General features: G+C 46.0%; 2 protein-coding genes across 8 annotated transcripts; one reads left to right on the plus strand and one right to left on the minus strand.

Moving 5' to 3' along the window:
• Window positions 1-270: 270 nt before the first annotated feature.
• G3BP1 (G3BP stress granule assembly factor 1) lies at window positions 271-67873 on the minus strand. Of its 4 annotated transcripts, none has more exons than XM_077326510.1 (12): window positions 67696-67873; window positions 40510-40623; window positions 35805-35886; window positions 35184-35357; window positions 24106-24196; window positions 22843-22936; window positions 21195-21399; window positions 16226-16327; window positions 14988-15099; window positions 2981-3106; window positions 2753-2883; window positions 271-1799 (listed from the first exon to the last, which is right to left on the minus strand). In XM_077326510.1, exons 2-12 carry the CDS (start codon window positions 40602-40604, stop codon window positions 1593-1595), a joined length of 1419 nt encoding a protein of 472 aa, XP_077182625.1. In that variant the 5' UTR covers window positions 40605-40623; window positions 67696-67873; the 3' UTR covers window positions 271-1592. The 4 variants fall into 4 exon arrangements, with proteins under 4 accessions (XP_077182625.1, XP_077182624.1, XP_077182623.1 ...); XM_077326509.1 differs by lacking the exon at window positions 67696-67873 and adding an exon at window positions 66859-67219 and having other exon boundaries at window positions 2753-2862; XM_077326508.1 differs by lacking the exon at window positions 67696-67873 and adding an exon at window positions 66859-67219.
• A 5266-nt stretch (window positions 67874-73139) lies between these two features.
• Window positions 73140-96796, plus strand: ATOX1 (antioxidant 1 copper chaperone). Of its 4 annotated transcripts, none has more exons than XM_077326513.1 (5): window positions 73140-73310; window positions 78664-78739; window positions 82306-82488; window positions 96308-96358; window positions 96548-96796. In XM_077326513.1, exons 1-3 carry the CDS (start codon window positions 73155-73157, stop codon window positions 82428-82430), a joined length of 357 nt encoding a protein of 118 aa, XP_077182628.1. In that variant the 5' UTR covers window positions 73140-73154; the 3' UTR covers window positions 82431-82488; window positions 96308-96358; window positions 96548-96796. The 4 variants fall into 4 exon arrangements, with proteins under 4 accessions (XP_077182628.1, XP_077182627.1, XP_077182631.1 ...); XM_077326512.1 differs by having other exon boundaries at window positions 82306-82476; XM_077326516.1 differs by lacking the exon at window positions 73140-73310 and adding an exon at window positions 74608-74740 and having other exon boundaries at window positions 82306-82476.
• The last annotated feature ends 47383 nt before the right edge of the window (window positions 96797-144179 follow it).

The following is a 144179-nucleotide window of genomic DNA, read 5'->3' on the forward strand; positions in this document are numbered from 1 at the left end:
GCCATTTGGCTACATTAACCACTGCATAATAGAAACATCACCAGGATCAGTATATCCCAGTACATGCAGCCATCCTCATGTAAATGGACAAACATTGATGAATGACAAATTCTGGCTCTTGAACACAATGCAGATCCAGTTGCTCAGTCTTGCAGGGATACTGTAAAATGTCTGCTTCAGGGTCTTGCACCAGTTCATCCAGAAGCCTTTCATACTGTGCATTGTACTCGATTTATGGCGCTGAGGACCATACAGGCACTGCAACATCTACAATGTTATGCATTTTATTTTGTTTTATATACATTCAGCAAAGACAGATGTCTCATAGCTTATCCAATACTGTGACTATACTGCATTAAAAATGAATATTTATCAGCATTAGGATTTTAAAATTTTTAGCCCACATTAGAATGTCATTTTAAAGCTAATGATTGTTGACTATTAACATCACAGCAACACACTACATAACTGATCATATGCATACTGTCAAGATTTATGGTTTCATTTCCCATTATCACCAAAGTGTGGAAGGCACTCACTTCAGAGCTAATGACTTCGTCAATAAAGCTGGGCCCCTGTACATCTTCAAACAGCTTTTAAAAATACATACCCTATAAGTCTATTAAAACAAGTCATGAAACTCTCTAGATATGTATACCAATGGGGGTGGGGTGAAAAACAGATCTTTTGAAAGATTTAAACGTACTCCAAAACTGGATAAAGCAAATCTAGACTTTTTTATTTTTTTTAACAATTTGCCAAGACTGGAATGAGAGATAAATAGAAGGCACAACAATTTTGTTTTTGTTTAATACAAATACAAACTAAACATGAAAAATCTCCCTATTTCAATAAAAAAAAATTCACAAGTTCAGGAAGAGTGTTTTAAAGAGTCAAATTCTAGACATTTAAAACCTATCCCACAATCCTTGTAAGTGGTAAAAGCAGTAGTGAGAATTCCTTTTCGTGATCATGTACCAAAAGAAAACATTCTATGGATACCCTTTATTCCATTTTTTTTTTACAGCGCCACAGAGAAAAGGGTGAATGTTGATTTTCGAGCAGCAACAGCTCCAGGGCTGGGAAGGTCAGGTGACTCTCCCACCCCTCCCAAGTGATAAGCGGCTTTCCTTGCCCTTGAAACGTTTGTCAAGTGCTAGGCTCTTGAACACATGCAGCTGAAAAGGATGATTCCACTGACTGAAATGCTTCCCATTTCAGTAAAAATAACAAAACAAAACAAAAAAAGCGCCACACATTCTGTTAGGGAAAACCACTGGTATGTGTATATATATATATATGTGTGTATATATATATATATATATATATATAAAAATCCAGTCCATATGTCTGCAGCAAGCAAGGATTCAGTTCAGTTCTTTTAAAAATCCCATTTTTTCCTGAAATACTGTTCCACAAAGCTGGAGTCTGGGACAAGGACTAGAAAAAAAAAACACAAAACCAAACACAAACAAAATGGGCCAAAATAGTATCAAACGTAGCAGTCTATAACAGGCTAGGGCCACATTCCAAGATACCCAAGGCTGAAATTCACAAATCTGCAGGAAGGAGGGTTTGTCTCATCACATCAATCATTGGCGTTGCCCGATGCCCCTTCCAGTGCCAAATCCTGGTTTTTGAGACATCGCTCCACGTGGAGGCCCTCGAATCCCACCTCCCAGCCCCCCACGCGTGCCACCAGGCCCACGGGGTCTGTTGTCTCGGCGATCACCCTCCCTGGCCGCTCGTGTCTTTTTCTCTTCAACATTCAAACGCACTTCACCTCTGAACATGATCGGCTGTAAGAGAAAAGCAGTAAACTGCCATCAATAACCTGGAAAGCAACTCATCACAATAAGTAAGGTAAAGGTAAAGGTATCCCCTGTGCAAGCACCGAGTCATGTCTGACCTTTGGGGTGACGCCCTCCAGCGTTTTCATGGCAGACTCAATACGGGGTGGTTTGCCAGTGCCTTCCCCAGTCATTACCGTTTACCCCCCAGCAAGCTGGGTACTCATTTTACCGACCTCGGAAGGATGGAAGGCTGAGTCAACCTTGAGCCGGCTGCTGGGATTGAACTCCCAGCCTCATGGGCAAAGCTTTCAGACGGCTGCATTACCACTCTGCGCCACAAGAGACTCTATCACAATAAGTACAACCTGAATTAATCACAAGTGCTATTTCACAGAACGGATACTGATGTTAAATAAACTTGACCAAGTAATATAAAGTTCCTATAGATCAAGAGGTCTCCTACCTGAATAACTTCCCTTTCCATACCTTCACTTACCTTGGACCAGCTGAATACCAAACTAACCTTGTCCAAAGTCATGATGAATTAAAAAGAAAAACAAAAAGGACTTGAGCTTCATCAATTCTTCCGAACACCTGCAGTTTCAGTATGCATTCCAGAGCCGATAGGAAGCTTCACATTCTGGTAACAATGATTTCAAATCGCCACCACAAATTAAATGTTGTAGCTCAGTCAAGGGTTAAAAACATGCTCAACATATGGCAGTCACACCAACACATCAGCTCTACCCTAAAGCAGGGAGGGCTTTGTTTCTAAATGAACTCTGGGCATAGAACATATGAAGCCTTGCCTGTATCACTTTTATGAAGAAAATAAATGCAAGCAACATTCTAGTTAGCATTCTTAAAACCGTCATGTGAAATGAATAATTTTAGCAGAATTCAAATATGACCCATAAGACCTGTATTACTTAAACATTACTTGTTGGAATTTAATGTACCCTATTGCCCAGGATCTTCTGAACTGGTTCAGGATCATCAAAGACCACAAATCCAAAGTTAGGGAGCTTCCCTCCACTGTTGATACGTAGTTCCACAACATTTCCATAACCTGCAAGAGAATTTCCAAGTTCTTTGATCACACATTAGACTGTTCTGAAGAAAACACATGTATTCTTAGACACAATCCCCAAAGCCCCACCACTAGAAAAACAAAGCCTGTGACTTACTTTGGAAGAAGTCCTTTAGTTCTGACTTATCCACATCATGAGGAAGATTTCCAACAAACAGCTGGTGACTGTCTGGGTACCTCACGATCCGTCTAGTTTCCATATCGCTCTGCTCTCCTTCCCGCACTTAAATTAAAAATACAGAGAGGACATAATGCAAAAATTTCACTTAAGGTTTTTAATGGCATGAACATGATTTCTTATAAGAACTAGGATACCTTTCACAAGTGTTTATGAAAATCATTATAGAGGTAAATTTGCATTCAGTGTGCTGCGCACAAGGAGCAAAATAATGTGGCAAATTTAAATTGCAGATTGATCTGTCTCAATTGTTTACCCTATTTATCTTCCTTTTAAAACCAAACAAAACCTTGTTTTCATTTGTGGTATGTAATATTTTGGGATGCTTGGCCCTATGGCTTCTCTTTCAGTCTTCAAAGAGCCTGGTTGAGTTTATTTTACAAAACTGTAATATTATCTGATATTATCACAGATATTAAAATATTCAGTAAATGACTGGCTACGTCACTGGTGTCGCTGGGAAAGTTTTGGATTTCTGGATCATGGTCTACGATATCAATATGAGGGGCTACTATCAGGCGATGGCATGCACCTCACAAGGGACGGAAAAACTATTTTAGGGAGAACCCTTCCACACCTGGTGAAGAGGGCTTTAAACTAAATCCAAAGGGGAAGCAAGACGTAAATTCAGAACTTGGTGTGATGGTAAGAAATGAAGATGGGAATATTTCAAAGCTAAAGGGAATGGCACATAAACAGGGAACTACTAACTTGCAAGGAAGTTCAAAAGCCAAAACTATGGGGAACACGAAGGATGGATTACGATGTCTCTACACTAATGCACAGAGTATGGGAAACAAGCAAGAGGAATTAGTAATCCTAATAGAGGAAGGGGAAAATGACTTAATAAGGAATAATGGAAACTTGGTGGAGTAATACTCACAATTGGAATATTAGAACTCAGGGGTACAATCTATTCAAAAGGGACAGACAAGTAAAGAAGGGGGGAGGAGTAGCAATGAATCTTTATACTTGTGAAGAAATACAGGTACCCGAACATGGGAGTTGAGTTGAGTGTATTTGGGTAAATATAAAAGGAGTAGGAAATGAGAGTGGTATTATTATGGGGGTCTGCTATAGACCACCAAGCCAGTCAGAGGACTTAAATGAGATACTGATATACCAAATAACAAAATTTTCAAAAAAGGGGGAAACAGTGATCATGGGTGACTTCAATTAACCAGAAATCTGTTGGAAGACCAACTCTGCTAAAAATGCAAACTCCATTAAATTCTTAACTTGTCTTGCCGACAGCTTAATTTCCTGGAAAGTAGAGAGGGGAACCAGGGGCTCTGCTATTTTAGACTTGATTCTCATCAATATGGAAGAACTAGTAGATGAGGTGGAAGTAGCGGGCACACTTGGTAGTAGCGACCATGTGATAATGGAATTTGCAATTGTGGGAAAGAGAAAACCTTTGCGTAGTCAGACATCTAGATTTCAGAAAAGCAGTTTTTAACAAACTTAAAGGCATGTTGGGTAGAGTCCCGTGGTCAGAAATACTTAAAGAGATGGGAGTCCAAGAGGGCTGAGAGTTTCTTAAAAGTGAAATACTGAAGGCTCCATCATAAACAATTCCCTTGAGAAGAAAAGATGGAAGGAGCCTAAGGAAGCCAAGGTGGCTCCATAAGCAGTAGTCAAAAAGTCATTTAGGAAATGGACGGAAGGCCTTACTACCAAGGATGAGTATAAACAAGTAAACAATAATTGTAGGGTGAGTGTTAGAAAAGCTAAAGCTCCATATGCGCTTAGGCTAGCAAGAAGTGCTAAACATAGCAGAAAAGAGTTCTTTAGTCATATTTCAAGTAAGAAAAAGAGTAGGGACACTGTAGGACCACTGCGAGGACAAGAAGATCAAATTAGAACAGATGATGAAGAGGGGGCTGAAATGTTTCTTTCTGAAACTTCTTTGAGAACAGGTGAGGTGCCAGATGACTGGGGGCAGGCTAATGTTGTCCCCCATCTTGAAGAAAGTGAAAAAGGAGAATCCGGGTAACTATAGACCCGTCAGCTCGACATCTGTAGCTGGCAAAATTTTGGAACAAATCATCAAACACTCGGTCCTTGAGCAGCTAGAACAGAGAGCTGTGATTTCTAAGATTCAGCACGGTTTTCGCAAGAACAAATCATGTCAGACCAATCTTATATCTTTTTCGAGAAAATAACTACCTTGCTGGATCAGGGGAATGCCGTAGACATAGTTTATCTGGATTTCAATAAATCTTTTCATAATGTTCCACATGATATTCTTATTGACGCTGGTAAAATGTGGTATGTATCTTAATTCTGTCAGATAGATCGGTAAGTGGTTGACAGATCGTACCAAAAGGGTAGTTGGTAAATGGTTTAGCATCCTCTAGGAAAAGAATAAAAAGTGGAGTGCCCCAGGGACCTGTGCAACATATTTATAAATGACTAGAAATAAAGCCCGCTGAGAAGGGAAATACAGCAGGCACTAGTGCGTGGGGAGGAAGAATGTCGTGAAGGAAGGTAGAAGAGGGGAGGAGGAGTGGTAGGGAGAAAGGTGGGGAAGAGGATTTTGCAGGGATAGATAGAAGGGAGAAGAACAGGAAGGGATCAAGGAATTAAGAGAGGAAGTAAGTGAGAGGGAGAGACAGAGAGAGAAGAAGGATATGGAGAAAGGGAGGAAGGAAAGAAGTAAGGAAGGGAAGAAGGCAGGCAGGGAGGTAGATAGAATGGGATGCGAGAGGGGTATATGTGAAGGGGCGGGTTGGCAGGGGGAAAGTGGGAGGGAGATGGCAGTGTATGTGCGTGTGCGTTTGTGTGGGTAAAAGGTGTGTGTGTGTGGGTCGGGAAGGGAGGGTTAAGGGAGAGGTGAGGTGGGTTGGGCAGGGGGAAGAGCAGTGTGTGTGTGTGTGTGTGTGTGTGTGTGTTAGGTGGACTTCTGCCGGGCCCTGGGGAATCTGGGGCTCAGCAGAAGCCTAAGAAGGTTGGTGGTGTCATGAACCCCGATTCATGCCATCCCTGGCTCTATCCGTTCCTGCATATTTTCACACTTCTCTGCCTGCTCTGGCCAAGGCCGTAAATCAATAAACCTGTCCTCTGAGAACTTCACTCCCTTCCTTTCTCAGCAGGAGAGGCTCCATCCGAATGTATCAATCATACTGTAAGTGTCTTTGCGGAGACAACTTAAAGTCTCAACGAAGTGCCAACTGCTTGATAAGGTTCCTGGCCATCTGGCCGCTTGGGAACCGACTTTCTTTGTCACCTCTCTGCTCTCCCGCCGAAATACCTTCGCCCCCTCCCTTATTTGGTGAGCTCTATAACTACCCCACCTGTCCCCCTTGTACTTTGTTATTATCAAGATCTTTGCTTAGGAAGATCTTGGCATGCTTTAGCGAACTGTGGACTTTTGCCTAATAAAGCTACTTTTGAAATTTGCATCCGACTGTTGGATTTCGAATGCGCTTTCACCTGGGATTCCACAAGCTGGGCTCAGCCTGATTCCTGACAAATTGATAATAACCACTTCTCCCTGTTAATCCATCCGCTAGAGAGCCTCGCTACCCATGGCCGCGGCGACACCGGAGGATTCAGGGTCAGACATCGTGGAGCAGTCTCCGGACGGGGGCCGCCAGCACCTGATCATCCATGTCCCCATCAAGGAACGGGCTGAGGACAGCGCGACGACGGTGCCGCTAACGACAACCCCCGACGCCGGAGACAACCGGACCCCGACATGCCCGAGTCCTGAGGACGGCACCACGGGGGCGACTGGGAAATCGCCCTCTCCATCCAACCCAGAAGAGGACAAAGAGGTCCCCGAAGACCCGGGGGACCTAGAGCACCTGGTCAAGATGGGCCGCCAGGTTGGGGTTGACTTCACACGGGAGGGACGCCAGCACCTCGTCCCCGCGGAGGAGCTCGAGGGCCTAATGCTGCGCGTAGGGGACCAACGGAGAGAGATCGAGGCCCTTCGCCACCAGGCCGAAACCTACTGCGATCTTTGGAACACCCACCTTGCATTGGAGAAGGGTACGAAGGGCCGATCCTCCCTGCCCGTGTCCCTGCCTGCCGCAACTACTGCCCTGGCTCCCCGAGCTGCTACTCGCCCCCCTGCGGGCCCCGCTGTCAAGCCCAAGCATCACAGCACCCCCTCGGTAGTGTACGGGACTTTGGAAACCATGGGGAGAACCGTCTCCACAGGCCTGCCGTCGACGATGGCCCCCCCTCCGCCCCGGTGGCTGACCTTCCCCCGCCCGGATGCCGCGGGGACCTGGCTGGCGGAGGGCGATGCCTCCCGGCTTTCAGCGAACCCCCCTCGCGCCAAGAACCCCGGCGTTCGCGGGAAGGGGACTCACCATCATGTTCCCAGTCGCGGGCCCCGGACCCTGGAACATTTCTATCGGGACCATGGGAAGAGGCGCCTACCTGGACCCCCACTCCGCCAGCCCAGCCCCTCACGCACCTGGAGGGCCCTCCGGCAGGGGCTTGGGACCATCACGCAGCCCCCCCTCGGGGGGATTCCCCTACGATTCCGGCAAGGCCCCTTATGCCCTTCCTGCGCTGGATGCGCTGCTGCAACCGGCACCGCGGCAACCACCCCTCCTTCCACCTCCCGCTGTACCTCCACCCTCCCCGGCTCGCCAGCCCCTGCCACCACCCCACCCGGACGACGGGGCCACCAGGGGGGACCGCCACGAACACCTGGGGGCATGGAGGTTCAAGGTGAAGTTCGATGGTTCTCCGGAGAGACTCACCTATTTCTTAATTTTGGTGGATGTGTTCTTAGCTGAGTGGGGGGACACCTTCCAGAATGAGGCGGACCTAGTCCGCACCCTGGAAGGCAAGGCAATGGAATGGTGGATCAGCCAATACGAGAATGGAACGGTGGCAGCCACCTCCTTAGCATCCTTCAGGGACAGACTCCAGGAGGCCTTCCGGGACCCTTTCCACGAACGGAAAGCGAAGGAGGCGCTGGCTGAACTTAAACACAGGGGGAGGCCGATGATGGACTTTGTCATCGATTTCCCCATCGCCAACGGAATTTACAACCGCCCCCCCCATAGCGGGGACCTTGCAGCAATGGATCGACGCCGCGGGGGTGATCGAGGCGAACCTGGCTGACTTCAGGGCCTACCATGGTCGCCAAGAGGCAGCACGCCTGCTGAAGACCTCCTGGGCGGACAAGCTTCCCCTCGCCCCCAAGCCGCTCGCCGCTCCATCGAACTTGACACCCGCCCCGGACCACGAGAAGCATAAGCAACTTGGCCTGTGCCACGAGTGCGGGGGCAAGGGCCACTTAGCAACGGTGTGCCCTACCCGTTTGGCTAAAGTCAAGGCAACCCCCCATCAGGATTGGGGAAAGCAGCGCCCCCCCTCCGATAGACCCTGCCCAGCCGACAAATCCGGCAGCAAGCAAGGGGCGCCCAGGGCGCTCCTCGCCCCTATCAGCACGTCAGGGGTCACAGACCTCTCCTCTCGAGCCAGCCCAGTCTTCGCTCTCCGACAGCTCGGGAAACGAGGACGGTCCGTCTTGCCAAGCGCCCCTCAGTGGACCCTCCCCATCGGCACGCTGGCGCCCCCCAGACAAGTCCTACCCTCCATCCTCCTCCCAGCTGTACTAATCAACGAAGACGCCGACAGCCGGGTGGAAGTCCAGGTGTGTGTGGACTCCGGGTGCTCCACGTCCCTGGTGAACCCGGGTATAGCACAAGCTTTGGGGGCGAGGCTGGAGGACTTGGACAAACCGATCATCATGGGGCAGGTGGACGGGGCCCCGGTGGGGGGGGGAGGCGATCTGGCATGCCACCAATGCGCTCGCCTTGAATCTCGGCCCCCACTGGGAGTGCCTCTCGCTCACCGTGGCCCGCGTCGCCGGCTTTTCCATCTTGCTGGGAATGGACTGGATGGACCTCCACAGCCCTGAAATCGACTGGGACGAGGAGCGTCTCATCTTCTCTCACCCAAACTGCAAACTTCACTTCTGGTACCAGGACCAACCCGACGCCCCTCCAGTGGGCACAGTGGTTCCGTGGTCCGCCAGCCCGGCGGTCCTCAACCCTTGGCTCCGGGCGCTGGGCCTCTACCCTGAGCCAGACGAGGGGATCCCCGCCTGCTACCGGGACCTGGCTGAAGCCTTCTCTGAAGAAGAGTGCAACCAGCTCCCTCCGCACTTCTCGACTGACTGCGCCATCAAACTGGTTCTCGGAGCGAAGCTACCCAAGGCAAAGCTCTACAACATGAGCCCGGCCGAGCTCCGAGAACTTCGCTCATTTGTGGACAAGAACCTGGCCCGTGGATTCATCCGGCCAGCGACCTCCTCCATGGCCTGTTCGCCAAGAAGAAGGACAGCTCCCTCAGGCTGTGCACGGACTATCGAGCCATCAACGCGGTCTCACGGGTCAATGCCTATCCCCTGCTCCCTAATCAAAGACTTGCTCAGCCGGCTGGGAAAGCGGCGCATTTTCACCAAACTGGACTTACGCGATGCCTACTTTCGGGTCTGCATCGCCGAAGGAGACGAATGGAAGACGGCCTTCAACAGCCCCCTGGGACAATTCGAATATCTCGTCATGCAGTTCGGTTTAAGCGGCTCTCCGGGCATTTTCATGAATGTAATCAATGAGGTGTTGCATGACCTGTTGTACCGGGGGGGGGGGGGGTTGGTTTACCTGGATGACGTATTGATTTACTCCAGGGGGGAGGAGGAGCACATTGCTATGGTACGGGAGGTTCTACGCCGCCTGGCTGAACACAAACTCTACGCCAAGCTTCCTAAGTGGGAGTTCCACAAGACACAGGTAGACTTTTTGGGTTACCGGGTATCTGGGGAGGGGATCGGGATGGACACGGCAAAGGTACAAGCAGTGCTGGACTGGGAGGTTCCCCACACCCGCCGCCAGCTCCAGTCCTTCCTCGGGTTCGCCAATTTCTATAGGGACTTCCCTCCCAGGGTTCTCCAAGGTGACCCTTCCACTAACCGACCTCCTCAAGACCAAGGGTAAGGGTGCTCGGGACGGGCGTCAGGGGGCACCGCTGCCCTGGACCCCAGACTGTACAAACGCTTTCGAGCATCTCAAACGGCTCTTCACCTCCGAGCCCATTCTCGCCCACCCCGAGACCGACAAGCCCTTCGTGGTGCAGGTCGATGCCTCGAACGAGGCCATTGGGGGGGTCCTCCTACAGAGGGGGGAATCGGGACGGCTGAGGCCCTGCGCCTACCTCTCCTGCAAATTCTCCACGGCCGAGTAAAATTGGGCGATCTGGGAGAAAGAGGCGGCGGCACTAAAAGCCGCTCTCACCACCTGGCGCCATTTCCTGGAGGGGTCCAAAGTGCCGTTCGAGGTCTGGACCGACCACAAGAATCTGGAGGCACTGCGCAGACTGCGCACCCTCAATGCCAAACAGATCCGGTGGGCCGACTTCTTTTCCAAGTTCAATTTCACCCTGGTGCACATCCCGGGGCGGAAGAACTTCATGGCCGATGCCTCGTCCCGCATGCACCTGGGGGAGGGGAAAGTCCCCCGGGATGACACAGTCTTTACCCGCAAGCAGCTGGGACTCTTGGTGCAGACCTGCAGCCATACCCGAGGGGAGGGGGGGAAGGACCCAGCTCCCCCGCCAGCATCTCCGAGAGCCTTGCCCCCGTGCCTCTCTCAGAGTTCCGAGCGGCCCTAGAGCCCGACCCGCAATTGGCCGACCTCCGTTCGCAGGTCCGTGCCCATGAGGGGGTCTGGTACAAGGGAAACCGGTTGTGCGTCCCTCCGCAAACAGGTCCTCGAACTGTGCCACGACAGCAAGGCTGCTGGGCACTTCGGTTTCTTGAAGACGTGGGGCTTGCTGCGGTGCCAGTTCTGGTGGCCGAAGGCGTGCCGCGACGTGGGTAAATACGTAGCGGGCTGCCCAGTCTGTCAGTCCCACAAACGTGGGGTAGGGAAGCCCCAGGGTTTGCTAAAGCCCCTGGAGGTCCCGGAACGCCCCTGGGAGATTATCTCCATGGACTTTATCACGGACTTGCCCCTTAGTCAGGGGAAGACCGTGATCTGGGTCGTAGTCGACCAGTTTTCAAAGCAAGCCCACTTCGTGCCATGCCCGGGTCTGCCCACGGCGCAGCGCCTGGCGGAACTATTTGTGACCCACGTCATGAAACTCCATGGGTTCCCCCGCAAGAGTAATCAGTGACCGGGGGGCCCAGTTCGTTGCCAAGTTCTGGGGAGCCCTAATGAGCCTGGCGAGCGTATCCTGGGGGCTCAGCTTCGCTTACCACCCTGCCACCAACGGCCAGACCGAAAGGGTGAACCAGGTGCTGGAACAGTACCTATACTGTTTCCTAAATTACCACCAGGACGATTGGGTTTCCTCCTGCCCCTGGCCGAATACGCCTACAACAACGCCCCGCACTCCAGCACGGGGAAATCCCCGTTTGAGGTGGTGCACAGCTACGCCTCCCCCCCGTTCCCCACTTTGGCAAAACCACCGGGGGATCCTACTGACGTCCCCCCGGGGGTGGATGAGTGGGCCGCCAGGGTCCGAGAGGCCTGGGGGGAGGTGACTGAAGCCCTGTCCAAGGCAAAAGCCAACTTCAAGAAATGGGCAGACCGCAAGCGGCATAGACCCCCAGCCTATGCGGTAGGGGATGAGGTGTACATCTCCACAAAACATTTGAAGAATAGAAGGCCATGTAAAAAGCTGAGTTACCAATTTGTTGGCCCCTTCAAGGTTGTAGCGGTGTTAAATGAAGTCACCATAAAGGTAGACCTACCCAAAGCCTACCGCAAGGTGCACCCCGTGTTCCATGTCAGCCTCATGAAGAAAGCTCCCCTGTCTGACACTTGGCACCCCCAGTCCCGTCCTCCGCCTCCAGTCATGGTCAGCGAGGACACCCACTACGAGCTGGCCGACATTGTCGACTCCCGTTTTTTCCGCAAACAGCTCCAGTACTTGGTTTCCTGGAAAGGTTTCCCCGATTCCGACAATGAATGGGTTAACGCAGAGGACATCGCCGCCCCTGCCTTGTTCCGCAAATTCCACTCCCGCTTCCCGGACAAGCCCAGCCCAACCCCGGTCACCGCGGGTGCTTGAGGGGAAGAGGGGGCCCTTAAGGGGAGGCGAGTGTCATGAACCCCGATTCATGCCATCCCTGGCTCTATCCGTTCCTGCATATTTTCACACTTCTCTGCCTGCTCTGGCCGGCTCTGGCCAAGGCCGTAAAGCAATAAACCTGTCCTCTGAGAACTTCACTCCCTTCCTATCCCAGCGGGAGAGGCTCCATCCGAATGTATCAATCTTACTGTAAGTGTCCTTGCGGAGACAACTTAAAGTCTCAACAAAGTGCCAACTGCTTGATAAGGTTCCTGGCCATCTGGCCGCTTGGGAACCGACTTTCTTTGTCACCTCTGTGCTCTCCCGCCGAAATACCTTCGCCCCCCTCCCTTATTTGGTAAGCCCTAAAACTACCCCACCTGTCCCCCTTGTACTATGTTATTATCAAGATCTTTGCTTAGGAAGATCTTGGCATGCTTTAGCGAACTGTGGACTTTTGCCTAATAAAGCTACTTTTGAAATTTGCATCCGACTGTTGGATTTCGAATGCGCTTTCACCTGGGATTCCACAAGCTGGGCTCAGCCTGATTCCTGACAGGTGGCTTGTTACGGGGCCAGGCACACCCTCACGGCCGCAAGGAAGCACCTGGGCCTGGCAGAAGCTTGGAAACGGCGGCGTAGGGCGGGCGAGGCTTCTGCTGGGCCCAGGCACTCCTTCGTGGCAGCAAGGGAGCGGCTGGGCCCAGCAGAAGCCTTGTGAGGAAGGGTCCAGGGGCGGGAAAGGAGCAGGGATGCAGCATCTTCGACGCGGCGTCCCTGCTCCTTTCCCTAGTGGGAGGAGGGCGGATGGAGGACTCACCGGGCAGGCAGCGTCTTCTGTCTGTGCGGTGACTCCCCAGCCAGGGCAAGCGAGGCTTGGGCAAGCGGCCAATGGGGAACCGTGCGATGGACACTCCGGGGGCCCAATCAGGAGCCGCTTTGTGGGCCCGCCCTAACTCCTCCCCACTTGCCCTTACTCTTTTATTCCTCCTGCTCTTCCGGAGCGGGGGGGGGGTTAAAGATTTGGATGAGGGAACAGAGGGGATTACTTATTAAATTTGCAGACGATACTAAACTGGGAGGGGTAGCAAACACAACAGAAGACAGAATCAGAAAACAGGATGATCTTGATAGGCTCGAGAACTGGTCTAAACTACATAAAATGAAATTCAATAGGGACAAATGTAAAGTTCTGCATTTATGCAGGAAAAACCATCTACACCAATATAGGATGGGGGAGACTTGTCTTGGCAGTAGTATGTGCAAAAAGGATCTAGGAGTCTTAGTAGACCACACATTGAACATGAGTCAGCAGGGTGACTCAGTGGCTAAAAAGGCAAATGGGATTTTGGGCTGTATCACAAGGAGCATTGTATCCAGATCACGCTTTACACTGCTCTGTTTCGGCCTCACTTGGAGTACTGTGTTCAGTTTCGGGTGCCACATTTGAAGAGGGATGTAGACAAGCTGGAGTGTGTCCTGAGGAGCGCAACAAAGATGGCGAGGGGTTTGGAGACCAAGACATATGAGGAAAAGTTGGGGGAGCTTGGTCTGTTTAGCCTGGAGAGGAGATGACTAAGAGGGGATCTGATAGCCATCTTCAAGAATTTAAAGTGCTGCCATATAGAGGATGGAGCGGAGTTGATCTCTCTTGCCCTGGAGGGCCAGAACGAATGGGATGAAATTAATTCAAAAGAAATTCCGTCTAAACATCCGGAAGAAGTTCTTAACAGTTAGAGCGGTTTCTCAGTGGAGCAGGCTTCCTCGAGAGGTGGTAGGTTCTCCATCTTTGGAAATTTTTAAACAGAGGCTGGTTAGCCATCTGATGGAGAGGCCGATTCTATGAAGGTTCAAGGGGGTGGCAGGTTAGCGTGGATGAGTGATAGGGTTGTGAGTGTTTTGCATAGTGCAGGCGGTTGGACTAGATGACCCAGGAGTTCCCTTCCATGATTCTTCAACAACTTCCTCCTTTCTCACTCCCCATTTGCTGTTTTCATACCCGGTGTAGGAATTTTGTACCCGAAGCAATCAAAGCATTTAATGCTAAGGTGATTCCCAAAATATTATATGGTACTGAGGTTTTGATTAATGCAATAGTTGAAGCAGCTGACAAACCTTTAATGCAATTTCTTTATAGTGTATCAAGCATGCTAATTGTATCCTTGGGGCAGCCCTCAAGAGTGGAATTAAATCAGAAATCTCTCAAAGCTTTAGAGTGACAAAGATTTTTTTTTGTTATACATATGTCTAATCAGGGGCTCCTAAGTCTTATTAGAGAAGATCTGTTACTGAACTGTTTGCAGTTCAGTTTGGCTTTAACCCACACAAAAATATTAGATAAAACAAATCAAGTTAGCAGTGATATCCCTGGATTCTAGAAGCACTCACGTGAGCACCCAATGTGGGTGCTCAGTAGAAACTAATGACCTAAATCCCCTTTAATTTTATTCCACAATGTTTGTAATTTAATGGTGTCACAGTACAGAAGGGCATGTATGCTGGTTATACTAAACACTTTTCCATCAATGGTTACTAAGGCCCATTATGCAGGTATTTCTTATTTGGATAGAAGATGTGAGCATGGGGATAATCATATGGAAACTTTGGAATATATGCTGCTGTTCTGTTGTTTCTGGGAAGATTTGAGAAAGAAATATTTAGAGTAGTTTTTATTTTGTAAATATTATCTTTTGTTGCAGAGTCTATTTTAGATGTTACTATTAGATACAGATAATAGGATCACAGTAGCAAAATTTTTGTTGGCAGTAATTAAATGTTTCAGTATAATGTTGCTTGTGGCCAGTTAAAGCACTATAGGTCTATCTTACTTGTTCTCAAATTCCTAGATAATAAGGGAGAAATATTTTTAAATGTCTCTTACTTGGTCTAGGACCTCTTTGTGGGGGGATGTTTGTCCGTTGCTCACGCACCCTCTGGTCCCGCTGAGGTCTTTGTGGTGGAGTCTGTGATTCGGGCTTGGAGTCAGGACGGGGCTAGACAAATATAGCAGCACAAATAGGACATGAAGAATCCAGGCAATGTTATCTCTCAAATAAATTCGTCTTGACCACTATAACAATTAATGGCCATAAAAGGAATTGGAAATATTCAACAGCCTTAATGCCAGTAAAGGTACACTGACTGACTGATATTCAACAGCCAGACTGCAGAAAGCAGGCACTCCACTGTCTTTTTTGAATGAAGAGATACAGAAAATCAACCTGCACTGGAAGCATTAATGAAAAGGTACTCCACCCAATACCCCTCCAAAGATGATTTATTCTATAATAAACTGAACTGTCATTAAGCAGCCAAGATACTTCTCACTATTATAGAGGCAACATTTCAAATATAACCTATGAACACTCACAATTTTCCTACTTTCATGGTGTATGGTGCCATGCATGGGTGCTTTCTAAAAGCTATAATGATGCACCAGACCAGAAAGATATAGCCAGTCTCAACAAACCAGGAGGATTACTATGGTGACAGACAGGGAAAAGACTGTATTTGTAGCACAGAAATTATGTCTAGCAGGCCAATCATCCTGACCCCATACAATGAAGATGGGTGAAAGGAAAAAGAAGCTGAGCTGCAGGGGAATGGCCTTTAGATTAAGTGTCAATCAAGCACTAAAGAGTGGAGGTGCCCTGTCTAGAACTAAATGGTAACGGAAGTTTAATACCGGACATTGTGGTCCCCATGCCCCTTACTAGCAGCAGTAAGTACACAGGCAGCCTTGCTAACCATGCCCTTGAAAATTTTAAAGAGGTTATTTACTGGAACAGTACTGATATACATTTAAAGAAACTTATCGAAAATAAGTTGGTCACTGCTTGAGGTGATAGCAAGCAATGCTGTGAGCACCAGCCAACAGACGGAAATGATCCTTCTGCAAAAAACCCTCACATAACCCTTCAAATGGTTATGGAAATATCACCTAAGAGAGTTCACACTCAAGGCAACAACAACAAAGTGCAGATGGTGGAAAAACTGCATTTCCCCTAGTACTTGTAATAACTAAAGGATGAGATAAGATCCCCTGAAACAACAAGTATTGATAAAGCCAGTGGTCCTTTATAGCCAAGGGCCTCATTTAGTCAAGCAAGGTATACCTACCTGTGAAGCAGGTAATTTGACAACATGAGGAGGTATGCCTGATACTGGAACTGCTCCACTTGGTGGAAGATTCTTGCTGGTTACAGACGCCCATGAAGATGTCTAAAAGGAACAAACAGTATTTCAACATTCCTGAGTGCACCCAGATATCAGTGCTCTTCAAAATTACACAAGGTGTCTTGTCACAATCTGTCATCTTTCATTAAAGTGGCCCCAAATCATTAGCTAAATGCTTATTTTATTAGAACAGCCTTTCAAGTTCTCCCAACAAGAGAGCGGTTTTCAAGATTAGCCATCCAGAAGATCCGTCTTCTGTAACATAAAGATGGACTGGGGTAGTGAGAGGAGTTGGGACTCATTGCCTAACTGCATCCCCCTCCAACTTCTTCCATATGGAAGAAGTGTCAGCCGGCCCTATTTGGCTGATGGTGACAGTTAAGTCACCAGCAAGTGTAAAGAGGGGAGGGGGGGCTAGGGCCATGGTTGGGGGGCAGTCACCAAGCCAGTGACTGGGATCTGGGAGTGAGGGAGGGACCAGCCCTGGCCTCACCGATTTGAGGCATCGCCTCCAGCCATGAGGTTGGTTGGCCAGTGGTGGGAACTGGGAAGGATGGGGGGGGGGAGCAAGCCCTGGGCTCAACCCTGCAGGGGGAGCAGGGCACCGCAGGAAGGAGGGCCTGGAAGGCGAACCTCACTCTCAAGGCCTCACTGCTGCCTGCCTGTCCACGCACTTGGGTGGTTATGTGGGCTGGGAGGGCAGCTAGCTGGTGAGAGTTTGGAGGGGGGCTAAGTTTCCTAGCCCAGCACCATCAGGGCTGCCGGGGGGACTGCTGGTCTCTTTGGTCCTGTGCATGGTTAGGGCTCTCGGTGTCTTCCACAATGATGCCCCATCGCCTCAGTGGGTCTGGCACCATGTCAGGGGCACTAATGTCTTCCAGTCTGGTACCGCGGCAGCTGGAGCCCTCCACGCCGCCTGCCTGCCTCTGCATAGTCCAAGTGGCAGTGCTGGCACTGCACCAGGAATGCTGCCACCTCCTAGCCTTGTGCAGTAAGAGCAGCCTCTCTATTTCTAGGTCCCAGTGCATTCCTGGGTGCACCAACTTTGCTGCTAGTGTTGAATAATTCTAAGGATGGAGACAATCACTCAAGAATGAATTATTTCTACATTCACTGAGTATTTAACATTAAAAATAAGCTAGTAAATCTACAAGCTTGCACACTTTCCACATCTTTTTCCTAATTTGATGATGTTCAAATACTTGTCTTTTTGACTATATCCAGGATTCTAAACTGCAAATCCAGTTTTAAAATCCTTGTTAAGTGGGGAAAATTCATGTTTCACCTGATTTGATAAACTATACTATGTACGATATGATTCAGATGTCTGAATACCAGTAAATGTGTCCCAAAGAATTCTGGAAATATTGGAAATAACCAAGAAAATTGGTGTCTAGTGTTTTAAGCCTACCAAAACTGTTTTTTCTTTAATTTTGTTGCATGTCTGTGTTAGTGCCCCCTTCCCAGGGTTTGGTGTCAGATTGGTTTGGCTTGAATTCTGTGGTTTGAAAATGGTTCTGTTGATCTTGCAACACTGTGTTATTTGATCAAATAGGCTTGAATTCAATTCACTGATTTGACATAGGGGGAAAGTACTAAAACCAGTGACAGGATTGCCTATTGGCAACAATGGGAGATGCTGCTGTAATGCTTACTGGATATAATGAGACCCAAGGATTTCAAACTAGCCTGGGCTCTACCAAAATGCATTATAGCAAACAAATTTGCAATGAAAATGCAGAAAAGATATTGAATGATGGACTCTGGGTCCAGGTAGACAGACCCCAGATTGGAATGATGGTGCCTGGAACTGGAAACAGTGCTTAGACGGGAATGACAGACTCTAGTGGAAAGATGGCCCTGGAAGTAGAAGTGTTTTGCAACTGAATGATAGCCCATATGCAAACAGGGGCTGCTCTGGGGCCATCATCCACTCTGGGGGTTACCATTCTAGTTAGGTTTGCCACACTGCCCCATGGTTCTGCTGGAATTCTGTTTCTGCATTGGTTCTGTTGGCCTTGTTGGTTCTGTTGGCCTTGTTGGTTCTGTTTGCATCAGGAGGCCTTTGGCCAGTGGTTGCTTTCTTTATTCTTGTGCTTTCGACTATAGAAATAACAGAAATTTTACTCCCATATGAAAAAGTGGAGGATGGCTGGGGGCCATCCTCCACTTAGCCCCACAGTCTTAGCCCCACAGTCAGAACACTTTTTAAAAAGTGCCATAACCACAGCTAAATCAATTATTCGCAAGTTTGAAAATATTTTTCCTCACAGAAATCTCCTCAGAAATGATCTTGCAGTGTCAACAAGCTAGTGTCCTTCTCCTGCAGTGGCAAAAAGAGGACTGAGGGGAGAGTGTTGGCTCGTCCCACATCACGTGACTTTGGGCGAGAAAGTCACTCTGTAAGGGGAGGGGCCAGCACTCTTGGGAGCTTTTTTAGCTTTCAGCTGGCTAGTTAATTCTCCATGGCAGGCCTGCGATTCCGCAGAACCCATGTGGGACTGCACAGAAACCACGAAGATGAATAATGGATCCAAATAACAACAACAACAACAACAACAACATAATAAGACTGGAATCCCTCCTCCACAAAAACCTGGCTCCAAATATAAAACTGATGGGGCTGTGGCTAAAGATGTCGTTCTGAGGGGATTGCAGTGCAATCACTGGAGCCTGACAGGGGTCAATTGTGGAAGCAATTGGCAGAAAAGAGGAGGGGTACGCAAACCCCACCTCACTTTTTCTACCCAGAAGTCCTAGTGAACTCTTGGGGCCGTCTCCAATCCTTTAGGGAATTAGTCTCCCCGGATTACAGGCCGTCAGAGTTTCAGGGCAAGAGAACATACGGTCATTTTCTTTCTCTCTCTCTCAAAATAACCTGCTTTAACCCTCTTCTATGATTTACTTACTGCAAGTGAATGCAGTGGACTGGGTGGAGGACAGCATCTAGAAGCCTCAACGAAAGCCATTACTCAACGCTTCTATAAACAACAGCAAGTAATGAATCTGAGTTGGGCTCTGCGTCAGGCTGCTTTTCGCCTCTCTTTCCCTCCCCCTCTCTCTGCCTGAGCATTTAATAACGTAGCCACCTCGATTTGGGGCAGGCTAATTTTCTTAAGTAGAAGAAGAGAACTTAGATTAACTAACAATAGCTTTTACATCGGTTGTTTTGGTTTCTGGAGATAAGAGCTGTGATTGGTAGGATCTCGCGAGAACTCTGCACCAGGACGAGACTATTGGCTTCACTGACTTCAAAACGTCATTTAATAGTGCCAGGAAATTCTGATATGCAACCAGCTCTTAAAGGACACCTTTTTTGGCTACACTAAATTCAACTTGCTGAAAAGTTTCTGTTCAAGTTCTTTAGTTCTGAACTGCCCTGTTTTTAATCTTCGTGCTGTTTTTTGGTCTTCTGTTTTTTTTTCATTCTACACTGAAGAACGTCAGAGGACTAAACAGACTTTCACTTTTGTCTAGGATTGTATTTGCAATATTGTCTGAGCTTGGCTGCTCACTTATAAGCCTAAAACATGTCTATGTTAAAAAGAATGGCCCATCTAATAGAGAAACAAACCCAAGATTTTAAAGCATTTACAGAAGGTTTGCTTAAGAATATTTTCAAGGAGATCCAAGACGGCAAGGAAGATGTTTTTAACAGGATTGATGGACCAATAACAGTGGTTGATGACAGCACTAAACAAGGTTGGAAATCATCAGCAGAAGAGAAATCTGAAATTTTGGAGATGGAAAAGCGGGTGTCGGAGCCTCTCAGAAAACATGACTTCTCAGATAAGGACACCCTTTTAAAAAAGGCATACAGGGGGAACAAAGTCTTTGAAATCTTTTCTTTATTCTTCTTCTGTACACTTTTAAGGCAATATAATTGTAAATGCTGGAAATGTCATGATAAAGTAGGGGAGGGTTTCCCTCTTTTTTTCTTTATTAGTGTATTGTTATAGGGCCAAAGTTCATATTGTTCTACAAGAAATGTTCAATGTTAAGTATTTAATTCAAACCTGAAAATATGGTGTTGAATATCTGTCAGGAAGGCTCTTCGACTGTGTTAAAAACCTAATTTTCTATGCAATCACTTCAACAAGGTTACATTTATAGCCAACAGAAAATTAGTTGAAGAACTGTGGGAGTATAAAATGTTCTATAGGTGGTATGTGACACCAAAAGTGATTGCTAAAATTGCTAAAAACTATAACAAATGTTGGAAATGTGGTGATAAAGTAGGTTTCTTTTTTCATATGTGGTGGAAATGTGAAAAAGTTTATAAGTTTTGGGCAGAAGTTCATATCATTGTGCGGTAAATGTGGGGTCTTAGATTTCCTATGTAGGTTGAATCTATGTTATTAAGTATATCTCCGCAGTGCCTCCCAGCCCAAACTCAAAGCTTAACTAAAAGGGGACACTTAATGGAGGGGGTTTAAGTGTAACAAATGAAGACTATATTTTATTATTCTTTGTATTAACAACTTATACTATCTGTCTTATTTCTATCTTTATGAAAATAAAAAATATATAAAATAAAAACAAATATAAAACTGATATTTGGAAACTGAACAACAAGGAATAGGGATATTGTTCAGCTCTGCAATATGCAAAAAATACTGATTTCCACCCCGCCATGATGAATAACCTAGAACTTTGTTATTGCAGTACAACCCAAATTATTGCTTTGCCATCTTCAGGATACCCACTGCTGGATTTCTGTTGAAAAACATATAGTTGACTTTTCTTCAAGAAAGCATGAGGAAAAAGGATATACGTGCCCCAATCTATGTTAAAATAACATAAGGGTTTTGCGCGCTTTTGACAGATCACTCCTAGTTCTTAAGAATACACCTTTCATGCGGACGAACAAACTTGACAAAGAATGACAGTGAAAATGTAATTCATGTATTACCCTTGAGTCCTCTTGCACCACAGGAGCTGGATCTGCAGGAACAGGAGAAGGAGTCTTCTCTACTGTTTCCTCTTGAGTCGATTCCTCCAGCACTGGCTCGGGTTTCTCTTCCTGGGTCTCTGGTTCAGGCTCCTGTTCTGGTTCAGGTTCAGCCTCCTGTTCTGTCTCCGCAGCTGGCTCCTCCAACTGCTCCTCCAAGTCATTGCTGCGGAAAGGAAATCCTTTCACTATGGACAACCATTTAATGGAGCGGCTCAACAGCAGCACTTAATAGTGTGTGATTCCCGTTCATATAGCCTCATGCAGCAGAGTCCTTTGTTAGGCTAAATTATTCTTTTTTAAAGAAGTAAACATAAACACGTCTTTTCTTATACTTAATTGGAACAAGCTCATGTAGATTTATGCTTTTCAAATAAAATAAATATCCATGTAAGGTCAAAAGATACTTGACTTTTGTGACCCTCCTCCAAAGCAGATTTGGAGAACTGATGTTTGCAAATTAAACTTTTCACAGGCACTATCTTAACACAAGCCTGCGGCGCCGCGGACTAAATAAAACACTAAGCCCTTGGAAGGCGGGATGTGTCCGGGATGAGGAAGGGTGCCGATTGGCCCCTTCCTCCGGACAGACTATTGGAGGGACCAATTGGCAGGCGCAAAGCGCCTGCCAATTGGTCCCTCCGATTCCCCACCGGAGCAACTGTGAGCTGCGCGCAGCGCGGCTCGCAGTTGCTCCTTTGCTGGTGCCCTGACGCGTCGGGAGGCGCAAAGCGTCAGGCCGCCGCCTGACGGAGCCCCCGGCAGTCGCGTAGAGCGCGGCTGCTGGGGGCTCCCTGCCCAGCGGCCTGACACGGGGAGAGGCGCGAAGCGCCTCTCGCCGCGTCAGGCCGCCGTCCTTGGGAGCCCCCGCCAGCCTGAACGAAGACAACACTGGGAAAAAAAATGGCAGCCTTGGGAGCCCCCGCCAGCCTGAACGAAGACAACAACGGGAAAAAAAATGGCGGCCTTGGGAGCCCCCACCAGCCTGAACAAAGACAAGGCCGGAAAAAAAAATGGCCACCGCTAGAAGACACCGCAACCGCAGCCCACAGCACCAACACAGCCACAGCACAGCGCACCCGCAGACAGCAACACAGCGCCGCCGCCGAGACAGGGACGCCGCACCGCCGCTGCCTGCCCTCGCAAAAGGCCTCTTACAGGTAAGCCACCTTCCCTCACCCTACCCTCGCCACTCCCTCGCTCTGCCCCTGCCTGCTAGCGCCCATTGTATTTATTATACAATGGGCTTTTTTACTAGTTTAGATAGAAATAAAATCCCTAAATCAGATATTTCCTAAAACAATATACTTAGCAGCCTGTTCAATGATGTTTTAAAATTTTTAGAAATCGGCTTTAATTTGGTCTTTGTAATTGACTTAAATAATACTTGAAGAATATCAGTAAACTATTTTAAAGGTTTTTTTTAGGCTCAGTTTATCCAAATCCACACCCCTACAAGTAACATTCAAATAGTGGGTGAAGAAGTGAACTTACGTAATTAGTTAAGGTGAGATACCATTCTTCAGGAAACAGGTTTTTTTCAGCTAGGGCAGTCAACAGTAGTAGACAAAATAGCCAGAAGAAGTGTGATGCTTGTGTGAGAATTTACCTGACAGACTGCTCATAGTAGGCTGCAGAATCATCAGCAACGGCCTCAGGGGTTTGCTGCCTTTCCTCAGGTTCTTCTGTCTCTTCCTCAGATTCTAATGGTATCAACAGCAGGTTTGATGCATTTAGACATTTTTAATATAATAGTCATATAAGCTCAATTTGCAAATGAGTATCATTGCAGCTAACTGAAATACTTGTTTAATTTGACAGTATTTGTACAAAATAGAATGCGGCCTTGCATTAGTTTCAACCCTCACACCTATATAGCTCATGAATGTTCAAAAACACTTATATCCCACACACAATCCCATGAAAGGATCGGAAATTTGCAGGGGGAAAGGGAATAGAGAATCAACATTTACTTATTAATACCATTATCCCTCCAATCTAATAGTTCACATTACTACACAAGTAACAAGTAGATATTTAACAGTTAGATTTGAGTCCAGAGGCTTTTAATATTTTCATGGTACAGGTTTTCAACAAAGTTCCCTTTGTAAGATACAAAGCTCATACCCCAAAAATCTTGCTAAGATGCTACTGGACTCTTATCTAGCTGTTTTACTAATGCAGCTACTTTCTGAAATCAATATATGATACCATGTCACGGCTTTCAGTACTAGCTGGAGCTTATAAACACTTTATAGGCAGCTTTCCTACTTTTTTACTATTGAGAAACCCCCAAAAGATTCTTCAGACTTCGAGAAACCCCAGAAGTGATGCGATCATACAGAATATGGTTGGAAAGCATAGCTGTGTACACACCCACCTGAGGTCCCTCCTCTTCCCATCCCCTCCAGGCCCATCATTGGCCATTTTGGGAAGGGGTACAGGTTGACATTACCATATATAGTCATACCATCCAATAAATGTTTAACATTAAAAAAATTAGTTAACCCCCAGATATTTGGAAAACCCTTCTTAAGACCATCCAGAAATCCCAGGGTTTCAGGAAACCCTGGTTGAGAAAGTTTGCCTTCAGATTACAACAAAACATCAACGAGTAGCTACTTTAGCTTTCTTCGCCAAATCAACCTCTGCCACAGTTCCCAAATGATAACAAGACTCCTTTAAAGTGATACACTACTACTTGTATTGCTGATGTTTAAGGCCTGCTTTTTTGGTCTGAAATAAATTTGATGATGTTTCCTTTTAGTGATGAGCTTGAATGTACATCTTTAGGGTAGATCTTTTCACAATTAATCTGGGAAGGAAATTCACTAGCAAAACTCTAAAGAATACAACAAAACACATTACTTACCCTCAGCAGGTTCAGTATCTAAGTCACCAAACACTTCATCCTGATAGCGGAAAATGTCATTATGGACATAAAACTTGTTTGCAACAGATCCCTGCAGACAAGGAACAACAATCAATCATCTTCATGAATTGTGGAACTACGATAGTAGTTTTTACTCTATCAACATAAATCTTCTTCCCTTGTTGGCCAGCTTTGTTTTGCTTCTTTGTCATACAAGAATTTCCTAGCCATGACTTCCAATCCATAGATGTCCCCAAACTACGCTTCACCCAGTGCAGAGTCATTTCAGACACTGGGAAACAAGATTCACTAATGTAACAGAGCCAAAGAGAAAGACTGATTAAGAATACTTCCACAGAAGTTGAGTCGGTAACATGTTCACCGCCTACAGCTATTTCACTACTGCATTCAGTAAACCAACTGAACAGTTTCTAAGGAAGTAACAAACAGAATAACTGAAAGTGGTTGCCCTTTAGCCAAATACAGGCACACTAGCACTCCAACTTTACCATCAAGAAACAGCCATGACTTACCGAAGAGGATCCTTCTCCCCTGGAGTATGGAGGACATCTGCAAGGATGGGTTTTCCCTATGGCTTTTCAGGGAGGCAGGGGTTAATTAAAACATCCTCCCTCACTTCCTGTTCTATGTGCAGCGTCTCATTCCCTAGTCTGGACACTCCAAAAGCCATAGAATAACTGAAAGCAGAACTTATTAACCTTAAACAAATTATTTATCTTAATTTGTAAACTTTTTTGTTATAGAAAGAACAGGAAGAAGAAATCTGCTGCGTTTCACTAGGCTTACCTGTCTCTTGCTACCTGAATAGTGTTTCATGTTCCGGAATCAGATTGGGAGGGCCAGATGTCCTCCGTACTCCAGGGGAGAAGGACCCTCTTCGTTAAGTCCAACGGTGGTTCATGCCCTGGATGGGAGGACATCTGCAAGGATGGGCCCTTCTAAAGCCTAATATGCCCAGGTTGGGACTTTAGACTGGATCCAGAACATGTTGCTAGATTCACCTGCCAAGTGCAGCATCAGCTAAACTGTACTGATCAATCTTGTAGTGTCTGGTAAACGTGGCGATAGATAGCCATGTTGCCCCTTTACAGACTTCTAGAACTGATGCTCTGTTTACAAAAGCTGCATTAGTAGATGCACTGTGAATGGGATGTGCATTGATCCCTGTAGGTATTGACAAAGTGATTTGTATGCCTCAGCCATGTAGGGTCTCATATTTCTATTGCCTTGGATATCTGTCTGATATTCGGAGAAGTTACTGAAAGGAAAACATTATCAGATCTTATGCTTTCTGTGCAAATTAGATAAGTTTTACAAGTTCTCAGAACCTCTAATTGTATCATTTTCATTCTGTAGGATGTTTTGGATCCAGTCAGACTAATGGAAGAATGATTTCTTGTGATCTGTGTACTATGATGTCTATCTTAGGTCTGATGGTTGGATCTGGGCATAGCACCATCTTGTCCTTGTGAAAGGCACATAAGTCTGATCCTTTGGATAAGACTTCCAATTCTGACATGCATTTTTTGATGTAATGGCTATAAGAAATATCACTTTCATACCCAAGTGTCTTAAACTCTTTGTGACAAGCTCAAATGGAGCCTTTGTCGGAGCTTGTAAGACCACATTCATTTTCCATGCTGGGGAACTATGTATCTGTAGCAGGGCTTCACAGGTCCCCCTTTGAGAAACTGAACTATGTGTGGAGGTGGGAAAGTTGAAAACCTGTAGACCATCAGTCACAATTGCTGTTATTTGTCTTCTTAAGGTGGCTGGTTTTAACCCAGAGCCATCAGGTCTTATAGGAAAGTTCAGAATCATTGTTACTGAAAGCTTTAGGTAAATTCATTTTCTTTCTTCTTCCTCATCTCACAAAAGCCTTCCAGGTGACAATGTAAAATCTATTCTCTCCTGGAAGCTAGGATTGTTCCTACAACCTCCTTTGAGTACCCGGCGTTGGTTGGATGTCTCCGTTCAATTTCCAGATGGTCATTCTCATCCCGTTTGGATCTGGATACCACAAGGGATCCTGATGCAGTAGGCCTGGCATCTGTGGAAGCTTGAATGGTGGTTCCGCTACCAGTTGTAGTGTAGTTGAGAACCAGGGTCTCCTGGGTCAGCATGGCGCCACCAGGATGACCGCTGCTTTTTGTTGTACGATTTTGCGTAGGAGCAAGGGCATGATAGGGATCAGCAGGAATGCAAAAGGCAGCCCTTCTGGCCAATCTGACTTTGGGGCAGCTATACATGATGGAATCTGGGCATTAATCTGGGTATCTGATAGTTCTCTGCTGATGCTAGTAGGGTCCATGATCAAGGTCCCAAACCTCTGTACTATTAAACCTGAAAGTCTGTTTTCAAGTGACTACTCTCCTTCTCGCAGGTCCTGCACCTTAGCCAGTCTGCCTGCATATTTAGGATTTATTTGATGTGTTCTAGCTGAATTGACAAGAGATTCTTTTCTGACCACACTAAACTCATGGTCACATCCTTCAGAAGGCTCTGGATTAGGAACCCCATTTGTGGCTCTGGCTACTATGTTGTCCATCTAGATCAGCAAGTGTCTGTGTATTGTCAGAACCCCAAGGTTTCTGCCATGAATTAGTATTGAGTGATGAGCCTATCTGTAATCATTTTGAATGCCGTCTGCTTTTTGTAACACTTGTAGAATTAGACAATGCTCCAAGGTCATTCTTGCTGTGTATCTCTATGCTGGCTGGTTTCCCGGCCTTGCACCTGCACTGGGTGATATTGTGTCTATGGGAGATGCGAGCCTTGGGGCCTGGGAAAGGCGGGAAAAGAGGGTTAAGAACTGGTGTTTGACCTGTATTGCTCAGATTCGGCTATGCGAGTCCAGGGAGAACTGCATTGAATAAACTTTCAACAAGTGAAGTTTTTATTTCAAGCCTGTCATTCTGACCCACTGCTTGAAGTGTTGTATTGCCAGTAGGATGGCTCTCACATATAGCACGTTGATTGGTAGGGTTGCCTCTTCCTTCGTCCAGGTCCCCTGGACGGTCATTCAGTCAAAGACAGCCCCCTCCACCAATCTTTCAGACTCACATCTGTGAAGATTTGAAACTGTCTGGACACTGAGCAAAAACCCTCCTGGATGAGATTGTTTGTTCTGCACCACCAGGTGGAACTCTATTTCAACTGAAGGTTGAGCTTGACTGACCTGTCTTGTCCTACTTTTATGAGGGAATGATATAGCCTGAAAATTTTTTGTATCCCCCTTGCATGCCATTTGCTCTCTGTATCCACCACTAATAGGCCCTGCGCACTTTCCAGAGTCAGCAGCGACATGCTCTTCTTCATCAGCTCCCTGATGACATTCTGCATTTTGAGGAACTTTTTCTCTGGAAGAACATCTTTTGTAGTGTTATCTATGATGCCCCCAAGTGGAGAATCGACTGTGTTGGTGAAAAGATACTCTTACTCTTGTTGACCAGTGAACCAACGTCTTGTAAGTTCTTCTGCACTTATTCTGCGACCTGGCTCAAGTACTCGATCTCACAAGAACTTCACAGAGATATGGATGCAAGTGCATTCCTGATCAGGATTAGGCTGACCAATAGCTTAGAGAAAACACTCTGTGCACTCACAAGGTCGAATAGGAGGGCTCAATACTGGTAGTGATCTTCCCTCTGCAGAAACAGATAATCTGCAGTGTGGTAGGTAGATGGGTATATGAATGTACGCCTCGGTGAGGTCCAGAAGAGTTTAGGAATGCTGCGTCCTGAAGGGATTCCACGATGGAGCAGAATACTTCCATGCAAAATGTTTGTTTTTTGTTTTGTGAATCTCAGGTCCAGGATTGCTATCCAATCCCCATTTAGTTATGGAACCGTAAGAAGAAAAGGGTACACTTCAGCAGAGTGCTCTGAAATGGGAACTACTTTGATTGCCTGGAGGGAGCAAAGGTGATCTATTACACAGATCAAAATCTATTTGCTGGAATGTACTTGAATTCTATCTTGAAATCTTGTTCCACAGTATTGATTTCCCAGTAGTCAACCTGTGGAACGTTCCATTTTTCTTTTAATGTCAGGTGACCTCCCACAGTTGGTCTGCAGTCGTGCTCTGGGCTGGGCGCTGTCCTCTATCTACCTTGTCATTTCTGTTACCTGTGCCCCTGTTTCATCTTGGGCAGAAGTTGCCTCTTCTTTGCCCCACTTGGAAGTGTGACCACAATCCTCTGCAGTTGTCTTGGCAAAGGTGCTGTAGTGTAGAGCACCTTGCGTCCAAAAAGGAACCAGGGGAAGGTCTGTTATCAGTGTTGCGTCTTGCATATCTAGGCATCACTTGTATCCTTTCTTTTGATGAGGATACATTCCAGGGCCTCTCTGAATAGATGATCTCCCACAAAGAGATAGGCTGCCATGACATTTTTTTTATTTTACCTCTGAAGGCCATGCTTTTAGCCAAAGAAGCCTGCTTGCCACAGTTGTGGACACCATGCCCTGTAATTAAATATTATGCTGTCCAGAGTTGTATCTGCTATGAAGGAAGCAGTCTTTAAGAGTCTATTGACTCCTTCAAGAACCCTGGTGCTGTCAGCTGGCAACTGCTGTCTCAAGTTTCTTGCCCACACAATAGCTGCCCCGTTCAGGATAGAAGTTATTGTTACTGCTCTTGCCGTCATTGCCATTGCCTCATGCGCTCTGTGGAGTCCCATTGGATCTCTAATGTTTCCCTCTCCAGCCTAAGAGACTACACCTGGAGATTGAATGGCCACCACAGGGACATCGACGGAAGAGACCTGAAGTACTTCTTCACCATATTTGTGAAGATTGTAAAGACTTTGAATAAACATAGATATTAATTAAATGTTTTTGTTTATTTTTAACTCTGATTTCAGTTTTTGGAGAAAAATAGAGGGAGGGGGTGCAATTTTGGGGCAGCCTCTGCAGTATGGAAATGTCCTCTACATCCACAGCTGCCCTGCTCTTTTTAGTTTGGCTTGCTTGTGTATCAGGTTCCTCAGATTGTTTAAAATTGACTGCTGCCATGCTATGGCTAACATGTACTGGTAACTATCCTGTTTAAGGAACCTGCCAGACTGATCTGGAACAGATACCTCCTTAGTGATTTCTCCACCTGAAAGAAAATCTGAGTTAAGTCATAATGCACAGATGCACAGGACCCCCTCTTTCTGGCAACTTTGTGGGCCAATTATGGGAACAATCATGGCCACAGCCAATATTATACTCTTGCCCATAAGAGCTAGTTGAGTAATGTGAGGAGCCTTCCCCTTAAGAAATATGACCCTCATTCTGACAAAAAAAAATCCAATTTCTTGTCTCATGGTTTTACAAAAGATAACAGGTCATCACTGAAGGGGTTTTTATCCTCCTGACTCATAGAAGCCTCGATGGTTGTCCACGGTGTCTTCTGGAGTCACAGCAGGATCCGGTGCTGCAGCTGCACCTTGCTCAGAAACTCTGCTGGAATAATCCTTTGCTGTGCTCTTTTAAGGCCGCCAGGCTGGACTGGGCATTTATAAGAAGCCCTGAAGGAAGAAGAGCTACCCTCACCTGAGGCGGGTGTTATTGGGCCAGCTGAATTTTTTTCCTGAGCTTTCTTTGCCTCAGTTGGAGCGAGGTGCTCACAGGGCGAGTTGCCTCTCTTTCCAAAGCCCCTAAGGTAGCCTGGAGCTTGTCTGCTGAGAGGAAATCTTCGTTGTCCCAGAAGGACTCAATCAGGGATGAAAGGAGCTTAGCTGCAATGAATAAGGCTCTCAAAATGGCTGCTGCAGCTCTTTGCCGCCAAAAAGCCACTAGCAGGCCTTTTCCTACTGCTCTCACTAATCTCCCCTCCAGGTGGTTGTTAGGCGCTAATCTGATTGGCAAACAATGAAACTGGAGGTCAGGGGAGACGGGAAGGGGTGGAAGGAAGGAAAAAAGGCTAGAATAGTTGAGCGAAAATGATTTAGAGAAATAAAAGTAGCAGAGACCTATCTCGAGGCAGGGGAAAGTCCTACACTCAGAACAGGAAGTGAAGGATGATGTTTTAATTAACCCCCTGCCTCCCTGAGAAGCTGTATAAAAAATCCATCCTTGCAGGTGTCCTTTGATCCGGGGAGAGAACATCTCTTGCACTGCTTACTTGACCATCACAGTGAATGCAGTTCAAGTGCTTCCTTTAATCATTTTGAAGAAGATATAAGAAAAGCCATCTCTTATTTCTAAAGACTGATTTGTAAAGTTCCAGTTTAAGTACAGGATTATGCTGCTCTCCCCCACCCCCGGAGGCGGTCCCCGACCAGATGAAGGTTGGGGACCGCTGCTTTAATCCAGTGATCCCCAACGTTTTCAGGCCGGGGGATGGTGGAGAAGAGGGAGAGCGGTGCTCACTGGCGGGCACAAACATGCAGGCGCGGAGCTGCCACGCCTGCGCGTTTGTGCCCTTGCCTCCCCCTTTCGCCGCAGCTAGGCTTGAGCGATTCCGCTGCCAAAGCAGCTGATCGCTTCTAGTGCAGCGGCCCGGTACTGAAGGCTCCACAGCCTGGTACCGGTCCGCAGCCCGGGGGTTGGGGAACACTGCCTGCTTTGCCTATGTTAACAGATGGGTACCCAAACAAGGGGAGATTCATAGACAGAAATGCCAACTCTTCCACCATGGACAGGTCCTGTCATCAGTGTCATGTCTCCCATATTGGACCATCTGGGTGAGAGTCAGCCACTCAGAGAAGCTTATGCTCAGCTTCTCTTCACCATGCATTATGGGATTCGAGAATATCACATCCTGCACAATGGCCCTCTGCTCCACCAGACGCTGTCAGAATTGAGGAAACACACACAAGTTAAGGAAAAAACAGAAACCCTAGAGCGGAGGAATGACTGAAGATGGCGCCGTACTAGCTGGGCTTCTGCCCGGCTCTTAAGCCATGCTGAGGGTCAGGAGCAATCGCACCTGGCAGACCTGAGCAGATACGCAAATCTTGCTCGCCGGTCACCCCAGGAACCGGGAACGGCATCCTGAGGGTCCTACAGATCCGTGGAGACTGAGTTCTCCGGATCGCCGCGGCATGTGCTCAAGGTCATGATGGCGCCCTTGTCGTAAATAACTTTCTAAGCCTGAAACGACCAGCTGACCCTACATTCTTCCAGATCATCTTTTACCAGACTGACAGGAGCTGAAGTCTGCAACAGTAAAGACTGTGAGTGTTCTGGTTTTTCCTTTCTTTTCCTCACAAGCTCTCCTCAACCAATTTACAAGTGAATCCTTTCGTTGAGTGGGAGCTCCCAGCTAATCACACCCATTCATCAAACAAAGAGAGAGCTTAAAGAAAAGAGAGACTTTAAAGATTGTTGGAGAGAGTTCAGTGGGGGACGCTGACTTTATACGGAGATCGACAAACTGATAATTTTTGATCGCTCGAGCTCCCGCGAGACCTCACGAGACCTTCTGTTTATAATTTGTGACTGCCTAGAACTATGGATGAATTAACTAAGGCACAGCTTTTCCATTTGTTATGCGAAGGGAACTCAAAGATACTGAAAGCAGTCAACAAGGTGGAAAAGGAAATCCAAAAGACTAAGAAAGAGCTTTTAGACAGAACCGACGGTTTGGAAAAAACAGCTGATGAAAACACAACTCAGCCAACAATACTTCAAACGAGAATTCAATGTCTGGAAGTTAATCAACAGGAGGGGGAGAGAGCTAGGGACGTAAAAATCAAAAGCACCTTGGAAGAACTTGGGAAAACAAGATTTAAGGAAGGAAAGCACTGAAAACCTGGAAGTCTATTTAGAGCAGGAAGTGATTTGGATCAACAAAATAAATAGAGTCTATTCAAAGGCGACAGCACGCAGGAAGCTATCAGGAGATATCTCTGTGCGACCAGAGGAAGAGATCCGGATTGACAAAGTATACAGAGCCTACTTAAAGGCGACTGCAAGCAAGAATCAAGCAAGAGACTTCTTTGGCCCTGACCGAAGGGCCAGAAATACTCTATACAGGAATTATCAGGCGACACTATGGAAAAAAAATACAATTTCATTTTCTGCGACCACCTGAAGGATGTGATGAACAGTGGAGCATTCTCCTGGTTTCCTGTGGTAAAGACAGCAGCAGTAACTTCTAGGTCAGGGCCAATATATGAAGGGAACTGATTTTATATTACCTAAGACAATAATAGAATATATTCTTATAATAGATTATACTCTCTTAGCAGAGTAATTGTTGATACATATGAAAGATGGTAATAACTTCTAGATCAGGATCAATAAGTGATGGGAACTGAATATGTATGCTAAAAGAGGACGGCAAACTATACTTCATAAGTATTAACAAGACAGCAGTAGTAACTCTTAGGTTAGGGCCAATATATGAAGGGGACCGACTTTATATCACTTAATAATAGAATATATTCTTATAACAGATTATACTCTCATATGTATTAACAATCATTTTGCTAAGAAAGATGGTAAAAACTTCTAGATTAGGATTAATATGTGATGGGAACTGAATATGTATGTTAAAAGAGGATGGCAAACCATATCAGCTGGTCGGTTTTTTTTCTCTTTTACTTTTCTGTAAATGCTTTTTATAATAATAAATAATAAAATTATTAATAATAATAAAAAAAGTTAAGGAAAAAACAGAAATAAAGTGTTTTCCCAAAGAAAAGTAAAGTAGAAATCTGGATTTGTTTTAGATCCTTCACCCCACTTTAAGAGAGAAAAATAGAAGTTAACTCTTCTGGAGTTAAGCCAGAAGAGGTTTAAAAGAAAAACCATTAAAGAACACCACGTTGGGAAAAAATTATTTCCCCCTGCTCCCAGACAGACTACTTTAAAGACAGAAAGTAAGACATGTCTGCTTACAGCAGGTGGAAAAGTCTAGCCCATGCCACAGACACAGCAAGGCTCTGATTAAAAGCCAAATGGTCTCCAAACTGGGAGGGGGGGAGCCTTTGGATGTCCGCCAGAAATGAGCAGCCAAAGACCTACAAGTAAGGCTGAAGGTCCTCTTTCTGCCTAGAACCACTCTATCCCACAAAATTATCTCCTTTCAAATATCAACGTACCTCTCTCCCCGCCACTCAATCCCACCGAAAGCAAAAGAACGCAATGCTCTCACGTGGCTTCATGGACTATATATACCAAGGCATTACCATTGAATACAAGGGGAGCACTAGTCTTGGCTAATGAAGATGCTAAGCCAGCTAAATGGTTAATCGTTGAAGTAGCCACGGAAACCAAAAGACAACCCTGCCAAGCTCCATCTATGCCAGAAGAGGGATTTTTGTGCAATTGATACGCTCAACATGTGTGTGCTGAGGAAACTTTGCCCCCGCAAAAGCCTGAGAATGCACACAGGGGTAAGACCTTATGTGGTCATTTGTGGTCGTCGGAGGCATGGCCATACGAGCCTTTTTCATGAGCCACAAACTACTGTTATAATGGTCAGTTCTTAGTCTGACGAAGAGTGCTTGCACTCGAAAGCTCATGCCGAATAAATCTTTGTTGCTACTGGACTCTGGTTTTATTGCACCCAATTTTGTGAGATCCATAGGTTGGCTTGTGCCCATCTCTACTATCAATCACCAATATTGGAGTTGGGCTGGTACAATCTTATCAGAACTTGGAAGCCACGTAGGGTCAGCTCTGCTTAGTACTTGGATGGGGGGCCAACAAGGTGGTTCAGGTTTGTTCTGCAGAAGCAGGCAATGGCAATCCACCCGTCTTTTACTTACCTTGAAACTCTACAGGGTCACCATAAATCAGTTACAATTTGATGGCACTTTATTTATTTATAGTCATATCTTTAGGCTGCTGCTCCCAGCAAGCCAGCTCATGGTGGCTAATAAAATACAATAAAAGACACAACCCCCCCCCAAAAAAAACAAACAAATCCACAACTAAGTCACAGCCAATCCCCTCCCCCTCTCCCCAATTTACCTCACCTTCAGGTGAAATGTTATAGGGAGTAAGGGGCCAGGTCATCTATTCAGCCTGACCTTGACCAAAATACTAGTGGAAGAGCTCTATTTTACAGACCCTGAGGAACTGTGTTGTCTCCGATAGGGCCCTATCTCTTCTGGGAGCTCATTCTACCAGGCAGGGTTAAGGTTAGGGTTGAGGCCAGACAAACTTCCTGTAGGCCCAGGATCAGCAGCCTGTGCAAAGCCACAGAGTGAAGAAATCTGCAGTGGACATAGTGAGACAATCCCTCAGCTCCACCAGACCCAGACTGCCCATAGCCTTGAAGTTTAATACCATTACCCTGAACCTGATCCGATATTCAACTGGTAACCAATGCAGCTGCCTCGACATTGGCTGGATATAGGCTCTCCATGGTGTTTGAGTGAGGACCTCAACAGCTGCAGTTTCTGGGTCAGGGACAAAGGAAGGTCCGCATATAGTGAATTATAGAAATCTTGCTTGGAGGGACTGATAGGGTGCTAGCAGCCTTGCTTGGCACAGGTGGGAAAATGCCAACTGGACTACTTTGGGGACCTGAGTCTTCATTGTCAGGGTGGCATCAAGGATCTCTCCCAGATTCCTGGCATGCACACACACACACACAGAAGGCCACCGATTAAGAAATTAATTAATCTCTCACCAATGAATGATTTAAAGCAGTGGTACTTATTCTGCAACTCACAGGAAGCCCAGTTTACAATTACCAACTACCAAAACATGTATTTCCTTCCCTGAGGCCTGCACTTAAGGGAGGCTTCCTGCTTCACATTTCCTAGAGCAGTGGCTTTTTCAAGGATGGACAATCTATCAACCAGAAGCCCCACTGGGCGAGGGTTTTGCTCACTTTCCTGAAATATGGGGCAGATGCAACACTGGAGAATGGTGCCCAGAAGAGCTACAGTCTGCTCCCACTATCTAAACAACACTGGTGTAAAGTTAGTGCAGTGGCAACTAAGCCGAAGTATAGGCAACACATGCAAATATCTGGCCACCTCCTATAAAAGCAACTGAGTTGTTAAAGAATCAAAAATATAGAAATGTTTCAAACAATGACAGAGGAGGAACCCTACCACTGGGCACCCCAGCCTTATAGTCTCAATTTCATCAGTTCCCCAGGATACCTACCTCAGGAGCAAGGACAAAAGTCTGCATGAATCTTCGCAATGGCTGAGTGTTATTAGAGAGCTCACCCATGACCTGTACTACAACACCATCATTAAGAGTGGCGTGAGCATCCACATGACGGATCTTTGTGTGGCAATCCTTAAAGTTCAGTGACAACACCTTCTTGTGAATATCCTGCAGAAATTATATTAACACTTATGAAAACTTTGCAAGAAGAACCTACGCAGAGACCAAATGGCGGTGTCATGAAAAGAAACTTCAGAGGAGTTTAACCTATCCTTTTTTGTTTAAACACTTCCCTAACAAGAGTACAGTTTTCTATTTTTATTTCCACTGGCATCACTTTCTCTACTTATAATACCACTAATATCCTAAAATACATTTTGTATACTAAACTAGCACATATCTGCTTTGAATCACTGAAAAATCACAAGGGTTAAATAAAATTCCCAGTATGAAATTTGATCTTAATGCTAGAAATTTACATTTCTGACAGACTTGTGCAGCATTAACACAACAGTATGACGCTAAATGTTGACCAATTTGAAATGCTTTCTGAATGCTTATACTGCCTTCATCACATTTCACAGTCAGTTACAAAGCAATTTCACGAATGCTTACAGACTGCCCATGGACTGCATCTGCTGGTTTTCCATTTGAATCCAAACCACCGTGGACGTAAGAAGAATTCTTTCCATAAAATCTACAAGGGAATCATTTATACACATTTCACTATGTACCAACTCCAATTCATAGGTTTTCAATGCAATAAAATGTTAGCATTATTATTTGTTTCAGGCACAGCAATCTCGTGGTTAAGAACATAAGCCCTACTTGATCAGTTCAGTGGTCAACCTAGTCCAGCATCCCATCTCACAAAGCGACCAATCAGTTCCTCTGAAGGGCCAACAGGACATAGAGGCTGGGATCTTTGCCTGATGATGCCTCCTGGCTCTGGGATTAAGAGGGTTTACCGCTTCTGAACACAGATGTTCCCTCAGTCACCATGGCTTGTAGCCATTAATATTTCTATACTCCATGAATATATCTAGTCCCCTATTAAAGTTTTTTAATTTCTGAGTACATCTCTATATCCTCTGACAGCAAACCCCAGAGTTCCATGATTTTATTTTCACTCCCTTTCCTAATAATCCCCAACACAAACTTTGCCTTTTTCACCACTGCAGCACAGTGTTGATACTTTGAGCCATCTACTATGACCCCAAGATCTTTCCCCCCTCAGTTTCATGCAGTTCAGACCCTTTTAGAATATTAGTGTAATCGTCACTGTGAAAACTGCATTTATTCCTACTGTTTCCTTCCTGCCATTTAAACAGGTTTTTTTAATTCTTAAGAAAGCCCACTCTCTTGTCTCATGACTACTAAACTTACTCAGAAATCTTTGAAGATAGATTCAGGAGGGTAGCTGGGTTGATCTAAAGCAGGAGAACAGGGCTGGGAGTCCAGTGGCACTTTTATTTATGTTTCAACTAGCCATAAAGCCTGTTGCATGTAGGGATGCAGCGGGTGCTAGAGGGCCTCCCTCCCAGGCCCGCTGCCTCCCTACCTGTCCTTTTTGTCACGAGCTGAGCTCCCTGTCTCTTGGGGAAATGGGGGCTTGGCAGGGCTCTCTGCATTTCTGCTGCCCTCCCCAGCAGCGAGCCTCACGGTAGGTGGCAAGCTGGCCGCGCACTGCGCTGTCGGCTCGGCTGTGCAGTGCGCCACGCGGGCAAGACACAGAGGAGGTGGCAGCTGGTCCCAGCTGTAACCTGTTTCCGGCGGCCCTGCCACCGTCACAGGGCCACCTTCTTCAGCCTTGGCACCGCAGCCGCCGTGCAAAGGGCCGTTCAATTGTCCTCTCCAGCCAGCGTGTGTGAGCCACGTGCAGCTGCCTAGTGGTGGCCGGCCAAATCCAGGGTCACCCTGGAGGTGGGACTTCAAAATTGTACAATGCCTCAGAGTCCAGCCTTCAAAGGAGCCACTTTTGCCTGCAGTTGGTAGGGAGTGGTGCAGGTGTGTCCCTCCTGGGCTATGGGCTATGGCCAGCCCTTACCAGCAACTGTTTGTATTCTGGGGCACAGACAGGCAGACCAGCATCAGTCCTGTGAGTCTGGAAAGGGCAGGAAGATCTAAATAAATATTTACAGCCTGAAACTGTAAATAGTGAACGGCTGGAGAGACATGGGAACTGCACTATGCCACAATTCCCAAAGGTCAGTCCTGTCCCACACTCAACAACCATTCCAAACCACAGGTCCTTGACACCCATATCTCCACACCCATGGCCTCATTTGCCACCACAACCTCCCACACAACACACACATTCATCCCCATGCCCTTACAGACTGGACAACTCCTCCCCTTCCTCTTCCCACCGTCAAGCTCTAGCGCCCGTTGTATTCTTGGATACAACGGACTTTGCCCCTAGTATATAATATATATAAATGGTTGAAGATTTTTAGCCCATGATTTCTGTAAGCAGCTCATGGCAGGTTACAAATAGCCAATTCCCCAATAAAAACCCATTAAAACCCCAACAATCCGAAGAAGTCACGGCTCTGCTGTAACCCCGCTCTTCTGGGCTAAAATAGAGGCCCTTGTAACACTTCTTTTGCTGAAGTGTTTTGGAAAAGCAAGCCTAAAAAGACTTGCTTATATTTCCCAAGGAGCTCTAAGATAGAGCGTATGATCAAGTCGGAAGCTCACCGGAAGTCTCAGGTCCAAGAGCAGTGGCTTCTAATCTGGAGACCTGGCCCAAGGTCTTCCAGTGGCTGCATATGGAAAACCCCAACAATCATTTGACCAAGCAGCAAAAGGCTCCTGGTCCCCACCCTCCAGACCAGGGGTCCTCAAACTATGCGACCCGCCAAGGACATTTATCCAGCCCGCCAAGTGTTTATGCTGCCGCTGGGTGTTTTTGCTGTCCTGCTTAGCAGCTGAATCGGGGGGGGGGGGGGCTGGAGCCATAGGCTACCTCAGAGTGGAGCAGCGTCCTCAGAGATGGTGGTGCTCACAGGGCTCGTGCCCCACTCCTCCCTTTGTCAGGCAGCACCCACGCATTGTACCCAGCCATGTCGGCGCTGGCGGAACACGAGTGCAACAGGGTAGCTAGCCCCCAGGGCAAAGCTCTTTCGGAGAGGCGGGCTCATGGGCAGCGGGTAGCAGGTGAGTGTTGGTGCAACCTGCCCAGGGTCAGCTGCCAGGAGAGCGGATGACTCGGCTCTGCAGAGCTGAGACTCATGGTTTCTACCCCCACTCCCACCCAAGAGGCTCAATTTACATAAAGGGGTAAGTGCAGAAGTGGGCCTGCTGCTCTCCCCTTTTCTTCCAGCTGTATAGAGCCGCGGGAAGGGATTAATTGTCACCTTTAGGGAGGCTGAGGTGGTCCTCAGGGTGGAAGAGCAAAGTGTTGCCGTTTGAGCCAATCAGCTTACGGGGTTTTTGCCACCCCACCCCCATTTGTACAACAGGCTTTCAAGCTCAATGGGTGCTGGCTCAGGAGCACGGAACACCTCAGGACAGGCTTGCTTGGCAAGCCAGGAGAGGGTGAGTTGGGAGGTGGCCTTCTTGGGCAGCTGGCTTTAAAAATGATAAGCACCCAAAAGCAAAGCCATAGATAATTGTTATCAAACGAAATAAAACCCTCTTGAAGAAGAGGGTATTTATAGTGACATTAAGGCTCATGTACCTTGCCTGTTTTAGACCAAAGTATCAAGAAAGGTGAATATGAACTTCAAACTACACAGAAACAATAATCCAGAAGTTAGAATTTAGCCATTGGTCTACAATGCTAGTCAGGCATGATTTGCACAGATCCCACTGCACATTGTCTGTGAATGTCAAGATATGGGTTAGGCAGGAGTAGCATTAAGAGAGACCAGTGGTACTCTTCTGGAAGCCCCCTCCCATCCCATGTCCACTGTCACATTTAAAGAACTTGGGAAAGGAAAGGGTTATTTCATTTGGCACCAATAAGTTGCTGGGGTCCCTTTTGATTTCTAGTACTCCCACAGCTTTCTGCCTGCCACAAAGCTTAGCACAACATAGAGACTCCAGATAGACACTGGAGATAAATCTATATTCATTGTATTGGAACATTATTTATTTTATTTATTATATTTATATACCGCCTTCCCCAGAGGCTCAGGGGCTTACTGGCTTATTCTGACTGAGGTGTATTAAACCAAGTTTTATTATGATACCTTATTACTGTAAATTGCCTCTAGCCTGCTTGTAGGGAGGGGCAGTAAAAAAATGAAATAAATAAATATTCAAGTGCCTCCAAGGAATAAGGTTCAGTACAGCAATATTTTCCACCCACCTAAACTCAGGCTTGCTATTAACAAATAGCATGGTTGTCACTGGTGATTCCAGGTTGCTGCCAGGGAATGATTTGCAGGCCTGATATACATGCATATGCCACAGCAAATAAAACTTTTAAAATGTACTGGACATATTCAATTCACTGTTAAATCAGGAGAGGAATGGGAAGGCGACTGTAAGCCGCTTTGAGCCTCCTTCGGGTAGGGAAAAGCGGCATATAAGAACCAACTCCTCTTCTTCTTCTATTAGGCCAGTCGTTTTACAAAGCTCCCTGCTTTGTTCTGTAAAGAACTATGCTCTTGGTATCTTTTGCACCAGACTACAACCCAGAAAATTAAGATAAAGTCTGTATTACTCTAGGTCTTTCAAAGGCACTCTTACCCAACATTCATCTTTTCTTTGCCCTAAAACTAACTCATAGAAAAACCTGTAAAATTAATCATCATTGTTTATATTAACAGTAATAAACTGCAGGAGTGCTATGGAAACAGCCTGTGCTTTAACAGAGGTCAGTTTGGAAACTGCGTTGATATGAAATTGAGCTACACAAAACACCCAATGGCTTTCTATTGAAAAAAGGTCTCTTGCTGATGCACCAAAGTTAAACTTTGTTTCATATGTTCTCAGTCAGAGCCCTTGAAGGAAAAAAAAAAGTTTCCCTCTAAGATCTATCAAATCACGATAGGACATAGGGAACAGATGTTACTGTTAGCTTGCAAAGTCCTACACACCAATAGGCCATAAAACCTTTGAAGTTACACAGATGTTTGTGGGGGTTTTTTATGTAGTCAATTTTTTAAAAGTTATTTAAAAGTTAAGGTTTTTAAAAAGAATCTTCTCTATTTTTAGATGTCTTAATAGCCAGACTACTAAAAACAATGTATAGAAAAAGAGAGATCATGACAAAAATTCAAGGCATATCTGGGTAACCAGCTGCTAATTACAAATAGTTTTCACTTCATATATCACAAAGAACTGTGTCCAAACAAGATTTTTTTTTTACCTGTGCAAGTAATCTGGTGCCTGATTCAGCAGGGTATAATATTGCCTCACGAACTCCCGCCCAACCAGCAGGGGACTTGGCTTCTCCATCACCATTTCTTTGGTCAACTGAAAACTAAAAGCAAAGCAACAAATAAGTAATAATGCACATAACAGGTCCAGTTTCTCCTTACCCTATCAGTTTTCGGTACTCATCAGGAGACCCTGATGAAAAGGTTCAAAATAGTGACTAATGCCTCATGCCAGAATGCAGTCAGGATCTAAGCTCATCCAACTAACTCTGCAGTCAACTAAAATTCACCTATCTTAATACTTGGACTGAAGCCAAGAAACTTGTCACAGATGACAGGGAGTGGTACACATGATTTTCTTTCTGTCTTTATGACTTATACAGCACTGAAGAAGGAATCCGGGTAACGGAAACTCTGGAGAAAGGGCACAGTGTACATAATGTTTCTTCTGTTATTTCTCTGCTGGTTAAGGACAGCTGATATTCCAAACCTACTTCCAGCATCAGCAAGATAATGGTGTATGGCTGGGCTGCCCATTACTGTAAATCTTTTACCAAGGGACAGAAAAGTTGAAAAAGAGGCTTTTCTCAAAGCTCTCCAAAAGATGAAATTAGTATCTGACAAAAAGCATTGACTCTCAGAAAGCTTATACCTTGAGAACTCTGTTGGTCCTTAAGGTGCTACTGGACTCAGATTTTTAAAATGATAAGCACCCAAAATTATCAAGCAAAGCCATAGAAAATTGTTGTCAAACGAAATAAAACCCTCTTGAAGAAGAGGTTATTTATACATTAAGGCCCATGTACCTTGCCTGTTTTAGACCAAGGTATCAAGAAAGGTGAAGATGAACTTCAAACTTCACAGCAAACAATAATCCAGAAGTTAGAATTTAGCCATTGGTCTACAATGCTAGTCAGGCATGATCTGCACAGATCCCACTGCACACTGTCTGTGAATGTCAAGATATGGGTTAGGCAGGAGTAGCATTAAGAGAGACCAGTGGTACTCTTCTGGAAGCCCCCCTCCCATTCCATGTCCACTGTCACATTTAAAGAACTTGGGAAAGGAAAGGGTTATTTCATTTGGCACCAATAAGTTGCTGGGGTCCCTTTGACTCCCACAGCTTTCTGCCTTAGCACAACATAGAGACTTCTTTCTAACACACACTGGAGATAAATCTATATTCATTGTACTGGAACGGATCTGTAGCCCCCCCCCCCCAATCAGTTACTAATTTCCCACTGATACATTTTAGTGCACCTCCACATTACAACACATACACTATACCAGAATTTAAATCAGTGTGTGAGAACATGTTCAGATTCAGCTCAAATGTTGTGTATTTTGAAGGCACCGTGATCATACGTGTTTACAGACACCAATTCTAGTTTGAGATACACAGTCCTAAGCCTTCATTGCTTTTGAAATAGTAATGCTTTCCTGCATTTTGCTACAAGGAAACAAGTTATATTACTACTGTGATAAGGAATAGGGGCACTGGTGAAATAGGGGCATTGGTGAAATCTGTGAGTCAAATCTGCTTGTATCATGTCAGATGGCGAACATTTGATGTGTTCATTGAATATTTTTCTAGGTAAGCTTTATTTCACTTGAGATATTACATGTGCATGTAACAGAGCTACTAAAAGAAGAGAATCCCAGCATGCATTCAAATATGTAAATTATAGCAGGACCTATTTTTAATTTCCCTTCCAACTATTCTAGATTAATAAAGAACCAGGAAATGCCAACACTGAAGTAGCACACAAAATGACCATTGAATACCTACCGTGAAGGGTCCTTCTCTCCTGGGGTATAAGAGGACATCTTGCTGGGTGAGATTCCACCGTCGGATCAAGGGAGGCAGGAACTTCACAGTTCTTCTTCCTGTCCCTAGGTGGCCTCACCCGGCCTCTTCAGTTCGCCCACTGCCATAGCTGATCGCAGGCATTTTCTTAACTACAACATATGACCTAGGAACCTCTTAGCAGAAGAAGAACGAAAGACATGTCACAGTGAACAAAAACGAAACAAGCACATTATGACATATCAAGACACATGGCGAGACTCTGCTCTGGGTTAACTTCCCGATGCCTTAAGGCCAGGTAAGCTCTTTTTCTTCGCTTGACGATGGCAGGGAGGGATCAAGATGTCCTCTTATACCCCAGGAGAGAAGGACCCTTCACGGTAGGTATTCAATGGTCATTCTCCTCCTGGGGCGAGGACATCTTGCTGGGACCTCCCATAGCAGTCCGCAGAATTTAGGGTGGGCCATCGTCGTCTGTGTTGATTACGTTTTGCAGCACTCTTCGCCCAAACGCCGCTTCGGCTGAGCTGTACACATCAATCTTGTAATGGCGAATGAATGTTGAGGCGTTAGCCCATGTTGCTGCTCTGCATATTTCGAGAATCGATGCTCTGCCAAACAAGGCTGCTGACGTTGCTGTGCTCCGTACTGAATGAGCTGTAATACCCCGTGGTGGGGTCAACTTCTGAGCCACATACGCTTCCGCAATTGCCGCTCTAAGGCAACTACCAATGGCCCTGCTGGATAGCTTCGAACCCTGGTTGGGAGCTGCAATGGACACGAATAACGAGTCGGACTTTCTTATGTTCTCTGTTCTGATAATATAGGCCTTTAAGGCTCGCCGCACGTCTAGGGTGTGCCAAGTTATCTCTTTGGGATGAACCGGGTTCGGACAAAAGGATGGTAGGATTAGGTCTTGACCAAGATGAAAACTGGATAGCACCTTTGGCTTGAAGGCCGGATCTGTTCTAAGTACCAGTTTATCTTTATGAAAGATACAGAGCTCCTTTCTGACCGATAGAGCTGCCAGCTCTGATATCCTTCTGGCCGATGTCACTGCCGTTAAGAAGATCGTCTTCATTCTCAGGTGTTTTAAAGATATGTCCATTATGGGCTCGAAGGGATGTTTGGTCATTCCCGTTAGGACTTTATTCAGGTTCCAAGTGGGGAACCTATGGGTAATTGGGCCCTGGATTTGGGTGGCTCCTTTTAGGAAGCGGACAATATGAGGATGCTTGGAAATGGGTTTTCCTTTAAAGTTTGGAAGGACGGATACTAATGCTGCTACCTGCCGGCGGAGGGTGGCCACCCTCAGTCGCTTTGCCATACCATCTTGCAGGAACTGCAGCACATCTCACAGTCTTGGAGTCAGGTGATTCTCCTTTTTCCTTTTGCACCAGCGAACGAACGCCTTCCAAGAGGCATTGTAGATCCTATTGGTGGACTGGCGTCTGGATGCCATGATCGTCTCGACTACTTCTGTACTGTAGCCTTCAGTTAAGAGGTGGCCCCGCTCAACCTCCAGGCGGTCAGTTGAAGCCATTCCGGGTCCGGATGCCAAATGGGCCCTTGTTGAAGCATGTCCGGCTGTACTGGTATCAGCAGAGGTTCCCTCACCGACATGCGCACTAGGGTCGAGAACCACGGTCGACGAGGCCATCTGGGAGCTATCAGTATCACCTCCGCCCTGAGCTCCTTGACTCTTGCCAGCAGGCGTGTTATTATCGGAAATGGAGGGAAGGCGTAAAGCAGGCCCTCCGGCCACTGGGCCAACAGGGCATCTGTGTTTTCCGCTGAAGGATGGAAGTACCTGGAGAAGAATCTGGGCATCTGGCTGTTTTCTGCTGTCGCGAATAGGTCCAGCCTTGGTTGGCCTAAGACTGATGTTACCCAGGTGAAGATTTGCGGTTTCAACCGCCATTTGGCCGTGGACACTGTCGCTCTGCTCAGCCAGTCTGCTTGGACGTTTTCCTTTCCTTTTATGTATTCTGCCCGTATCGATGACAGGTTGGCTTCCGCCCAGGCCAAGGTCTGCATGGCTTCCCTGTGAAGGTTTGAGGACCTGGACCCTCCTTGGTTGTTCAGGTAGGCTTTGGTTGCTATGTTGTCCGTTCTGACCAACACGTGAGTGTGCTTTAGTTGACAACTGAAGTGATGTAACGCTCTGCGGACCGCCTTCATTTCTAGGACGTTTATGGGAAGTTTTGACTCCTCTGAGGACCATCTTCCCTGGGCTGATTGGTTCTCTAGTGTGGCTCCCCAGCCTCTCAGACTTGCGTCTGTGAATAGTTGTTTTTCCTTCCTGGGACCGAATAGCTTTCCCTTGGACAGGTTGGCGTTGTTGGTCCACCAGGTTAAACTGGTCTTGACATCTATTGGTACCTTCACTTTCTTGTCCAGTTTTATTGATATTTGGTGTTGGAATGGGCGTAATAAGCCCTGGAGTCGGCGCGAATGTAGTCTCCCCCATTGTACCGTACAGAGGTTCGATACCAAGACGCCCATCATGCTCGCTAGCGTCATTAGGGGTGACGTTCTTCCCTTTATTATCTGATTTGCCAATCTTCTGGTTTTTTGTATTTTTTCTTCTGTCATGAAGAGCCTGGACGCTACTGTGTCTATTTGTACGCCCAGATGTTGAAGGGACTGAGACGGGGTCAGGGAACTTTTTTGGAGGTTCACGATGAATCCGAAGTCTTGAAGGATTTGCATCGCGATAGTGGTGTGGCTGATCGCTTGCTGGAGGGACTGGGCTCTCAGCAACAAGTCGTCCAAATATGGATGCAGGTGAATTCCCTGCTTTCGCAGGTAGGCCACCGGAGCGATTAACAGCTTCGAGAAAACTCTGGGTGCGGTCGAGAGTCCAAATGGTAAGGCTTTGTATTGGTAGTGGTTCCAGCCCACGCAGAACCTGAGGAATTTCCTGTGACCGTGTCGGATCGGGACATGCAGGTACGCTTCTGTGAGGTCTAGTGATGTGAGGTACTCTCCTCTTTGTATCGCCTCTGAGATGGATTTGAGTGTTTCCATCCTGAAATGACAAAGTTTGATAAAGCGATTTAGAAATTTTAGGTCTAGGATTGCTCGCCAATCCCCGTTGGATTTTGGTACTGTGAAAAACACCGAGTAGACCCCCGTCCTTTCCTCTCCGTGAGGTACGGGTTCTATTGCCTCGATGTCTATCAGGTGTTGTATGGCGGCTTGGGTTCTTTCTAGCCTTTGTTTGGACTTTGGGTAGGGTGACTGTACGAAGTGGTTTGGTGGGATTCTTAGGAATTCGATGGCGTAGCCCTTTTCTATAATTTCCAATGACCAGCTGTCCGCCTGGTATCTTGTCCACTGTTCCAAGAATCGGGCTAGTCTTCCTCCCACCGGGACGAAGGAGTCATGCCTTGTGAGGCTTCCCGTCTCTTTCTTGTTTTGGAAGAGGGTGTCCCCTCTGGAACCTGTTGGGGTAGCCACCCCTGAAGGTCTGTCTGTTGTTGGACCAGCCAGATCTCCTGTCCTATCTTTGTCTGCTATATGAACCAAAGGAACGAAAGGAGTTACCTGTAGGTTGGGAGAACCGCCTATCTGTTCTCCTCAGGTTTCTTGGCATTACTCTCTTTTTATCACGTGTCTCCACGAGGACCTTGTCCAAGGACTCCCCAAAGAGCTTGGATCCATGAAATGGATATGCCGTGATGATTGACTTTGCTTTGGTGTCAGCCTGCCATGCTCTCAGCCACAGTGTTCTCCTTGCTGCCGCCGCGGTGGCCATGGCTCTGGCGTTGAATATGGATGCATCTAAGGTGGCATCTGCTGAAAAACAGGCTGCTTTTAGCACTCTATTCATTCCTTCTGCCACCCTCTTATCTGGGTCTGGTAGTAGCTGGATCAGCTTCTTTACCCACATGATTGTGGCCCTTGATACAATTGATGCTATAGAGGACGCTCTTATAGACATTGCTAAGGTTTCATGGGTTTTACGTAAGGCGAAAACCGCCTTTTTATCCATTACATCCCTCACGGATCCCTGGCCATCTTCCGAGAGAAGACCATAGGATTGCAGCCCTACTACTGGGGCATCCACAATTGGTGTTCTTAAGATTTCTTCTGCATAATCAGGCATCGTGTACAGCTTTCTTGCATATGCTGGCAACTGTCTGTTTGCCATGGGCTTTTCCCATTCTGCCCTAAATTTTTTCTCGAAAAATACTGGTAGGGGAAAGTTTCTAGGGACATCCTCCTCTGGGGGAAAGTATTCTTTGTTGCCATAAGGCCTTCTGGGGTCCTGATCCTCTGGATCCTCCGTTCCCTGTTTCCATTTTAAGTCTAATGCATTAAGGCATTTTGATAAGAGATACTGATAGTCTTCTGGTTTAAAAAATCTTTTGGATACCTCAGGTAATTCCATAATCTCAATCACTTCTTTATCAGATAAAAATTCCCCATCTTCCTTAACTGAGGATTCATCTGCTGTGGAAGGATAATCCCCCCTGTCAGGGCTCCAATGGGGTCTTTTGCGTGCTGCCTTTGTGGGCCAGGAAGGTCTATGCTCGGCCAGATCCCCATATTCCTCCCTCTCTGAGTCAGGGGAAGCCTGCCTGTAATATCTATGCCCCTCAGGCCCTTTTTCCCTTTTCTCTAGCTGTGCTTGCACCACCTCTGAAATACAAGCAATAAGTTCTTTTGATAATAAATGTTGCCCACTGGGCCTTACTGTATCCCTGGATTGACTCTCCTCTCCGTCCATCTCGGCTCCGGTCTCCTCGCGAGCAAGCGTGGACCGGGCCGCAGCTGCGGAGCCTCCCGCCCGATTTTCATCAAAATGGCCGCCGCGCGTCTTCTCCTTGCTTTTTTCCCGCGCTTCTGTCTTCTTGCGGCGTTTTGCCGCTTGGCGGCTTGGCTCCACGTTGGCTGGTTTAGGGACGGCCTGCGGCGCGCCCTCCAGCACCTTGTGCTCCTGCTCTGTTGGCTCCATCGGTGCCTCCAGTTCCCCGTCGGACAGGAGGTCGTCTGCCATGGCACAGAGCGGAGCCGGCAAGGGGCTTCGCAGGGAGGTTTGCCTTTAACGGCTTTCTCCAGAGCCGAGCCTTCAACAAGGTGGAGGGGGGGGGATTTTTTTTTTTTTTTTTAAAGAGGAGAGACAAACGGAGACTGACAAACACAAAGGTATTTTCCAGAAAGGGTAAGTAGATCAGAATGAAGTAAATAGAAGAAGAATAGACTGAATTCAATTCAGGATCTCTCCGCTCAGCTGCTCTCCCTCCGAGGCAGAAACCGAACTGAAGAGGCCGGGTGAGGCCACCTAGGGACAGGAAGAAGAACTGTGAAGTTCCTGCCTCCCTTGATCCGACGGTGGAATCTCACCCAGCAAGATGTCCTCGCCCCAGAAGGAAACAGCAACAGAATGAGATGATGACTCTGACAAAGTCTTTGGATTTAATCCAGAACCTAAAGGTGATGTTTCTACTGCAGGAACTTCTGCTCACATTTAAGAGGCAAGTAAACATCAATGTTCAATACAGCAAACATCAATACAGCAAACTGATCTACTAACCACAAATCTCAGTCTGCATATTAGAATCCACTAATGCTAATATATCAAGCTGCTACCAGCATAGAGAGTTACAAGCAGAATAAAATCATTCTAGAAATAATATCTGTAAACAGTAAACACAAAACATTTTAGAAAAGCAACTTACTTTCATGTTACAATGCAAAAAGGTTTGGGTACAAACATATTTGTTGTGGTTCCTGGATTTTCCCAATACTAAATAGTATTACGTATCTCAAAATATCAAATAATGTGGTGTCACCAATATGCAGATGATACCCAGGCTCTACATTCTTTTCCATCTAATTTCAAGGATACTGTTGATGTTCTGTACCAGTGGTTGTAGTCAGTAACAGGCTGGATAAGAATGAACAAGCCGAAACTTGATCCTGACAAGACATAGGTGCTCTGGGTCAACAAAATGGCAGACAACAATTTCAGTTCCCTTCTGTCTTGGATGGGATTATACTCCCCTTGAAAAACCAGCTGAGGAGTGCTACCCCACAGAGCAATCACCTTAGACCAGTGGTCCCCAACCCCTGGTCCGGGGATTGGGACTGGTCCATCGATCAGTTGGTACTGGGCCATGGCTCCTCCTCGTCTCCCCCCCACCCCCCGGCTGCTGCCTCGGAGGCTGCCCTGCCACTCTGCTGCCAGCTCACCTTTGGTGCTCTCCAGCAGCCACCATGGCTGGGGCACCCCCTTGGCAGCGCCCCTCAGAGGGTGGCGGGAAGTCAGGGACACCAGCTGGAAAGCAAGCGGAGCAGGGGCTCAGTGCTGAGCTTTCCATAGTCAAGGTGACCTTTTCAGAGCAAAAGGGTAAAGAAAAAATCCAAATGTATATTAATATTAGTGTTTAGTGTTGCTAGTAAGCCAAGCAGTAATGCTTTGCCCTTCTTGTACCATGCTGTCACTTCCAAAAACATATTTTCAGACTGGAGGTTACTCTATTGACCATCAATTCCTTCAGCTTCCATTCTACATACAGCAACTGTTATGAATTGCACAAATAAATCCACTATTAAGCTGAATTTTATCCACTGTCATTAGTACCAGCAAGGAAGTTATCTAGGATCATCTTTCTCCCAACTCTTTAGCCTCCCTACCAGTAATATACAGGCTACATAAACAGTGCATGGTCAGAGAGGATCTTAACTCCTTGAGCTTCATTCTGAAGGTAGCTTGACCCTATCAAAGTGATTTGCAAAGGAGAGGGGTACTAATATGGATATGTGACTGATGCAGTGCTCAATTTGTGCCTACCCAATGCATCCTGGTAACAGAGATGGGTGGTAATTCATGTTATTAAATGCAGTGAGTGGCATGAGAAAAGTGAGAGACTGAGTGAAGAAAACATGAGGTTAATTAGTGAGACATTTGCCAATTTTTAATGCCTTCCTTTAGATCTCATGGCTAATTAATGTCACATCAGTGAATCTTCCTCATTGGTGCTTCCAGTGTAAACAGTACCTGGCTTTAGCTATTTGCCCTTGTTTTGTTCCAAAAACTGTGAATTTTATTAGTACAAGAGGCGAGTCCACATCTCAAGGGGGGGAATCCCACACACCCTCATTACTGCGATTGACAAGGCTTCAGGCCCCAACATTTACCACTCAACATACAGCAGCTGCCAGCATCCTTCATCACTCTGCCCAGGCCCACAGCAATTACCAGCAGCCACCTCCCCCCCCCCCGCCCACAGCTGTCAGTAGCATCTCCCACTATGCTCCTGGGCTACACAGTCACTACCACCATACTCACCATGAATCCCAGGTTGGACCACTGCCAGCTATGGTTCCCACACTAAGCCACCACCACAAGCCCTAGAATTGCTCCTCAGTACATCTAGTGCAGCAGTTGGGTCCAGCATGATTCCCGTGATCAGGAGATGAACACTGACAGTAGGTGCGTTTTCAACGCAAGCACAGAATGCTACTTTATTTCAGAGGATTTAAACTACCAACATGCCATGTATGATTATAAAATCAGATTATTCTGCAAACCTGGGTAGTGCCTCAAGTTCTTTGAAAAATCTGTTCAACCTCAACGTGGCAATCAGTATATGAGAAACTCATCCATTTGCCCAGTGGGCAAACTGACCTCTTGCATTGGGCTCTGAAGCATCTGGACTTACTGCCCTGGATCAGTGGTCCCCAACCTTTTTATCACCGGGGACCGGTCAACGCTTGACAATTTTACTGAGGCCCGGGGGGGGTAGTCTTTTGCTGAGGGACGCCGCCTGAGCCCCTGATCCGCTTGCTTTCCCACTGGCGACCCTGACTTCCCGCCGCCCGCTGGGGAGCGCTGCCAGCAGCAGCTGCACTGTGTCATGACAAGGGGGAGCCCCAGCCATGGCAACCCAGCCATGGCAGCAGCTGGAGAGGAGGACGAGGAGGAGCCGCAGCCCGGTACCGACTGATCCACGGACCGGTCCCAGTCCCTGGACCAGGGGGTTGGGGACCACTGCCCTAGATGACCTCAGCATTCGCACTGAGCCCACCATGTCAAGAACAAATCAAATGTTCCTGAAGTATTGGGGGCTGTTAATCCCCCCCCAAAATCAGAGCTATGCTACAAGAAACCAAAAGTATTACTGTTAAGACACTGTCACAATCAGCCATGGACAATCCAAGCATCTTATGAAGTGAGCACATGAAAGTTAATGCTGGGATAAACGGTTATCCTTCAAAGTTGTTACTGAACTATTTAACATTGCTACCCCTCTAAATTAAGAGCCTCTTGTGGCGCAGAGTGGTAAGGCAGCAACATGCTGTCTGAAGCTCGGACCATGAGGCTGGGAGTTCGATCCCAGCAGCCAGCTCAAGGTTGACTTAGCCTTCCATCTTTCCGAGGTCGGTAAAATGAGTACCCAGCTTGCTGGGGGGTAAACGGTAATGAAGGCACTGGCAAACCACCCCATATTGAGTCTGCATGAAAATGCTGGAGGGCGTCACCCCAAGGGTCAGACATGACTCGGTGCTTGCACAGGGGATACTTTTACATTTACCTTTTACCCCTCTAAATTATTCTCATGGCCAAGATTTGTACAATCTTACCTACTTCTTACAAGCCTAAAGAACTGCTTAGAATGATTCTCTGCAGCTTATGACTCAAGTGATTCCTTAATGCATGTGCAGAACACAAGAATTAATGGACTACACAGAAGCATTCCCCAGAACCTTACACCTTGATCGTACTAGGTTTATTTAAAAGCAAGAAGAAATAAAGTGGAAGAGTTCTGAGCCAGCTGCTCCATCCCAATTTGAATAAGTACTCCACAGAGACCATTTGCAGATCTAAAAGAAGGCACTGATCTTTCTAAAAGTATAATTTTCTCAACTAGTAATATGCCAGCTGTAGTACACCAACTAGAACACTTGAAGATAAGTTATTTGGCCCCAAATAGTACTTGGGGTACAATTCTATACTGAGGTGACAATTCAGATTCTTGAGCTAGATCCCGTAACAGCCAATATGGTATACTATGCCATTCCCCTGAACCATTTTCATAGCTTCCTTTTTGGGATGTAACAATTAGCAATATCAGAAATATGTAGGCATATTGGGGGGGGGGGGGGTTTCCAAGTAGAAAACCGGGAAATTTTTTAAGCCCTCACAATGATGCTTTTAAAAACAAGGTTTTAAAATTTTATATGAATTTGCTTTGTTCTCTCAAAATACAACGGATAGTTGTGATTCCTGTCCCTTTTTCTGCCTACTTCAGATTTCTCTAGCTTCCGCAGCACAAGAAAGATGGTTAGGACACGCACACCATATCAACTAACCAGCCAACATAAGAGAAGAACTTGTTCCAGTCCATAAAAACTTTGTCTTCTGGTGTTGAGAGGTTTTAAAAAATCACAGTGAAAGTTACTGTCACTGGTAATATAAACACAGCAACATAAGCAAATACATATAACAAACATTTAATGAGATAATGACAGCACAAAAGTTATTTTCGGTGTTAGAAATAGGTTGATAAAGGGAACACAAGCTTTTAGTATGTGCACTGCCTGCAATCTGCTTGAGGTAAGCACATTTTGTGCTCAGTTTCTAGATGTGTAAAGACAGGCTCTTTGGGTACAGATATTGAAGGTCCCTACTGTTTACAAAAAATTAGTTGAAAATAGAAGCCATTGCCACCCCCCTCCCCCGGCCTATGAGACTACCACTATTTATTTTATTTATTTATTTTATTTATTTAGATTTATATACCGCCCTCCCCGAAGGCTCAGGGTGGTTTACATTAAACTAGTCAAAAATACATGAAACAGTCTTCGTTAAAAACATACAGTAATTAATAACAGTGGTTGTAACAATATAACAGAATAATATAACAGTATAACAATATAATAAAATAGTATAACGATGCAACAGTGCAATACCACAACAGGTCCAGAGCGCTCTGGTGGAGTTCTGGGAGGAAGGGGGGGAGGGGGGAGCGGGGGCCCTTCATTCGCTGTTGGTTGTGCCTGGTCTCAACCAAATGCCTGGCGGAGGAGCTCCTTTTTGCAGGCCCTGCGGAACTGTTTAAGCTCCGTCAGGGCCCTGATCTCCTCCGGGAGCTCGTTCCACCAGGTGGGGGCCAGGACAGAGAATGCTCTGGCCCTGGTCGAGACCAGGCGGACTTCTTTAGGGCCAGGGACCACCGCCGGTTGGTGGCGGTGGAGTGCATAGCTCTTTTGGGGGCATAGGCAGGGAGGCGGTCCCTCAGGTACACTGGGCCCTAACCGCGAATGGCCTTGAATTACCAGAACCTTTAGTCTGATCCGGAATTCAACTGGCAACCACTTGCAGTTGGTGGAGAATGGGCCGGATGTGGGACCTCCACGGTGTTGCTGTGAGGATCCTGGCCGCTGAGTTTCGGGCCAGCTGTAGTTTCCGGGTCAAGGCTAAGGGCAGGCCTGTGTAGAGCGAGTTACAGGCTTGGCAACTTCCTCACATAGACGCATGGGCAAAAGATACAGTCACAAAAGGATACAAATTGGAACTGCACCATATTCCTCCAGTAAGATTTTTGCCTTCCCCCTGGTTAAAAGACCCAGCCAAGAGGCTGAGGACTCTAATGGCAATAAAATACCTTTTAGCCATCAGAGCCATAGAACCGGTTTCACACTCAGAGCAGGGACAAGGGATCTACTCAATATTCGTTACAGTTCCAAAACGCACAGGAGACTGGAGGGCCATCTTGGACCTCAAGTTCTTAAACAAATGCATAAAACTCCGTCATTTCCGCATGGAGACCCTGAGATCCATAGCGGAAGCCTTGCAACAAGGAGAGTTCCTAACTTCACTGGAGCTCCAGGAGGCCTACCTACACATACCAATATTTCCACCCCATAGAAGATTCCTCAGATTCAGTACAGGGCTCTCCCTTTCGGACTCTCATCTGCACCCAGGGTCTTCACAGAAATCCTAGTGAATGCCCTAGCAGGTTTAAGGATGGAGGGCATATTAATTCATCCTTATTTGGACGACCTCCTCCTTCGGGCGCCCTCTATGCATTTAGCGGAACTGCATACGAACAAAGTCATAACCAATCTTCAAAACTTTGGCTTTTTAGTAAATTTTGCCAAAAGTTCTTTAACTCCAACACAAAGATTGGAACACTTAGGAGTCATCATAGATTCTCGACAAAACAAAATGTTTATGACCCCCCAAAAAATGACCAAGACAAAACAGATGACCAGCGTAGTCATTCAGGCAAGACACACCAACCTACTTCAGTTGGCGAGTCTGATGGGTCTGCTCATTTCCAATATGGAAGCAGTACAATGGGGGAGGTTCCATGCCCGGCCCCTACAGATGCTTCTCAGACCCTACCAATTCAGGATAACCAAAAAAGTGGACATGTCAGTGAAGGTTCCTCTAGACACCAAAAGGGCCTTACGTTGGTGGATACTCCCCAAAAATCTGAGCCAGGGTCGATCATATTTAATCTTGAGGGAGGAACAAGTTTTTACAGATGCCAGTATTCTAGGCTGGGGAGCAGTTTGGAACAACCAAAATATACAGGGACAGTGGTCCATAGAGGAGTCCAGACAGCCAATCAATTGGTTAGAACTGAGAGCAGTTCAATTGGCACTCAAACACTTTGCAGATCAGATCCATCAGTGCCACATTCTGATAAGGACAAACAATGTGGCAACAAAGGCTTACCTGAATCATCAGGGAAGTTCCAAATCACCCAGACTTCAAAGGGAAGCTCAAAAAATATTCACATGGGCAGAAAGTCACCTAGCCTCTCTCAAAGCAGAACATGTGAGAGGTGTATTAAACATACAGGCAGACTTCCTAAGCCGTCAGATAGTGTCAGATGCAGAATGGATGCTGAAAAGAGAGGTATTTCAACTAGTAACCGAGAGACTAGGCAAGCCAATATTGGACTTATTTGCACCCAGAACCAATGCACAGACCACCAGGTTTTGCACCTGATTCCACCACCCAAGGGCGGAATTCTCGGATGCCCTAACATCCCAGTGGCCGAAGGGTCGGCTTTATGCTTTCCCTCCAGTTCCACTTCTGCCACGGCTCTTAAAATAGAATTCTCAAAAAACGAGATCATTCTAATAGCCCCCAATTGGCCAAGACGCCCATGGTTGGCAGTGTATCCCCCCCTTCACTCTCCCAATTTCCAGAGATCTTCTCCAGCAAGGTCCAGTCTTCCATCCGAAACCGGAGTGGTGGTCTTTGACCGCATGGAAGTTGAGAGCTCACCCACTTAGGTTATACTTCAGGAGTCACAGAAACAATCCTGGTCTCCAGGAGGAGTTCCACTAATAGAATTTACTCTTGTTCATGGAAGGCCTTCATGAGGTGGACCAAGAGGAAGAAAAGGGATTTTCTCAAGCCTTCCATGGGCAGTATATTAGATTTCCTACAGGAGGGTAAAATCCAAGGCCTTAGATCAGCCACCCTCAGACGCCAGGTTGCAGCACTAGCCTCGGTCATACCCTCTGTTGAAGGTACTATACTCTCAAAACATCCACACGTTGTTAGATTCCTAAAGGGAGTGGCGAACAAAGAACCCCCAGTGGTTCATCGTTTTCCTTCATGGAGACTAAATTTGGTACTAACAGCCCTAACCAAGGTCCCGTTTGAACCTGTTCAGTCAATTGACTTAAAATTCCTCAGAATGAAACTTTTATTCTTAGTTGCTGTGACCTCAGCAAGGAGAGTTTCTGAATTAGGAGCTCTCTCAGTTAAGAAAGAATTTTGTCACTTCCTTAAGGACAGTGTTATTTTGAAGACAGATCCAACATTTAAACCCAAAATTGACTCTCAATTCCATATTTCCCAAGAGATCATTCTACCAAATTTTTACCCTGATCCAGCCGATCAGAAAGAGCTCCTCTGGGACAATTTAGATGTTAGACGCACCCTGAAGGCTTATCTTATTCGCACTGAAAAGTTCAGGGTGTCTGATTCTTTATTTATCAATATTGCTCCACCCAGACTAGGTCAAAGGATATCTAAGGCATCAATCGGTAGAACGCTAAAGACATGCATCATAGAGGCTTACAGAATCCAGGGATTTCCTATTCCTCAGGGCATAACTGCGCACTCAGTTAGAAGCTCTGCTACAAATGCAGCAATGTTCAGGGGAGTCTCGTCTGTTCAAATTTGTAGGGCAGCAACCTGATCAAATATATCCACCTTTATAAGGCACTACAAGTTGCACACCTTAGATGCTGTGGACACAGCTTTTGGCAAAAGTGTGCTTCAACATGTGGTTCCTTAGGTTCTCGGAAGCACCCACCCTGTTTTACTGGGGACTGCTTGTTAAGTCCCACCGAGGTGTCCTCATGAATGTCAAGTAAGAGTGAATCACTCTCAAAAGGGTATTTTTCAGGTTTGGGTATATTGAACCCAAAAAATATTGGATTTGATAAATATTTGGGAATACAATTTTTGGGGGGCTCCAATACATCTTATGTGGACTATCTTAGTCAATAGTCCCCATAGGCTATAATGGAGAATTGATCGAGGAGTTATCTGAGGCTCTGGGGGGAGACTATGTTTTGAGGTAGGGGGACCAAATTTGCAACGCAGTGGATAGTGCCTCTCTTCAAAGCAAAAACAACTCAAGTTAGAAAAAGACTGGACAAAGGGGTCCAATTCTATGGGCCTCCAAAGAAGGCAACTCCATCCTCCATTGCTTTCAATGGAATTGGGGGGAAGCAAAACATTGGACTCACCTGAAGGTTTCTTCTCTTCAGTGGGGTGAATCATCCATGGTGGTTAAGGTCACGCCTTTGCTTTCTCAGGTAAGGCATTCAAATGTAAATTACTCCAAGCCACCTACTTGAGCAATCCGAGCCTGACCAGCCAGTCCTGTTCAAGCCCTGTGCTCATCATTGCGTTAATCCAGTGGTCCCCAACCTTTTTATCACCGGGGATTGGTCAACGCTTGAAAATTTTACTGAGGCCCGGGGGGGGGGGTAGTCTTTTGCCAAGGGACGTCACCACCGCCTCCTGAGGTCTTGCTCTGCTTGCTTTCCGACCAGTGACCCTGACTTCCCGCTGAGGGGTGCTGCCAGCAGCAGCTGCGCAGTGCCACGTCGAGGGGGGGGCAGCCACGGTGGCCGCTGGAGAGCACCAAAGGTGAGTTGGCGGCAGAGTGGCAGGGCAGCCCCTGAGGCAGCAGCTAGGGAGGAGGACGAGGAGGAGCCGTGGTACCAACTGATAGATGGACCGGTCCTGGTCACCGGACCAGGGGTTGGGGACTGCTGCGTTAATCTATTCCTCCGTAGTGGTAAAGTCCATGAGGTTCCCCTGATGACCTGGAGGGGAGATGAGAACTGTTGTAGACGCATGCAGGTCGAAGGTAATAGTCAGCATGCAAATAATGCTCTCCCTCGGGTGGGAAGTGGATGACTTCGCACCACTGAAGAGAAGATACTTTCAGGTGAGTCCAATGTTTAATTCTCCTTCAGTGGGGCTGAAGTCATCCAAGGTGGTTAAGTTATACCAGAGTTTCTCATCAGGGTGAGAAATAAGTCCTGCGTTGTCGTGGTCAGAACTTGACAGCCGAACACTGCCTCTTCTGAGGCAATGTGGTCTATGCAGCAATGCCTCATGAAGGTGGCTATTGAAGACCAAGTTGCAGCGCAACAGATCATAGTCACCGGAACTCTGGCCGAGGAGGCTGTCGAGGTTGCAGCGGAGCATGTAGAGTGGGCCGTGATTCCTCTTGGTGGAGCTTTTCCCTGCACAACATATGCCCTCGTGATGCACTGCTTGACCCATCGAGCGATTGTGGATGCCGAAGCCTTCCGGCATGTATGCGGAAGCCTTGAAAGACACGAAGAGGGCATCTGAACAGCGGAATTCAGCTGACCTTTTCAAATATACGCAAAGTGCTCTGCGCTGTCCAGCATTCCTCCTTGTCCTCTCTCTTCTGCTGGGTCCCGGGTGCTTGGATATCATCCTGTTCCCCTCCCCACTTTTCCCCCTCTGGGAACTGCCACACCAGCTGGAGTGGCCCCCTGTGCCCTTGGTGGCCCCGAGACTGGCAGCTGCCAAATTGGAATGCTCGAGCGGGTTCCCACGAGAGGATGGCACCATCTTGGAATGGCGGCTCAATCCGCAGCTAGAATCCTTGGAGGAAGGACGACTTGGGCTGCATGGGGGTTGGGGAATTACGTCTGGGGAGCCCTGGGATACCCCACTGGCCTCCTGGCCTTTGTGCACCCACCACTGCCATATGGTTCCTACCAGCAGGGCTCACTGGCACTACCTGCTTCCCGCGATGGTCAGATGACTGCTTGGGCGCGTTGCCAAAGTCTGCGGCGCAATTTTCTCATGAGTGACATTCTGGGGCTCTAGAATGCTCAGACCTACTGGTGGAGCAAGAGGCCCCCACATCCTCCTGGATGTCTGTTATAGGCTACTCTTCTGTAGTCGAGGCTTTCGCTAGTGCCGGGTCCTGGATCTTTGCTGCTGACTCTTCCTGCGCAGTTCTTCTTGCAAGGAATTTTCTTTTTTGTAGTTTATAAGTTTAGGCTGAAGAGCAGGGCTCAAAGTGTCCTACCTAGGGTTGTGCGATTCGGCCGCCGAAGCGGCCGTTCCGTCCGGGCGCAGCCAGCGCCGCGCCGCGGGGGGGGGAGGGCGATGCCGGCAGCGGCGTGACAGCGGGCGCAACCACGCAGGCGTGGAACTCCGCGCCTGCGTGGTTGCGCCCGCTGTCACGCCGCTGCCGGCACCGCTCTCCCCCCCCTGCGGCGCGGCGCTGGCTGCGCCTGGACGGAATGGCCGCTTCGGCGGCCGAATCGCACAACCCTAGTCCTACCTAAGCAGTAGGGCAGTTCAAACTGGCTGGTCAGGCTCCGGTTGCTCAGGTAGGCGGCTCAGAGTCATTTATATTTGAATGCCCTACCTGAGCAAGCAGAGACGTGACCTAACCAGCTTAGATGACTTCAGCCCCACTGAAGGAGAAAAGGCATTTAACGAGGACAAGATCCCTTCAAAATTTAACTGTCTTTTGCAAATCACAGCGTAAGTCAATTTCAAAGGTGTTCAAAGGGCCTGCAATCCCTTTAAAACACTTTACCCAAGCCATGAGCTCACATGGAACATGGTTAAATTTACTGCAACCCCTTTAAACACCTTTCAACTTTGGCTAACCAGCAATCCCAACAAAATCCCAGAACTTTTTGGGATTTTGGGGGGCTCAGGCATTTCAATTAGCTGGAAAATTCCAAATTCTGTACCCAACTAAAATAATCGGAACAATACTGATAAGGTATATTCCTTCCTTGATTCCTTTTCCTTCCCCCCTTCCTTCAATTTCTCAGCCACCATGCGCTGCAGTTTACAACAGTTCTTTCTAAAACAATAAAACAACAACCCCTAACCTTCTCACCACACACACCAATCCTCCACTCCAACTCCTTGTTCCACCTCCTGGCTGCGATCTCCAGGGTGTTCCAGTCAGACAAATGGAGGAGGGGCAAGATCTTGCAATCCACAGCCTCAACCAATTGTCTGGTAGAAGAGCAATGCTTTCCAGGCCCTGTGAAACTTTGATAGCTTCATCAGGGCCCTCAGCTCTCATGGGAAATCATTTCACTAGGAAGGTGACCTGTAGCCTATTAGCAGAGTTTAAGGCCCTGTGTGGGGCATAGGGTCCAGACTGCAAATGGCCTTGAAGGTCAAAACCAAAACCTTGAACTTGATCTGTTATTCAACTGATAAACAATAGAGCAAGTTACAGAAATGCAGTCTGAAGGTGACCATCACATGTATCACTGTGGTTATATGCTCCTGGGTCAGATAGCGTACTAGTAGTCTTGCCTGGCAGAGGTGGAACAACACTAGCTGTGCTACTTTAGTTATCTAGGCTTCTACAGATGGGGAGGCATCCAGGATCATGTCCAAATTCCTGGCTGTGTGCAAGAGGTTCAACAGCACACCGTCCAGAGAAGGTAAGCACGCTTCCTGATCTGGCCCATTCCTACCCGACCACAGGACCTCAGTCTTGGAGGGGTTGAGTTTCCAGCTGGCTTTGCTTGATCCAGACCATAACTGCTTCCAAACTTCTGGCAAATATGTCAGGGTGGCTGTCTATCAAGAGATAGAGCTGGGTGTCGTCTACTGATGACAACCCAACCCAAAACTCCATACCAGCTGGGCCAGAGAACGCAAAAAGGTGTTGAATAATGCGGGGGACAGTATCATCCCCATGGAACACCACAGGGGAGTTGATAATATGATTATTCTTCTCCTGTGGCTATCCTGTGTGTACAGTTTCAGAGAATGGAACACTGCAGCTGAATGCTTGTCCCCAAATCCTACCCTGGCAAGGTGGTAGGCCAACAACTCATGGTCAACAACGTCAAGCACTGCTGCAGCACAAGAAGCACCACCACACCCCAATACAGCTGGCACCAGACATCATCGATCAGGGCAACCAGCACCTTCTCCACCCCATGACCTGGATGGAAGCCAGACTGGAATGGGTCAAGAGCTGAAGTTTCCTCCAAGAATGCAAGGAGCTGACCGGCCGTGGCCCTTTCAATCACCTTCCTCAGAAACGCCAAAAGTGAGACAGGCCAGTAATTGGCCACATCATGGAGCTCAAGCGATGATTTCTTCAGCAACAGGCAAACCTCCGCCTCCTTAAGGCCCTCCAGGAAATCCCCCCAAAGTAAGGGAGAGGTTGATAATCTTTTGGAGCTACTTCCTGACCTGCCTGCCCCCTGTCCCTCTCCCTGTCCCTTACTTCCTCAGTAAACTGGGGAGCCAGTTTCAGGTGAGGGCGGAGAGGGTGTCAGGGAGCAATTTTGTTGATGGCAGCAGACATTACAGTCTTCCATCAGATCCATTAGTGAGTTGCCATGAAGAGTATTCAGGAAACCAGTCAGATCCAAAAGTCTCCGTGGGCAGGCAAAAATACACCTGAACACAGAGGGGGTGAAACTAAAAGCCGGGCTTTCAGGCATGGCTATCTCACCATGGGATGGTATTCTCCACCATTGTATTTACCTCTTATTCCTGCACCAAAGATCAAGTCAAGGGTGTGGCCACCCTGATGAGTGAGACTGGCAACAAACTGTGAGAATCCCAGTGCTGCCAGAGATCTGAGAATTGCGACTGGCCCAAGGTCACCAGCTGGCTGGATTTGAAGTGGGGAAATCAAACCTATTTCTCCGGATTAGAGTCCACCACTTTCAAGATGTGTGGCCAAATAAATTCTTATTTTCTAATGTCAACTATTATGTTTCTACTCAGAAGGTTAAAAAGTACACATACAAAGGTAGCACAGAGTTCTACAGTCTGCAGCTCTTATGTATGAGTATATATACTGCTTGAAGAAAAGTAAGGTATTATACTAAGTATAATTAAACATGCTAAAGAGAAAAATTTTATGTGCCAGCCCATTTTATTTTGCCAACACATTTTATATGGTTCAAACAGTGTAAAAATGTAGGTTCTTTATTTCAATTCATCCTCGTCCCCCTCCCAACCCCCCCCCCTATTTTCTTCTAAATAATTTGTAGTTGGTGGTCATCAGCATGCTGACAACACAGTATATCACTGTTCAATCATGGCGATTAGCTGGCTAAAAATGTACAAAAGGAAATGCAACCTTGAAAAGAGACTGGGAAGGCAGAGGTTTTCTAATTCTGATGGCGTTCTGCTGACCGTTCCTAACTCAGCCATACAGAATCCAGCTTTTATACTGAAGAAGCCAGCCAGTTAAAGCAGTTACAAAAAAAGGTTATTAATTCAGCCTTGTCAGTAAACTATCCTTGACCCTTGACATGCCTTACCTGGGAACTTGGATCCATGCCACAGTAATATCAAGACTAGACTACTGTAATGCACTGTACATGGGTCTCCTCTTAAAATCAACTCAGAAACTCCAACTGTTCCAGAATGCCATGGCTTGATAATTACTCCCATTCTGCAGATGCTCCCATAGCTTTTCATTTGTTCACAAGCTCTGTTTAAGATATTGGTTATCACATGCAAAGCCCTTCATGGCCTGGGTTCCTCTTATTTGTACAACCACCTCTTCCCCTATGCTCCATCATGACAACTTTGCTCAGGTCAGAGGTGCTTTTGTTGGTATGAACCTGTAAATGGGTAAAATCAACAATTGCCTGTACACATGATTTCTCTGCTATAGCTCCTGCATCATGGAATGCCCTGTACAAAGAAACTCTCATTCTTCTTGCTTTCTGCAAACTGACTGAACTATTCAAGAGGGACTTTCTGCACAGGTAACAGGGTTTTACTGTGCAAAAAGGTTCACATTCACTTGGATAAATGATTGAGACCATGACCTATAGCACCACATACAGCTTGTTGTAATTATTCTATTATGTAATTTCTGTACAATGAGTCATGTTAATATGTGCAATAAGCTTCAGTTATTTCCGGTGGTTCTATATTTTGACTCACTCTGTGTAATCTGCCTTGAGTACCTGTTAGAAAGGCAGACTATAAGTAATATAAACAAATACAACGGCTTTAAAATTTCCAGATATTTTTATCCTGGGAATCAACTTTAAGGAGGTCAGAAGAAGGAAGGGAGCAAGTGAAAGATTGACATTCAACAGTAGTGAAGTAGTGCTAGACCTAACCCAACACCTTACTGAGCCTGTATATCTCACAGCCATTTCAAACATCAATGAGGCAAACCCAAGTCTGCCTTTCCCTCGCGGCTTGCCCTTTCCTTCACTGACAACTCGCCGCCACCGAGCTTCTGCTCCCAGGAGCAGCCGCTTGCCCCGCGAAGGCAGACTTTGCGGGGCAAGCGGCTAGGGAAATGGTGCTGTCCCCTCCCGGGCTGCCGTTCCCTGGACCAGCCACTTGTCCCGTGAAGGTCACTCGCCACGTGTGTGATGCGGTGAGAGGCCTTCATGGGGCAAGCGGCTAGGGAAAGCCCCACCCAGGACAGAGATACCTGGAAGTTGTGGATGCACCCTCTTCACCGGCCAGGAAGCTTCTGGTAGTGAGTCTGGGCACGCGGCTCAAGAAGGCGGCCGCTCCAGGGGCCGGCTCAATCCAGACTGGCCCGCTGGACGGGAAGTGCTGGCCGGACAGAAGGTTCCTGTCCCGGACAGCACCCCAACAGGACCACCCAGAGGGCTATTTCCAAAATATATAGAGGAACTATGGCAAGGATTGCTATCGTATGTAACAATTTAAGTTTATATCTCCTGACCATAGCACAAGCTTTTAAGAATAACTACAAGAAGACCTGTTGCAGTTTATGGCTGACAGGAGAAACCCTCTAGGTCAGGAGTAGTCAACCTGTGGTCCTCCAGATGTCCATGGACTACAATTCCCATGAGCCCCTGCCAGCAAACTCTGGCAGGGGCTCATGGGAATTGTAGTCCATGGACATCTGGAGGACCACAGGTTGACTACCCCTGACCTAGAGGGTTGGGCACTTCAGCTGCACCTGCGTGCCCAATGCCACCCCTCCCCCCCCATGCTGTGGCACTGGCAGCTTCAGGCACTAACGGCCGCTTCGGCAGCTGAAGCGCCCAAACCCTAAATCCCACAATATTTATGGAGATTTGGGGGTTAATTGAAATATGCAATATTTCCCAATTAAGCCTTTTTTCTGAATTACCTGAACAACATTTATATAGTTATACTATTTTCATACTTATGGAATTAAAAGAGATAACCTTTGTTTTCTATAAGAAAAATTGCAACTAAATTGCAGTCCTCCAAAATGCCTTCTGATTTCCCCACTCTAAGAACTGAAATGTCCCCTGAACTGTTTTTTTCCAGCCCTTCACATCTCTAATTTCTACCCAGGCCACAGCCCTCATTCTGTCCTGATCTTGTGAACCTTAAGGTCAATTTCTGTGTAATAGGTGGAGGGTACAGGGAAAAAAGAAGCAGAAAAGCTTCAATTAATGAGCAGACCATCACTCACACTTCTTTTGAGCCAAGCCATGGATACCAATCACAACCATAACAGTTATCTGCAAAACACACAATTACTATAAAAAGGCATTAAAAATAATTCTAGATGTGAGCACAGTGGGGCAAGTTATTCCCATAAAATAGTGAGGAAGAATTAAACTTAAGAAGGTAACCATCATTAATATATACATATGACCAAATATAAATCAGGGTAAATCAGGAGACTGGCACTATGAACAAAGTAGATCTTTGGACAAACATGAAAACTGCTAAAGGTTTACAGAAAAATCTGATTTTAAGAGAAAGGTTAAAAGTTCCAAAATAACAGAAACTAACTTTTTTCACTGACTGCTGCTAACAAGCACAACAGTATCACCTTCAAGTATCACCTTCAAGTCTTGGTTTGTTAGCAAAAGGCATGGGGAGCAGGCAGGGCTGTTTCCAGGGTTGTTTTGGCCTATGAAGGAAGCAAGACATAAAAGCAACCATTGGGCAACTTGCTACTTTCACGCAGGCACAGCTATTTGTTACTGTTCAGCAACAGCCACCTGGAAAAAATCCAGCATAGTGCAGTGATTAGGCCAGAATCTGGGAGACCCAGATTCTGGGTCTACCATGGAATTTCACTGGGTGACCCTGGACCAGTCACATACACTCTCGCTAACTTACCTCACATGATTTATGTGAGGATAAAATGGAGATGTGGGTTCCCACCGAGGCATGGTATAAAAAAAGTAAATAGCTATAGCTGAATAGGGATTGTAGATGAAAGATAGGTCAGTAGAAGGAAAGAAAAGAAAGGTAAGCATATGGGGCTACTTTAAAAAGAGGACATAGTGTAGGGAGAGCGATACAAAGGGAAGCAAGGTGCCTCCCATAAGTTCTTACAGATCCCCCCCCCAGGTAAGTGGTCCCAGCCTGGTTCAGACATTTTCAAGAGAGGATGCCAGAAGAAAAGCTGAACATGGAGGTTGGTTGGAAGGTCAGAAGGAAGCAGGAAAGGGGACCAGCTACAGGTGAGTCATAAGCTCATTCAGGAATCTTTACAACCTTTCAAAAGTATGCCAGTATTTAATAACATCATTTTTGGTAGCTGGTAAACATTACCGCTTTGTAGCAATTGCAGGGATCACTAGTTTGCTTATTATCAGTATTACAATTTCTCGATGTAACATTAACACTTTGATCCAATGAAGCACTTCAATGGATAGAAAAATCCAGCTGCAATCCAGAATACCATCCCCCAATACTGTTCCTGAGAGCTCTTTTCTCCCCTGGAACACCAAAACGGAATAGGCAAAAAAGCTGGGGATCAAAAGCCATCCATCCAAAACGGAATAGGCAAGAAAGCTGGGGCTCAAAAGGCATGCATGCATCCATCCAAATGGTGCTTTGAAACCACTAGGGTTCACTGTACAAAAGCTGAAACTCAAAGGGACAAGTAGGAATTGGATTATACTACCTAAACCATAGTTCACTGGTTTCAAAGTACTGAAAGGCTAGAAGCTGTGCAAAATTGAGTCCCTACTTGTCTGATTACGACAAGGATACGTTTCAGATTATGAAAAGGAAGGGCAGAAGAGAAAACACAGAACTGACTTAACATCTAATCTAAACCATCAAATATTTTCTAAACCTAATTCAAGACTAAAAGGCTGAAATGACTAGCTTGTGGAATACTCACCTGTGACAAAAAGGTCAAATAAACAAACATGGCTATGTACGCAAAAGGCATTACTTCTAGTGAAACCTGATCAAATATGTTCTATTTTTATGCACTCTCAAATTCCCACATCCTTCACACCTGCTACTGTACCTCAGTCACTTATCTATATGCATTAAAAAGGTAGATAATTGTTTCACATTCTGATAATCTCTAAAAATTCTCTTCTTCCAAACCACTGCACCCTAAGCATAATGTTCCTGATGATACATACTGCATTAGTAAAATACAATTACTAATATATAGTGTGAATTATAGGGTTAGATCTAATCAGCTTTTCCATTGGTGAAAAAGGGAGGAATGCCCCTCCCCCTTTGACCACACACACACAGATACACAAACACTACAAAGGGACCTGTCTGGACAAAAGCCATGTGGGAAGAGGACTGTAATAAGGAAGAGAATTAAGCCAAACCAAACAAAAAAAAGCTGTTTGGATCCAATCCAGGAGTGTAATTTTTTTTTAATTTACGCCTTGATTTCAGATGTTTTTAGCTCATCTATTACAGTCAGAAAAGGTCTACATTGCCCCCAGTCAAAAACTCCAGGTGTCAGTTCTGAGCATTAGCTGTCTCTAGATATACTACAGCTTAATCTATTCAATTAAATTGCAGTGTTAAATTGCAATCTAAAAGTGAGCAAATTAGCAGAAGATTCTCCATCACATGCAGGACAAGGAAGACAATGTCTTTTGTTCCCTTAGTACATTTATTATTCCAGGCCTTTTAAAAGGAGGAGGAGGAGGAGGAGGAGGAGGAGGAGGGGGGGGGGGTACAGAAGGTACAAACAAAGGATTGCTTCCTTTGTAACCCATGAGGTACCTTTCTGCATTTTGCCAGGGAATGTAAGTATAGCTAATTACATTTCCTCATTCTCTTGTTTGGCTCTGTTGTATCTCCCTTAATCTTCTTATGTAGTTGAGAAGTCCCTCCCCCCAAAAATCTCTGGCTTATTTCACATACAAAAAGGCATGGTTTAAATTTAAATATCTGAAAAAAACATATATACAGGGAAATGCACTAATACAGTCCACTCTCATAAGTAGAAATGCCAATATGGCAACGAAAATCAAATCAAATATGTGCTGCAACTCGTTATTTACATACATATTGTTTTCACACAAAGGCCTTAACAATTATACTTTCATTAGCCTCTCATCTAGATGCTGTCTACAACTGCTGATAATTTTGCTTTACTCGTCACCAAGTGCAGCATATTGTATGTGAAAATTACAGTAGCAAACAGAATCAGTTCAAATTTTAAGTACCATATACTATTTTAGCATCACTCTCATTCATTTAAGAAAGGTTTCGAGACAATGGAATATCATATCCCTAATTTAAAAGTTATGCTTATTTACCTAGTAGTAAGAAACATTAACACAAAGAGGAAAGTACCATAAAATGTCATTTAGGCATGAGGTAACCCAGCTACCAAGAAGAAAGATATTCCCTGTGCTTGAGAATACAAGCCAATGAGTCTGTAATTGTTTCTTTTAATATCTGAAATGCCATTCAATGATAGAAACTGGCATGTTATCATATTATCTAAGGCACAGTAGATCTGCCTGCATTTCCTAAACTTGGCACCCCTATCTGTGAAAGGAAAGCCTTACAAAAATAGAACAGACTAGAAACATGGCCACTTGCTACAAATACTCTGCAGTCAATTGCGATGTACAATCTCACTAAACATATAAACACATATACATACAGACACAATACAGATTACGATTAACATATCAAAGATGCATATTAACAATTCACACTAGGCTATACAAATAGCTAAATTACAAACAAGAGCTAAGGACTGGAAACTGCTAGCGCTGTCCAAGAATATCTTTTACAACAGGCTGACTGACCTTGAACAAGTGCCCTTACTTTAAATCTCTGAAAGGGGAAATAGCAGGCATTTTCTTCGCTGGAGATCCCACTCCGGCTCTATTTCAGCACTAAGAGTCGACCCAAGGCAACGGACAAAGCTTGCAGCTGGGTGACCGGAGTGTACACAATGAAGCAGCAAGCCCGGCCCGGCCCTCTTTACAAATGTCTCTTTTCCTCCCCAGCATCGAAGGCGACCATTGTCCTCTGCAGTTTAGTTCTATTGCGACAGACCGCGCCAGCGTTTCATGCCTCTCGCCTGCTCACACCGACGGAGGCATTTCCCCAACGACCGCCGCACGTTTCCGCTCGCTTTTTATTTTTCTCACACAAAGCTCGCGGGCTGCTTCCCTCCTTCCCACTGCGGGCCCGCGCCGCTTCTTTTCTTAGGCAGTGCGGGGCGCGGCAGCGGCAGCGGCAGCAGCAGCTTGTAGAGGAGAAGGCGGCGAGCGCGGCCCCAGATCTCACGCGCAACTCTCCGCGCGGCTCCCGGCCAGCCCCCTCCCCCCCTCCCCCCCTCCCGTGCCCTCGGCCGCCCCGGAGAGCCTCGCTCCCCCCTCCTCTCCCTCCCTCCCGCCCGCAGAGGCCCAGGGGACTGGGGGGAGGGGTGGTCAGGCGCTCGCTCCTGCCGCTTATGCGCCAGCCCCCATCTCGGGCGGGGTGCGATCCGAGGCGCCCCTCGCCTCTCTTTGCGCCACGGGCACGTACCCGGCCGCAGCAGCCCTCATTCGCACCCAGAGCCCCGCGTGTCTATGGCAACGGCACGCGAGACCGTGCGCCGGCCCTTCCGCGGACACGGCCGTGACCCACCAGCCGCCCGCCCGCCAGCCAACCCACCTGTGGGCGAGACGGAGCTGGAGGCGAGCAGGGAGCTTCACTTCGTGTGAGGCGAGCAGATAGGCCGAATGGGAGACGGGAAGCACCTCACGCAACGGCGTGCTCAGCCACCGGCTAAATATACCCGGCGCGCAGCCTACCCTCGTTGCATGCCCTCAGCCACTCAGGGGTCGGCTGCATCTCCCCTGCGCAGGCTGATAGGCCACCGCGAAGAAGAGGCGAGCCGATACCCTGAGCAGCAGTGGGAACAGCCACTCGCGGCCCGCGGAGGACAAAGCCGGCGGTCTGAAGCGACACCCGCTGCAGCCAATAGATGTTGAGGACGGGCTCGTTGAGGCTGAGAGGAGAGCCTGGGATTGCTGCGGAGCCCAATGAGACGACGCTCCCTTCAGCATTAGGCGAAAGGCTCCGCGGAGGCGTGGCTACGTTGCCCGCCAAGGATAGGTGCGCTGCACGGTGGAAACCCCTAGAAATCAAGACCTAGAAACCCCGTGTAAGGAAGGGCGTGAATCCGGAGCAGCGCCGGACGTAGAGACCAATCGCGGAGAACAGAAACCAGTGAGGGACGTGATGACGGCAGGGACTGCTTAAAGGGGAATGCCTTCTAAAAAGGGAGCCGGACAGTTCTGAGCGGCGCCGGGGGGAGGTCGCAGGCCGCACCGCCTCTTTTTTCCGCGCAGGTTCGCGCCAGCCTTTAGCCGCAAGCTGCGTCCTCCGTTCCCAGTGGATCTACCCGGACACCGACCGCCTCCTATTCCGTCACCTCCTCCTAATCTGTTGAGGACTAGAAACCTTTAAGCAACCGGTCTGTGTTTCAGTATGAGTCCCATTTGCCTTTTCATTGCCTATAAGTTTTACCGGAAGGCAACCGTCGGCCTTTCCCGGAAAGGCTTCGAGGAAGAGAGAGATCTCCTTTTAAAGGTTAATTACAGGGGACAGTTCTCTCTCCAACTCTACTTAACATCTTCATGCAACCTTTTGCTCAACTAGTGCGGAGGTTTGGGCTTGGTTGCCACCAATATACTGCTGACATCCAGCTCTTCCTCCTGATGGATGGCCGCCGACTCTCCCCCAGAAACATTAGCCAGCTGCCTGGAAGCAGTGAAGAGATGGCTCAAGCAGAGTCATCTGAAGCTCAATCCTTCAAAGATGGAGATCCTGTGGCTAGGCAGGAAGGGTCCAAGCGAGGAAGCGCACCTACCCAACTTTGATGGAGTACAGCTATCAGTGGCCCACTCCACCAGGAACCTGGGAGTGATTTTGATGCCTACCTTTCAATGAAGGCTCAAATCACAATGGTAGCATGGCTGGCATTTTACCACCTTCGCCAAGCCAAAATACTAGCAACCTACTTGGCCCTGGAACACCTAGCCATAGTGATCCACACGATGGTCACCTCTAGACTAGACTTCTGCAACTCGCTCTACGCAGGCCTGCCCTTATTCTTGATTTGGAAATTACAACTGGTCCAGAACGCAGCCACCAGGGTCCTCACAGCAATACCTTGGAGCACACCAGGGTCCTCACAGCAACACCTCCTAGTAGAATTCCGGGACAGGTTTAAGGTTTTGGTTATCACCTTTAAGGCCACACATGGTCTGGGCCCAGTATACCTGAAGGATTGCCTCTCTCCGCCTACACCCATCAAAGAGCCTTGCGCTGTACTACCTCTAACCTCCTGGTGATCCCTGGCCTCAAGGAAGCCAACTTGACCTCAACCAGGGCCAGAGCTTTCTCCATCCTGGCCCCCACCTGGTGGAACGAGCTCCCAGAGATCAGGGCTCTGAAGGAACGCAAACAGTTCCTCAGGGCCTGCAAAAGGGAGTTCCTCCGCCAGGCATTTGGTTGAGGTCGATCTGAACCACCGTTTCCCATTAGCCCCCTCAAGCCTTCCTCTGTTGACAGTCATTACAAACCCACCCAACACACTGGGCCTCATTATGAGTTGATTAATACTGTTCCACATGCTCTTTACTGTTTAATGTTATCCCTATATTCTTACTGTTATCACCACATTACAAACTGAGTTATCTGTATGACTCCTGTTTCATGTAAACCACCTTGAGCCTTCGGGGAGGGTGGTATATAAATTAAAATTTAAAAAGTAAATCTGACTGGCAGCTTTCTGCTAATGCTGGTACACGGACAGCCTCAGGCTACTTCTGCAGCCTTCTTCCCCATCCTGCTGAAGGCAGCTTCCCATCTCATTAGACAGACTCGACCACAGATCTTCTAGCTTCTTTGCAGGCTACTTGTGCTCTTTCTTCTGCCTTCTCTCTGATGGTGAATCCTCCTTGTATACTTACTTACCCAGCTCTTGACAAGTCTTGGTTGGTAATTTCCTTCTTCCTACAGATCTGCTGCCTCTCTCATCTGCATATCGTCTCAGAAAGGTTCCATCCAATCTACTGCCAGAGTCAAGCCTTGATCTGACTGGTTCTGGAATCCAGAATTTAAGCAACTTCTCAAAGCATCTCTCCTAATTTAAAACTTGTTCTGATTTTGAACAAATTTAAGAGTCCAGTGGCACCTTTCAGCCAACAAAGTTTTATTCAAGGTATGAGCTTTCGTGTGAACACACTTCTTCAGATGCGTACATGAAAGCTCATACCTTGAATAAAAATTTATCCGCTTGAATCTATTCTGATTTTGAACACTCTTCTTTAAGGACCTCTTTAATCTCAGCTTAGCAACAATCATTTGCTTCACCAGTGGAAAATATGTTGTAATGGTTTGAAACCCTCCTGCTGTTCTCCAGAACTGTATGCATGAACAAAGAAACAATAGCATATATTCTAAAAGCATTGCAAATAGTATTTATTCTTCTTTGTGGAAACCTAGTTCACAGAGGCAAACCTGGGGGGAGAGGGCATCCCAATGCAAAGCACCACTATGAAAAATGCCCCACCTCTGAAGGTGGTGGGACAATTGAAAACAGGGCTTGAGAGGCAGATATTAACTGTTGGCTGGACAGTATGGGAGAAGACTGGCCTTCAGGTACCCTGGCTCCAACCATTTAGGGCCTTAAACCAATAGTTGTAATGCAAACTCCTGAGCCTCAGGGGATGGTGGTAGATAAATTTAAACAAATAAATAAAAGTAAGAACGAAGCCAGAAAACGGGGAAAGCCAGTAGCAGATCATTCAGTACCAGGTTGACTAGCACCATGACGTGATCCCTATAACCAACTGCTGACAAATATATTGGCCGTTACATTTTGGACTAAATGAAATTCCTAAACTGTTTTCAGTCTGATGTTTAGGGGCCTCAGCAGACAACCCCCCCTCCCGTATGACAGATGGCCATTAAATTTAAGACTGATATCTATAGGCATATTTCCCCTGTAGTTTAGATCTCAGATGTCATTCCAAATGTGGGATGACTTCATTGGGATGTCATGGTATAAAATACTGATTACAAGAGTACAGAATAAGGTGGATAGATGTGCTTGCCATTCTGATTTCTTACTACTGAGCTCCATCTTGGGCACTTTGTTATGTAAGGCTAGACAGGGCTTTAGTGTGGATGGCAAGTTCTAGTGAACCCTCAAACCCAGCATACCCCTTCCCTCCTGCCCTCTTCAGCTCAGAACAGACAAGAATATTGGCTGCCTGCCACCACTTCAAGATTTTGATTGGGGAAGGCTTAGATAACCCTCTCTGTCCCTTGGGGCAGTTCTTTCTTCAATAAATATAAATAAAAGTTTCTTATATCTTCTTTTATATATATAAGTACATAAGAACAACCAAACAACCAGAACAGCCTCTAGATTAAACCGTTTTCAAGTGGGTTTTCCTCAGTGGTTGTTTTTCAACTTATTGTATTGTTAATGAAGTCCTTCAAAAGGATCAAGTTTTCCTCTCAGAATTCAAATTATATATATGTGGCCTTTGGCTCCCAAGTTTGGGGAGGTCTAGTCAAAAGGGGAAGAGTCTTTTGACCAGACCTCCCCGAACTTGGGAGCCAAAGGCCCACTTGAAAACGGTTTAATCTGGAGGCCGTTCTGGTTGTTTGGTTGTTCTTATGTACTTATATATATATAAAAGAGATAAGAAACGTTTATATTTATTGTGAAATTGTTTAGTATAGCCCAGGATAGGTTCTGTTTTCTGTTACAATAATTTTGAACCATCCCTTTTTTTCGTGGTGCAGTTTTTTCTTCAGACAGGGCATACTCTGTAACAGTGGTCCCCAACCTGCGGGCCGCGAAGGCCATAGCGCCGGGCCGCGGCTCCCTCTCCCCGCCCCCCCCGCAGTAAAAAACTTCCCTTACTGCGGGAGGGCGGGGAGAGGGAATCAGGGCCGGGCTGCGCCCCGATGTGCGGGCGTGGCCCGTGGGTGCGGCCTGATGCCCTGCCGGTCCCCAGCCTCAGAAAGGTTGGGGACCACTGCTCTGTAAGGCAGAAGGACCTAGGCAGACTGAATGGAAAAGACTGGACTACATTTTCCCCTCAGTTTTGCCTGATCCACTGGGAGGGTGCCTGGGAAATATAATGGGTGTAATGCCAGCCTTTTTCCTGTGTCTTTTTCCTGTGTTTGAAGAAAGACAGTTTTATGCCTGGGAATTGTTGAGGCAGCATTTTGACAGGTTCCCTTTGTTGGGTTAACTGAGTTTAAAGACAAAATGAACCCCTTTTCATTGTAGCCATTTAAATACAGGAAGAAGCCTTTTGCTGTGTTGCATCTGGCCATCCCAATACTCCACACCTATTTGATTTTTTTTAGTGCACTCTTTCCTCCAAGTAGCTCAGGGAGGTGGAAATCCCCCTTATCCATTCCATTCTCACAGCAACCCTCTAAGGTAAGTTTAGCTAAGGTCAACCTGTGATATTCATGGCAGTCAACATTTGAACGTGGATTTGTCAGATCTTAGCTTGACTTTGTAATTGATTTGTATATGTTGTATATGTAACCCTCCATATTATACCTTCTATAAATGAACACTTTGAACATTATTTATAGCAGTGATCCCCAATCTTTTTATCACCGGGGACTGGTCAACGTTTGACAATTTTACTGAGGCCCAGGGGGTAGTCTTTTGCTGAAGGATGTCGCCACTGCCACTCGAGCCCCTGCTCTGCTTGCTTTCCTGCCGGGGCCCCTGACTTCCTGCCACCCACTGAGTGGCACTGCTCGCAGCAGCTGCACAGTGCCACGCCAAGGGGGAGCCCCAGCTGTGGCAGCTACCGGAGAGCACCAAAGGTGAGCCAGTGGCAGAGTGGCAGGGCAGCCCCCGAGGCAGCAGCCGGGGAGGAGGACGAGGAGGGGCTGCAGTCCGGTACTGACTGATCCACAGACCGGTCCTGGTCCCTGGACCGGGGGTTAGGGACCACTGCCTTAGATCTCCACCTAGCCTTCTCCCTCACTACTGAGCAGCTGATGCCCCGAATGAGCGGCCTGTGCCTTGTGAAGTTTGGGAACGTGGCTGGCAGAGGATTTGAGCGGGGCCGGCACCAAGGATGAGGAAGAGGAGTGGCTCTACGGTGGTACAAATCCCTTTGTCCCCCTCCCCGCAACCTCCTTCCCTCCCTCCTCCCCCACCCAGGCACCGAGCGCTCTCCCACCCCCACCTCTGTGAGTTGCGGGGAGCGTGCTGCCAGTTCTGCAGAAGGAAGGTAGGTGCAGAGAATAATGTTTCCGTTTTGGGAGGGGAATGTAAACCTCAATGTACTTTTTAAAGAGTTTTGATTTTCATGCAAGGCTTTGTGGGGGGGGGGGGAGGTCCCCAAATTTGCAGGAAAGTCTGTTTAATGTCAAAGTGGCATTGATCCACAGATGGGCTCCACATTATGCTATTAGAAATCTAGATGACAATTAAAGGACCCATGACTGCTACCATTGAATACATTTCCCCTTCCCCAGTCTCCTCATTCTTTCTTTTAAAAAATTCCAAGTTCTAACAGGTAAGAGTGGTTTGGAAATTCTTAAAATTTCTTTTTTGCATTGTTTATGATCTCAAGTTGCATTTTTAAAATAAAAAAAAAACATGTAATTGTAAACTCTGATCAAGCAGAGCATCCTCCCAGAACAGATAGCCTGTTTCTTTGAAAGTTTCCAAGTTCTGGGATCAGGTGGCAATACAAAGGTCAGTCAGCCAGTTCTGTCAGATATTCTGAGAAGTCTGAATCCTGTTTGTAGGTCTAAAATAATTCAGATACCTTAGAGGGGGACATGCAGAACACTGCATTTCACAGAAAACTGAAAAATCAAAGATTGGTATTGCATGAACATTTAGTGCTTGTTCTTACCAAGCTGTGCAGGCTTGAGTGATGAGTCCAGAACTTCAGGCCTCACCTGGAAGTTGGCAACCCCCTGGTCAATGCTGTCCATCTTTAGCAATCTTAAAATCTGGTCACCTTACCTTTAAGCAACCCACTTTGGTGCACCCTAATGACTGACCCTAGTTCCTGTGGCCTTAAGCTTCCACGGGCTGAAGCCCGCTTCCTCCGAGGGGCAGTGTTCTCCTCCGCTGAGGGCTGGCCGTATTCTGCCGCCTCGAGTAAAATGGACCCTGTGGGCTCAAAGGCAGTGAACCGCACAGCCACCTTCCCTTCAGCACGCATAAGAAGACAACAATGGAGCGACCCATTCATGGCCGCCGCCCATTCGCGCCCTGCGGGGCAGAAGCCCTCCGCGGCCCCAGTGGCGTCTCTTGGGAAGCGAATGTGCGGCTGCGCTCTCAGGGCAGCGCTTTGTCGCCGGAGAGCTCGTGGTCGGCGGCTGCGAGGCCCGCACCAGCGCGTCCGGAGAGCGGGGCCGTCTCTTGCCGGGCTTTTCTCGCGGCGCTTGAGCTGGCGCGAAAGCCGCGTCTGGGTGGGACTTGCCACCGCCCACCGCGGCCTCGCCCTCTAGCGGCCTCTCGGAGCAAGCGGCGACGCCATCGCCCCGCCCCGCCCCGGCCGCCACACCGCTGGCGAAGGCGGGCAAGGGGAGGAGCAGTAGGGGCCGGCCGGGAGGGCTGCCTCTCATTTCGCAGCGAGCCGAAAGAGGAGCCGCTCTCGCCGCTGAACGGCAGCCAGGAAGGCTTCCCGGAGCAGCCATGCCGGTGGGTGGCTTCGCACCAGGGCGGGGGTGGGGGTGGGGGCGGGGGTGGGGGCATCGGGCAGAAGGGGAAGCTCCTCTCGCGCGCTGTGGGGCTGCCGCTGCCGGCTGCGCAATTTCCCGGCTAGCGTTGCCTTCCCTTGATGCCTTTGGAGACCCGCGTCTCGGTATTGGGGGTCCCACTTGAAAAGGGCCTCTCCGCTGCCATCCCGGGGGACAGAGCGGCTCCTGTGTGCCGCGCCACAGGCTTCCATCTGTGGCCTTGGCCCAGTCACTTCAGAACGGTGTTCGAAATCGATTAAGTGACTTAAAAGGCAAGATTGTTCTAAACAAGCTGCTATGCCAAGAAGCTTCGACAATGAGCTTTTCTTCCAAGGTACTAATACATTCCTTTAGCAAAAGGCCGGACAGGGATTATACGGCAAAATATGTCACAGAAACCAAAACTGAAAGGACAAGGTGTTGCACATCTGCCCTTGGAATCCCCCCCCCAAAAAAAAAGCATAAGCAGGAAAACAGCCAGTGTGAACAATTGTGCTCATTGAGCCCATTTAAAAGGATTGTGGTTCAGAATGTGGCTGAAGGGCCTTTACAGAAGAAACCTCCACAGTGATCTAAATTGGGTTAGTTATCTTGGGTTAGTTATATTGAATTTTGCCGCCATTCTTGTCTTAACTTTTGTATTAATTGTATTATGTTTTATTGTGCTTTTATTGTTTTAGGGGATTGGTTTTTATGTGACCCGCCTCGAGCCTCTGGGGGGAGGCGGGATATAAATTGATGATGATGATGATGGTGGTGGTGGTGGTGTTGATGATGATGATAATAAAAGACATGGGAGGACCAAAAATTTCTTTGCATGTTTGAAGGTGCTATGTGAAGAAACATGCCTGTATGGGTCAGTCTTTCAGCATGAACTCTTGCAATTGTTGCAGAGTAACTGCCATCATAATTTGAATAAGAAATATGTCAGCACTAAATCCCTGTCCACAGTCTGCTGTTATTCTTACATGCACAGGTGATCAACCGCAAGACTGCATATCAATTCCAACACTGCATTCCATGTTCACAGGTTCACTTTTGGAATTGATCCCTGTGCTACTTCTTGTGGTATTGAATTTTGACCAGGGCCTTTCTGTGGTATATGTTCTTGCTCATCATACCTTTACTCTCAGGAAAGCTCAACCATTTTGACCCAAGTTTTTATGTATGAAAACTTTCAAACTGCCTCCAAGACCTTTAAATAATAAACCAGAAGAGATCTTTAGTTCACATCTTTTTCTTCAGGCTCATTACAGGAATGAACTAGTTCTTTCAACCCCCCCCCCTCAATGCCTGTTGAAGGTGGATTGATTTGACTCCTACTGAAGGTCCCAGGAGTTCAGCCTTTCATGACATTCAGGCTTACACCCATTCTTCTCACTCTTTAGGTTGTTTACGTGGCTTGGATTCCAGGCCCTATTCAGTTTCACCCCAGTGAACTGCATCTTTAGCAGTACCAAGAAAAACCAGTTAGTCACTCAAAGCTTGGCCTCAGTTGCCTCTTTCACTTTTTGCTACCATAGTCTATTAAAAACTGGAAACAAGAAGCCACAGAAATTTGTAATTCTCTCATTACTGCCCTGTTTACTATGGATATAAGCTTGGCCACAACTCTTATCATCCAGGGATAGGCCTATTCTTCTCAAAGTGAAAGGAGACAGTACCATTATCTTTCTGATGCAATGAATGAATGGTAGTTAATATTTCTCTTGGCAAAGGTGACTGGAGACACTAAGTGGTGCCATGTTCCCTAATTACCTGTGTTTATGTTTAGGGACTCTTGCAATTATTCATTGATTGTGGCAATGCTCAGAAATAACCTGTAAGAATTGCACAGTTGAAAGAAGCATCCTTTTTCTGTCTGTTTACTGGTTTGGTATTGTGAACTGTGAGAGTATGCTCATCCTTTAAATGCAGAAGCTGCTGACAAGCAAGCTTGAAAGTATGGTGGATAAAACTTGAATATGACTTTATGACAGGCTGGTTAAACTCTACATAAACTTGTTCAATTTATTCTTACAATCCCTTAAAAGTGTTCTTTGTAAAGAACCATGGGGAAAAACTAAGATCATATGGGTTATGGACTTAAGGGTCAGGGACTGCCAAATCATCATAGCCCCTGAATGCACAGATGTCCTTTGTAATATGAGAACTGTTGCCAAGTATGTTCTCTCTACATGATCTCATGAACAGCTATTATCATGGTCTTCTTACTTCTTGAGCTCTGTCGTTGGTTCAGTCCTCAGAATACAATGTTTGCTTTCTATAGTCCAGCAAGCACATTTGTACAGGTATAGTGGTGAGGGCGGTAACCAACTTACCAGCCTTTGCTACTGGACATGTCGAAGATGACAAAATACATACACAAAAGCATATTGGCTGAACTGAGCAAACACTTTCGATTGCCAGCAGCTTTCTGTTTCATGGATGCAAGAATGGAAAACCAAAGAATTGCAAAAAAGAGTGACCCACAAAGTGAAAAAGAAAGCAGCAAAGCAACAATGGGAAGAAATCTTCAACCCTTGGAAACTCAAAAGCCCATTTAGCTGTAAATTTTAATGACTTAGTGGTTATATTAACTAGTGGCTTAACTAGATATCATGGCTTAAGAAATATATGAAATACCATTAGGAAACTTGAATTAGTGATTTATTTTTTTCTTTGATTTTTAAATTAATCTGTCCTAATTCAAGAAAAAGAGAAAGCATTGTTTTAGAGGACAAGATATACTTAAAAAAAATCACAGCTCACTCTTCACAGCTATTTTTTTTAAAGTAACTCTACATTAGATTCCCAAAGGTGGGGATAGAGATGACACAGCAACTTTACTCTGCAGCCTAGAATTCTGTGATGGAAGATAGACAGGCTATAACTGTAATAAATATCCATACACACATGCTCTATAACCATAGATTTGGGGGTACTTTAATTGTCATGAGTTCTTGTATTGGTTTTAACATGTGGAAAGGAAACAAATAGCAAGGATGAAGCTTAGTCATCATGCAGTTATAATTAAGCCAAGTTGTTGGTTGCATTTTGATGTCCCCTTAAACAGCATTTATAAAAGTGTGCACAAACCCAGCTTTTTCCAGGCTTGCCTGAGCCCAACCAAACCCAAATAATATCCACAGGTCCACCTCAGACATCCCCTCCATGTGTGACCTTTCTGGGGGCCTTAGCTAAGTTACCGTTCCTGTTAGATTGTTGTTTAAGAATACTGTAATTGTGTTATTCAGAACCACTGTTAGATTATTGTTGATGTACTGACTGTGTTAGACCGTTCCATGTATCCCCCCGTGATGTTATATGTAAACCACCCTGAGCCATATGGAAGAGCAGTATAAAAATCTTCATACATACATACATGGCTGACTCCTCCCTTTCCCCCTCTCCCTTCTTGAAAACAGCATGATGGAGGAATAGTAATTTAAGACTAACTGGCTACCCATGATGTGCCAAGCCTGTGTGTGGTTTACCCAGAGTTAGTTTCCCTGCAATAAGCTGAAAGTCTTGGTGAGTTTTTAATCTTGTTAATGATGAGGTTTAGAATCTAATTTGTGCAACAAAGAAAAGTTGGCTTAACGCTATTGTCAGTTATCCATGATGTGCCAATGCATGTATGTGGCTGAATCAGAGTTGGTTTTCCTTTCCCTGCATATGTCAATGGCACATGGATAACTGAGGATGGCTTTAAACCGCTATATCTTCATTACACTCCATGCAGGAGAGCAGACAGGAAACAGGTGTGTACACAAGCCGAATTCATGCACACTTTGATAAGATTTAACTATGGTTTAATGGGATGGCTGAATATAGTTGTGGTCATAGAATTGTTCCATGTGGTCCATTCCAGTGACCTCTCCAATCTTTTTTTGATGATTTCAGAAACATGAGTTCTTTGTAGACATGACCTGTGAAGGATGCTCCAATGCTGTCACCCGTGTCCTCAACAAGCTGGGAGGTAAGTGGTGTCCAGAAAGCTTTGCTGACTCTAACATGAAAAACTTAATGGGCCAGCATAAGTACAGTTCCTTGCATTTTAAGAGAAGGCAAAGATCCTCATGCTGGAATGGCAGGACATGGAGTACCTTTTGAAATACACTTGAGTGACCAGATCAGCTATAGCTCCCTGTTATTCCAATGAAATACTGAATTGTGTCCTTTGGCAATATGGGTCTTACTTGATAATAGTATGACATTTATTCAGATGTATATTCATAACGGTATCTCTCTTTTTTAATTACCGTATTTGCCGGCGTATAAGACGACTGGGCGTATAAGACGACCCCCCAACATTTCCACTCAAAATATAGAGTTTGTTACATTACATTATGGTACTATGGGCCACTATGGGCAGCTATGTCTATCCCAACTGAAGTGCACCCGGCGTATAGGACGACCCCCGCAATTGGAGGCATGTTTTTCAAGGGGGGAAAGTAGTCTTATGCGCCAGCAAATACTGTACATAATTTAAGAGATTGACACAGTCACTTTAATGAATGCCATTTCCAGGGTAGTCTTTATTTCCTTACAGCTAAAGAAACAAGCAATGTTTTGAAGACTTCCTTATTCCTGATGGAAATCTTTTCATCTGTAGCTCAAGTTTTCTCTGGGATTTCTTGACATCCCTGGAAGGGTTTCCTGAAAGGGTGGGAATTAATTGATTTTTTATGTTTTTAAAAAATGTGCTAAACATTTATCAGGTGATATTGACCATATATAGTCATGTTGACCCTCCCTCCCCCTCTCTCTCTCTCCCTACCCCCAATCCACCTCGAAATGACCAATGATGGGGGTGGGAAGCAGATGGGTCCTGAGTAGATGTGGTCACAGCTATGCTTCCCAGCCATACTCTGCACAGTAGCACCACTTCTGGGGTTTCTTGAAGCCTGAGGAATGTTTCAGAGGGTTCTCAATGGTAAAAAAGTTGAGAAAGGCTGCTGTAGCGAATCACCGATTATTGGCGAGAATGTGATTGATTTGAGGGAACAGAACTGTTTCTTCTGGGCTAAAAAAATATATTAAATTACATTAGTTCAGTTAAGTCATTAAGAATTCTTAACACTAGTTTGTTCCCTTATATATTTGGGAAACAGCCTCCTGGGAGGAGACTGTCCAGGGCCCTGTCCGTCCAGGTCCACCCTGATTGGCCCTCCCCCTGCACCTCCTACACTTGCTCCTTGCCTGCTAGAAGCCTTGTGGCTGTCGCCCATGAGGAGAGAGATAGCGACAGGGCTTTGCGGCCCGCAGGTATGCTCCTCCTGGGAAGGAGCCGGGGGGGGGGGGAGTTTGCAGCCTCCCTGTGGGCCACAAAGCCCAGTTGCTGCAGTCAGGCGGGGGGGGGGGGCTTTCCACTCCCTTTAGCCTGGGAAGCTCTCTCGCCACGGGCCAAAGAGAGCCAAGGATTTCATGCAGTTTCTTTGATGGAGGTACCTTCTGTGTACAAAGCATGTAATGTTAGTAGTGTTTATTATAAGACTATGGAGGAGCATTCAATCATATGAACCCTCACTTGCAATCTGAAGCATGCAGCCCCAACACAGGATAACCCCCTTATTTGTTTATTATATTTATATACTGCCCTCCTCTGAGGCTCAGGGTGGTTTACATGGAACTGGAGAAAAACAGTACAGATAACATGATAAATTGAACAATAGTGAAACAGTCATAATAGGAGAATAGTAACATAATGGAACAAACATGGTGAGAACATCCAGGGCATTTCTGCACATGGGTAAAAATAGTGTCATGTCAGCTGAGTGGCATAACACTAAATGAAATCGTGCCTCCCGGCCCCTCCTCACCTTTCCTGCTGTCTGTGCCATTTCGCGCTTCTCCCCCTCCAAAAGTGCTGCTGGTGATGGCGAAAGAGAGTGACGCAATTTACATGGGACTCTCTTCCGCCTGTCACTCAAGCCAGGCAGCCAATTCTGTTTCTCCATGCTTTGAAGGGCCCCCCGTGATGCCCACTAATTTTTTTTTTAATCAGTAGTTCTCTGTTGAAACATCTATGCAGCTCCTCGCCCGGCCTCTTGAGATGGGGAGGCTTCTTCAAAGGAGAGAGACTTGGTAAAAATTCTTACTGCCATTGTCTGCATACTTGTCCACCGGAAGAGGGGGGTGGTAGCAGGGGTGGGATGAGGCAGACATGCATTTGAGTCTCCATACCTTTCTTTGGCTGCTGGCCAGCTGGCTGCTCTCCATTAGGTAGCTCTACAAATGTTGGTGAATCCACTTTTTGGGATTCACCAACTAGTGCTTTAAAATGGAGGAAGTAGCCGGCCAGACACTGAATGTTGGCAACGTCATGTGGAGGGGCCAAAATATAACAACTACTTGAGGTAAGCATTACACTATATTTAAAGGGTGCAGAAATGCCCCCAATTTTAACTGTAACATACTGATGTTAGGCCTTAGATCGCTGCTAAGCAAATGGTGTTTGGCGTACTGTTTTGTTTTCCTGCAAAGTAAGAGCATGCTTTCCTTAAGAGGTCCCCAATAATATCATGGTTGAGGTTCACATTTCAGAATGCACTCAAATATTTGACGTGAACTGGAAGTGCCTCACTCATTTCAACTCTGCTCCATTGTCCATACAAAAGTGGTATGGTCGTCACTGTACATTTTTGTTATAGATCTATTTCATATTGTAAGTTGTTGTGCCTGCCAGTTGTACCTGAGTTGCTAAGCAATTAGAAGATCTGCAACACCTCCAAAGTTGCTATAGAATAGTCCACCCATTTAGAAAGTATTCACCAGAATCCCTTGCATCTGTGCAGGGGGACAACATTATGTCTTCATGTTTCAGGGAAGGTACAGCTGTTGACAGTCGTGTTTTAGTCAGGGAATATCCAGATCCCTAGTCCACTTGGGTTTCAGATGGTTTCCTTCCTCCCTACTCCTAGTAGAAATTTAAGTATCCCTGCTTTGAAGAAATAGGGTTCATTTCCTCACAGGATATAAGGAATATAAGCCCTAAGTCTGTTGCATGGGGGTTAATTGTATTCCGCCATTATAATGCCTGAAAGTTCTGTCCCTCCTAAAATCCATGGAATGAGTCTCACCAATCTGACTCTTGCCACAGAGAATCCACCCAGAGAGCGATATGAACTGGCCAGATTTCAGGCCTTTAGTTGAGGCCAGGTGGAATTGGGAGATCTTCTCTGGTGTGCCATTGACCATCTCCTTGGAGCCAGAAAAATGATCGGGAGGCCAGGGGATGGAGGCTTGTCAGGACGGATGGAGGTTGGAAGGGTGAGATGGGGATTTCATTGTTTCATTGTTTTATTTTATAAATGTTATTTGTTGTGAGCTGCCTTGAGTCAGTTTTGTTGGAATTGGCAGCATATATAAATATAGCAAATAAATAAATATAAATAAACAAAGAAGCAATCCATCATTCTATCCCTATCATTTAACTCATTTCGAATCAGCAGTCATTTAAGAATTAGGGAGCAGGAACATTGGAGAGGAAATCTGCTGTCAGAATGCTGACTATGCCATTTACATTGTTATTTCTTTATCTAGCGGTGCAGTTTGATATTGATCTACCCAACAAGACAGTGACTATCGATTCGGAGCATACCATTGATACCTTGCTGGAGACATTGAAGAAAACTGGGAAAAATGCCTCCTACCTTGGAGACAAGTAACTACATAGGATGGCTTGTCTGGTGGGGCTGCTGTTCTGAAGGAAAGGTTGGTGGCCAGGTATCTTCTAGGAAACATCAAGGGTGCAACTAAACAATGTATGGGAAAGAGTAATAGTTTGGTGGTAGAGCATCTGTTTGGCATCTCCAGGTAAAAAAGAACCAGTAGTAGGTGATGTGACAGACCTCCACCTGTGACTCTGGAGAATGGCTGCTAGTTGGGACAGCAGTACTTTGATAGACCAGTGGTTTGACTCAGTATATTATATATGTTCACGCATTATCTGAAAACAGCAGCCTTCATCTCCTGTCCCCTAATGTGTAATAATGTAGGCACATGATGTGATGTAATCTGTTTTGTTGGCTAAAGTAGGACACAATGTGACTGTTTACCCACTAGGCGGTCTCCTGATTAGTGGGGGAAATTAGTTTAAAGGAGAGAGAGTGAGAGGTGGTTCATGGCCAATTCAGAGGGATCCCAACATTGTGTCCTTTTCTAGCTCCACACCAACCCTGATTGAGCCAAGAGAGGGAAAAGTTTGGGAAGAGCCATGTGTCACCCCCTTGCATTATACAGAACCTCACAGCTATTTGTATGGACTCATGGGCTAACAGGTGTAACTGAATGACAAGGACTCAAGAAGTGAAAAAGGAGAAAAGATTCCAACCCTGATAGTCCCTCTTATAATGTCAAATGATCTACAAACATACATTCACACACTCCTTTGAGAGTTACCCTGGGGAAGTCTCCCTACATCTGCACTCTAAGATGCATGCACAATGCTCCATGTTGCAAAGTGTTGCCCACCATTAATTTGTCACTCAAATAGGCAGTCTTCTATTTAGAGACAGAAGAGAGAGAGCTGTTTTTTTAAATACCCGCTTTTCACAGACCCAAAGCAGCTTACAAATACCTTTCCCTTCCTCTTCCCAAAACAGATACTCTGTGAGGTAGGTAGGTAGGACTGAGAGAGCTCTAAGAGAACTGTGACAAGCCTAAGGTCACCCAGCTGGCTTCATGTTGAGGAGTGGAGAATCAAACCCAGTTCTCCAAGTTAGAGTCCACCACTCTTAACCACCATGATGGCTTAGCTTAAAGTAGACAGAGCAAGAGCGGGTAACTGGGATTCTCCACTTATGTATACAGGGATGGTTCCCTCAAGAGAACTCTCAAAATAAACCAGGTTAGATTCACTGGAAAAAGGTTTTTTATTTAAAATAAAAATAAGAGGGAAAACCACACATACAAACACACTAAAATACATATACGACTAGTTAAGAGGAAATCAGGGAGGAGGGGGTAGAAATCAATTTTGGGGAATTTATAGTTGCCAGTCTCAATGATAGAGGTCCATGGAAGCAGCAGCAAAACAACCAGCATTTCATTAGAAGAAGAGCAGGACGCTTTAGAAGATCTCAGGTGCTTTAGGATGCTTTGGGCCGCTTTGGGCTGATCCTGCATTGAGCAGGGGGTTGGACTAGATGGCCTATATGGCCCCTTCCAACTCTATGATTCTGTGATTCTGTGATATGCCTTATTTTATTGGGCAAAATGCAGCCTGGGGCAGGCTGATGCACTAGCCCCCCAAACATTCCCTTGATGGATTGTCTGGAGGTGGACAATAATCTCTATGTGTTTACCTAAAATGAACTACAGGTGTTGATGACTCTGTATTTACCAGATGGGGAAAACTACCAGGTTTGGTGAATAGTGTTGCGTTGCTTAATTAGCCCAAAAGTGAACTAAGGCTGGAGCTGATGAGATTAATTCAAGGTGAGGCAATAGTTTCTTTAAATGCCCATTGTCCTCATTATGCATCTCCCTGGGGTGGGGTCAATTGCTGTTTCCCACATTCCTAAACTACATGTCCAGGCTTGTTTCTGGCTGACATCCATTTGAGTCTCTTTTTCAGCCAGATAGTGTGTTACTATTTGAAATGATATCAGAAGAAGGTTGTTTATGGCTTTCTGTCTATAAACTCCCCACACAATGAGAGGATGGATCTGATTTCTAGCATAAGGACTTATTCTTCTACTTTATGCTACCATCAGAGAGCATAAGATGCAAGGTTTTGCGGCTACCAGACCTTTTCCGTAGCATGTTGGACTGCACCCTTCAGAAAAAGATGAAACAGCTTGTTGGTGGGAAAGAAGGTGGGAAGAGTTTAGCTCCTCCTGAACAAGCCACTCAGCAAGACTAAATCTTTGAATAAAAGGGCTGCTTGGTGCAAAAGCAGCTGGAAAGCCCGGCTGGGGAGCTGTGCACAAAGCACCCCTTTATCCCAACTAAGTGTATGCATGCAGAAACTTCAGAGGTCTAGCAGCAGTATTGTTGAGGCATCTACAACAGATTTATTACTACACAGTCAAAATGGCCTTGGAGATTTCTGTAATGCTTTAGGGACTGCTTGGAAACATCAAGTAGCAACATAATCCACATCTGCAGTAATTGTGTATGCATCTTAACTATCAGGGGCCTCTGTGGCATCCTTCTTTATCCCAGTGTCAGGAGAGGTTCTCAAGGTCATTCTTAATTATATGAAAGAATGAGAATCTCCATCGGTAGAAATGGTTAGAAAGTGCAAGAACTCCTGAGCTTGTCCGCCTCTTGTAGTATGCTCCAGATTTCCTTAAGAGGGAAATTAGCCAAACCAGGAACTGCTTTAATCAAAGTCAGTATCAACATTCCTCTGATTTGCATGGAGCTGCAGGGTGGAAAGGAGTTTTCCCCTCCCTTTCTGTAAGGCCTCCCTGTTATGCTTGTATGGTTTTCAGACTACAAGTGCTGGAGCAGAGCAGTTGCTCTGTGGAGGAAATTGTTTCTCTTGTTCTTCAGAAATGAATCTCTTTTCAGAGCCAGGGTTTGGGCAGCAGTGCTGATTGCTTCATGGCTTCATTGGTGGAAAAATAAGAAACCGTTTGTGTGGTATAGCAGTTAGAGTGCTTTGACTAAGGGAGGAGCTGTGGTTTAGAGGTTGAGAATCTCTTTTGTCTGCAGAAGGTTTATGGTTCAGTCCCCAGCATCTTTAGTTAAATAAGGATTGGGTAGACTGTACTTCTTGATGAAGAAAGTGGCAAAAAAAGGTTGCCAAGTAAGACAGTTCTTCTTCCACCTCCAAGCATGTTGACACTATCCTCGTGTTGTAATCCTCCATCTGGTCTCTGGGGTGACTTTGGAGGCATCTAGTGGACTAGCCATCTACTCACTTCTCTTGCCAGAGTGCAGCCAAGCCACAACCACTGGGAAGTATTGATCATAGAATCATAGAATTAGAAGGGGCCATACAGGCCATATAGTCCAACCGCCCTGCTCAACGCAGGATCAACCGAAAGCATCCTAAAGCATCCAAGGAAAGTGTGTATCCAACCTTTGCTTGAAGACTGCCAGTGAGGGAGAGCTCGCCACCTCCTTAGGCAGCCTATTCCACTGCTGAACTACTCTGACTGTGAAAATTTTTTTCCTGATATCTAGCCTATATCGTTGTATTTGTAGTTTAAACCCATTACTGCGTGTCCTTTCCTCTGCAGCCAGCAGAAACAGCATCCTGCCCTCCTCCAAATGACAACCTTTCAAATACTTAAAGAGGGCTATCATGTCCCTTCTCAACCTCCCTTTCTCCAAGCTGAACATTCCCAAGTCCCTCAACCTATCTTCATAGGGCTTGGTCCCTTGGCCCCAGATCATCCTCGTCGCTCTCCTCTGTACCCTTTCAATTTTATCTACATCCTTCTTGAAGTGAGGCCTCCAGAACTGCACACAGTACTCCAGGTGTGGTCTGACCAGTGCCGTATACAATGGGACTATGACATCTTGTGATTTTGATGTGATGCCCCTGTTGATACAGCCCAAAATGGCATTTGCCTTTTTTACCACTGCATCACACTGCCTCCTGATGTTTCGTTTACAATCCACAAGTACCCCAAGGTCTCGTTCACACATAGTGTTACCTAGAAGCGTATCCCCCATCCAGTAGCCATGCTTTTCATTTTTCTGACCCAGATGCAGAACTTTACACTTATCTTTATTAAATTGCATCTTGTTCTCATTTGCCCATTTTTCCATTGTGTTCAGATCTCGTTGAACTCTGTCTCTATCTTCTGGAGTATTTGCCAGTCCTCCCAATTTGGTGTCATCTGCAAACTTGATGAGTAGTCCTTCCACCCCCTCATCTAGATCATTAATAAATATGTTTAAAAGTACCGGACCGAGCACCGAGCCCTGAGGTACCCTGCTACTCACCTCCTTCCAGTCTGATGAAACACCATTGACAATAACTCTTTGAGTGCAGTTCTCTAACCAATTCCCTATCCACCTAACTATCTGAAAATCCAGATTGCAGTCCTTCAATTTATCCATCAGAACATCATGGGGAACCTTATCAAAATCCAAGTAAACAACATCAACCGAATTTCCACGATCCAGCAAACCTGTCACTTGGTCAAAAAAGGAAACCAGGTTGGTCTGACAGGACCTGTTGGAGACAAATCCATGCTGACTTCCTTGGATCACCAAATTGTCTTCCAGATGTTTGCAGATCGCTCCCTTTAATATCTGCTCCATTATCTTCCCCACAACAGAGGTCAGACTCACTGGTCTGTAGTTTCCCGGGTCATCCTTCCTCCCTTTTCTGAAGATCGGAATAACGTTTGCTCTCTTCCAGTCCTCCGGGACATCTCCAGTCTTAAAGAGGTCCCAAAAAAGATGGACAAGGGTTGTGAAAGTTCTTTGAGCACTCTCGGGTGCATTTCATCCAGCCCAGGGGATTTGAACTCATCCAGTGCAGCTAAATGCCTCTCAACAACCTCTCTGAACATATCAACCTGCCACCCAGACACTATCTCTTGGCTACTGCCATCTCTAGATGTGCCTAAACCCTTTGATCTATGGGAAAAAACAGATGTAAAATTGGCATTGAGCCTTTCTGCTTTCTCTGCATCTTCCGTTAGAGTTTGTCCATCCGCACCCAACAGCAGGCCTATTGCCTCCTTTACTTTACGTTTGCTCCTCACATAACTGAAAAATCTTGTCTCGTTACAGTGGGCTTCCCTGGCCAGTCTTAGCTCACTCTCAGCTTTGGCCTTTCTGATGATTGATCTACACTGCCTAGTAACCTGTAGGTACTTTTCTTTAGAGCTCTGTCCTTCCCTCCATTTCCTGAACATTTCCCTTTTCTTTCTTAGTTCCCCTTGAAGTTCTCTGTTCATCCAAATAGGCTTCTTAGAGCTCCTGCAGTGTTTTCGTCTTTCTGGGATAGTCATTGATTGAGCATGCAATAGCTCTTGTTTGAGCAGTGCCCACCCTTCACATGCTCCCTTCCCTTCCAGTATTCTCGTCCATGGTATGACACTCATCATGTCTCTGAGTTTATTAAAGTTTGCCCTACAAAAATCCAACATCTGTGTCTGGCTACAAGCTTCCTTGCCTCCCCATCTCAAAAGGAATTCTATGAGGACATGGTCACTTCCCCCTAGGGTTCACACCTCCTTCACCTCATCCACCAACTCTTGCCTATTGGTCAGTATTAAGTCCAGTATGGCTGAACCTCTTGTGGGTTCATCTACCATTTGATAAATGAAATTGTCAGCCAGGCAGGTCAGAAAGTTGCATGACTGAAGACGCTTTGCAGAGTTTGTTTCCCAGCACACATCTGGGAAATTGAAGTCACCCATGATGACAAGGTCCTGCTGCTTGGATATTTTCTCAAGCTGCTCACAAAATACAGCATCCACATCCTCTCGTTGGTCAGGCGGTCGGTAGCAGACACCAACCACCACACTGTTTGTTTTCCCCTCGCTTATTTTCACCCAGATGCTTTCCACAGGAGCTATACTTTCCTTCACTAGAATTTCCTGACAGGTAAGCCCTTTCCTCACATACAGTGCCACTCCTCCACCTCTTCAATCTATTCTGTTTTTTCTGAACAATTCATATCCATCCACTATTACATTTCAGTCATCGGAATCATTCCACCAAGTTTCTGTGATGCCTACTAGATCATACCTTTCCATCAGCATGAGAAGTTCCAGCTCTTCCTTCTTATTGCCCATGCTTCGGGCATTAGTATAAAGGCATCTGAATCCTTTTACTTTTGGTTCCCTATGAGCTGGCCTTCCTAGTTGAGCTGCCCCCGATCGGTCTCCCTCCTTACACTCTCTATGTTGAACGTCTCCTTCCCCTTGTGGCGTCAGTTTAAAGCTCTCCTGATGAATCTCCCCAGGTTCCTGCCAAACACATTCTTCCCCAGCTTCGATAAGTGCAGTCCATCAGGTGCTAGTAGGCCTTCCTCAAGAAAGCCTATCCCATGGTCCCAGAAACCAAATCTCTCCTGCCGGCACCAACTATGCAGCCACTGATTCACCTCCATTATCTTCCTATCCCCACGCATTCCTCTTCCCTTGACAGGCAAGATTGAAGAGAATACCACTTGTGCCCCCATTTGCTTGAGCTTCCTCCCTAGATCTTGATAGTCTTTTTTAAGCCAGTTTGGTGTAGTGGTTAGGAGTGCGGACTTCTAATCTGGAATGCCAGGTTCGATTCTGCGCTCCCCCACATGCAACCAGCTGGGTGACCTTGGTCTCGCCACAGCACTGATAAAGCTCTTCTGACTGGGCTGTGATATCAGGGCTCTCTCAGCCTCACCCACCCCACAGGGTGTCTGTTGTGGGGAGAGGAATGGGAAGGCGACTGTAAGCCGCTTTGAGCCTCCTTCGAGTAGGGAAAAGCGGCATATAAGAACCAACTCTTCTTCTTCTTCTTAATAGGAGCGATGGTATTCACGGACATGTCATTCGTTCCCACATGGACCATCACAAATGGGTAGCGATCCATAGATTTGAGGAGTTTGGGCAGCCGTTCTGAAACATCTTTAATTTGTGCCCCTGGCAAGCAACACACCTCATAGAATCATAGAATCATAGAATCATAGAATCATAGAGTTGGAAGGGGCCATACAGGCCATCTAGTCCAACCCCCCTGCTCAACGCAGGATTAGCCCTAAGCATCCTAAAGCATCCAAGAAAAGTGTGTATCCAACCTTTGCTTGAAGACTTCCAGTGAGGGGGCGCTCACCACCTCCTTAGGCAGCCTATTCCACTGCTGAACGACTCTGACTGAGAAAAACTTTTTTCCTGATATCTAGCCTATATCGTTGTACTTGAAGTTTAAACCCATTACTGCGTGTCCTTTCCTCTGCAGCCAGCAGAAACAGCATCCTGCCCTCCTCCAAGTGACAACCTTTCAAATACTTAAAGAGGGCTATCATGTCCCCTCTCAACCTCCTTTTCTCCAGGCTGAACATTCCCAAGTCCCTCAACCTATCTTCATAGGGCTTGGTCCCTTGGCCCCAGATCATCTTCGTTGCTCTCCTCTGTACCCTTTCAATTTTATCGATGTCCTTCTTGAAGTGAGGCCTCCAGAACTGCACACAGTACTCCAGGTGTGGTCTGACCAGTGCCGTATACAATGGGACTATGACATCTTGTGATTTTGATGTGATGCCTCTGTTGATACAGCCCAAAATGGCATTTGCCTTTTTTACCGCTGCATCACACTGCCTGCTCATGTTTAGTTTACAATCCACAAGTACCCCAAGGTCTCGTTCACACACAGTGCTACCTAGAAGCGTATCCCCCATCCAGTAGCCATGCTTTTCATTTTTCTGACCCAGATGCAGAACTTTACACTTATCTTTATTAAATTGCATCTTGTTCTCATTTGCCCATTTTTCCATTGTGTTCAGATCTCGTTGAACTCTGTCTCTATCTTCCGGAGTATTTGCCAGTCCTCCCAATTTGGTGTCATCTGCAAACTTGATGAGTAGTCCCTCCACCCCCTCATCTAGATCATTAATAAATATGTTAAAAAGTACCGGGCCGAGCACCGAGCCCTGAGGTACCCTGCTACTCACCTCTCTCCAGTCTGATGAAACACCATTGACAACAACTCTTTGAGTGCGGTTCTCTAACCAATTCCCTATCCACCTAACGATCTGAAAATCCAGATTGCAGTCCTTCAACTTATCCATCAGAACATCATGGGGAACCTTGTCAAAAGCTTTACTAAAATCCAAGTAAATGACATCAACCAAATTTCCCCGATCCAGCAAACCTGTTACTTGGTCAAAAAAGGAAACTAGGTTGGTCTGGCAGGACCTGTTGGAGACAAATCCATGCTGACTTCCTTGGATCACCAAATTGTCCTCCAGATGTTTGCAGATCGCTCCCTTTAATATCTGCTCCATTATCTTCCCCACAACAGAGGTCAGACTCACTGGTCTGTAGTTTCACGGGTCATCCTTCCTCCCTTTTTTGAAGATCGGAATAACGTTTGCTCTTTTCCAGTCCTCCGGGACATCTCCAGTCCTTAAAGAAGTTCCGAAGATGATGGACAAGGGCTGTGCAAGTTCTCTGGAAAGTTCTTTGAGTACTCTCGGGTGCATTTCATCTGGACCAGGGGATTTGAACTCATCCAGTGCAGCTAAATGCCTCTCGACCACCTCTCTATCCATGTTAACCTGCCACCCAGACACTATCCTTTGGCTACCGCCATCTCTAGATGTGCCTAAACACTTTGACCTGTGGGAAAAAACAGATGTAAAATAGGCACTAAGCCTTTCTGCTTTCTCTGCATCTTCCGTTAGAGTTTGTCCATCCGCACCCAACAGCGGGCCTATTGCCTCCTTTACTTTACGTTTGCTCCTCACGTAACTGAAAAATCTTTTCTTGTTACAATGGGCTTCCCTGACCAATCTTAGCTCACTCTCAGCTTTGGCCTTTCTGATGATTGATCTACAGTGCCTAGTAACCTGTAGGTACTCTTCTTTAGAGCTCTGTCCTTCCCTCCATTTCCTGAACATTTTCCTTTTCTTTCTTAGTTCCTCTTGAAGTTCTCTGTTCATCCAAATAGGCTTCTTGGAGCTCCTGCAGTGTTTTCGTATTTCTGGAATAGTCATTGATTGAGCATGCAATAGCTCTTGTTTGAGTAGCGCCCACCCTTCACATGCTCCCTTCCCTTCCAGCATTCTCGTCCATGGTATGACACTCATCATGTCTCTGAGTTTATTAAAGTTTGCCCTACGAAAATCCAACATCCGCGTCTGGCTACAAGCTTCCTTGGCTCCCCATCTCAAAAGGAATTCGATGAGGACATGGTCACTTCCCCCTAGGGTCCCCACCTCCTTCACCTCATCCACCAACTCTTGGCTGTTGGTCAGTATTAAGTCCAGTATGGCTGAACCTCTTGTGGGTTCATCTACCATTTGATAAATGAAATTGTCAGCCAGGCAGGTCAGAAACTTGCATGACTGAGGACACTTCGCAGAGTTTGTTTCCCAGCACACATCTGGGAAATTGAAGTCACCCATGATGACAAGGTCCTGCCGTTTGGATATTTTCTCAACCTCTCGGGTTAGGGGGTCGGGCCCAGCCACATGGCGATCCATTCCTCTTAACAGGGAGTGTCCAATTACCAGTACTTTCCTTTTTTCTTTTCTTCTCAACACCATCTGGGGGCCCCCCTCTCAGCCTTGAAGCAACATGGAGGAAAGTAACTAGCATCCCCTCCATGCTGTCATTCCCCCCTCTCCCTCGTCTTGTCTCACCCACTAGCTAGATCTGGGAGAAGGCAGCTTTCCCCCAAAAGGTTCTTGCTGTGCAGCCCTGTGCCTGCTTAGTCAGAATCAAATCAGGTTGTATTTAATGAGTCACAGGAAAGTATTCATAGGGTTGCAAACTTGGTTTCTTTCTCTTCCTTAATTCTAAATTCCTCAGATTATACCCCAGCCCCCAGGAAGCTTCTCCTGCATCTGTACTAGGATGCAGAAGTTGATTTGGGGGCTTGGAAAGCTGACTTTCAGCTGGGAATAAGAAGCTGGGCCTACTCTACAAGGAATTGAAAAGCCATGTCCTGTGGTCATAATAACTTGGCTAGTTCAGTGGTCTGGCTATGTGTTCACACCGATCAGTGTTCAGATCCATATGTAGCTATTAAGGTCACTGGGTGACCTTGGATTCATTCTCTCTCAGGATGGTGTGGGGATAAAATGGAAGGGAGAAAGTGTATGCTGACTTGAGTTCTTTGGTGGGACAGCAGCAAAAAGATGGACAGATGGATGGGATGGCGTTAAGGAGAGTGGCCTGTGTTGTGCCTTGCTAATTTTAAGAATGCTGTGTTTCAGTGTTTTGTATGGTTCCGAAAAATAGCATGCATAGTTAATGGGGCATAGACTTGTATGTACCTACTACTGTAAAAATAGATTCAAGTGGGTAGTCCTCTCTTGGTCTGAAGCACCAGAGCAAAGTTGGAGTCCAGTGTTATGACCAACAACATTTTAATCAAAGTATAAGTTTTTTTGTGCATGCACATAGAAGCGTATGCTTTGAATAAAACTTTGTTGGGCTTAAAGGTGCTACTGGACTCCAACTTTGTTCTGCTGCTGCAAAAAAAAAAAGTCATGCCAAAATAACTCAAATCCTGCACCAAGAAAAATGGGATTTTCAAACATCGACATGGCAATTAATATCATTGCATATATTTGCTTATTTTGCAAACTTTCTTCCGCTGTTGTTAGTCTTGAAGAAAGGAATCTTGGAAAGTGCTTGAGCCCTACTCCTTGCCACTTCTCAGCACTAACAGTATCCCCTGTAGCTTCTTTGTGCTTACCATGCATTGCTCAGACACTTTCAAGGGCTTTTCCTGAGGGCCCCCCCCCTGGTCCAGTTGGATTAGAATTTAGCTACAGCTTTAGAGAGAGAAATATCCTATACATGCATTACCCAGCATCATTTGTGAATGATGAGTCCTGTGTTTCTTCCAGACTAGATTTTGAATTTTGCATAATTAAATTTTCCGCTGTTGTGGAGTGTTCTTCACGATCCCCTTCAAGAGACCCCAAGACCTCATGTTTCTTGTTATGAGCAGAAACCTTTCTGTGAACCATCTGGCTCATGTAAGAACTCAGGGATAGTGAACTCTGCTCCAAAAACCAATGTCTCTGTTTGATAAGGAGCGCAGCATACATGCAATGGCAGTAATCCAAGAGCAGCTTCTGTAGGTTGGGACATCCCACCTGTACTCCTGCTTCATTGGGTGTGGATCTGAAAGTCATTTTCTTCTTGTATACAGAATCTTGATTACGGATTATTTCTTCCTTTATAGTCTACCTTTTTCTCAGAGACTCAAGGTGGACTATACAAAAATCTATTCAAACCAACAGCACAGCCTTCTGGTAAGCAATGTGGTAGGACTGAATTTACCAAAAACAATGCAAACAAAAAAATCTCTAAGGCACTACAAAGTGTCTAAGGTATAATAGTAATAATATATTATAATGCAGAAAGTGGATTGCCAAGATAAAGTAAACAAGAAAGGTCCAGTAAACAAGAAAGGTGATATATACAATGCACGTTGCAATAAACATGCAGTCTTATCCCTAATGGAGTGACTTGCAAAGCTGTTTGATTCTACTACAGTTCTCATCTCTTGGAAAATATGCTCTTCTGAAAACATATGAAAGCCTGAGTGGTGTAATGGTTAAAGAGCAGTGGACTCTAATCTAGAGAACTGGGTTTGATTCCTCCACGTGCAGCCAGCTGAGAGACCATGGGCCAGTCACAGATCTCTCAGAGCTCTCAACCTCACCTCACTGGGAAGAGGACGGAAGGTGACATTACGCTGCTTTGGGATGCCTATGAGTAGTGAAAAGCAGGGTATCGATTGCATGTGACTGGGTGGTTGTTGGGCTTAACTATTTGCAGAGTGGCACCTCTAGAAACATTTGCTCACATGAGTGAAGCGAGCAGAGCAGGAGAGATGGTCTTGCAGGTATGTGTGTCCAAAGCCATCAAGGGCTTTGTAGATGATAATCAGCACCTTGGATAGAACCCAGTAACTGATAGGCAACCCAGTGGAATGACAGCAGGACAGATGTGGCATAAATGCTCCACCTGGCATCCAAAAGCTACCAGACAGTAGTGTTCTGTACCAACAGCAGTTTCAAGGGCAGGCCCATAGAAAGTGTACCATGGCTCTTTAGCCTAGAAGCTAGAATCCATAGCATGGATTCACATGGCTAATTCAGCTGAGACAAGGAAGGTGGTGATCTTCCAGGCTCTAAGAAACTGCAGCTGCTTCCGCTTGTTGCTGCAGAAATATTGCTGGTTCCGATGTAACCCCGAGTCTCTTAAATAAGTCAGTATTGGATGGCAATAAAGGTTTTCTGAATCTGAATGAGTCAGTATCTGTCTGCTGGACACTGTCAAGAGTGGAAATAACAATGTCCCTCAAGGCCTCAGCCTTTCCAGCCTACATGACCTCTGTCTTGTTGGGATCCAGACTTTGGAGTCTAATTCAGCCCTACATAGTAGAATTTTTCTGACTTGAAATGGTATGCATACGCTGCTGAGCCTGAGAAAAGTGGGATGTTTAAAAAGGAAAAAAGGGCACTGGCCCAATTGCTTTCCAAAGAAATCTACCGATCGTCCCGCAAACACACACACGCATTACAAAATACTGCACCTTTGCACCATTTCTAGAGGAGCTGGTTCCCTCCCATAGCCTTTTACAAAAAGTTCAAAAGATGGTGACACCCCAAAAGGCTTTTGTACATTACTCATGTGCATCTTGGAGCTTCTCCTCATATGTCCACAACTGAGGACTATCTCGGTACGGAGAGGAGGGTTGATGCTTGAAGATCATTGAATCCTGTACTTTTCTATTTCTAAGAAGTACAAACTCTGAGAGAAGAAAATTGATTAACCTAAACAGTGGGTTTCAAAGATATCTGTGGAGGGCCTTTGTCATTATCCACACTGTAAATAGGGTGAACCAATTCTCTCTATATATACAATACTCAGACTTATGATCCTTCTCACAGGTGCCAAGAACTCATCACAAAAGATGTACTGTAAGAAATGTAACTTTTGTATTTTACAGACCTGTCACCATGTAAAGAACTTTCTGGCTTTCCTTTGTAGGATTATACCTAAGCTAGCAGCATGGTGGCATGCCTAGAAACTTCAAGGGTTGGTTAGGATTTTTTTGATTCAATAGTTTGGTAAGCTACTTGTGTGTGAGAGAGTGAGAAGGAGAACACATAAAAATCATTCATATGTAGGATAAGGAAACACAGCTTGGTGTCGGTCTAATACTCATCTGATGTTGTTTTACTTTTTGACTACTGGGTAAGCTGGACAAACCAAATTCTGCTTCCCATAGTCCAGTTCCTGTGAACTCAGCCCATTCAAGTCAGTCAGCCTGCTCAAAAGTGGGTTGGGAGCTGAGCCTTTAGCAACAGCTTGCGAGCACTCGTGCTTCCCCCAGCAGTCATGAGAACTGAAAACTGAAATGTTTTCGATTTTGAACAGTCTTGAGAACAGTTTAGGTTTTGTGGCACCATCCGCAGGGCCCGCATAAAGGAGCTCTTCCACCAGGCATTTGGTGGGGCCGACTGACCCATAACATCTACAGGTCCTCCCCCCCCCCCAGACAGAGAGATCGAACCTGCTGAGGGAGTGTCAAAGTTATTGTTGAAGTGCTGTTCTAATTGTTCCAGTTGGTGTGTTGTTGTTATTGTTATATTGATTTTGATAGTGTTCTATGTATATGTTCCAAAATGTTTTATGTAAACCGCCCAGAGCCGTAGGGAAGGGCGGTATAAAAATCTAAATAAAAAAATAAAATAAATCTTTGACTTTTCTAAATCAGTACTTTCTCAGAGAGGGGAACCGTGCGCAGCCTGATGAAGCAGTCCACTGTAACTTCAACTATAGAATGCCAGCATATGGATCAAATCTATGTATCTTGTGACTGCCTCATTACAGCCCAGTCGCTGTGTATGGCAGCCCTCCAGGGACTTAATAAGCCTTCTGTTTTTGTCTTCCAGGAATCACAGAAGTCGGGGGGAAGGTATCTGACAGGTCACCTTATACAATTGGTGAGTTGCATTCAGCTTGGAGAGGAGGGCATAAATTGTGTAAACCTTCAATAGATGGGGGAGGACCTGAACAATTACATGGGATTCATTGGCTTGGCCTTATGTGATTGATATATACAGCTGATATTCTAAGTTCAGCCAGCAGGTGGTGGTCTTGTTTAATGCTATCTGCTCTTTGTTTTTTTGCAGCTTGGCTCCCAGGGCTTCAGTCTGGAAGCAGCTGTTTACACTTCTGCCAGTCCCCTTCCTTTGACCACTGTTGCTCTGCCAGATGTGGAGAAAAGAGGAAGGGTGGGAAGACAAGATGCTTTCTGGGGGAAGGACTAAAATATATTTTAACCGTATTTGTCCAAATCTTTTCCTGCAAATGTTGTGTTTATGCATTCTTCTGTTGGAGCCTTGTAATAAAACAAGGAGTTGCTTCTATTTTCAAGTAAATGTTATGGTTCTTGGTGTTTTTTGTTTAAGTCCTTTAGCCCTGATTCCATGGAAGTGGGAGGGGTTCACACACACACTCACAGTTTAAAGGAAATGAGGTGGTATTATACCTTAAGAAGCCCTAGTTGCTTGTTTAGCAACAAATTACTGCTTAGTGCCAAGGCAGGTTGGGATAATGATTCAATTCATAAAGGGGGTCATAAGTCATAAGTGCTTGGTGTGGTGCTTAAAGGTGATTAAGAGCAGCAGCTTTTAATCTAACAAGCCAGGTTTGATTCCCTGTTCTTCCACATGCGGCCAGCTGAATGACCCAGGGCCACTCACATTTCTGTTAGAGCTGTTATCGCAGTGTCATTTGTCTCAGAGCTTTCTCAGCCCCACCTATCTCACAGGGTGTCTGTTGCGGGGAGAGGAAGGGAAGGCGACTGCAAGCCACTTTGAGACTCCTTTGGGCAGTGAAAAGTGGGGTTCAAAGGCAGCTTTTCTAAAAGGACTTTTTTGTTTGTCCTCAAATAATCCTATTGCAGCACCATTACAAAATAGTGGGTGTCATGGATAGACAGCCTTGGATGTGGACTGTGTTCTGCACAAACATCTCTAGGTGTCCTCAGACAAGTTACCATCTATGAGCCTGGCAACCTCACAGAACAGTATGGATTTTTAAGATGACAGAGTCCGATGTATACTATTCTGAACTCCTTCAGGGAACAAAAGAAATAAAAACAGTGTGTTAATATAATTGGCTCCTTCCATTTCCTAAAGTGTTTCAGCAGGGCTCAGTTGTCCACTCGTTCTGTTATCACAGTAGGCCATTCAGACCAAAGCGCGCAGGGCTTGTTTTCTTGCAAATCACATTATGTGTGCACCAGATTATTTGGCTTCTCAGTGGCAAGTGGTTACAGCAATATGCTGCAAACAAGCAGAAAAGGCGTCTAAGCTGCAGCTGAAGTATCACTGGACATCTAGTTTAATTTGTTTTATAGGCTTCCAGGGATTCAAGCTGCTGTTTGTTACAAATATGCTTGTATCACATATATACCTGTTATGAGGTGGTATTGGATGGAGAAACAAGTCTCATTCCCTCCCTTTCCCCAGTTTGTTATCCCTTTACTTCCATTCAAATCAAATGCGTTCTCATACCGTCATTGCTTGGCTTTTCATGAACTGAGAAAAAATAATGTACAACCATATTCACAACTAAAACACAAGTATTAGACATCAGTCATCAAATTGAAGAAAATTAAAACAACCCCAAAAGTGAAAGGTTTGGGTAAATAGGAAGACTTTTACCTAGTGCCTAAAAGACAGCAATAGTTCCAGGCAATATCCCTTTGGGAGGGGGGGAGAATTCCTAAGCAGATCTACATAAATGACCCATTTGTGGCCAGAGAAAAAGCCTTGTACCTAGTGGACCCTCGCCTGCAGAAGTGAGAGCAACTGCAATAAACAGGCTTTCCCCTCAAAACTTGATCAATAGATTAGGCTAGATACCAGTGGTAATGCACTGGACCTTTTGTTGCACAGCCATGGCATGCACTTATTTGTACTACATGGTTAGGTTATACAGTAAAATTTAACCCCCACTACTATTTTAACATAGATAAAGAGATATCAGTCATTACATTGTCGATATTTCTTTCCTATGTTATCCTACATTTCCTCCTGAAATGCTCCAGTGTGAGACAGAACCACAAGAACGATTACTCACCTGAAAAACGTAGCCAATTAGAAGAGTTGGTTCTTATATGCCACTTTTCTCTACCTGAAGGAGTCTCAAAGCAGCTTACAATCTCCTTCCCTTTCCTCTCCCCACAACAGACACCCTGTGAGGGAGGTGAGGCTGAGAGAGCCCTGATATCACTACTTGGTCAGCACAGCTTTATCAGCACTGTGGAGAGCCCAAGGTCACCCAGCTGGCTGCATGTGGGAGAATGCAGCCTCAAAATATATGGAATGAGGTTTTTGTCCTCAGTTTGTGTGTGTGTGTTTGTTTCACACTCCTAGTCATCTAAGTAAAATATTGGGTGAAGTTCCCTGGCTCTTAAAAACCAGCAATGACTTAAGGCAGTGGTTCTCAACCTGGAGGCCAGGACTCCTTTGGGGGTCAAACAACCCTTTCACAGGGGTCACGGGAGGGCAAGCAGCTTGGCCGGGAGAGTGCCATCCACACAACAGCCTTAGGGTATATCAAGAGAGCGTTCATTCATCTGGAGCAGCGGAAAAGAGCAAGATCAGCATGGTGGGACAAGAGGCAGAACTGAGAAATCCCGGGGGGGAAACAATTTATATACAATCATGAACAATGGATCTTCACACCATTGGTCAGTTTTGGTTTAATTTCTGTGAAAAAACAGTTGCATAATTTTATGGTTGGGGGTCACCACAAAAGGAGGAACAGTATTAAAGGGTCACGGCACTGGGAAGGTTGAGAGTCACTGACAAGAGGTTTAAATAAGTATGACTGTTTTGATTGTGTATATTTTTAAATATGGGGGGGGGGCTAGTTTAACATATTTAAAGTATGCAAAGTGTGCACTGAAGCCATATTAATACTGTTGAAGAAATACTTGTTGGATCTTTCTGAATTTCATGAATTTAGTTTAGCCACTGGATTATTTAGGTTAACAATGAATGGGCCTCTTTACTTATTTCATAACTTTCCCTTCTGCTTTCTTCAGACCACATTATATATACGAATGCTGGATGTTTGTTCTGGAATCTTTCATAGCTAATTTTAGTGTGTGGCTCTTCCAAGGGAACAAACTGAAATCCAAAGGACAAATGTATAAGGTGCCTGATTTTAGTCAGTTAACTGGAGCATCAGGCTGCCTTTTGAAACCGTGAGCAGGTGGGAGGGAGTTTTAGACCGCTGCCAGGTGTGTTTGTGTGTGTGTGTGTTAGAGTTGGATTTGATGTTATTTTATGGGGCTTTATTGTAGAGATGGCCACGAGCCACAAATAGAATAGTAAATAAGGAATAAATAAATAAAATTCACAGTCTTAAACGGAGATAATTCTTACCCACTAATTACAAAGAACTGACTGGAAAGTACATTTGTTTGTGTGTTTATTTATTATATTTGTATACCGCCCTCCCTGAAGGCTCAGGGCGGTTTACAGGGAACAAGAAAATATATATATAAGATATGGTAACAGGTGATAACAGTAATAACATTATAACAACAATAACTTAACATGGTCATAACAGTAACATTAGAAAATGAAATTGCAAGAGCCTCAGCTCAACTCTTACTGGGACCCATTGTCCAGGCGGGCCCGAGTCAGGCCGGTCAGGAGATGAGTCAAACTCATCTGGAGAAGGAGAAGGGCTGGAAAGGGCTGCCTTGCCGGGCTCTGAAACAGGCCAGAGAGCAAGGCGCGGCATGAGTCACGAGGTGGAAAAGGCGGGAGGTGTCGGCCCGGGCCGGGAGGCAAGCTGCAGCGCATGCCCCGTGTCGGCCGAGGAGGGGGGCTTAAAGAACCCCCCGGAAATAAGAGAAGAAGCTTGGCAGGATCGGAGGAAGGAGCCCGGTAGACGCCCGCCCGGACTTGGGGGGAGGGGAAGCCGGGGGAAGAAAGGCTGCAGGGGATTGGGAAACAAAACAGAGGGGAATCACTTACCTTGCACAGCTGGAGAAACCGAGTTGCCAGAGAACAGGTGAGAATTGTCATGAACCCCCCCGATTCATGCCATCCTGGCCCTTCCTAGCTCTGCATATTCTCACACTCCTATGCCTTCCCCGGCCGGCAGTGGCCAAGGCCGTAAAGCAATAAACCTGTCCTCTGAGAACTTCACTCCCTTCCTTTCCCAGCGGGTGAGGAGCCTAACCAAATGTATCAAACTTACTGTAAGTGTCCTTGCGGAGACAGCTAAGTCTCAACAATGTGCCAACCTCCCGATAAGGTTCCTGGCCATCTGGCAGCTTGGGAACAGGCTCTCTCTTGTCACCTTCTCTGCTCTCCCGCCGAAACCTTCCGAGACTCCCTCCCCTATTTGGTGAGCCCTATAACTACCCCACCTGTTCCTCCTGTACTTTGTTATTATCAAGATCTTTGCTTAGGAAGATCTTGGCCTGCTTTAGCATTTTGTGGACTTTGCCTAATAAAGCTCTTCTTGGAAATTTGCAACTGGCTGTTGGATTTCGGATGTACTTTCACTTGGGACTCCACTGGCTGGGCTCAGCCTGATTCCTGACAAATTGATCATAAACACTTCTCCCTGTTAATCCATCCGTTGGGGTGCCTCGCTACCCATGGCCACGGCAGCCCCGGAGGACTCAGGGTCAGACATCGTGGAGCAGACCCCGGACGGGGGCCGCCAGCGCCTGATCATCCACGTCCCCATCGAGGAGCGGGCCGAGGACGGCGCAACCACGGTGCCTCTAACAACCCCCCCGGACGCCGGAGACCACCGGACCCCGTCATGCCCGAGCCCCGGGAAGGATGCTGCGAGTGCGACGGGGAAGTCACCCTCTCCCTCCAACCCGGACGAGGACGAAGGAGCCCCCGAAGACCCGGGAGACATGGGCCGACGGGTCGAAATGGGCCGCCAGGTGGGGGTCGATTTCACCCGAGAAGGACGCCAACACCTCGTCCCGGCCGAAGAAATCGAGGGCCTGATGCTACGCGTGGTGGACCAGCGGAGAGAAATCGAAGCCCTTCGCCGGGCCGAGACCGAGGCCCTTTGCCAAGCCGAGACCTACCACGACCTCTAGAACGCCCACCTCGCCTCCGAGAAGGGGAAGAAGGGACGATCTTCCTTGCCTGCGTCCCTGCCCGGCGACTCCACTGCCCAGGCCACCCGAGTTGCTATTCGCCCCCCTGCGGGCCCCGTTGCCAGGCCCAAGCACCACAGTACCCCCTCGCTCGGGTACGGGACTCTCGAATCCCTGGGGGGAATCGCCACCTCTGGCCTTCTCTCCACGCTGGCCCCCCCCCCCAGGCGACTGGCCTTCCCTCGCCTGGGCGTCACGACCACCTGGCTGGAGGAGGACGATGTCGACACCGAGCCCAAGCCCACCCCCGACCGCGAGAGGCGCAAACAACTGGGGCTCTGCCATGAGTGTGGGGGAAAGGGCCACTTCGCCTCGGTGTGCCCGACCCGGTTGGCAAAAGCCAAGCCCTCTGCCCAGCAAGACAGGAGCAAGCCGCGCCCCCCCACTGATCGACAGCATACCACCGACAAGCCGGCCGGCAAGCAAGGGGGGCCCCGGGCACTCCTCGCCCCGGCCACCTCTTCGATGGACACCGAGCTCTCCTCCCGGGCCAGCCCTGAGTCCTCTCAATCAGACAGCTCGGGAAACGAGGACGGTCCGTCCTGCCGGGCGCCCCTCGGCGGACCCTCCCAGTCGGCACACCGGCACCTCCCAGATGAGTCCTACCCCCCATCCTCCTCCCGGCTGTACTAATCAACGAGGACGCCGACACCAGGGTCGAGGTCCAGGTGTGCGTAGACTCCGGTTGCTCCACCTCCCTGGGTGACCCCAGGAATCGCGCAAGCCTTGGGGGCAAGGCTGGACAACCTGGACAAGCCGTTCATCATGCGACAGGTAGACGGAGCCCCGGTGGGCAGAGGGGCAATCCGCCACGCCACCAACGCCCTCGCCCTAAACCTGGGCCCCCACTGGGAACGCCTTTCGCTCACCATCGCCCCCGTCGCTGGCTTCTCCATCTTACTCGGTATGGACTGGATGGACCTTCACCGCCCCGAAATCGACTGGGATAAAAAGCGCCGGGTCTTCTCTCACCCTAACTGTAAACTGCATTTCTGGTACCGCGACCAGCCGGAGGCACTGCCGGTGGCCGTTGTGGGAACGGTGGTTCCGTGGTCCGAGAGCCCCGCTACCCTCAACCCCTGGCTGAGGGCGATGGGCCTCTACCCTGAGCCCAACGAAGGGATCCCCGCTTGCTACCAGGACCTGGCCGAAGCCTTTTCGGAGGAAGAGTGCAACCAGCTCCCCCCCCCACCGCCTGACTGACTGCGCCATTGAACTGGTCCCCGGCGCCAAGCTCCCGAAGGCGAAGCTCGACAATATGAGCCCGGCCGAACTTCGCGAGTTGCGCACCTTCGTGGACAAAAACCTGGCCCGAGGGTTCATTCGCCCCGCAACCTCCTCCATGGCAGCCCCCGTCCTCTTCGCCAAAAAGAAAGACAGCTCCCTTAGGCTTTGCACCGACTACCGAGCGATCAACGCCGTCTCTCGCGTCAACGCCTACCCCCTCCCCCTCATCAAGGACTTGCTTAGTCGCTTGGGGGAGGGACGCATCTTCACCAAACTGGACTTGCAGGATGCCTACTTTCGGGTCCGCATCGCCAAAGGGGACGAGTGGAAGACGGCATTCAACACCCCACTTGGACAATTCGAATATCTCATCATGCCGTTCGGTTTAAGCAGCTCTCCGGGCGTGTTCATGAATGTAATTAACAAAGTTTTGCATGACCTGCTGTACCGGGGGGTGGTGGTTTACCTGGATGACGTGCTGATTTATTCCAAGGGGGAGGAGGAACAAAGGGCTTTGGTGCGGGAGGTCCTGCGCCGCCTCGCCGACCACAAGCTGTACGCCAAGCTTCCGAAATGTGAGTTCCACAAACCCCAGGTTGACTTTTTGGGCTATCGGGTTTCCGGGAAAGGGATTGGGATGGACCCAGCCAAGGTACAGGCGGTCCTAGACTGGGAGGTCCCTCGAACCCGTCGCCAGCTCCAATCCTTCCTCGGGTTCGCCAATTTCTACCATGATTTCCTCCCCGGCTTCTTCAAGGTGACCCTGCCCCTCACCAACCTCCTGAAAACTAAGGGGAAGGGCACCCGGGACGGCCGTCCGGGGGCCCCACTACCGTGGACCCCAGACTGCACACAGGCCTTCGAGCACCTCAAGCGGCTGTTCACTTCTGAGCCCATCCTCGCCCACCCCGAAACCGACAAACCCTTCGTGGTGCAAGTCGATGCCTCGAACAAGGCCATTGGGGGGGTTCTCCTCCAGAGGGGGGCGGGGGGACAATTACAACCCTGCGCCTACCTCTCCCAGAAATTCTCCCCCACAGAGCGAAACTGGCCCATCTTGGAGAAAGAGGCGGTGGCAGTAAAAGCCGCCCTCACCACCTGGTGCCACTTCCTGGAAGGGTCCACCGTCCCATTTGAGGTCTGGACCGATCACAAGAACTTGGAAGCCCTGCGGCGACCGCGCACGCTCAACGCTAAACAGATCCGATGGGCGGACTTTTTCTCCAGGTTTGACTTCACTCTGGTGCATATTCCTGGGCGGAAAAATTTCATGGCGGATGCTTTGTCCCGCATGCACCCGGGCGAGCACCAGGCCCCCCGGGTTGACACGGTTTTCACCCCGAAACAGCTGGGCCTCCTGGTCCAAACCCGTAGCCAGACCAAGGTGGCGGGACAGCGGGCCCAGAACCACACGCCGGTGTCTCCGGGGTCCCCGCCCCTGGTGCCCCTATCGGAGTTCCAGGCGGCCCTTGAACCCGACCCCCAATTGGCCGACCTCCGTTCGCAGCTACGTGCCCACGAGGGGGTCTGGTACCGGGGGGACCGCTTGTACGTCCCCGCCTCTCTCCGAAAATAGGTCCTTGAATTGTGCCATCACAGCAAAGCTGCTGGGCACTTTGGTTTCCTGAAAACATGGGGGTTGCTTCGGCGTCAGTTCTGGTGGCCGGGGGCCCGCTGCGACGTTGGGAAATACGTGGCAGGTTGCCCAGTTTGCCTATCACACAAGAGTGGGGTTGGAAAGCCCCAGGGCCTGTTGAAGTCCCTGGAAGTTCCTGATCGCCCCTGGGAGATTATCTCCATGGATTTTATCACGGACTTGCCCTTGAGCCAGGGGAAGACGGTGATTTGGGTGGTGGTGGACCAATTTTCGAAACAAGCCCACTTTGTGCCCTGCCCAGGCCTGCCCACAGCGCAGCGCCTGGCGGAGCTGTTCGTGGCCCACGTGGTGAGACTCCATGGATTCCCCCACAAGATAATCAGCGACCGGGGGACACAGTTCATTGCCAAGTTCTGGGGGGCCCTTATGACCCTAGCAGGGGTGTCCCGAGGGCTCAGCTCCGCGTATCACCCCGCTACCAACGGGCAGACGGAGCGAGTGAATCAGGTTCTCGAGCAATACCTCCGCTGCTTCCTGAACTACCACCAGGACAACTGGGTTTCCCTCTTGCCTCTGGCAGAATACGCGTACAACAATGCGCCCCATTCTAGAACGGGGAAATCCCCCTTTGAAGTGGTGCACGGCTACGCCTCTCCTCCACCGTACGGGTGGACCTCCCCAAAGCCTACCGCAAAGTGCACCCGGTTATTGACGTCAGCCTGGTCAAGAAAGCCCCCCCGCCGGACTCTTGGCACCCTCAGTCCCATCCTCCGCCTCCCGTGATGGTGGGGGAGGACACCCACTATGAGCTGGCGGACATTGTGGACTCCTGCCTTTTCCGAAAGCAACTGCAGTACTTGGTCTCTTGGAAGGGCTTCCCTGACTCCGACAATGAGTAGGTGGACGCGGAGGACGTGGCCGCCCCCGTCCTCCGAAAGTTTCACTCCTGCTTCCCCGGTAAGCCCGGCCTGGCCCCAGTTGCCGCGGGCGCCTGAGGGGTGGGGGGGCCCTTAAGGGGAGGCGAGTGTCATGAACCCCCCCCCCCGATTCATGCCATCCTGGCCCTTCCTAGCTCTGCATATTCTCACACTCCTATGCCTTCCCCGGCCAGCAGTGGCCAAGGTCGTAAGGCAATAAACCTGTCCTTTGAGAACTTCACTCCCTTCCTTTCCCAGCGGGTGAGGAGCCTAACCAAATGTATCAATCAATCAAGCCAGGCTGGGGGAGCATGGAAGCTGGAGCCTGAAAGAGAAGACTTACCGGAGTAGACGTGGAGGAGAGGAAGCGCTCCAAGATACACGAGGGTGGGGCAGGAAGAAGAGGGTTGGGTCCTTTTGTAAAGGGGGTGGGGTCTCGCCCAGGGATATAAGGAAGAACGACACTAGGGTGTGGGGTGGTGTAGACTGGGGAAGTGCTGGAGTTGTATGCAGGAGAGAACTGAATAAAAGGTGAATTGAAGTTGTTTATCCGGGTCTGGCATCCTGTCTGTTGCAGCGGAGATACTAGCACCACGGCTGAGAAAGGCTTGCCCCTGGGAGGGGCGTCAGGGCGCTTAACAGTGATGGAGAATGTGGGCACATTGCAGGCCGCTGCAAGACCCCTCCCATCGCTCCCCAAACCACCGGGCTGGACACCACCGGTAAAGTATCACATGAGTCAAGCTACTTCATCAGTTTTGCAGACTAGTAGCTCAGAGGAGGAGAGCTCTGAGACTTCGTCTACAGGGTCGGTAGTAGAGACGATGTCAGAAGAGAAAACCATGGACTTTGCACAGTTTTGGCAAATGGTCGGTAGAACATCAATCCTGAGCATGGCAGGAGGTTATGGACCGCCAGGCTGCCAATCAGGAAAGAATGATGCAGGAGATGCGGCATGCGTTGGAGGCCCGACCAGGAAGGGTGGGAGATGGAGCCGGGACTTTAGCAGCTAATCCTCTGAGTATGGTGCCTTGGCCGTCACTTGCTAGGTTGGGCCCAGAAGATGACATAGAGGCCTACTTGGATGCGTTCGAAAGGACAGCTGAGGTTGCCCAGTGGCCTAAAACTTAATGGTCTTATATAATTGGACCGTACCTCATGGGGGAGGCTCAGGCAGCACTCAAGGATTTGGCAAAAGAGGAATCAGACGACTATGAGGTTCTAAAAAAAAGCGGTCTTGGACAGGTTTGAAATTTCACCAGAGACTTACCGCCAGAAGTTTCGAGCCGTGAGCTTAACAGTTGGGATGAGGCCACGGGTCATTATCAATAAGTTGCGAGATGCGGCGAAACGGTGGCTATTGCCAAAGACAGAAGGAGAGCGAGAGATAATGGAGAAGGTGGTTTTGGAGCAACTTTTCCAGATTTTACCCAGCCGAGTGAGACACTGGATGTCGTGCCAGAAACCCACAACCTTTATGGCTGCAGAACAGTGAGAGACAGTGAAAGAAAGGGCTCGGGCAGGGGTCAGTGGACCTGGGGCTAAGAGTGGGGGATCTGGTGCAGGCCTGTCAGGCGGAACCCCCTATAAGGCAGGATGGGCTAGGACCCCCCTTTATCTTTCGGCAAGACCTTTATGGAATTCAAAAGGGTTGGAAGAAGTAAAGCTTGGAGGGGGAGGACAGTCCGGGAGCTCTGGGGTAGTCCGGCTAGAGGGCAAGCCCAAGGAGAGTGGTGAGAAAGGCCCATGTTTCACTTGTGGACAGTGGGGTCATTTCAAGAGAGACTGTCCACTCATGGAGTGTGACATGGGGTGGGATGTGGCCATGCAAGGGCAAGTGTCGGCTAACCTTCACCAAGTGCGGCTGTTGCCGGTAGTGTTGGAAGGACATCTTAGGGGCACCTTGGTAGACAGTGGGAGCTCCATTTCTATGGTACGGGAAGACCAGCTGCCAGGACAAAGATCGGTCATCAGATGGGTAGGTGTTAATTGTTGTCATGGGCATGTAGAACAGTTCCCTGTGGTACAAGTCTGTGCTAAGTACTTGGGAGGGGAGAAGATGTTAGAAGTAGCTATAGTCCCTCGTTTGCCTTATGCAATGTTGTTAGGCCGAGGTGCTCCCCAGTTTGCGAGGGCATTGGATTGGGTCAGGGGAGATATTGAGGGGATTAGTTGCCCTGAAGCAGTGGAGGATACTAATAACCCGGCAGAAGCGCAGGAAGAGCCAGAGGGGGAGCTGCTGGAGAACCTGCAAAATGACCCAGACATACTTACCTTGCAAGAAGAAGACGATTCGCTTTAGAATTTATGCTCCCAGGTGTCATTAGAGGAAGGAGAGGTAAGGGATGCTCAAAAGAGCCTTCATTGGCCCAATATAATCAAGGATGGGGGTGTGTGGTTTAGGTGCCAAAAAGAGAAGGGGATCATCAAAAAGCAGTTATTAGTGTCTAGAGGCTACTGGAAAGAAGTGCTAGGGACTGCTCATGATCACCCTTGGGCCGGACATCAGGGGAACAAGGCCACCTTGCGAAGAATATTGACCTAATGTAGCCTAAGTGGTGTTGCATCATTGTAGATCTTGTGAACTTTGTCAGCGCACATCCAGCAGAACTCCAGTGTGCAGCTGTTACCAGTAGTAGGGACACCGTTCGAGAGTATAGGATGCAATCACAGCACACCTATCTTCTCTTAGAAACAAACTGCTCGAAGCCACATATGGTGAAATCAACATGGAAGTGACACACGCCACCTCTACAGAAAATGGTAACTGGAGTTCCAGAACAAGAGACAGTTACAGGACAAGAGAAACCCTTGAGGCATGAAAGACCAAATGGTTCCAAAGGAATATCCCCGCTTATTGAAGGTTCACAGCTGGAAGAACAAGCCACAAATTCCAGCTCCAAGACACCCCCTCAAAATGAAAAGAAAAATGACATTAATGGAAAATCTCTACCCATAGGGAACCCGCAACAAAAGCAACAACATCTTACAAAAAGCGTTAAGAAATCATTACCTGCAAGAAATGGCTGCGTTTACTCTGACCCAGAGGGACAACTAGATCTGATCAACTGGGATTGACTAGATAAGTCCAGACTCGGGGGTGGGAACGTGGGTATGCAGAAACTTGAATTATTGTCATGGAATTCAAGGGGATGGGCCGGTAGAAGTAGTGACCCGGACGTTCTTCGTTTTATTACTACATCTGATATCATTAACCTCTAGGACAGCGGTCCGCAATCTTCCGGCTGCCGCGGACCGCTGTTTCTGAGTGGGGGGTGAGGGCGGCCCGGGGCCCCGCGCATGCGCGGCAGCCCCAGCACAAACACCGCAGTGCAAGTGCCAGCGGCTGTGGCTCACTCTCACTGAAGCGGCCGATTAGCTTGTGGCCCGGCAAGCTTCCCATCCCCCCCCTCCTGAAGCAAGAAGCTTGCCAGGCTGCGAACTAATCGGCTGCTTTGGCGGCTGATTTGCTCGCGGCCTGGCGAGCTTCTCGCTGTGGGGGGGGGCGGGAAGAGGGAGCCACGGCCCGGCGCCGAGGCCTTCGCAACCCGGCACTGGGCCACAGCCTGGGGATTGGTGACCACTGCACTAGGAGTCTTGGCTTTTGCTCCTACCATATCTGCCTGGCTATAAAAATTTGATCTCCCTGCAGAACCCTCTCTCCATGGAAGATCTAAGGAGGGGTTGGCTATTTTAGTGTCCACTCAACCGATGATGAAATCAGAAGGTCTACCAAATTATGGGCAGTAAGCTATGGCTGTGGCTATCTCATTTCAACATGCATGCTACCTCCTGGTTAACATCCAGGGCCTTTCCGCACAAGGACCAATGTTGCCAGTTGGTCTCGCAAAATGGAAACGCTATTTTTAAAAGTGCAATCTCGGCGTTAAGCATGCCTGCCTTTTTAGTGGAATTCAGTAGCGTTTCATTCATTTCCCACAGGTTTGCAGTCTCACGAAAATTGCTAGGAAACTATTTTTTCTGTGCTTTGTCTCACCCCTTGCCGTCAATCAAACATACAGCCAATGGGTGGTTGTTATTATGCCCCGGGAAAGCCCCTTTCCCTTTAAGAACAGGTTTAAAAAACACACACACACACGTTGCAACGAATATGCCTTGATTCTTCCTAACGTAGAGACCCATCTAGCTGGCAGCTAGATTTGCCTGGGAGCAAATTGTTACCACACTCCCCCCCGAGTGAAAAAAAAATCCCCCCCCCTGAACGGGCGCGATTTTTGGCCGAAAATACAGGGAACTTGCAAACGGGGCTGTGTTGTGCTTGGGAACTTAGGGGAGCTTTAAAGCACTACTGTGGAGGGACTGTAGCCGGAGAAGCCTCGCTGGGTGAATGAAGGCTCGCTGGTCCGTTGCTTTCTGCTCGCTCCAAGAAAAAAAGATGGCGATCGCTTTGCTGGAAGTTCGGAGGAGAGAGCCAGGGGGAGGGACTTTGTTGGAACCGCAACAATGAGAATGCACAGGTCTTTTTTGCTACTGTTGCAGATTGTTTGCAAGAGTGTAGCACTTTTCGGAGGGTGAATCCAGTTTTCCAGATTTCCCTTTAAGTGCTACAACAAATGGCTTTTTGCGGGACTGTTTCAGGAGTGTGGCAGATAGTGTGTGACATTTTGTGGAACTGCAAATTAGTAGCGTTTACAATTTGCAAGTCTTCTGCTACATTAAAGTCATGTGGAATGGCCCCTATTGTCCCCTGGGAGGAACTAAAGCACAGATAGAGTCCTTCTGGGAGGGCTTTGAGATATATTTAGAGGATCTTTGGATGAAATACCCATCAGTATTCCTCATATTAGGAGGGGATTGTAATGCCAGGATGGGTTGCGACGACTATACTCTCTTCACTAGCTAAAACTTCCATACTCCTGACTCTGAGATTTTAACTTCACTACATAGAAGATCCTTCAAAGATAGTAAGCATAACCTCTCAGGTCTTAAGTTGGTGCAATCGGTATATAAGGTAAAGGTAAAGGTATCCCCTGTGCAAGCACCGAGTCATGCCTGACCCTTGGGGTAATGACCTCTAGCGTTTTCATGGCAGACTCAATACGGGATGGTTTGCCAGTACTTTCCCCAGTCATTACCGTTTATCCCCCAGCAAGCTGGATACTCATTTTACCGACCTCTGGAGGATGGAAGGCTGAGTCAACCTTGAGCCAGCTGCTGGGATTGAACTCCCAGCCTCATGGGCAAAGCCAAGACTCCTAGTGCAGTGGTCACCAATCCCCGGGCTGTGGCCCGGTGCCGGGCTGTGAAGGCCTCGGCGCCGGGCTGTGGCTCCCTCTTCCCGCCCCCCCCCCGCAGCGAGAAGCTCGCCAGGCCATGAGCAAATTAGCTTGTGGCCTGGCAAGCTTCTTGCTTCAGGAGGGGGGGGAGGGAAGCTTGGCGGCCTGGAGGGGCAGGGAGATAGCTAAATATTCATCTAAAACAGTGTCCTCCCTTTATATTGCCTTCATTGATTTTAAATCTGCATTTGATTCTATTTCTAGAAATTTGCTATGGGCCAAATTAGAAAGGACATCCATTGATAGACGTCTACTTTTCTTAATTAAAACCTTATACAAAAACTCAGCTATTAGGTCATCCCCAAGGTCATCTAACTAATATAATTAACTTTGGAAAGGGAGTTAAGCAGGGCTGCATCTTAGCCCCTCTCCTTTTCAATTTCTTTATAAACGATATTGGCCACTCTCTGAAGAAACCAAATTTTGACCCACCAAAAGTAGAGGAAAGACACATCTCACTTTTATTATACACTGATGACTTAGCCATACTTGCCAGAACGCCCAAATGACTGAGAAGAGCCTTAAGAGTGCTAAACTCCTACTGTCAATTGAATAGCCTGGTGATTAACCATGACAAGACCAAGATAATGGTATATGGTAAGAGACCTAAATCTCATATCTGGAGACTAAATGGCGCCCTAATAGAACAAGTCCAACAGTACACATATCTTGGCATTATTTTCCAGGCAACCTATTCAAGATCTGCCCATATTAATAACATCTCTTTAAATGCACAGAAAATTTCAGGTGCAATTAAAAAATTCTTCTGGCAGAAAGGAGGTCGCTACATTCAAGCAGCAATTAACATCTTCAAGGCTAAGGCTCTTGCTCAGCTAACATATGGGGCTCCAATTAGTATAACGGGCAGATTGGGCAGTCTAGAAAAGGTCCAGTCTAAATTTCTGAGGGCAATTCTGGCAATACCAAACAACATCTCAAACGTAGCAGTTAGGATTGAGACAGGTATGGTCAACGTTCAGTCCAGGCTTTGGATAGCTACCTTTACATTCTCGCTAAAACTACTTTTCCAACAGCAAGGTCTTGTAAGTCTAATAGTGATCGACACATTCGTCGCACCTTGGCAAATTGCACTCACTAAAAAGTTGTGCTACTATGGTCTCTCATAACAATTATTTTTGTCTATGGGTTATGACAAGGCTATAGATCTTGTTAAGACAAGAGTGATAGAAGTAGAGAGGCAACATGATCTCAACAATATTCAGGACCCACTCTTTAGGAAAGATCTCCTAAACAGGAACACCCAGATGCAATATCTAAGAAAAGTGGTAAATCCTGAGCACAGGAGATCCTTTACCCTCCTTCGTCACAATGCCCTGTGCTCTGCTTACTTGAGTGGGAAATTTGATGGACTCCCTCTCAAGGATCGACTCTGTACCTGCAATGAGGGTCAAGTAGAGAACACAGAACACATCTTATTTGAGTGCAACCTATATAATCATATTCGCACAGGTGCATTAGTACCAATGCTTATAGAATGCCCTCACAACCTGAGAAAGCATTGCCTGCAAATATTGGTATCAGATACAGATAATTTGTTAAGTAGCAAAGTAGCAAAATTTGCGTGGCTAGCTTTAAGAATTAGGAAAGAATGGGTCACTCATGTATAGCCATAATAGGTCCACAGAACTTCTTATGTTTTTTGGTTATTAGATGTATCGCACGTCTCTTAATCTTGTCTTTTGTTTTATATTTTAACAGCTTTATTAATTTTATTGTTTTTATGGATCATTTTATCCGTGTAAAATAGTCAATGGCAGTTAATGCTTCTAAATGTTGGCTTTTATGGTGGAGAAGTTTTAAGTTTTATTGTTGATGCATTTTTAACCTTTTAATGTATTACCTTCCCTTTTACAAACTGTTATTGTATAGTAGTGCTTCTAAAATTTTGGTCTAAATGACTGTAAATAAATGATTTGATTTGAGAGGATAGGAATGGACTTTTTGGGGCCATTGCCGAGGACTCCTCGGGGGTCTTGGTATGTGTTAGTGGTTATGGATTATTCTACCAGATATCCGGAGGCTATACCGATGAGAACTATGAAAAGTGAAGGGGTAGCCCATGCACTAATGCGTTTCTTCACCCAAATGGGGCTGCCAAAAGAGATTCCGACAGACCAGGGTTCACCCTTCACATCCACTTGTATGCAGAAAGTATGCCATACTCTAGGGATTAATCAGGTCTTTACAACTGTTTATCATCCCAAAACTGATGGACTCATTGAAAGGATGAACCAGACCTTAAATTCCAAGTTACAGGCCTTAGCCTGTGGTCATCCTACCACTTGAGATCTATACGTGGACCCTATTTTGTTTGCTTTAAGAGAAACACGCCAAGCCTCCACCGGATATTCTCCATTCGAGCTGGTCTTTGGGAGGCAACCTAGGGGAGTGTTGGACTTAGGAGAAAAGTGGGTAAAAGAATCACCTCGTGCAGAGAAGGCTCCATCAGCCTATGTACAGGAGTTACAGGAGCACCTTACACATCTAAGGGAAGATGCCAAGAAAAACCTGTTAGCTGCTCAGAAGTATCAAAAGAGCTACTATGACAAACGGGCTCAGGATAGCCAATTTAGGCCGGGAGATAGGGTATTGATACATAGAAGAGGGTTAGGGTTGACTGTAGGAGATAGATGGCGAGGTCCATATAGAATCACCAGGGTCTTGGGCCCGGTCACTTATGAAGAAATGTCAGTGCCTGGGAGGGGGAGACCATGAAAAATACATGTCAACCACTTAAAATTATGGTATGATCGGACCAGAGAGAATTGTGCCCTTGAGATCAGTGAAGAGCAGTTATCAGATGGCAGTCCACCATGGCAGGAGGTCGAGGGCTCTCAGGATCTCCCCCCAACGGACCCTTCATTGTCCGAGAGTCAGAGACAAGATGTTATGAGGCTAGTTCAATGTTTACCTAAGTTGTTCTCCAAAATTTCAGGGAAGACCCATCTGCTGGAGCATGCTATAAGAACAGAACCTGGGGAGGTGTTTAGGGTTCCCTGGAGGCCTATCCCCTTCAAAAAATGGCCATGGGTGCAGAAAGAGGTTGAGGAGATGCTATCCCTCAGAGTCATTGAGCCGTCAAGGAATTGGATGGAGAAGTCCAATAGTAATAGTCCCAAAGCCTGATGGGTCAGTAAGATTTTGCGTGGTCTTCAGAGCTGTCAATCAAAAAGCAAAATTCGATGCTTATCCCATGCCAAGAGCGGAGCACCTGGTAAATCAACTAGGATGAGCTAAGGTGATATCCACACTAGACTTAACCAAGGGGTATTGGCAGGTGCCTTTAACAGAAGAGGACAGGGAGAAAACGGCTTTTGCCACTCTCCATGGTTTATATCATTTTACAATCATGCCGTTTGGTCTACTTTGGGCTGCAAGCACTTTTCAGAGATTGGTCGATTTAGCTTTGCACGAGTGTGCTGATTTTGCTTTCGCATATATTGATGACATTATTATTTGTAGTACAGATTGGGAGACGCATGTACGACATCTGACAGCAGTGTTTAAAGCATTAGACAAAGCAGGCCTTGTGGTAAATCCCAAGAAGAATAAACTGGGCTTCCAACAACTGAAGTACTTGGGGTTCATAGTGGGTAATGGGCAATTGAAGCCCCTCCCAGAGAAAATAGCTAAATTGGAAAAGTATACTATGCCAAAGACATCAGATGCGGCAGTTTTTAGGCTTCATCGGATACTACCAACTATTTATACCACACTTCGCTACCCGAGCAGTAGTTCTTACTGAAACTCTGGCAAAAGCCCAACCTAATAACATAGTCTGGAATCCTGAACATCAACATGCTTTTCAAGGCTTGTGTATGTGTCTATCCCAGAAGCCTGTGCTACACAATCTGGACTTTGACAAATCTTTTATTGTCCAAACGGATGTGTCTGGGACAGGAATAGGGGCGGTGTTGGCCCAGGAACAAGGAGGAATAGAGAGACCTATATAGTTTTTAAGTCGGAAATTGACACCTGCGGAGGTCCGGTATTCCACGATTGAGTGAGAGGCGCTGGCGACATTTTGGGCGATCGGAGCACTGAAATTTTACTTGACGGATAACCCTTTTGTGCTTATAACAGACCACGAACCGCTCAAGTGGATGGACAAATCTAAAGACAACAACGCCTGTATAATGCGGTGGTATATGTTCCTCTCCCCTTTTTCATTTCAGATTGTTCACTGAACGGGACGGATGGGAGTGAATGCCAATTTTCTTTCTAGGCTATTCAAGGACCCCTTGGAACAGAAGACTCTCCTAAGGGTGGCGGTATGTCCGGCTGGGCCCAGGTCAGGCCAGTCAGGAGATGAGTCGAACTCATCTGGGGAAGGAGAAGGGCTGGAAAGGGCCACTGTGCCGGGCTCTGAAACAGGCCGGGGAGCAAGGCATGGCATGAGTCACGAGGTGGACAAGGTGGGAGGTAACCCCGGGGAAATAAGAAGCTTGGCTGGATTGGAGGAAAGAGCCTGGTAGACGTCCGCCCGGACTTGGGGGGGGGGGAAGCTGGGGGAAGAAAGGCTGCAGGGGGATTGGGAAACAAAACAGAGGGGAATCACTTACCTTGCACAGCTGGAAAAACTGATTCGCTGGAGAATGGGTGAGAATGCTCAACCAGCTCGTGGGAGAGGCTGGAATGGAGAGGACTTTGGAAAACTCTCTCCACTCACATGTCTCGGGCAAGAGCCAGGCCAAGGGAGTGTGGAAGCTGGAGCCTGAAAGAGAAGACTTACCGGAGTAGACGCGGAGGAGAGGAAGCACTTCAAGACACAGGAGGGTGGGGCAGGAAAGAAGAGGACAGGATCCTTTTCTAATGGGGGTAGGGTCTTGCCCAGGGATATAAGGAAGAACAACACTAGGGTGTGGGGTGGTGTAGACTGGGGAAGTGCTGGAGTTGTATGCAGGAGAGAGCTGAATAAAAGATGAATTGAAGCTGTTTATCCGGGTCTGGCATCCTGTCTGTTGCAGCGGAGATACTAGCGACATGGCTGAGAAAGGCTTGTCACTGGGAGGGACGTCAAGGTGCTTAACACCCATTAGGTTAGGCAGATTGGTGTCAGTCGTAGTAGGGGGTGAGCTTGGGGGCTAATTGGAAGTGATGGATAGATCGACCTCAACCAAATGCCTGGTGGAGGAGCTCCCTTTTGCAGGGCCTGCGTAACTGTTTAGGTTCTGTGCTAAGCACTGTGCTAAGCACTAAGCACATGTGCTAAGCACTGTTGTATAGGATTTAGTCCTCTACATCTCAGAAATATTTTTCAAAATGAGATAACTATCTAATACAGGGATGCTCAGCCCTGTCCCAATTTCTGTGGCTCTGATCTCCATGAGCCAGACTGGAAGTAGATGTCATCTAGAATACAATGTGCTCTAGGACAAAATGAGGAGCTGCCTCACTCTGCTGATCTCTTGTTGCAATGTTTTATTTTGGGTTTTGGATTAGCATTGCTACCTCCTGTTGGGCGAAAGCTATTTCTCCAGACTGAAAAAGCTGTCCATTACCAGCATCTAGCATTTATGTCTAACCTAATGCACCAGGTTCTCAGCTTCAGCTGCAAAAGGTCCATCCCTACCCTCACGCACACAAATATTACAATGACTTGTTTTCCTGCAGACACGTCCAAGGAATCTCACCATATTGGATAAACTAGCAACAAATGTCGTGGGGAGGATCTTTCTCTCTTTAATGGACCAGCACATACATCACTGAAATAAAATGTCATTTTGCATCTGGTAACATATAATTATCTGAGGACCCACAGTTCTCTTTTCCCCTGCCATTATCTTTTAATGTGTTTGGAAACCCTGTCTTTACTATGTCTGTAATTTTCATGGTGCGGTATGGTTTTTAGCTAAGTTCTCTGATGCCGGTATGTATTCTTTTCCAGCTCTCCGATAACCAAATCTTATGGCAGAAGCCTTTGGTGGGTGACACCAGTGCCTTGTGCCACAAGACTGAGTTCATTCTCTGTGTTTTAAAATGTTTTGTCTCTTGGCAGGAGATTGGCTGCTTAACTGTCAGAATGGGATAACATTCTTTTTCGTTGGTTAGTCCCACATTTGTGGAATGGGCTCCCCAAAAACATCAGGATTGGTGGGCACTCTTTAAAGAGTCTTGTTAAGATTATTTTTATTTCCCAGAACTTTTAACGATGGGTAAGCTCCAGGGATTTTATTAGGATAGGATAAAGAATTGGGGTTTTATGCTTATCTGATGTTTTATGCTTATCTGATGCTCAGACAACTGAGAGCACGTGGAGAGAGCTACTGGGGAGAGTTGCTGCTGACCAAGTGAGGCTATTGTGCTGCCTGGGTGAGGTGATTGCTGCGTAATTGTTGGGAGGATTAAAAAGAGTTGCTCCTTGCCAGAGGCAGAGCTCAGACAACTGAGAGCACGTAGTTGCTGCGTAGTTGGTGCCAGCAGGAGAGATTTGGTTTCTGGGACGATGGGATAGGCTTTCTTGAGGAAGGCCTACTAGCACCTGATGGACTGCACTTATCGAAACTGGGGAAGAATGTGTTTGGCAGGAACCTGGGGAGATTCATCAGGAGAGCTTTAAACTAAAGCCACAAGGGGAAGGAGACGATCAACATAGGGAGTGTATGGGAGGAAAACGATCGGGGGCAGCCCAACCGGCTCATAGGGAACCAAAAGTAAAAGGATTCAGATGTCTTTATACTAACGCCCGAAGCATGGGCAATAAAAAGGAAGAGCTGGAACTTCTCATACTGATGGAAAGGTATGATCTAGTAGGCATCACAGAAACTTGGTGGAATGATTCTCATGACTGGAATGTAATGGTGGATGGATATGAACTGTTCAGAAAAAACAGAATAGATCAAAGAGGTGGAGGAGTGGCACTGTATGTGAGGAAAGGGCTTACCTGCCAGGAAATTCTAGTGAAGGAGAGCATATCTACAGTGGAAAGCATCTGGGTGAAAATAAGGGAGGGGAAAACAAACAGTGTGGTGGTTGGTGTCTGCTACTGACCGCCTGACCTACGAGAGGATGTGGATGCTGCACTTTGTGAGCAGCTTGAGAAAATATCCAAGCGGCAGGACCTTGTCATCATGGGTGACTTCAATTTCCCAGATGTGTGCTGGGAAACAAACTCTGCAAAGCGTATTTAGTCATGCAACTTTCTGACCTGCCTGGCTGACAATTTCATTTATCAAATGGTAGATGAACCCACAAGAGGTTTAGCCATACTGGACTTAATACTGACCAAAAGGCAAGAGTTGGTGGATGAGGTGAAGGAGGTGGGGACCCTAGGGGGAAGTGACCATGTCCTCATAGAATTCCTTTTGAGATGGGGAGGCAAGGAAGCTTGTAGCCAGACACGGATGTTGGATTTTCGTAGGGCAAACTTTAATAAACTCAGAGACATGATGAGTGTCATACCATGGACGAGAATGCTGGAAGGGAAGGGAGCATGTGAAGGGCGGGCGCTACTCAAACAAGAGCTATTGCATGCTCAATCAATGACTATCCCAGAAAGACGAAAACACTGCAGGAGCTCTAAGAAGCCTATTTGTATGAACAGAGAACTTCAAGAGGAACTAAGAAAGAAAAGGGAAATGTTCAGGAAATGGAGGGAAGGACAGAGCTCTAAAGAAGAGTACCTACATGTTACTAGGCACTGTAGATCAATCATCAGAAAGGCCAAAGCTGAGAGTGAGCTAAGATTGGCCAGGGAAGCCCACTGTAACAAGAAAAGATTTTTCAGTTATGTGAGGAACAAACGTAAAGTAAAGGAGGCAATAGGCCCACTGTTGGGTGCGGATGGACAAACTCTAACGGAAGATGCAGAGAAAGCAGAAAGGCTTAGTGCCTATTTTACATCTGTTTTTTCCCACGGGTCAAAGTGTTTAGGCACATCTAGAGATGGCCATAGCCAAAGGATAGTGTCTGGGTGGCAGGTTAACATGGATAGAGAGGTTGTTGAGAGGCATTTAGCTGCACTGGATGAGTTCAAATCCCCTGGACCGGATGAAATGCACCCGAGAGTACTCAAAGAACTTTCCAGAGAACCTGCACAGCCCTTGCCCATCATCTTCGGAACCTATTTAAGGACTGGAGATGTCCTGGAGGACTGGAAGAGAGCAAACGTTATTCCAATCTTCAAAAAAGGGAGGAAGGATGACCCGGGAAACTACAGACCAGTGAGTCTGACCTCTGTTGTGGGGAAGATAATGGAGCAGATATTAAAGGGAGTGATCTGCAAACATCTGGAAGACAATTTGGTGATCCAAGGAAGTCAGCATGGATTTGTCTCCAACAGGTCCTGCCAGACCAACCTGGTTTCCTTTTTTGACCAAGTAACAGGTTTGCTGGACCGGGGAAATTCGGTTGATGTCATTTACTTGGATTTTAGTAAAGCTTTTGACAAGGTTCCCCATGATGTTCTGATGGATAAGTTGAAGGACTGCAATCTGGATTTTCAGATAGTTAAGTGGATAGGGAATTGGTTAGAGAACCACACTCAAAGAGTTGTTATCAATGGTGTTTCATCACACTGGAGAGAGGTGAGTAGCGGGGTACCTCAGGGCTCGGTGCTCGGCCCGGTACTTTTTAACATATTTATTAATGATCTAGATGAGGGGGTGGAGGGACTACTCATCAAGTTTGCAGATGACACCAAATTGGGAGGACTGGCAAATACTCAGGAAGATAGAGACAGAGTTCAACGAGATCTGAACACAATGGAAAAATGGGCAAATGAGGACATGATGCAATTTAATAAAGATAAGTGTAAAGTTCTGCATCTGGGTCAGAAGAATGAAAAGCATGCCTACTGGGTGGGGGATACGCTTCTAGGTAACACTGTGTGTGAACGAGACCTTAGGGTACTTGTGGATTGTAAACTAAACATGAGCAGGCAGTGTGATGCAGCGGTAAAAAAGGCAAATACCATTTTGGGCTGTATCAACAGGGGCATCACATCAAAATCACAAGATGTCATAGTCCCATTGTATACGGCACAGGAAAAAAATTTTCACAGTCAAAGTAGTTCAGCAGTGGAATAGGCTGCCTAAGGAGGTGGTGAGCTCCCCCTCACTGGCAGTCTTCAAGCAAAGGTTGGATACACACTTTTCTTGGATGCTTTAGGATGCTTAGGGCTGATCCTGCGTTGAGCAGAGGGTTGGACTAGATGGCCTGTATGGCCCCTTCCAACTCTATGACTCTATGATTCTATGATTCTTAATGATAGATTGTGGACCACTTTAAGCCAAGAGGGATGCAGGATATAAATGTTTTAATAAATAAAATTAAAACATTGATGTGGGTGAAGGAGGAGGGTGAAGGAGGAGAGTATAAAAGTTGGCTTGAAACTCAACATCAAGAAAACTATGATCATGGAATCTGGCCCTCTCAATTCCTGGCAAATAGATGGGGAAGTAATGGAGGTAGTGACAGATTTTATTTTACTGGGCTCCAAGGTCACTGTAGATGGGGACTGCAGCAAAAAAAATTAAAAGATGCTTGCTCCTGGGGAGGAAAGCTATGGCAAATCTAGACAGCATCCTAAAAAGCAGAGACATCACCCTGCCAACAAAACTGTGTCTAGTCGAGGCTATGGTCTTCCCAGTTGCAATGTATGGCTGTGAAAGTTGGACCATAAGGAAGGCCGAGTGTCAACGAATTGAGGCTTTTGAACTCTGGTGCTGGAGAAGACTCTTGTAAGTCCCTTGGACTGCAAGGCAAACAAACCGGTCAGTCCTAGAGGAGATCAGCCCTGAATGCTCCTTAGAAGGCCAGATCCTGAAGATGAGACTCAAATACTTTGGCCACCTCATGAAAAGGAAGGACTCCCTGGAGAAGAGCCTAATGCTGGGAGCGATTGAGGGCAAAAGAAGAAGGGGACAACAGAGAATGAGGTGGATGGATGGAAACACCGAAGCAGTCAGTGCGAACTTAAATGGACTCTGGGGAATGGTAGAGGACAGGAAGGCCTGGAAGATCATTGTCCATGGGGTCGCAATGTGTCGGACACGACTTCGCACCTAACAACAACAACAAATAAATAAACATGCCCTACTGGCTTAAATGTATCCATCAGGAGGAAGAGCTGGGTGTCATCCACATATTGGTGACAACCCAGCCTGAACTTCCATGACAGTTGGGCAAGAGATCGCATGAAGATGTTAAACAGGATTGGAGAAAGGATCATTCCTTGCATGAGTCAGGATGTAAGTTGGTGGCAGCTTGAAGATCTCTCTCCTATTGCTACCCTCTATCCGTGACCCCGGAGAAAGGAGATCAGCCATTGCTGTCCCCTGAACTGTGGCATCAGCGAGGCAGTGAGCTAAAAACTCATGGTTGACTGTGTCAAACACTGCTGAAAGGTCTAGGTCCATTCCTCACATCGGCCAATGTTGCCATATGTTTGCGGTATGCCAAAACGCTACAATTAAAAGCTGAAATTTGTCATTCCACACACTGGCAATTGTAGTGGAATATTGAATTTCCAATAGTGCTTTTTAAATTCCCCACAGGTTTCCGATCTTCCCAGAATCGCAATAAAGGAGACATATTTGTTGCACCTCTGCTTGCCCCTGGCTGTCAATCAAACAGAAGAGCCAATGAACTGAAGAGTTGTATTTGTGCCTCCGAAAAGCCCTTTTCCCTTTAAATTAAAAAAACAAACCAAAACACTAGTGGCAATGAATATTTGTTCATTCATTGTCTCATAGGGACGTTTTTTTCGTTGTCTTAGCTGAAATATTTCTTTTTAGGTCTAAATGTGCACAAGGCAGTAATGCCCATAAGACACGCTCACAGATTACCTGCATATAGGCACCCCCACACACACACCTGGCCACCCTCACTGTTTGTTCTCCTTGACCTGTAGCTTGCCCCCAGCGCAACGTGGCAATGGAGAACATTATTTTTGTCTTGGTGGCTTAGATTCTCATCATTGCTGAACGTGTTCGTGCCACAGTTTTGAGGATGATGGCTCAGGCTTTGGCATACAGACAGGAGAAGGGCGCTAACACACAATATATTGAGGAGAGCTCACGTTGTGGCCAGGATCAGGTGGCAAGCTCTTGCAGAACTTTTTTTCCCCCCAAAGCAGTTCTGGGTGGAAGAGAGAACCACAGAATGGTGGGACAATTTTGTCATTTCACATTGGACTGATGATCAATGGATTATGAACTTCAGGATGTCCAGGGCAACATTAATGGAAGTCATGGAAACTATCCGTGGCCGCATGGAGCGGCAGAGAACTGGCATGAGGAGCCCCATTCCTGTTGAGAAATGTGTCGCCGCCATGCTGTGGTACCTGGCCAGCCCCCTCTACTTCTGAAATGTAGCCCAGCAGTTTGGCTTGGGAGTGTCCACTGTTGGCAAGATTGTGATGGAGTTCTGTGTTGCAGTGGAGGCAGAGCTCTACAGCAAGGTGGTGTGCCTAGGAGACTGGCTTGAAGAGGTAGGTAGCACTGAAATCCCTTTAAAGTGTGATCCGCTTAAAAAAAATAAAATACTCATCCCCCCCCTTTTCCATGTGACCTGTTTCTTCTATCTTTTCTACACAGAACATGGATGGTTTTGGGAGGCTTGGTTTCCCACATTGCTTTGCCACCATGGATAGGACCCACATATACCCATTAGAGCAGTGGTCCCCAACCTTTTTATCACCGGGGACCGGTCAACACTTGACAATTTTACTGAAGCCCGGGGGGGGGGGGTTAGTCTTTTGCCGGCTGAGCCCCTGCTCCACTTGCTTTCTTGCCAGTGCCCCTGACTTCCCGCTGCCCACTGGGGGGCACTGCCAGCAGCAGTTGCGCAGTGCCACGCTGAGGGGGAGCCCCAGCCATGGTGACCACTGGAGAGCACCAAAGGTGAGCCAGCGGCAGAGTGGCAGGGCAGCCCCTGAGGCAGCAGTCGGGGAGGAGGATGAGCCACGGCCCGGTACCGAATGGTACACGGACCGGTCCCGGTCCCTGGACCGGGGGTTGGGGGACCACTGCATTAGAGCACAGGAGGGCAGCATCAAGGAGTAAGGAAACAGAACGGACTTTTGCTCTGTCCTTCGCCAAGGCACTGTGGACTATTATTTGAGGTTTATTGATGCTGAGGTTGGATGGAGTGGGAGGAAGCATGATGCCCTTATCTTCCAGGAGTCCAACCTGAGGTCTGCCATGGATGAAGGGGTCTTTGTTCCAGGAAACCTCACAGTAACCATAGAGGGGGTTTGTGTCCCCACTCTGATACTAGGGGATGCGACTTATCCCTTGCGCAAATGTCTTATGACCCCTTATAAGCGCCCAAGGACAAATGTGCAAAGCTATTATAATTTGAGACACTCCCGTGCACGCAACATTGTTGAGCGTGCCTTTGGCCATCTCAAGGCTCGTTTTCATTGTTTGATGGCAAGACTGCATGTGCACATAGACAATGTCACCCCACTCATAATAGCCTGTGTTGATCCTACACAACATCTGTGAGGAGAAGGGTCACCACATCCCCTTTCCTTTGGAGGAGCCAGAACCAATGGTGCTGCAGGGGGCAGCACGATTGTCCAAAAGCAGGGGGAAAGGATTTATGCGGAGGGTTGCAGAATAAGGGACACCATCACAACTTTTCTGTACAGGAATAGGGGGAGGTTTGGAGTCATCTGGTTTCCTTTTGTTATTCCCCAGTTAAATAAAGTTTACTATTGTTGTGGCATACATGTCTCTTCATTCTTACATGCTTTGGGCTAAAAAGCGCTGTCTTTGCTCACACCTTTCCAGTGACCTTAAGCCCCCTTTCAGTTGTGCGATTCTCTATTCTGAATGCACAGCAGGGGTTCCACTCATGGCCAAATTGTTTTGATCACCAACTGGCCATGTTTTGCTCCTGCAGCGGTCATCGAATGGCCATAGGCAGGGAAGATGTGCTCTTTGGGAAACGATGAGATCCCAATGTTGAGATCCCTAATAACCAGCATTTTGTCACTACAGTAATCAAATACTGGCATGGAACATTGCAGGATGGCATTGTAAGAGGGGAGACACTGACTTTTGCACATTCCTCCAATCTTATGACATAATTCTCCTCCAGGAAACTTGGGTTCTAGGTGAAGTCCATTTACAAGGATACTACAACTTTTGCACCCCAGCCCTGGCTTCACGAGGAAGAGGCAGAAACCGAATGGGCCTCTGCTTCCTTGTGAAAACAAATCTTAAAGAAACAACATCATATTTAGGTGATGCCCCCCATATGCCCAAGCTCTCTTAATTAATGCCAATCCAAATATTATCTTAGTTAACGTCTATATTCCCCCAATCTTGGAGGCTACTGAGGGATTTTTAAACTGGGAAGAGGTGACACATTATATTGCAACCCTCAAAAGAGACCATCCACAGGCTGAATTAGCCCTTATTGGAGATTTCAATGCTAGACTAGGAACCAAGCACCTAACAAATTCAAATCCAATAGGAATCAATAATAGATTTCTTTATCATGGAATAGACCCAAAATCCAACAGGGCGAGCACAAATTTTATCAAATTGTGCTCTGATATGAATTTAAAAATTCTAAATGGCTCAAAAAAATTCCCAAACTCAAATGAGTATACTCATCTTTCGACTAGAGGTAACAGCGTCATCGATTTCGTTTGTGTCTCCTGGTCCCTTGTTAGTCGGATCAGCAACTTTATAGTTGGCAGTCGAACAGAAAGTGACCACATGCCTCTAATTCTCTCAGTTAAGATAGACTTGATAGACTCCTATTCAAAGGTAGACTCTGTAACTCTAGACTATCCCCTGAATTTTAGAAAATTAACTTGGGCTCCAATCTTGATCCCTCAGGTTGAGCAAGTGATAAATTCCCCCCAAGATTTGAGACATAAGCTCCTTATAGCAGACTCCATTGACTCTATTTTGCAACTCTATGAGTTAGTTATTGGGCTTTTTTATCACCTATCAAAACCTCCCAATAAGAACATCCCAATCCCTACTTGGTTTGATAAAGAATGCTTATTGGAAAAGAAACTATTAAGGCACTATTGCAGGCTATTCAATAAATCAAGATCTCTTGATAACCAATCCCACTATCTCAGAGCTAAAGCTGAGTACCAGTCTCTTGTTGCTAAAAAAAATCCGAGTTCCACAACAGAAACTGGGAATCATTAAACAAAGCAATACATTCATCTGATAACCGGATATTCTGGAGAACTGTGATCAATGCCTTAACAAACAAGTCAAATAAAACTGTATGTCCTATTCCAGCTTCCAAATGGGTGGACCATTTTTCCACATTGTTCACATTACCGTCTTCACTAGACCCTCAACTGTCCATTGGACAATCCTCTTCCTTTTCCTGTTGGCCAAACGTTGAACCTGCTGAGATTTCTGAACTGATAAAATCTCTAAAACCTCATAAGTCACCCGGTCCAGATGGGATCCCTCCAGACTTGATTATTCATTATGCTGACTGGTGGGCTGTGCTTCTAGCACATCTGTTTACAAAAATCAACCAAACAGGACTAATCCCAGATTCTTGGCTAAATTCCATCATAACCCCAATATATAAAAAAGGAAAAATTGACCTTCCGAGTAACTACCGACCCATCAGTCTATTGTCAGCTGTAGGTAAGCTCTTTGCAAAATATCTGGCCACTAAACTTATAAACTGGACATCCAACAATTACATCATAGGGCCAAAGCAAATAGGGTTTAGGAAGGGATACACTACCTTAGATCATTGTACTGTTTTAGCTTTTTTAAGTCAGAAATACACCAAACCTAAGAGGGGCAAATTATTTGTTGCCTTTATTGATTTAAAAGCAGCCTTTGACTCAGTTTCCAGAGAGAAACTCTGGATAAAATTAAACAATCTAGACATACACCAGTGTCTACTCTTTCTATTAAAACAGCTCCATCATAACAACCACTGCCAAGTCAAATATTCTGCTGAGGGAAATTTAACACCAAAAATTCAAATAAACATAGGAGTGAAACAAGGTTGCATCTTTGCCCCTCAGTTATTTAATCTTTTCTTAAGTGACTTACCCCTCTATTTTAACAAAGTTAATGGCCCCATTCTTGGCAAAAGACCCACTCCACTTCTTCTATATGCAGATGACACAGTTATCTTATCTAGAACTCGAGTTGGCCTAATACGCTATCTCCGGTCATTCGGAGATTACTGTAGTGACAATCAACTAAAAATAAACCTTGAAAAAACTAAGATCATGGTATTTGCAAAGACCCGATATAGGTTTCCCTGGATAATAAATGGTAAAATATAGAACAGGTCAATCACTACAAGTATTTAGGCATAAACTTTACTTATAATAACAGATGGGCCAACCATAGAGAAAAAACAATCAAATCTGCAAAAGGCCAGTTGTCCCTTTTAGCCAAGTTTTATCATCAAAAAGGCAACAAAAACCTTCAAGCAGCCATTAAAATCTACAATGCCAAAATAATTCCTCAGATACTCTATGGAATCCCAATATGGATGGATGCATTTAATAATAAATTAGAGAACATCCAATCTTTCTTTTTCAGAAATCTGCTAGGAGTCCCAAACTGTGTGGCCAATCATACACTTGTAGCAGAACTTGGCCAACAGAGTCTAGAAGCCCGGGCTTGGTCTCAGTCCTTTAAATACTGGTTAAAAATTCATTTCCATGCTCAAACGGGTAGTTTGTTAATTAACCTTTTGAGTGACCCTTATTCTTTCAGCTGGCTGGGCAAAATGTCAAAAAAACTTCAAATTATGGGTCTGGACATCTCATCCCTTAGCATGCAAGACGAAAGGACGATACCAACGTTAATATCACAGAGACTAGAAGATCAGGATACACAGATTCTGGGCTCCTCTAACAATAGTGTATGTTCTCCCCGCTTCTGGGATATTCCGTTATCTTACAAATCCATGCCCATGTATCTCCAAATTTTGGAAACACACCAGTTAAGAAGAGCATTTCTAGTAGCTCGCTTAAACATCTTTCCTTCAAATGTCACCCAAGGTAGATTTTTGAAGATCCCTCCTCAGGAGAGATACTGTTTACATGGATGTAGTGTCCCTGACACGTTGCACCATATACTTCTGGTGTGTCCTAAGTTTGAAATATTTCGTCGCCCGTTAGCTAATCATCTGAAGAAATTGAAATTCAGCTGTGTTAATGAGAAACACTGTATTAAAATGATATTAAATGTGAGGGACAGAGCGACTATTATAAAAGTAGCAAGGTTTTTACTGGCAATTTTAAATGAAAATCTTTTACGATAGATTTTACAGCTGAAACTGTTTGAAAATTTCATTTTATGCTTTGCAATTTTATGCCAATAAAGGTATTCTGATTCTAAAAAAACAAATGTTGCTGAAGCTTGTTGGGAGTTTTGCGGTTTGTTGATGACATCATGCGGAATGTTAAAAATGTAGCATTTACAAACTGTTAAAATTCAGCTACATTTAAGTTGTGCGGAATGGACCCTAATAATACAAGCAATGTCGACCCGCCTCAGTCCAACTGGTGACAGAGGTCATTGGTCAGGTAGCATTTCTACCCCTTTGGCCAGGCCAGAAACCTGACTGAAGCCTGTTCCAGGAATTGTGGTCCATGACAGTCCTTTCAACCATTTTTCCCAGGCACACTAGGTTCAAAGTGAGTCAGTAGTTGTCAGGCTCTTGCAGGTCTAGAGATTGTTTCTTCAGTCCCTTTTTCAGCCCCCTTTAGCCCCTCTGGGCATTCTCCCATTTCAAGGAAGATTATCTCCTGGAGAGGGTCCCTTATTCTTATATTGGGTGTTTTTAGTAGCTATGATGGGCAGGGGTCTAGGGGGCATGTAGTTGGTATCGCTGTTGTAAGCATCCTGTCCACTTCAGTCAGCGTGAGTCAGCGTGAGAATTACTAATACCTGTAGATCAGCATCAACAGGATAAGGGATGAGGGGAGGGGGAAATGTTTCTTCTTGAGTTCTGACCTCTTCTCTAAGCATAATTCAAAATGGTACTTTTAACAAATAGATATTTGTTAAGAAAAGATGCCACGGCAATAAACATTCTGTATTCTCACAATACCTTTATCCTTGTGACACAATAGTGTTTTGGACAAAATCATCCAGTGTCACCTCACTAAACTTGGCAATTGGGCCCATTTAAAATTACAAATATTCACACACGCCACCTGCCCAATTCCCTTAATTACTGTGAATCAAGTTCTAAAGTTCCCATAGCTTTCATAATGCAACCTTGATGGTGCAGAATGACTGCAAAAGAAACACAAAAGTTTTAGGACTACAGACTCCTGTTCTAGAACATCCAAGAGCTTCAGCTGAGAGCCTAACTAAACATCATGTAGAAATACAGCCTAGAAAGCTTTCTGGTAGTTTTCAGAGACCGAAGCTTGATGCAGGATAGGGCAATTAAAAGAATAGAACTAGTTGTGGTGTTAGCCTACTGCTGCATTGTTCCGAATTGGTCTTGAACTCACCTCCATTTTGGCAAAGAAAATGCTTTCCTAAAACACTGTTGGAGGGGGTGGGGGGAGTAGCCTGAGAGGTAAATTGGAGGGGGAAGCAGCATCCAGGGAAAGCAGTTAGCATTTGTCTTCTAATCATGTTCTAAATCAGTGGCCCCCAACCTTTTTATCACCGGGGACCAGTCAACGCTTGACAATTTTATTGAGGCCCGGGAGGGGGGGTTATCTTTTGCCGAGGGATGTCGCCGCCGTCTGAGCTCCTGCTCCACTTGCTTTCCCGACGGCACCCCTGATGTCCCATTGCCTGCTTGGGTGCACTTCCAGCAGCAGCTGCGCAGTGCCATGCCAAGGGGGAGCCCCAGCCATGGTGCACATTGGAGAACACCAAATGTCAGCTGGCAGCAGAGTGGCAGGGCAGCCCCTGAGGCAGCAGCTGGGGAGTAGGACGAGGAGAAGCTGCGGACCGGTACCGACTGATCAACAGTCTGGTCCCGGTCCCTGGACCGGGGGTTGGGGACCACTGTTCTAAATCATGCCCCCTCCACACACACACATGTTTATTTCTTTGCACTGAATTATGCCTTTAAAAAAACATTCATTGACATTATTCAGCATACACCGGGCAACTCAGATTTAAATGGCGGGGGCGGTTGCACAAATATTTCTATTTTGGGATAAGGAAACCTGTGTACCATCTCTGCTGAATCAGAATATACAGAGCTCAATGATGTTTCTTCTAACTATGGAATTTTATTGCCACAAAGACCTATCAAAGTCTATAGCACTTGATGGAAGCACCATCCTACATGTTTGGACAGGTTTTTAACAATATAGTAAGAAGATAACAGGGTAAATTATTGTTTAGCAATTTAGACCCTTATGGTAGTGTATCGTTATATTCTTAGTAAGCTTACCCACCATGAACACAGAGACATAGAAATATAATATGTTTTGTTACTTCTATTGCTATGATCCCTTGTCACTGATTTCTCCTTTAAAATATGTTCTTCTTGGTACCTCCAGTTCTCTGAAATTAGCTGTCTCCCCGCTCCTGAGATTTTCTGTCCCAACTATAAAGGGGAGGCCAGACCAGCTAGAGTTCGATCCCAGCTGTTGAAGTGGAGTGGTATTCCAGAAATGTCAGAGCACATGCTGAAAGGATTGGGAAAGGATTAGCGCTTTGAGAGAGCAAAGCAAACAAAGGGACCGTCATGTGCAGCTTGTTCACTGATCTTTTAAGCAAGTTGGATTTCACATTTAACAGGACAGCTTCCTAGGACTAGTTTTGTCATTCCATATTGATTTATATTTTATTGTGTAATTTTAATCAGTCTCCTGCATGGGCCTTTAAGCAATTGTGTATCCCACCTCCAAGAGAAGAGGGCACATCAGGTTTCAGAAGAAGGTTAACAACGTCAACAGGAGTCCAGTGGCACCTTTAAGACCAACAAAGATTTATTCAAGGCGTGAGCTTTCAAGTGTAAGCACTCTTCCTCAGACTCTGATTTTGTTGTGCTACTTCAGACCAACACACCTACTCATTTGAATCTAATGTCAATAGGGTTACCTCCTCCCCCAGAATTATAAATGATCTCCGTATGTTGGTTCTGCCCAGCTTTCCAGTGGAATACATTCACTCCCCCCCCCCCCTTCTACAAACAGATTTCAAGCAAACAAACGAAATGCCTAGCTCAGAGACTGGGACAGAAGTTGTTCCTTAACTCCCCATCTTCTGTTAAGAGGAATTTGGAGTCTTCCTTCATGTAGTGTGCCACCATCCCTTGCTTGTCTCTGACAGCCCCTTCCCTTGGCTGCTGCCAAGACATACAGCAACTGAAGGGTCGGTTTCTGTAGCATGGCAACACAGCCAAGGTTGTGTGGGGAAGATTCAAGGCAATGTGTCTTAAGTTAACCAAAACAACTTTATTACTACATTACACATCTCTAAATTAAATACAGTTTAAGGACTAGATTGCAGACAATGTACCACAGAAAGGTTACTAAACTATTTGAGCCTTACAAATCTCAAGCAGCTATCCTCCCCTTTTGGCTCAGTATTACAAATGGATACATGCAGACAGTGGATTCTGGTTCTTCTGCATAGCTTCACGTGTAACCACACACGGTCACGTACAAGCATTTAGAAGGGACAGCTCCTTTTCTGGTCTCTTTCTTCATGTGTCAAAAAAGGCCTTAATTAATCTGGCCTTAGAAGGGATCCTCCAAATAGTAGTTGAGCTGTTGGCCATTATCTGTTCCACTATATATTTTTGGTAAGGCCTTGGAGGAGGAGCATGTCTCATAGCTTAAGTGCCACTCAGTGCTTAACACTCACTCCTGCCCCTGCCTCCTCCTCCAACCAGCTTGCCTGTCTGTCCAGCGGCCAGCCAATCGCCTTCCATCTCTCACCCCTGACCACTCCCTCCTCCTTCCACTTCCCTCTGAGGTTCAGAGGCTCCAGATCCCTGCTGCGTGAGAGCTGCCCCTGCCGGGGAGTTCCCTAATAGCTACCTGCAGCCTTTCCAGGTCCCGGGGGGAGGGGGAAGCTGTCCACAGAGTTCTTCCACTGCACCCCCCTAATCTAGCACCCACTGTATTCCTGAATGCAATGGGCTTGGCCTCTATAAAGTGATTTTGAATTTGGAGAATATTGTGGAAAGAAAATTGTCCATTTGATCTGGAAAAGACATAGAGAAAGGGACAAGTCACTGAGGAAAGGTGGTGGTTTTGAAAGTGGCATCCTGTTTTGGCTTGACCCATGAAAGAAATTGAGGAGTGACACATTATTCATTTAAAAATTTTATTGTTACACCATTGGGTTGATCATTTCTTTGGTCTATTTTTTCACTCCTAGCTGCAACATCAAGCCTATGGACTTTTCCAAGCCTGATGATTCCTCGGAACTGGTTAGTTATCATAAGTGCCACGCTACCATTCTCCTGACTACAGAGATTAGCTCCCCTGAAGGGAATGGTAGCTTTGGAAGGTGGACTGCATCACATCACATTCCTGACTCCTCAGTCCCCAGGTTCTACTCCCAAATCTCCAGGAATTTCACAATCCAGATGTGGGGGCCTTATCCCAGAATGGTCTGTGGTACCCCCCTAAGCATGTCCACCCTGGAAAATTGTTATCTTCTACCAAAGGAATCCTGGGAACTGTAGTTCTGTGAATATGAGTGGCATAATGATTACAGAAGGTAGCAGAAAATTTCACAGCGTCTCTTTATTATTATTATTATTATTATTATTAGATGTGTTAGTTGCCTCTCTCTAAGAGGCTAGAGACGAGTCACAACAATAAAAACCCCAATAAAACCCCATACATTAAAATCACAACAGTAAAAGCATAATTAACACAATAACCAAGATGCAGCAAAACACATAGCCTAAACTAACCCACCCCCAATCCCCATCCTGGGGGAGGGGGGAGATAAGGGTGCATCATCATGGGAGCCACCTTGACATGGCTTCATCCTATATATATACTTAGAATGTTTACATGTCCAGTATCACATATACAGGACAGGCATGCTGGGCTTTATTTATTTCATCAACTTGGGCCAAAGGATCGCAGGGCTTCACTTAGCTTTTTGCAAGTGCACTCCGGTATGACAAGCGCATTTTTGCATCTCATTTCAGCTTGTTTTCTTCCTTGCTGGCTTTCAGTCACACAAACAACACACCGAGCTTGAAAGACTTCTCTTTCTGCAGCGTGAGTTGGAAGCCAAGCCCCATGCAGTCAGCTCAGACCAACAGCAAAAGGAAAGCAACACAACAGATCTTTGCGGTGCTCTTGCATTCCACAGCAGCCAAGAACTGAGCTTTCTGCTCTTTATTTTTAACTTTGGCTTAACCGATTTTCCTGAGCCCTTCAGAGCGTTCCTTCAAAACAAAAATATTTGCATGCCGGCTAGTATGTTTCTAGGTGCCCTCCTCCATTACATCTATTTAGTCAATGCTGTTTGATGGATTTTTCGCTTCTATATTAGGGAATTTCAATAAAAGCATCTCTTAGGTTCATGAGTTCTCTTGCCCACTTGAGGCTGGCAAAGATGCTGCAGGGATGTGATGTGATAGTCAGAAGACAGTGCCTGTGTGTTTGGGCAGAAGCACAGTTTGAAAGTAACAGTCTAAAGTAACAGGGATCTGTACATCCCAAAGGGAAAAGGAACAGCATATAAAGAGGGGGAGAAACATGAGTCTGCTTTATGAGGAAAAGCATTGTTTGCTGAGGATTAAAAACTGATTTTTTAAGGCTTAAATTTTAGACTCATGTTAGTTACTCATTTCCACCATCTCTATAGTTTGATGAGCTCTTTAACACACCAGCATCATGTCTTTTCCCTGCTCAGCATACCTGGAGTGATCCCGTTTTGTTCTACACAACTGTCCTTTGCAACAGATTGCTCAGTGTGCTGGGGCTGGACAACTGCAGCCAAATCATTCTGTATAGGTCAGGCTTTCTCAACAGGGGTTTCATGAAACTCTGGGGTTTCTTGATGGTCCTAGAAGGGTTTCTCCAATTGGGTTCACGTTAATTAATGTTTAATCTATTTTTTAAATTTTCTAAAGATTTATCAGGTGATACGACCATGTATCATTATGTTGACCTGCCTCTCTTAATGGTCAATGATGGACCTGGAGGGCATGGAAAGGGGAGGGGTCCCAATCATAAGGGTCTTTGCTGGCTGAGGTTTGTTGCACATGGTAGCGACTGGAGTCCAGAGAGGGAAGTCCTCTCATTGGAATTTAACTGCTTTGGGGGGTGGCAGGCGGTGGCAGAGCAGTGGATGCCCTGTTCCCGGCCCAGCAGAGTAGGCCACTGGGCGGTTTGTGACATTGAGGGGGCAGGGGGCAAAGGAACATGATGTCACATCCAGTGGGAGGGATTGGGTGACATGTGACTTCCAGGAGTGACTTCCAGGAGTGTGACAGAGAGGTGTGGCCTGCTGACATCACTTCCGGGGTTTCTCAAAGTCTGAAGAATTTTTCAGGGGTTTCTCAATGGTAAAAAGGTCAAAAACAGACTGATATATGTTTATGATTATAAAGTTTCACTGCAGCCGCACAGGTTGGTTTCTGATGTTTCCCACTAGCTTTATGCCAGTCAATGTAGTGGTGAAATTAACAATACCCACACAATGTCATAGAATCATAGAATCATAGAATCATAGAGTTGGAAGGGGCCATACAGGCCATCTAGTCCAACCCCCTGCTCAATGCAGGATTAGCCCTAAGCATCCTAAAGCATCCAAGAAAAGTGTGCATCCAACCTTTGCTTGAAGACTGCCAGTGAGGGGGAGCTCACCACCTCCTTAGGCAGCCTATTCCACTGCTGAACTACTCTGACTGTGAAATTTTTTTTCCTGATATCTAGCCTATATCGTTGTACTTGAAGTTTAAACCCATTACTGCGTGTCCTCTCCTCTGCAGCCAACAGAAACAGCATCCTGCCCTCCTCCAAGTGACAACCTTTCAAATACTTAAAGAGGGCTATCATGTCCCCTCTCAACCTCCTTTTCTCCAGGCTGAAGATTCCCAAGTCCCTCAACCTATCTTCATAGGGCTTGGTCCCTTGGCCCCAGATCATCCTCGTCGCTCTCCTCTGTACCCTTTCAATTTTATCTACGTCCTTCTTGAAGTGAGGCCTCCAGAACTGCACACAGTACTCCAAGTGTGGTCTGACCAGTGCCGTATACAATGGGACTATGACATCTTGTGATTTTTTTTATTTTTTTAAATTTTATTAGTAATTTTATTAATAATACATTTCCATAATAACATAAATCTTGTAGTCTTCCAATATAACACGGTTAAACTTCCAGTAACACAGATGCAAATAAACAAATTCTGAACCTCCTATTTAAATCTCAACTGAGAATTCCCACTCCAAATTTATATATGTTTTCCCCATATAATTCCAAAATGGTCTCCATTGATTTTTATACTTTTCTAAGTCTGTGTCCTTAAACAATGCTGTGAGTCTAGCCATTTTTCAAAAATCCAATAATTTCATTTTCCAATTCTCCAGCGATGGGGTCTCCTTTGTTTTCCAAACTTTTGCTACCACCATTCTGGCTGCTGTTATGGCATACAATAACAATATATTCAATTCTTTAGGTATTTCATCTCTCGTTATACCTAATAGAAATAGTTCTGGTTTCTTTTTGAAGTTAACACCCAGCATTTTCTTAAGTTCTACATATATTTTGTTCCAAAATTTAACCATCCTGGGGCAGCTCCACCACATATGGAAAAAGTGGCCTTCATTTATCTTACATTTCCAACATCTCTTGTCAATATCGTGAGACCATTTTGCCAATTTTGATGGAGTTAAATACCACCTAAAGTACATTTTATAAAAATTTTCCCTCAAATCATAACTATCTGAGAACTTAATTTGTTTCTTCCATAAATGTTCCCAAGTCTCCATATCTATTGGATAGCCTAGATCCTTGGCCCACTTAACCATGACTAATTTACCACTTTCCGTTTCAGTGTCCCACTCTAGTAGCATTTTATAAGCCTTTGATATAAGTTTCTCGTCCTTGTCTATTATCTCTAACTCAAATCTGGATTTCTCAAAACTAAAGCCCGTTGCTTTGTCTCTTTTAAAACAATCATATAACTGGTGGTACTGAAACCATCCATCCACTGCCTCAGACATTTCTTCCCACCTCATCATTTTAGTGCCTTCTTTTGAGTTAGTCAAAATATCTCTGTATCTAATCCACTGATCTCTCATATTCTTTTCTGGTCTTTTAACTATCTCTTTAGGAGAAATCCAAAGTGGGGTACACCTCTCTAACCTAACTTTATATCTATTCCATGTCTGCAGTAAGGCTCTTCTTACAAAATGATTCTTAAAATCTTTATGTATCCTCTCTTTATCATGCCACATGTAAGCATGCCATCCAAATCGTCTATCAAAACCCTCAAGATCTAATAGTCTGGTATCCTGCAATGTCACCCATTCTTTAGTCCAAACTAATTTAACAGCCTCATGATATAGATATAGGTTTGGAAGAGATAGCCCCCCTCATTCCTTTGAATCTGATAAGATTCTATAACTAATTCTTGGTCTTTTCCCTACCCAAACAAAATTTTGAATATCTTTCTGCCATTTTAAAAAACAATTTTTCTTAATTATAATCGGGATTGATTGAAATAGATACATCATCCTTGGCAACACATTCATTTTTATAGCTGAAATCCTTCCTAACAAAGAGAGGTTAAGTTTATTCCATAAAATTAGATCTTTCTTAATATCCTCCCATACTTTCTCATAATTATTACGGAATAGTTATATTTTGATTAGTCGACCAGATACCCGAATATTTTACCTTTTTTTCACATCTCAAATCACTCATCTCCTGTAAATTTACCACTTCTTCATGCTTCATATTTTTAATCAATAATTTCGTTTTACTTTTATTCATCTTAAATCCTGCTACCTGACCAAAGTCCTTAATAACTTCCAACATTTCATTCATATTGTTTAAAGGATCCTCTAAAAAGAAGACGACGTCATCAGCAAATGCTCTCAGTTTATATTCCTGCTGACCAATTTTAGTGCCCTTAATCCCTTGTTCAGATCTAACTTTGTTACATAATACCTCAAGAACTAATATAAAAAGTAGGGGTAAGAGTGGACACCCTTGCCTTGTCCCTCTATATATTCTAAATTCTTCTGATAATTCACTATTTATTATAATTCTTGACTTTTGATCAAAATAAATTGATCTTATACTCTTCAAAAAATGTTCCCCCATCTGCATCTTTTCACAAACTTGCATCATAAAATACGAAGAAATATTGTCAAATGCTTTTTCAGCATCAACAAAAATTAAAGCCACCTTCTTTTCGCAATGTTTCTCATAATATTCAAGGATGTCTAGTACTACTCTCATATTATCTTTAACATTTCTCTTTGGTAAGAAGCCCGCCTGATCTTTGTGGATATACTCACCCAAAACCCTTTTCAATCTTTGTGCCAGTATACTCATAAAAATTTTGTAGTCATTGTTTAAAAGTGATATGGGCCTAAAATTTGCTATTTCCTCTTGGTCCACATTCCCTTTAGGTATGAGTGTTATATTTGCCTCCTTCCATGAGTTTGGAATTTCACCAAATTTCAGTACCTGGTTCATCATTTCAAGTAGAGGTTTTACCAATTCTTGTTGAAACATTTTATAATAAACTGCTGACAAGCCATCAGGTCCTGGCGATTTATTTAGTTTTTGCTTACTAATGGTTGTCTCAAGCTCTTCTAAACTAATTTCACTATTTAATATTTCCCTCTGTTCTTCAGTTATACTTCTTATTTTTTGTTGTTCAATGTAATTTCTAATTTGATCTACTTTTGGTTCTTCCTGTTTATAAAGATTGGAAAACAAATTTAAAAACTCACTCTTAATTTTACTTGGATCAAATATTAATTCATGTCCCGACCTAATTCTGTTAATAATTCTGCTTTCTTTATGTTTTTTCAATTTCCAGACTAATAATTTCCCAGGTCGATTTGAGGTTTCAAATATTCTTTGTTTGAGACACTCCCGATTCCACTCTAATTCTTTATCCATAATTGTTTTCAATTCCTTTTTAATAATATTAATCTCCTTAACAATAAATCTAGTTTTCTGTATTTGAAGTTGTTTTTCCTTATGTTGAATTAGTTCTAGTAATTCTTTTTGTCTTTTTCCCCTCTTCTTTCTAATAATTGCACTTTGGTTGATGAAGAAACCCCTCATAAATGCTTTCCCCGCATCCCACGCATTGCCTATACTTGTATCGTTATTCCAGTTAATTTCCATATATTCTCTAATTTTTTCTTTACCTTTTTCTATCACCTCCATATTTTTTAATAATCTCTCATTCAATCTCCATCCCCTCTTTTTCCTTCTACTCTCTTTATAGGTCATTCCTATCGCTTTATGATCTGAAAGGAGCCTAGGGTGAAATTCCATATCAATGGCTTCGTTCGTAACTCTCTTTGTTGCCCAAATCATATCAATTCTGGAATTGGAGTTAAATCTATTTGAGTAGTATGTATACTCTCTCTGTCTTGGATTTCGCTCTCTCCATATATCCTTCAAAAGAATTGACTTACCATCTTGTGAAAATTTTGGGGAAGTGATCCATTCCTTTTGTCTTTTACATTACCTTTTTTATTACTATCTCTATCTAGTCCTTTATCTATTACTCCATTAAAGTCACCCATCAAGATCATATCCTCATTGGGTAACTCTAGTAATTTCTTTTCCAATTTTTTATAAAAACACACTTTCTTATCATTCGGTGCATATATACCAACACAAGTCATCTTAACTCCGTCTACCACAATCTCAATTATTAAGATCCTACCATCCTTATCACTATAAATTAATTTTGGGCTTAGTTTCTCTTTAACATAAAAAATTACTCCTCTCTTTTTCTTCCCATAACAAGAAGCAAATTCAAGACCTAAATTTCTCCTTGTCAACAACCTTCTATCGTTATTACGTATATGTGTTTCCTGTAAGCAAATTAAATCAACTTTTTGTTTATACAAAAAATGGAAGACCCTTCCATGTTTGCTTTTCCCATTCAACCCATTAACATTCCATGAAAAAAACCTAAGACTCATTTATAGAAATTAAAAAAAATTAAAAACTTGCTAAAGTTATTAGCCACTTAGTTATCTAAATCTGGATCTGGGTTAAGTTCTTTCTTGTATTTTCGCCAGAAGGCTTGTGTCTTGATCTGTTCTGTAAACTTATATTTTTTTCCTCTGTAGCTGAAGGATATTCCCTCTAGTAGCTCCCATCTGTATTTTATTCCTTTGTTCTTTAAAGCTGTGGACAAAAAATTATAATCTTTTCTTTTCCTCAGAAGCCTTGCTGGAATCTCTTTTAAAATTTTAATACGTTCTCCCGCAACACAAAAAGGTGTTTTATAATGCTCTTGCAGAATTTGATCTTTCATATTCCTTGTAGTGAATTGGATAAGACAATTTCTGGGAAGTTTATGTTGTTTTGCATATACAGAGTTAACCCAAAATACTGTGTCAACTTGATCTTCCATATATTCCACATTAACGTTTAGTAATTTGGCCAGTCCATCTATCATAAATTTCCTAATATCAATATCATCCTTATCTTTATCTGGTAGACCCCTAAATCTTAGGGTATGCTCTCTTTGTCTGTATTCCAACATGGCCATTTGGTCCTCAAGTTTCTCCCGTTCTTCTCTTATGGTTTCCACAGTTTGTTCATTATTGTCCATTCTCCTTTTAATTTCTTTCAAATCTTCCACTATTTTTTTGGTTGTTTCTTCCAATCCTCCTTGTTTTTTGGTTAACTCTTTTATATTCAAACTCAGTTGGTTAATTGCCTCCGTATTCGTTTGCAAGATCTGCTTTATTGTTGTTAGTGATTCATTTAATTCCACATTCATCTTGTCACTTCTTGTCTGAGAGGTTTGGGGGCTTGGTTCCCCTTTACCAGCAAACGAAAACCTTCTCAGGGATGTTTGGTAATTCTGTTGGCTTTTACCTTTATTCATTTGTTTATTCACAGTCTGCTTATTCTCAAAATGGCCCTCTAGCCGCACTTCCCTATCAACAAGTTTGATCAGGAAAAACCAGTACTGTATTCCCTCTTAAAGAGACCATACATATTTAGTTTAGTTTATCCAGAGGTATTCCAAATCAAGACACAAAGCCAAAGATATTTACTTTAGCTGACACATATGAAGGATATTTTCTCAACAATCATGCTGTTTCAATAACCTTGAATTCCTTTCTTCACCTCCCACAGCCTTAAACAAACTCAGCTGGAAGGTAAAACTCCTCCCCTCAAGTGGTTCTTTTACTTACACAGTTCTTATCTCTTTGTTGTATTCAGTGGTACTTCATATTTACGCCTTTCTCTTGATTATCCATATTAAATGAAGCTGCAAGGTTCTGGTGAGGTGTTTATATTTTGTAAAGGGAACGGCCAAACTTTCAAAGCTGTGCCGCTCTTCTGTTGCGGAGAAGGAATTCCCCTTCGTCTCCGCTTCTTCTGAACAGCTAAGCTTACAGCAGGTACCTACTTTTGTTCCCCTTTCTCCAGGAACAAAGACCAGACTCACTATCTCCGGCAAAAGAAAAAAAAAATCCCTTTAGCAGCCTTGAGCTCTAGAAAGCAAGGAAGGTCGTCTCACCTCTCCCCCATGCAACCGGAAGCCCGACATCTTGTGATTTTGATGTGATGCCCCTGTTGATATAGCCCAAAATGGCATTTGCCTTTTTTACCGCTGCATCACACTGCTTGCTCATGTTTAGTTTACAATCCACAAGTACCCCAAGGTCTCGTTCACACCTAGTGTTACCTAGAAGCGTATCCCCCATCCAGTAGGCATGCTTTTCATTTTTCTGACTCAGATGCAGAACTTTACACTTATCTTTATTAAATTGCATCTTGTTCTCATTTGCCCATTTTTCCATTGTGTTCAGATCTCGTTGAACTCTGTCTCTATCTTCCGGAGTATTTGCCAGTCCTCCCAATTTGGTGTCATCTGCAAACTTGATGAGTAGTCCCTCCACCCCCTCATCTAGATCATTAATAAATATGTTAAAAAGTACCGGGCCGAGCACCAAGCCCTGAGGTACCCCGCTACTCACCTCTCTCCAGTGTGATGAAACACCATTGACAACAACTCTTTGAGTGCGGTTCTCTAACCAATTCCCTATCCACCTGACTATCTGAAAATCCAGATTGCAGTCCTTCAATTTATCCATCAGAGCATCATGGGGAACCTTGTCAAAAGCTTTACTAAAATCCAAGTAAATGACATCAACCGAATTTCCCCGATCCAACAAACCTGTTACTTGGTCAAAAAAGGAAACCAGGTTGGTCTGGCAGGACCTGTTGGAGACAAATCCATGCTGACTTCCTTGGATCACCAAGTTGTCCTCCAGATGTTTGCAGATCGCTCCCTTTAATATCTGCTCCATTATTTTCCCCACAACAGAGGTCAGACTCGCTGGTCTGTAGTTTCCCGGGTCATCCTTCCTCCCTTTTTTGAAGATCGGAATAACATTTGCTCTCTTCCAGTCCTCTGGGACATCTCCAGTCCTTAAAGAGGTTCCGAAGATGATGGACAAGGGCTGTGCAAGTTCTCTGGAAAGTTCTTTGAGTACTCTCGGGTGCATTTCATCCGGTCCAGGGGATTTGAACTCATCCAGTGCAGCTAAATGCCTCTCAACAACCTCTCTATCCATGTTAACCTGCCACCCAGACACTGTCCTTTGGCTATGGCCATCTCTAGATGTGCCTAAACACTTTGACCTGTGGGAAAAAACAGATGTAAAATAGGCACTAAGCCTTTCTGCTTTCTCTGCATCTTCCGTTAGAGTTTGTCCATTCGCACCCAACAGTGGGCCTATTGCCTCCTTTACTTTACGTTTGCTCCTCACATAACTGAAAAATCTTTTCTTGTTACAGTGGGCTTCCCTGGCCAATCTTAGCTCACTCTCAGCTTTGGCCTTTCTTATGATTGATCTACAGTGCCTATTAACCTGTAGGTACTCTTCTTTAGAGCTCTGTCCTTCCCTCCATTTCCTGAACATTTTCCTTTTCTTTCGTAGTTCCTCTTGAAGTTCTCTGTTCATCCAAATAGGCTTCTTAGAGCTCCTGCAGTGTTTTCGTCTTTCTGGGATAGTCATTGATTGAGCATGCAATAGCTCCTGTTTGAGTAGCGCCCACCCTTCACATGCTCCCTTCCCTTCCAGCATTCTCATCCATGGTATGACACTCATCATGTCTCTGAGTTTATTAAAGTTTGCCCTACGAAAATCCAACATCCGCGTCTGGCTACAAGCTTCCTTGCCTCCCCATCTCAAAAGGAATTCTATGAGGACATGGTCACTTCCCCCTAGGGTCCCCACCTCCTTCACCTCATCCACCAACTCTTGCCTGTTGGTCAGTATTAAGTCCAGTATGGCTGAACCTCTTGTGGGTTCATCTACCATTTGATAAATGTCACTCCCAAGGGATTGTTCTTGGAGGCCTGGCAATATATATATGAGTTCTGAGAGAACTGTGACTGGCCCAAGGTCACCTGCCTGGCTACTGGTGGAGGAGTGAAGAATCAAACCCAGTTCTCCAGGTTAGAGGCCATTGCTCTTAACCACTACACCAAGCAGCCTTTCTGATAAAGAATCCCTACTTTCAAAACCTTCCATATCTGTTTAGGGCATGGAGGGAGAAAGGCCCTCATTATGAGGGCCAAAGCCAGTTCTGTTTTTTCGTGTGTGGGTGCGGGGGTAAGGGTCTTCTCCAAAAACCACTCATGTTGAAAAACAGGGTGGCTGAGAAACAGATCGATCAGAAAGTAATATTGGCATGCAATTGTCAGAAGCATTACATTTACCACATGCACAGAACCATGCAAATTGGCCCTATAAAGAAAACAAAGGTGTGGGTTTTTTTGGTGCTTCCTCAAATTTAGCTGAGAAAACAAAAACAGCCAGAAATGCTTTTGTCTAGGGTGTACAGATAAGCCTATCAAAGCAGGAATGTATTTCCCTGGAAATCCACAAAAGTAGCAGGCCACACAACCTCTGCCTTCCTTCCATCATTATCATTATCATTATCATTATCATTATCATCATTAGTAGTAGTAGTAGTAGTAGTTCGATTTATTCCCCGCCGTGTCCAAATTGGATTGTGACGGGTTACAAAGTCTTATAAAACCCGTATTAAAAACCCCATTAAAAAGATTCCAACATGGCAACCCCCACCCTCCCTTACTACAGGAGGGGTGAGGAAGGAGGTCGACAAAGTACTACTCATACCCAGGGTGGGGGCGCATTGATCTACCTCGCCGACCCAAGCCTTAACCATAAACCTGGCGGAAGAGCTCCATTTCACAGGCCCTGCGGAACGCTGCACTGTGGGGGGGGGGGAGGTGCACCTGCTGGTTTTCACCCACTCCTGTGCCTCCCTCTCCCCCCCCCCTGGTCACTGGGCCTCCTTCTCCTCCCCCAGTCCCCAGCCTGAAAAAGGTTGGGGAACACTGCCTTAAAGCTTAAAACCAGCACCTTGAGCTGGATTCGGACAGCAGTTGGCAACCAATGCAGCTGCCTCAGCACAGGCTAGATATGGGCCCTCTAAGGTGTGCCAGTAAGGACCCTAGCAGCTGCATTTTGCACCATCTGGAATCTCCGGGTCAAGGACAAGGGTAGACAAGGATAGACAAGGGTAGACAAGGACAAGAGCGAGTTACAGAAATCTATTCTGGAGGTGACCATCACATGGATCACTGTGGCCAAGTGTTCAGGAGACAGGTAGGGCGCTAGTAGCAGAGCCTGGTGAAGATGGGAAAATGTCTGGCTGGCTACTTTCTTGACCTGTGCCTCCATGCCTCCATTGACTGGAAGGTACCAGAAAGGGTTACCAGAAATTAACAACTGTCCCCATCTGGGACCATAGGTTTGTGAACCATGAGTTCTTTATATAATTCAGGAAACAAAAAAAGCTGATTGGGTTCCCCCCCCCCCCCGAATCTTCTCCATCCATATGCCCACTGCAAAATTGTATTTTTAACTTTGGTTAGATGTGGCTAGATGTAGACAGTAATAAATGCCAAAGGGAAGCTAACAGTCTATGTTGCTCAGAATACCGTCCAGCACAAAAGCTCTTGTAATTATCCAGAGCCAAGTTACTTCCAACAGACAAATGCCAAATATCCATGTTTATGATCCACCAGTTCCTACTTAACAAGGGCTGCTGCAAAGTATATGTGAGATATATAGGTGCAGTAATCAGCTGCTGTTATGCCTTTTCAAATATAGCCGAGATCTGCTTCTGTAGAAATAGTTTTACATTTCTACATACTTACAGAGCATTTCTAGGATGGTACTGAAAGTAGAATATCTTGCAGAAAATATTCCATGCGGAAATAACTTCAGTGTTTTATTCCATAAAGCAGTGCATGTTGTCAAGGCATGCTGCAGCAAGATTTAAAACTGAAGGTTATAATTGCCCTTCACGAGTTTTGGGATCCTTGTATGAATGAAGCAAGCTCAGTCAGTCACACCTGGCTTTATTTCCAAAGACATTAAGAAACATTTAAGAAAGTATTCCTAAACAGTCTACTCAGAATCCTACTAAGATCTATTCAATAGGGCCTACTTTCAGGAAAGTTTTCTTAGGTTTGCAGTGTCAGGAAAATGAGAAGTTAAGAGCTATAATATGCAACTACCTGCATGTATGAGATTACAGAAGAAAAGTTCCTTGTCAAAAGCATCTGCAGTGAAATAATTCTTTTCAGATTTGCAAATCCTTTCTTAAATATGCAGTCCTTCAAGTTACTTAAGAACAGAGAATTAACATTTCAATAAACAGAAATAAAGCTGCTTGTCCTGTGAAATGATTGCGATTTTCCTTAAAACAGAAACAGACTGTCTATTTGGTTTTAGGGGCTTGAGCTACTCTTGAAATGTCTATTGCCAACGTTTGTGGCCATTGGGAGAGGGGATTTGCCACATGGTTTCCTCTAATTTTTGTTCCATAAATCCAGCAGCTCCTCTGCCAGAAGCAGCCAAAAAGAGAGGAAATGTGGCTCTGGCAGGATTTCTTGCCTAGACTTTTTGGTTGGCAAGTGCTTTTTTCAGGCAAGGGAGGTTCCAGCGCTTCTGTCATTCTGCCAACTATGAAAACAGAATTATTCAAGAGAGAATTTTTATGAAAGTAATAATGTTATATTGTAATGCAATACTTCAGATAGGTGCTTTTATCAAAGGAGTGGGACTGTAGATGATGCCATAGTATATGATACATATTACAGTATTTGCTGGTGTATAAGACTACTTTTCCCCCCTGATAAACATGCCTCCAAGTGGGGGGGTCGTCCTATACGCCGGGTGCACTTCAATTGGGATAGACATAGCTGCCCATAGAGGCCCATAGTACTATACTGTAATGTAACAAACTCTATATTTTGAGTGGAAATGTTGGGGGGTCGTCTTATACGCCCAGTCTTCTTATACGCCGGCAAATACGGTATCTGTCACCATTTCCGCACGGAAGGCCAAATCTCATGATGTCTCCTACCCACAATTGCAGAATAGTAGATTGCACTATTTCTCCCCTCCACACTCTG

The sequence above is a fragment of the Paroedura picta genome, chromosome 3 (genome assembly GCF_049243985.1).
Source record: "Paroedura picta isolate Pp20150507F chromosome 3, Ppicta_v3.0, whole genome shotgun sequence".
Taxonomy (NCBI): Eukaryota; Metazoa; Chordata; class Lepidosauria; order Squamata; family Gekkonidae; genus Paroedura; species Paroedura picta.

What these genes read in the sequence shown, in the direction of transcription:
- G3BP1 (XM_077326508.1), bottom strand. Translation starts at nt 66,890, where the DNA reads ATGCCTGCTATTTCCCCTTTCAGAGATTTAAA. An exon ending in GCACCAGATTACTTGCACAG is followed by an intron (nt 35,887 to 40,509) that starts GTAAAAAAAAAA and finishes ATTCCCTTGTAG; the next exon opens with ATTTTATGGAAAGAATTCTT. An exon ending in ATGCAGTCCATGGGCAGTCT is followed by an intron (nt 35,358 to 35,804) that starts GTAAGCATTCGT and finishes TAATTTCTGCAG; the next exon opens with GATATTCACAAGAAGGTGTT.
- ATOX1 (XM_077326513.1), top strand. Translation starts at nt 73,155, where the DNA reads ATGAGGAAGAGGAGTGGCTCTACGGTGGTACAAATCCCTTTGTCCCCC. An exon ending in GCCAGTTCTGCAGAAGGAAG is followed by an intron (nt 73,311 to 78,663) that starts GTAGGTGCAGAG and finishes TGATGATTTCAG; the next exon opens with AAACATGAGTTCTTTGTAGA. An exon ending in TGTCCTCAACAAGCTGGGAG is followed by an intron (nt 78,740 to 82,305) that starts GTAAGTGGTGTC and finishes TTCTTTATCTAG; the next exon opens with CGGTGCAGTTTGATATTGAT.